At 56.6% G+C, this 133,479-nt stretch overlaps 10 protein-coding genes, 1 long non-coding RNA gene and 1 pseudogene across 20 annotated transcripts in view; 4 read left to right on the top strand and 8 right to left on the bottom strand.

The window, feature by feature from the left end:
* Positions 1-1,723, top strand: part of RELA (RELA proto-oncogene, NF-kB subunit) — an 8,853-nt gene extending 7,130 nt beyond the window's left edge. For both annotated transcript variants that reach the window (XM_087821991.1, XM_087821992.1), the window contains exon 11: positions 338-1,723. In XM_087821991.1, coding sequence (XP_087678117.1) covers positions 338-930 — 593 coding nt within the window. In that variant the 3' untranslated portion in view covers positions 931-1,723. The remainder of the gene's footprint in view (positions 1-337) is intronic.
* Positions 1,724-4,461: 2,738 nt separating this feature from the next.
* Positions 4,462-12,874, bottom strand: SIPA1 (signal-induced proliferation-associated 1). 2 transcript variants are annotated; one of them, XM_087821990.1, is made up of 16 exons: positions 12,768-12,874; positions 11,737-12,503; positions 10,946-11,073; positions 10,684-10,860; positions 9,607-9,781; positions 8,775-8,878; positions 8,382-8,539; positions 7,685-8,294; positions 7,099-7,373; positions 6,007-6,225; positions 5,778-5,889; positions 5,574-5,682; positions 5,379-5,480; positions 5,233-5,287; positions 4,938-5,016; positions 4,462-4,841 (listed from the first exon to the last, which is right to left on the bottom strand). In XM_087821990.1, exons 1-16 carry the CDS (start codon positions 12,857-12,859, stop codon positions 4,695-4,697), a joined length of 3,309 nt encoding a protein of 1,102 aa, XP_087678116.1. In that variant the 5' UTR covers positions 12,860-12,874; the 3' UTR covers positions 4,462-4,694. The 2 variants fall into 2 exon arrangements, with proteins under 2 accessions (XP_087678116.1, XP_087678115.1); XM_087821989.1 differs by lacking the exon at positions 12,768-12,874 and having other exon boundaries at positions 11,737-12,481.
* A 2,681-nt stretch (positions 12,875-15,555) lies between these two features.
* Positions 15,556-36,838, bottom strand: PCNX3 (pecanex 3). 4 transcript variants are annotated; one of them, XM_087821985.1, is made up of 34 exons: positions 36,680-36,838; positions 36,112-36,299; positions 35,616-35,875; positions 35,425-35,520; positions 34,075-35,199; positions 33,466-33,589; positions 33,209-33,387; positions 32,638-32,728; positions 32,087-32,222; positions 30,735-30,895; positions 29,813-29,966; positions 29,508-29,540; positions 29,090-29,261; positions 28,876-28,986; positions 28,434-28,525; positions 28,151-28,260; positions 27,855-27,960; positions 27,653-27,745; positions 27,312-27,462; positions 26,115-26,259; positions 25,618-25,795; positions 24,473-24,581; positions 24,185-24,314; positions 23,680-23,738; positions 23,361-23,576; positions 22,438-22,691; positions 18,552-18,782; positions 18,284-18,387; positions 17,851-17,998; positions 17,521-17,751; positions 17,169-17,443; positions 16,656-16,789; positions 16,274-16,572; positions 15,556-16,199 (listed from the first exon to the last, which is right to left on the bottom strand). In XM_087821985.1, the coding sequence occupies exons 1-34, from the start codon at positions 36,830-36,832 to the stop codon at positions 16,005-16,007; spliced, it is 6,243 nt and encodes a 2,080-aa protein (XP_087678111.1). In that variant the 5' UTR covers positions 36,833-36,838; the 3' UTR covers positions 15,556-16,004. The 4 variants fall into 4 exon arrangements, with proteins under 4 accessions (XP_087678111.1, XP_087678114.1, XP_087678113.1 ...); XM_087821988.1 differs by having other exon boundaries at positions 30,735-30,856; XM_087821987.1 differs by having other exon boundaries at positions 33,209-33,384.
* A 1,307-nt stretch (positions 36,839-38,145) lies between these two features.
* Positions 38,146-54,039, top strand: MAP3K11 (mitogen-activated protein kinase kinase kinase 11). Its single transcript, XM_087821984.1, has 10 exons — positions 38,146-39,774; positions 43,975-44,155; positions 44,347-44,495; positions 44,589-44,764; positions 44,897-45,140; positions 45,634-45,747; positions 46,605-46,740; positions 46,831-46,922; positions 51,492-51,908; positions 52,527-54,039. Exons 1-10 carry the CDS (start codon positions 39,039-39,041, stop codon positions 52,862-52,864), a joined length of 2,583 nt encoding a protein of 860 aa, XP_087678110.1. The 5' UTR covers positions 38,146-39,038; the 3' UTR covers positions 52,865-54,039.
* A 251-nt stretch (positions 54,040-54,290) lies between these two features.
* KCNK7 (potassium two pore domain channel subfamily K member 7) lies at positions 54,291-57,424 on the top strand. Its single transcript, XM_016208314.2, has 3 exons — positions 54,291-55,121; positions 56,458-56,856; positions 57,090-57,424. The coding sequence occupies exons 1-3, from the start codon at positions 54,803-54,805 to the stop codon at positions 57,290-57,292; spliced, it is 921 nt and encodes a 306-aa protein (XP_016063800.2). The 5' UTR covers positions 54,291-54,802; the 3' UTR covers positions 57,293-57,424.
* A 46-nt stretch (positions 57,425-57,470) lies between these two features.
* On the bottom strand, positions 57,471-72,734 carry EHBP1L1 (EH domain binding protein 1 like 1). Its single transcript, XM_087821983.1, has 19 exons — positions 72,631-72,734; positions 70,071-70,128; positions 69,770-69,865; positions 69,365-69,418; positions 69,097-69,275; positions 68,876-69,018; positions 68,204-68,272; positions 67,955-68,117; positions 65,745-67,788; positions 65,142-65,299; positions 65,006-65,054; positions 63,734-64,381; positions 59,991-60,084; positions 59,815-59,870; positions 59,595-59,718; positions 59,227-59,326; positions 58,419-58,492; positions 58,221-58,335; positions 57,471-58,113 (listed from the first exon to the last, which is right to left on the bottom strand). Exons 1-19 carry the CDS (start codon positions 72,732-72,734, stop codon positions 58,014-58,016), a joined length of 4,428 nt encoding a protein of 1,475 aa, XP_087678109.1. The 3' UTR covers positions 57,471-58,013.
* Positions 72,735-74,924: 2,190 nt separating this feature from the next.
* FAM89B (family with sequence similarity 89 member B) lies at positions 74,925-76,595 on the bottom strand. Of its 2 annotated transcripts, none has more exons than XM_087821982.1 (2): positions 76,216-76,595; positions 74,925-75,774 (listed from the first exon to the last, which is right to left on the bottom strand). In XM_087821982.1, the coding sequence occupies exons 1-2, from the start codon at positions 76,513-76,515 to the stop codon at positions 75,475-75,477; spliced, it is 600 nt and encodes a 199-aa protein (XP_087678108.1). In that variant the 5' UTR covers positions 76,516-76,595; the 3' UTR covers positions 74,925-75,474. The 2 variants fall into 2 exon arrangements, with proteins under 2 accessions (XP_087678108.1, XP_016063769.2); XM_016208283.2 differs by having other exon boundaries at positions 74,925-75,753; positions 76,216-76,593.
* Positions 76,596-77,294: 699 nt separating this feature from the next.
* Positions 77,295-78,950, bottom strand: ZNRD2 (zinc ribbon domain containing 2). Its single transcript, XM_016208407.2, has 4 exons — positions 78,604-78,950; positions 78,357-78,508; positions 78,140-78,224; positions 77,295-77,741 (listed from the first exon to the last, which is right to left on the bottom strand). Exons 1-4 carry the CDS (start codon positions 78,620-78,622, stop codon positions 77,398-77,400), a joined length of 600 nt encoding a protein of 199 aa, XP_016063893.1. The 5' UTR covers positions 78,623-78,950; the 3' UTR covers positions 77,295-77,397.
* A 4,896-nt stretch (positions 78,951-83,846) lies between these two features.
* LOC107533630 (uncharacterized) lies at positions 83,847-99,075 on the bottom strand. 2 transcript variants are annotated; one of them, XR_001602878.2, is made up of 3 exons: positions 98,804-99,075; positions 92,108-92,202; positions 83,847-84,623 (listed from the first exon to the last, which is right to left on the bottom strand). It is a non-coding gene; the product is annotated as an uncharacterized LOC107533630 (long non-coding RNA). The 2 variants fall into 2 exon arrangements; XR_001602879.2 differs by lacking the exon at positions 98,804-99,075 and adding an exon at positions 92,894-93,218.
* Positions 86,196-100,999, top strand: LTBP3 (latent transforming growth factor beta binding protein 3). Its single transcript, XM_016208408.2, has 28 exons — positions 86,196-86,852; positions 89,804-90,133; positions 90,276-90,478; positions 90,645-90,750; positions 90,918-91,010; positions 91,185-91,307; positions 91,794-91,952; positions 92,041-92,226; positions 92,807-92,823; positions 92,900-92,972; positions 93,151-93,237; positions 94,985-95,110; positions 95,208-95,339; positions 95,450-95,578; positions 95,812-95,934; positions 96,232-96,354; positions 96,460-96,582; positions 96,822-96,941; positions 97,825-97,953; positions 98,263-98,430; positions 98,587-98,670; positions 98,942-99,070; positions 99,165-99,302; positions 99,398-99,538; positions 99,657-99,818; positions 99,908-99,988; positions 100,083-100,214; positions 100,343-100,999. The coding sequence occupies exons 1-28, from the start codon at positions 86,519-86,521 to the stop codon at positions 100,492-100,494; spliced, it is 3,903 nt and encodes a 1,300-aa protein (XP_016063894.2). The 5' UTR covers positions 86,196-86,518; the 3' UTR covers positions 100,495-100,999.
* Positions 99,648-113,037, bottom strand: SCYL1 (SCY1 like pseudokinase 1). 3 transcript variants are annotated; one of them, XM_087821979.1, is made up of 18 exons: positions 112,887-113,037; positions 112,385-112,525; positions 112,106-112,228; positions 111,800-112,026; positions 111,282-111,372; positions 111,051-111,206; positions 108,051-108,209; positions 107,064-107,171; positions 106,189-106,302; positions 104,265-104,420; positions 103,499-103,687; positions 103,302-103,377; positions 102,867-103,031; positions 102,487-102,629; positions 101,718-101,789; positions 101,412-101,624; positions 101,266-101,320; positions 99,649-101,134 (listed from the first exon to the last, which is right to left on the bottom strand). In XM_087821979.1, the coding sequence occupies exons 1-18, from the start codon at positions 112,995-112,997 to the stop codon at positions 101,010-101,012; spliced, it is 2,424 nt and encodes an 807-aa protein (XP_087678105.1). In that variant the 5' UTR covers positions 112,998-113,037; the 3' UTR covers positions 99,649-101,009. The 3 variants fall into 3 exon arrangements, with proteins under 3 accessions (XP_087678107.1, XP_087678105.1, XP_087678106.1); XM_087821980.1 differs by having other exon boundaries at positions 101,424-101,624; XM_087821981.1 differs by lacking the exon at positions 112,887-113,037 and having other exon boundaries at positions 99,648-101,134; positions 112,101-112,228; positions 112,385-112,468.
* Positions 113,038-115,708: 2,671 nt separating this feature from the next.
* On the bottom strand, positions 115,709-116,885 carry LOC107533629 (archaemetzincin-2 pseudogene; annotated as a pseudogene).
* Between the last annotated feature and the right edge of the window lie 16,594 nt (positions 116,886-133,479).

The raw sequence follows: 133,479 nt of genomic DNA, 5'->3' as shown, positions 1-133,479 counted from the left end.
TTTTTTTTTAATCCTCACCCGAGGATACTTTTTCCATTGCTTTTCAGAGGGTGGACGGGAAGGGGAGAGAGAGAGAAAGAGAGACATCAATGTGAGAGAGACACATCGATTGGTTGCCTTCCGTACACACCCCGACCAGGGCCAGGGATCGAGCCTGTAATCGAGGTGCATACCTTTGGCCAGAATTGAATGTGGGACCCTCAGTCCACGAGCCAACGCTCTAACCACTGAGTCAAACCGGCTAGGGTGATCCTGTGCACTACTGATAAGGTAGGGTACAGAGAGGACGGGGTGGGTCTCATGCTTTCTCTGACTCCTGTCTCTGTCTCTCTTCCAGCACCCCAGCCCTATGCCTTTACGCCATCCCTCAGCACCATCAACTTTGAGGAGTTTTCCCCCATGGTCTTCTCTCCTGGGCAGATCCCAAACCAGACCTCAGCCTTGGCAGCAGCCCCTGCCCCAGCCATGGCATCAGCTCTGGTTCAGGCCCCAGCCCCTGTCCCAGTCCTAGCCTCCAGCCTTGCTCAGGCTGTGGCCCCGCCTGCCCCCAAGCCCACCCAGGCAGGGGAAGGGACACTGACGGAGGCCCTGCTACAGCTGCAGTTTGATGCTGATGAAGATCTGGGGGCCCTGTTGGGCAATAACACTGACCCAGCCGTGTTCACAGACCTGGCATCCGTCGACAACTCTGAGTTTCAGCAAATGCTGAACCAGGGTGTGTCTATGGCCCCACACACAACGGAGCCCATGCTGATGGAGTACCCTGAGGCTATAACACGCCTGGTTACAGGGTCCCAGAATCCCCCTGACCCAGCTCCCGCTCCCCTTGGGGCCTCTGGGCTCCCCAACGGCCTTCTCTCAGGGGATGAAGACTTCTCCTCCATTGCAGACATGGACTTCTCAGCCCTTCTGAGTCAGATCAGCTCCTAAGGGAGTGACACCTGCCTTGCCCCTAGCAGTGGGCTGCAGGAGATTGAAGCCCTCCCAAAGCAAGCACTTATGGATTCTGGGGGTGTATGTGCTCCAACTGCCCCCAACTTCTTTGGGCGATGTCTTTGTGGTGAGGAGGGTGTATTTACTCTTTTATTGGCAGTATCTTTCTATCTCTCATTTTGGAGGTGCTTAAGCAGAAGCATTAACTTCTCTGGAAATGGGGGAGCTGGGAGGACTCAAACTCTTCCTTCCTCTATCCTTATGTTAAGCTCCTTTCTCTCTGTAGGGAATTCTGGAGGCCCCCAGCCCCACCCTCCAGCTTCTAGTACTCTCCTAGAGAGAGGGACAGGCTGGAGCTACGGCCTTGGAGGCCACAAAGCCTTACTATCAAGTGTCTTCCTCAAATCATGGATTCATTTACATTTGAGCCAAAATGATGCTCCTGTTACCAGCTCTTCTGTGGTGCTGGCATTGCCCTCATGCATAACACCAGCATTTGAGAGGCTGGACTTCTGCCCTGCCAAAGTCTCTGCCAGCTCTTTTCTTTGCTCAGCTGTGGCTGAAGAGATTGATGGGACAGCTCTGGCCCTCTGCATAATCCAGGGAGGTTGGGTCTGAGACTTTTCTGTTAACACCTTTTTCAAGTGCCTTAATAGGAGGGTGAGTTGTCTGGAGAGTGGGGACGGCAGGCTGGCAGCTCTCCAGTGAAGAAGCTGTTTTTACTGAAGAATCAAAGCAGTTGGACTCCTGCTCTTTCTATTCTGAACTAATAAATTTGTTGCCAAGCCTATCAGAGGTTTGCCTGCTTTCTGGTCACATCAGGCTGGGCATTGGTGATACAGACTTGGATGAATATTTACACTGTCATCTGGGAGCTTGCAGTCTGAGGGTGCCCTTGAAAATCCCTAGTCACTGTCCAGTGGATGAAAATAGACAGCTAAGGTGGGTGGGGTTCCCAATAGGGCCCATTGACTGTGGGAAGCTTAAGTTCGTAGGGTCGACAGAGGAAGGTGGGTCTCAATGAGGGACTAGCCAGCATTTGTAGGTGAGCAGGGTAAGACAATGTTGGAAAGCTTCAATGGGGCCCGGCTGTAAAAGATCAAGAACGTGGGCTAAGGTTTGGAGAGGGCGTCTGTTGGGGAAGTGCCAGATAAAGGTCTATGGTTTGATAGCCTGTTCTGCTAGGGCCAAGGGTCTAAAAAATCTTAAATCTGCATTCCCACAACTCCTAAACAAAGCCAGGACACAACCCAAACAGCTAGAGCAGAGGTACTTCCGGTTTGGCCTGACGCATGCGCAGTGAAGCAGGGTCGGAGCGCGAGGCCCTGCCTTTACGAGTGCGCATGCGCACGTGTAGTATTCTGCATCTGGAAACCGAGTAGTGCGCTTTGGGAAAACCCCTGAAGCTGATGACGTCTGTGTCCCGGGCTTTGCACCGTTGCGGGAGGGTGAAGGCAGGGGCAAGCGATTTATCAGTGAGACTTGCTGCAACTGCTAGCGAGGCCCCTGAGGGCACAGCGGACCCTGGGCGCAGGCTCCGGTGGCCAGGCCTGCAGCGGGACACGCCAGCGGGCGGCGGAATGTCGTGGAACTGGAGACTAGCGTGGACCTCGCTGCAGCCTCTGGCTCAGGGGGCGGGGCCGGTGGTGGGGCCTGAAGCGGGGTGGGCTGGTCAGGGGTCAGCACCAGCTGCACTTCCGCGAGGGGCGCACCCGGTCGCCGTGGCAGGGCCTGGGCGAGCGGGTCGGCGGCCCCTGGGAGGCGGGGCTCAGCGGAGCCTCGGGGCTGTGGGCGTCCGGGCGAGCCCGAGAGCGGCCTGGCCTGGTGAGAAGGCTCCTAACCCGAGGAAGTGGGTGTCGGAGCTGCCCGCAGTGTGGCCAACCTGAGGCACAGAGTACTCCAGCCACGTCTCATTTCGCTCTTGGCATTCCCAGTGTCCTGCAGTGTCCTCCCATGACCCCCGGAAGCTCTCTAATGGCCCTTCCCACACTTCCTGAGTGACCTCATCCTTCTCATGGCTCACCAGTCCCAAATCCTTATCTCCAGCCTAGACCTCTCCCTTCTGCGCACCGAAGTCCCTCAGGCCTCTCCAACCAGCCCTGTTCCAAACGATCAGAGCCATGTCCCAGCCTGCCCTCCCCATCCCAGCCATGGCCCTGTGCTCCTCAAGGGATTCCCGCCAGAAACTCGGCTACCACTGTGGATGCTGCATTTTCTCCCCAAATCCACTCCCATCACCAGGTCCTGACAAGCCTGCCCAGGTCTCCCCATCTCTACCCCATGACCTAATTTAAACCACCACCACCTCCCGCTGGGGCTGCTGTTACAGCCTCCTCCCTGGCTTTGCTTTCTCTGCAAACAAAGGGCTCTGACACCCAAATTTCACCTCATTGGTCTCCCTTTGAACATCTATCTACGACATGACCAGATCCGTTTTCTGCACAGAGTGGCCAGAGCCTCCCACACTGCCCCGTGAGGGCTGCTCAGTATAGTCCACACCAGGTAAAGCTGGAGTGTTGGGAACTGCTAGTCCAGGACCCTAGTGCACCCTTCACAGCTCTTTCTGATTCAGCTGTGGCCTCTTGCCCTGACTCCAGTCCAGTAGCCCCCAGACCGTTCCAACTCGGGATACCTTTGACTCAACCTTCAAAACCCAGCCTTGCATTACCTTCTCCATGAAGCCTAATATCCTGATGCTGTTCCTCAAAGCCCAGTTCATCCTGCCAAAGCCTAAGTTAATGGGTGGACCCAGTGCCTGGGTCTCAGCAGGGTGAGCCTCAGCCAGCCTGCAGAAGGGGCTGGACTAGGCATGTGACCCTGGAGAAATCAGTGCCCTGTTGGGGCCTCAGATTCAGAAAACTAAAGGTTTAGATGAAATCCCAGTCTGGCCCTGCTGATGGCGCTCATGGGAGAGGGCCTAGCCTGGGCAAGAACAAAAGGTCATAGGCAGGTCAGGAGAGAAGTAGGTCAAGGGGATTTCCTCCAGGACATGGAACCTCCCAGCCAACTGAGGCACAGACACCACCGCCTCTGGAATTGGGCCCTGTAAGATCTGGCCCTGTGATAGAGGGAATACCAGGCTTGGGAGCTCAGTGACTAGAGAGGAGAGGTAGGGCCTACACTGGGGGATAGGGCCTTGCAAGGTGAGAAGCCTTCATAAGGGGGTGTGGTCTGGCTCTCCTTGACCCTAAGCTCCATCTCTTCCCTGCCCTGCAGATCCACCCTCTGCCCCAGATCTCAGGCCCTCAGGTTTGGTTCCAGGGCAGGGGCCTGGCTGGGCCTGGCTTGGCCGACTCAGCAGAACAGGTGTGGGTGTGGCTACATGCTTCCCAACAGACCAAATAAATATTTGTGGAAGAGAAGCCAAAGGGGAGGCCTAGCATCAGAGAGCCCCTCAGCGAGTGCCAGTCCAATCCTGAGCCAATGTCCCCAGGGCCTGCCTTTCTCACTGGTCCTGGGAGCTTGGCTGGGGCCTCTGGGGGCAAAACGCCTTCCTGTCATGTCATGAACATCAAACACAAACAGACATAAACAGCAGTGGCTTCTTTACTCCCTGAAGTCCCCTTTTCTTCACAGAATATTTACAAACAGGAATGGAGTAGAGGAAACTTTGGGCTGGGGAGAGGGGGCAGTGCTAAGACGCGCCTCTGCGCAGGGAGAGTTCCTGAGGGGGGCCCAGGGCCCAGTGGGACCCCGGTGCCCTAAAGGACTTGGGCAGTTCTGAGCAGGTCCACAGCCAGGCTAAGGCTGGACTAGACGGCTCAGGCCAAGTCGGTGTTGGGCGAGCCCAGCTGCTTGGAGGCCAGGAGCAGGCGTGTGGCCGCGCTCTCCGACTCGGCCTGCAGCCGCCGGTTGTTGTTCCGCAGGTTCCGAACCTCCTCCTCCAGGGCTGCTCTGTCTGCCTTCTCCTGGGGGAGCGGGGCCAGGAAGCAGGAATCAGAATGACTGGTCCCTTTCCTGGGGCAGCCCTGTGACTCCCCAGCAAACCCCAGCCAGCCCATCACCTTCTGCAGGTCCTCCTGCAGCTTCCTGAGCATGGACTCCAGGTGAGAGACCTTCTCGGACAGGCTCCCAGGTTCTGGCCTGAGGACAGGGGGTCAGCACTCAGCAGAACTGAGGCACAGGGCAATGCCACAGCTGCTCCCAGACCCTCCTGGATGAGAGCGGCCCAACCCCCATCTTCTCAGACACATGGATGTGTGAAAGCAGAACCCTGGGACAATGCTTAACTCCACTGAATGGGCAGACGGTGGTCACAGAGGCATGGTGAAGGGGCTAGATTAGGGTGCAGAGCCTTACTCAGCATCAGATTTTGGGGTTTCCTTGGTATCTCCACTCTCTGGGATGGGCTGTCCTATGGGGAAAGAGGGACCGTTTGAGCAGGTTGGTAAAGGAAATAAGAGCCCCATCCTGGCTCCTCCCCACAGCGCTCTCAGTGGCCTCACCCTCCCGGGACAGCGACTCCAGGATGGTGTTGCAAGTGGAGGCGATCTCTGAGATGGACTGCCACTCGTCTTCCAGAGTTTCACTGCCTGCCTCAGACATGACTGGGCAAAGGAAGTGGGCTCAGCCAGGGAAGCCCAGGCCAGCTTCCCCACCGCCTGCCTCCTAGCCTATAGCCCACTGCGTTCCACACTCACTTTTGCTGATGGAGTTTCGAAGAGACAAAGTTCGTGGCAGGAAGGAGTCCCTCAGCTCTGGGGCCAGGTCACCCCTGTCCTTACCACCACTGGGGCTGGTTGGCCCATCCTGAGGGGCAGAAATGGATATGGGTGCAGCGATGCCCACTATCACCACTGTGCCCACCGCTGCTTATAGGGTTGCAGAGCCTTGTATCTGCTCACCTGGGTGGGGGGTGTCTCCCTGCCAGCACTAGGTGCTGGTGGCTTGGCTGTGGCAGCCAGGAGGAGGTCCGGGGTAGTGTTGGGCAGGACTGGGGCCTCATCTGACAAAGAGCTGGGGAGAACAAGGACAGCTCAGCACTAGAAGCTGCATGCACCCCATGGTCTTGCTTTCAGAGGCCTGCCTGCCCAGCCTCACTGGGCCGGATGAGAAGCGTGGCCGAGGGCGCACCTGCAGGGCGATGGCGAGTTCTGGCTGTGCAGGAACTCAGTCCTCTCCTCCGCGAGGTCTCCGGGCCCTGGCGGACTGCTGCCATCACTCAGGCACATGTGAAGCAGCTGCTTTGTGATGGGCATCAGGGCCACTTCAGGGACCTCATCCTGCACTGGCTCTGGGGCCCCCCGCCGGCTGGGCTCCTGCAGAGACAGCCTGTACAGCTCCGAAAAGCTCCTGGGGGGAGGAAGGGGCAGCTTTAAGTAGGAACACCCCTGCCCCAGCATCTGGCATTACCGCTCATCTTCAGGTCCTCCAGCTGTCTCTGAGGCTCACTTCCAGGAGAGCTCTCTAAACTCCCTAACAGTGAAAAATGTTTGCCTGGCTATTGGCCATTTTTCCAGACCAAATCGCAGCGCTGCCCCTGTGTATCCTGGGCAAATCACTCTGAAGGTCCACTTCTCCATGTGTGAAATGGGGGTAATAGTACTGATCTCATACCTTGCTGTGAGGATTTAAATAATAATACAACTACTGTTTGGGGACCAAATTCCAGCCTGTGGCTTTTATGTTTTAGATGTGCCTGTTTTTGAACTAATGCACACCAACAGTCGTTTTTACATTTATAAATAGTTGAAAGAAATAAAAAGAACATTTGATGACATGTGAAAATCATAAAATTCAAATTTTAGTGTCTATAAATAAAGTTTTAGCCCGACCGGGCATGGCTCAGCGGTTGAGCATCGACCTGGGATCCAGGCGATCGGGGTTCGATTCCTGGTCAGGGCACATGTCCGGGTTGCGGGCTCGATCAATGACTCTCTCGTCATTGATGTTTCTATCTCTCTCTCTCCCTCTCCTTTCCTCTCTCTGAAATCAATAAAGACATATTTAAAAAATAAAAAAAAAAAATAAAGTTTTAGTAGAACTTGGGCACACTCCTTTACTAAATGGCTTCATTCTACCCCCGAGGAAAGTGCTGTTTAGAGATATAGAGGCTGGGGTTTCTCAAGAAGGAAAGGCCTTCAGCTTCTCCAGAATGCTAATGGCGACACACGCGCGGCCAGCTGCGCAGTCCCCCGCCTTCCCGCGCCCATCGGGCGCCCTGACCTGCGGGGCCGGCCGCTCTCGTCCGGGGGCAGGACGGTGATGCAGACCTTGGGCGCGGAGCGCAGCAGCCGGGCCGCAGCGTCCGCGCCGAGGCTGGGCAGCGTCTGGCCGCACACGCGCAGCAGGCGCGCCCCGGGCCGCAGCCCCGCCTTCTCCGCGAACGTGAAGCGCTCCACGTGCTTGACGAAGCCCTCGGCGTCCACTTCGAAGCCCAGGCGGCTCTGGCCGTCGCGGGGCAGCACCAGCTCGCGGGTCTCGCAGCCGCGGCTCACCAGCTGGGGCGGGGCGTGGCATAAGGGGGCCGACCCGAGGCGGGGCCACCCCAGCAACCTCGTCCGAGGCCACACAGCCCTTCCCCCCACCCCAGCCCCCCAGCAGAGCGTGAGGGTCCCGCGGCTCGGAGACCAGGTCTCCCGCCCGAGGACCCCACAGCTCCAGCTTCGCTAAACTCGGGCTGGGACTGCCCCCCTTGGCTCTCCCTTTCGCAAGAGAGGCAGCGGGAATGGGTTCCACAGCAGGCTGCGCCCCAGACGCGTGGAGGGACCCGGCAGCGCCCTTTCGCCCCGCCCTCGTTCCTGGGTCTTACCTGCAGGCGCGCCACCACCTCGCCCACAGCTTGCCCAGGGGGCCCGTCGAACCGCAGGGTGATCGCCTCCCCACGGCCATGGTACAGATCGAGCTGTTGCTCCGAGAAGGTCCAGGCCAGCACGTCGCGACAGGCACAGTTAAAGACTACGCGGGCGTCGCGTGGCGCCACCAGCACCAAAGCCTCGGCAGAGATGCCCAGCAGGCAGGGCACCTCCGCATCATCGGCGCTGCCCGCCTGGCCACCGGCCAAGCCCCGTGCCCCCGGTGCCGCGCGCACTCCCCACACCAGCGCGCCAGGCGCCTGCAGCTCGGCACCTGCACTGCGAGGGGACGCCCGTCGCCTCCCGCCCAGGGAGGGCAGGCCAAAGCGGGAAGCTGAGTCCAGCGACGTGGTGGTCACCTCATTGGTGGCCAGGTCCTGTAGGTACTGCTGGCGCGTGCGCGTGGCCATGGTGTGGAACTGGCGTGCGTGGCCTGCCGCCTGCTCGCCATTGAGCGCCTTGGCCAGCAGGAACGCCCGGAAGTCGGCGTTGGCGGGGAAAGGGCCTCCACCTGGGGGCAGAACTGGACCAAAGGCCGGGGTGTCCTGGGTGCGGCTCACAGCCACCCTATGGGAGGAAGACGGTAGTCAGGGGCAACAGGAAGGATCCGGGAAGCCTTGCAGGTGGCAGAACTGGGACCACCGGAGCACCCACCTGTAGGAGGTGTGCGGAGTGCAGGGCGCTTGTGCCCGCACCACCAGGAACACGTGCTGAAAGTGTGAGCGGATGGTGGTGGGGGAGAAGGGCTTGCTGCCTGGTTCCTGGAACACGATGGTCACAATGTTGTTGCCAATGTGGCGCTTCCGCAGGAGCTGGGGGTTAGATGCAGGGGGATGTGAGTGGGACCTGTCTGCCCTCCAAGTCCCTCCTATTCAGTCAGGCAGGGCAGAGCCTGCGCACCAGGGGTTCCACCATCTGCCCCTGGGTGTTTGTCTTTAAGGAGGGTTACCAGCTGGGAGGGTTGTTGGAGGTCAACAGAGCTCAGGCCAAGGCTCAAATATTGCCATCCCCACATCACCCCTCCATGGTTCCCCAGACCTCTCACACCTGCTGCTGGTTATTGGGGGTGTACGGCAGCATTGTGGACACGTGGAACATGATTTCATGGTCTTGGTACGTGGTGTAGAGCGAGTGTGTGCCCGTGGAATCCGCTGTGGCCAGGGAGTTGGGACACAGAGGGAGAGAAAGGGTCACCTGGCTGGCTTGAACCTACCATCCTTGCCTGCGGTTTGGAGCCTCTGTGCCCCCAACCAGCAGGTGGACAACCCTTCATGCCCCCAGCCAATGTCCAGGCTATGAGGTCTTCAGCCTGGGTTGCTCCACTTCCCCTCCACCCAAGGTTCCAGCCTCTAGCCTGGGGTCAGATTGGGGGTGCTGAGATAGAATGAAGACAGAAATAAGAAATGGCCTGCCAAGAGAGAGTCAGGACAGATGTCCTAGGAAAGAACAGATGTTGGCCCAGGCACCAGCATGTGTTGAGCAGCGAGAGTGGAAGGCAGGCAGGAGATACTCAATAAAAACGCCTCCCACGGGTCCTGGCACCCTTCCAACCAGGAGGCAGGACACTCTCAGGAGCCTGAGCTGTTGGAATATGTGTGTTTGATGGAGGGGGTGGTGCTCCCAAGCCTCCTTGGCCCCAGCTGAGGCAGTAGGCCCCAGGGCCTTGGGGACAGTCCCAGCCCCTCCTCCTAGCCCATGGCTTGGCCTTTGCAGCCCCTGACCCATGTCCCCAGCCTACCCTAAGAACTCGCCACTCCTGGCCCCAACCCTAGGACAATAGGAGACAGAGAAGTGACAGGACAGTTGGTTCTCACCAAGGCATCCTGCTCCTCAGGCGGGTCTACCCCCACCCCTCAACCCCCAGGGCCCTGGTCCTCACTTTTGGTGTCCAACTGGGCCCGGTAGCTCTCAAAGCCTTTGAGCCGCACCACGTCGCCCAGCAGGGTGAGGAACTGCATGAAGGCCGGTCCCGCCTCCTGGTTGTTGTACATCTCCTCTTCTGAGCCCTGGCCCGCCCGGCAATACAGGATGCCCACCTTGCGCTGGAAGCTCAGCTGGGGGAGGGGGGCCAGGGAGGGCACAGGCAGAAAGCACAGGCCTCAGTCCCTCCCAGTCCCACCCCCACCAGGCCTTGGGGATTGGATGGGACACTGGCCTGGAGGCTGGGCTGCCTTGCTGCCTGGCCCTGAGGGCCAACCTCTCTAAGCCATCTCTGTGTCCTTGCCTATCAAGTGGGTTTGGTCTGTCCTGCTCCCAGTGCTCAGGAGAGTAGAGGTCACAAGTGGACAGGACTGGGAGGGGCTGGTTCTCCTGCGGCCACAGAGGAGGTGATTCATGGAAAGGGCCCTGAACACGGTGTGCTCAGTCCCAATAAATGTTCAAAGTCATCCTCCTCATTTCCCCTGCTCCCTCAAATCCCAGGCACACACACCCCCCCAGCCTATGGAGGCCTTGAGTCCCACACTGCCCCTGCTCATTGTTTGCTCCTGGCTCCTTCCCATCTGTAGTTAACTGCACAGTTCAAGGCACTATGACCCCATGCAAACAAGACCCATTGCCCCCAGCTCTTGCCTCCCTTCTTCATCTAATCCTGTCTGTAACCACAGTCCCCACTTTAATTTCATCCCCCCATCCCCTGCAGCCCCACTTCCACCCCAGCTCCTAAACCCCAACTCCCCTGGATCTTCTTAAAGTACAGGCTTTCTTTCACTAGCTCTGAGGCCAGGCCCAAGTATCTGCATTTTAACAAGCTCCAAGACGGTGTGGATGCTGCTGCTCTAGATCTTATTTATAGAGGCAAGGCTCCAGATGACCTCTGATACCCTCTCACTGAAAGCCAGCTTCCCTGGGGTCACAGTCCTGTCCAGGATCAGGGTCAGGGCTAGGTGTATGAGAGCTGGCAGGCTGGGTTCAGACCAGGTCTAGCATTAGGGCTGGGGGCACCGCGGCCACTCACCACTTGCTCGTCCAGCGTGAGCAGCGTACGCGGCACCTTTGGTGAGGCTGAGCCCAGGCGCAGGCAGGTGGGGCTCAGCCGGGGCGCTACATGCTCCAGAAGCTTCCGCGGGGACAGGCCCTTCGGGGGCCCTGGTGGCAGCGCCTCCTCTGAGATGGTGCCACGGAGAGTCCGGAGCTGAGGAGGAAATGCAGGGGCACTCAGGATACACACGGGTTGTTGAGGATGAAATCCACGGTCTGGTCCCATGACCCCGGCCCACCTGTATGGTCCGCACGATGATACGGTAGCTGTGTAGAGTGCCCCCTCCGCTGCCCTCCTTCTCCTCCCGCCGCAGGCTCACTGCCACCGGACCAAGCACCTCGTCCAGTCCGAAGAAGTTCTGGTGTTCTGGGGGGCCGCAGACAGCATATGACCTGTCCTACAACCCTGCAGTCCCACCCTCGCTGGACCACGCCCATCACTAAGTTCCCACTCAGGCCCCTTCTCATCTCCTAAAGCAGACCCTAGACTAAGGCCCAGCCCTCCGAAGCTCCACCCACATCCTACCAAGCCAAGTGCCAGCGCCTGGACCCCGGGCCCTATGCCACGCCCCTCTGCATCTCTGCCCTGTCACACCTTGTCAGATCCAGGAGGCCAATGCCTGTCTGCTCCCACGCCTAGATCCTGCCATGACCCTGCCCAGCATGCCCATATTCTCCAGGATGTCTGGGACCCTCCCTTCTGGACACTGAACAGAACCAGGTCCTGGGTTGCAGGGGTTTTCAGGCCTCAGTTTTCACCTCACAGAAATGTAGGTACAAAATCTCTCTCCAGCCCAGAGGAGTATGAAGATGAACCAGATGGAAGCAGGGGCGTGCCTGGCTGGGGTGGAGGCTGGGTGGCCTTAGGGAGGTGGGTAAAGCTGGGCCCAGCAGAGAAGCCTTGGCCCAGAGGCAGAGCCAACCCTCCACACGGCCAGAGACTTGACAGAGAGTGGACAGCTCATGAGTACTACTGGTGTGTACTGCAGGTGACAGGGACCTCTGCCCCTCCCGGCCGCCTTCCTCTCACCTTTGTTATAAAAGTACTTGCGGTAGTAGCCAGCACCCAGGTCTGCGTGCTCCAGGCTGTAGGCTGAGGTTCGGTTCTGTGGCTCCTCCAGGACTGACACGGCTGCGTTGGGCAGTGCAGGAGGCACAGGTGGGGACACGGGCCCACCCAGGCCCAGTTCACCTTCACCCCCAAGCTCACTCACAAAACCAGGTGCCTCAAGCAGCAGGTCTGAGCTGACAGTCCGGTCCTCAGCCGAGGCCAGGGTCCCAGAGCTGGCCTCTGTGTGGCCCCCTGTCCCCCGAGGCCTTGGAGCCCAGTCAAAGAGCAGGCTCTGCACGTCATAGTGGGCGAACCAGCGGGGCTCAGGCACTGGCGGGAAGGAGGGCTCCGGCTCCTCAGCTGGCAGCCCCAGCAGTGCCAGTGGGTCAGTGAAGAGTCGAGGGGGGACCGCAGCAGGGCGGCTGGCCTCCTCGTGGCTGTGGGCACGGGCTCGAGGGCTGGCTGGCGTGGGGGGCCGGGCCTCACCTGCGTCACTGCCACTGCGCAGGAGGGGGCCCCGGGTTGGCCTTGGCTCGAAGGTATGTGGTGTCAGCGGGGGCCGTGCTGGCTGGCGCAGCTTTCGGGCAAAGAGGTCATCGGTGGGCGCAGGGGCCGTGCCCCGTCGAGGGCTCCCAGCGCCGCCGGCCCACATGGGCGTGCAGCGGGCCTGGCTTTCCGGGGACCCGGCCGCATTGGGCACGGGTGTGCTGGATGGTTGGTTCCCAGCCGGCAGGCTGGTTCCTGCCCTGAGGGAGGAGGGGGCTGCTCAGAGGGGACTGGGGAGAAAACAGGAACCCAGGTTTCCAGCCTGGTCCTCCTCCACACGGGTGGCTTCCGGCCCCCTCTGAGACCATCAAAGCCGCTTCCGCTTTCCTGGCCACTTCCTCGTCTGCCTCGGCTAAGGTTTCCAGCCCCCTCCTCCAGCTTAGTGCTGGGAAGGGCCAGGGCTAGGCTGTCCGGTCCTTGGCCCTGAGGATCTGGAGCCTGTCCTCCATTTGCCATTCACACACCTTGGCTTTGGCCTGGGCCCAGACTGAGGGTTCCCACCAAGGCCTGGCCCAACTGGACAGATGATTTGTCTCGGCTGGGACGGGAAACCCATGGGGCCACTGGTGTCTGGGTCCTGCCCACTTGACAAAGGGAGGACGTCCTGTCCCCAGAGACTTTCCTCCCTGCCCTTCCCACTTCCTCTGGGGTCCCTGAGGAGGTGAGCACCCAGAGGCCATGTCTCAATGCCCTGGCCCTCACGGCCTCAAAACCTCAAGGACACAGAGGTTCCCAGGGGGCACTGGCAGGGCAACAGGAACGACAAGAGGACTTCCTTTGGCACAGGAAGTGGCCCCAACTCTGGGCCCAGCCCCCTGCCCAGCCCCACATCCTGAGGAAGGTGGTGGGGTCACACCAGCTCAGTCATGGGACCCAAGTCACACTGGCCTGAAGGACAGGCCCTGGCTCACCCTCTTGCAGGCTACTGTGGCCATGCCTGGGGGAAGGGGAGTGAGTCACAATGACTGAGCCCCTTTGCTGGAACTGGGACCCTTGGGGATCTCCTCCTATCTGGCCTCACTGATGCTGACAGGGAGGTCCGAACCTTGTATGACAGTCAAGCTGAGGTCCAGATAAGGGGATGCTCTTGCCTGAAGCAATCTCATGTCAGAGCTAGGATGTGAACCTGGCTCTGTCAATCTCTAGGGAACTAAACAGTGCTGTACCCACCCACTCCTGTCCCTGAGTGTAGAGGTGTGGGGCAGATGGGGGTTGGGCTGAGGCTCAAGATCTCACAGGATGTAAGACTGAGACACCCAAGGCCCCAGGGACCTGCTAGGTGCGGAAATGTGTTGAGGCCAGGGGCAGGTGCAAAGTGGTGTGAGAACATAAGGGAGAGCCACCCACAAGTGAACCCAAGATGGAGTTGGTCACTAGGGGTGCAGGCTCCTGCTAGTGGGTCTGTGTACATCATCCAGTAACACTGCCTGGGGCTGGGCTAGGAGGGGGTGGGGGCAGGGGCTCCATGCACCCCTCAGCTAAGCTTCAGAACCAAGCAAGGGTAGGCCTCCAAAGCTCCAAGTGCCTCCTCCCTTGTTTCTTCTAAGACAAGCTCTGATGCTGACCCTGAGCTTCTGTTCTCATCTCTAAAATGGGCTTAACCATTCCCATTCCTTCGCAACACTGCGGGGAGACTGGAGGGTGAAGCGAGTGAAGCCGGCCATGTGTTAAGTGTGTAGAGGCAGATGCAGGGCCTGGCTCCATGTGCCAAGCTCTTGGGCCTGGACTGTGGTGTGTGGAGGGGGTGAAAGGGGACAGGAGGGAGGGGTCTGTGCAGTCCCCTGCTCTGTGTGAGCTGAGCTCCCTGTGTGTACGTGCACACCCCATGGGCTGCTCTTGCTTTGGCCCAGTGCCGGGCTCAGGCCCTGCCTTGGGGGATGTTCTTGGGCTCTGCCCCCCACCCAGCAGCTTCACACAGGGTCCATTGAGGCCGGGACATTCCTCCCAGCCTGTGTCACTGGGGAAGGGGGGGCTGGCCCCGCCCCCACAGATCCGGAAGGCCCGGCTGCCCCAGGAGGAGGCGCTGGATGCTTCCCAGCACATCTGGAGGTCATGACCCCATTTCTGCTGCCAGGGGGTGCGACAGATGTTTCCTCCTAGGCCTGGCCCTGGACTGGGAGTGGTGTGCAAAGACTAGGGAGGAGGCCACCCAGGGAGCAGGGGAGCCCCCAAACAGGGGGAGCTCTGCACACAGCCAGCAGCAGGGGCAGTCGCCAGTGCCACTGAGAGAAGTCAGGGGCCGCCGTATTCACTCGCTCGCACACTCGCACACCGGCCCGGTGGGGCCGTCAAGCAGAGGACAAAGTGGGAGCCTGGGGGCTGGAGGCAAGGGACTAGACATTCCGACTCAGGACTGGAGCCGGAGTCCGGAGGGAGGTTGGGAAGGTACGGGCGGCTAACGCGGCAAGGATCCCCCTCCCACACACACACCACCCGAGCCCACGTCAGTCCACGTTCTCCCTGTCCAGCCCGACAGTGGTGACTCCACTCCCCCACGCGCGCTGGTACCTCTAGGGCTCCCGCCCGGCGGCCGCCTCCCGCGCTGGGGTCCCACTGCCGGCTCTCCGGCTACCGCTCCGGTGCCCGCTCCGCCTGGGGGCGGGGCCATGCCGGGGGCGGGGCCACAGCAGCGGGGGCGGGGCTGGGCCCGGAGCTGGCTGCACGCTTCCCACCCGAGCAGAGCGCCTGCCAGAGCTCCGCCCGGGCCAGTGAGCTGTCCGGTTTCCCAGTCTTGGGCTAAACAAGCGTACCTGCCCTCCAGACCAACTGGGAGGGCTAGAGCAGGATACCTAGTGTCCAGCTCTCCCCGGCACAGAACAGGTGCTCAGGAAATAAGACTGTTTCTGTCTGAACACTTGCTAAGCACTGGGCTCTGCTCTACGCACACTTTCATTTATACTTAAAACACCTTAGACAGGGGTCATTTTTATAGCTAGAGAAATTGAATTCAGAGAAAGGTCTTGGCCAAGGTCAGGGCTTATAATTGTAGGAGCCAGCCACTGGAATTAGAAGTCTTCAAATATTATAGAGGTGAGAAATTAAACAAGATGAATTTCAGATCAAGGCTTGAAAAGGAAACAGGCTTGCGAGGAAGGCGATCCAGGCCTACTTGAGCCCCACCTTGGTCTGAACTTGATCTCCCTCAGAGCCCAGACCCACACCCTGCATCCTCTCCACCCTCATCCACTCCGTCCTGCCCAACTCCTTTACCCTCCAGCCAAACATTCCCAGATAGAAGTAGAAACCACCAACCAAAATCAAAAATAGTGTTATTAATTCTGGTGTCTCCGAAGCACGGAAAAAAAAAAAAAAAGAAAAGAAAAAGAAACCACCCTTCCCACATTTCAGCCCCAGGTCCAGGCCAAGGGGCTGCCCCTGCAGGCAGTGCAGGCCTAGAGGCCAAGTCAGTCCTGGCCTTGGGCTTGAAGTGGGACCAGCCCATGGGTTTGGCTCTTAGGACCTGACTGGGAGGCTGCCTGCCTCAGTTTGGGGAGTCCAGGCCCTGGACTAGGGATGAGAGATGAGGGGTCAAGGTAAGAGGTCTGGGCCACTCAGTTCTGGTGCTTTGGCTAAGGCAGCCAGAGGTCAGGGTTCAGATGTGGAAGCCAAAGCCATTTAGTTCTGTGGTCCAGCAGAGAGGGCCAGAGGCCAGGGTCCGAGTTACTGAGTCCTGGACTGGGATCCATAGAAGAGTGGGCCATTCAGTACTGATGGTCCAGCAGGGGCTGGGCAGCTGGGCTTTCACGCTCCTCAGCAGGGGCAGGCCAGTCACCCGGAGCCCCAGTGGGCGTGCCACTCTCAGGAGCACTGCTGTCCAAGCAAGGAATGTCCTGGGCTGCTCTGGGGGATGAGGCATCGGTGCTGATATCCGGACTGAAGCTGAGGTCTAGGGGCGCCTGAGGGAGGACAAATAGGTTGGTAGAAGAGCACCTAAGCTGCCCAGCACCCACCCTTCCCACAAGACCCTTACCTGAGATTTGGGGGTGCCTCCTTTGGGGCTCCCTGAGGCTGGCTCCCCCTCGGATCCCCCCAGCCCTTTCCGACCCCCCAGGCTCCACTTCCCACTGGGACCCTCAGAATAGAGGAGACCAGGGCCAGGGGGCCTTGAGGGCCGGGGACCCTCAGTGGGGGCAGGTGAAGCAGGAGGCAGTCCAGGGAGCCGAGGGGGTGGCCACTGCAGCAGAGGAGGAGGGCGCCCATCACCAGAACTGCTAAGGGAGGGCCTCGGGCCCCAGCCAGCACCTGGTGGGAGGGGTTGGTCGCCACTGCCTGTGGAAGACAGATAAGAGGGCAGAGACCTCAGCTAGGCTGTCTCCCTCACTTACTGGTTCAGCCTGGCCTTGCTGGCTCACCTGCTGTGTTCTCAGGTGTGAGATGTGCCAAGGGGGGGTTATTGCTGACGGAGGTCAAGCCACTACCTCCACCACAGTCTGAGTCATCTACGTTCCCACCACTATTGCAGCCGGCACCACAGCCCTTATGAAGCCTGGGAGGGGGGGAGGGGGGAGGAGAAGAGGTTGGTGGGAGGGCCAGAGACCACACAAACAGAAGTTCTCAGTCATAGGACAAGTCACCTAACATCCCTGAGCCCCAGGGTGCTGTCTCTAAGAGATTTTGCCATCTACTTTACAGGATCTTTTCAGGAAGGCATTATCAGTGGCTCTGAAAGCTAAAGGCCACCTTCAGCTGCAGGGTGGGATAGAGCTGGGTCAGCTCTGGGAAGGGGTCAGCTCTCTCTTGGGGCTCCATCCTGGTACCAGCACTTTCTCACTGAGACCTTGGAGGAAGTGGCTTCATCTCTCTGAGCCTCAGCTAGCTGTTCCATGAACCCAGCCTCCTGGGCAGGGGTGGCAATGAGGGCTTACCTTTCCCAGCTGCGCAGAAGCCAGCGGGCAATGGCGCCCAGGCTGATAGGGCCACCCCACAGCGCCCGCAGCTGAGGGTGGCTGCCAGCCAGCGAGGTGGTGAGGGGTGACACGTAGATGGGGTAGCCGAGTGGCTGGTCGCAGGAGGAATTGATCATGTTGCGAAGTGCCTGCTTGGCGTTCTGGATACTGCCACGCTCTGGGTTGCGGTTACGCAGAAACACCAGCTCCTGCTGCTGCCCAGCCCATAGGCCACGCACACACTCTCGGTTCACCTGCAGGCAACCACATGCAAAGGTCAGGGGGCTGGAACCAGGATAGCGGCCAGGTCAGGTGGGTGGGCTATCCCCACCTTGATGACTCGGAAGCTGAGGTGGCGCCGGTTGAGCATGATGATCTTGTATTCGTCAGAGGCATCATCCAGGACGTGACGCAGTGCCAGTAGCGAGGGTGTGTTGCTGAGGATGGCACTGCGCCAGGCTGGGTCGCCCTCATGCGAGATGACCAGCCGCTCCTCGTTGGTTGCAATGGCATCATATAGGGCAGCTGGCTCCTCATACTCATCTGGGGAGGTGAAGTGGTCCTATAGGGAGGACAGGAGGGCTGGAGTCAGGGGCCCCTGCCCTGGGGAGGGGCTTTGCCACCCCACCCGCACACCCTGCCTAGGCACACCTCACCCCACCTGGTGAAGCTTGAGGGCCATGCGAACCCCAGGCGCCACCACGCGGTGAAGCAGGTCCATGTCGGCAAAGACCCACTCATCTCGAGGGGAGGTGATGCGGAAGTCCCCCTTGAACAGGGCGTGCAGGCCATAGAGGAAGGGCTCCAGGCTGCAAGAGGAGCAGGGAGGTGAGCGCCAAGGTTTCTGAGTTCTCGTTCCACATGCAGTGATTTGAACCCAGACCATTCTTCACGCTGGGCCTCAGGTTCCCCATCTTGACAAGGTCAGTTTCTGCCCCAGGTGCTCACAGGGCAGTGACTAGGAGGTGCCTTGCCCACAAGAGAGCCACACTGAAGGAAGAATTGAGGTGATTCCTGGGGGCCTCTGGACTGAACTCTTCATGGGTGGGGTAGAGGGGAAAGTGGTAGGCCCAGTTGGACCTGTGGGCACTCACCTAGCAGACATGCTATGAGAGGCTGTCCCCAGGGCCCGGCGGCCCAGCACGCACAGGCCAAAACACAGGGTGACCAGCGGTGAGTTCCAATCCTGATCCACAGGCTGCGGCACAAAGACCCCCATCCCCAGAGCCCAGCTCAGACCTGAGACAGGGAACCTGGGGTTGGGGTTGGGGTTGGGGCCAGGTTCCAGGTCAAGGGAGATTGAGGGTGAGAGGAAGCCACCCAGGGAGAGAAGAAGGCAGTCCAGGGTAGTGGTGGCCAGACCTGGCTGCGCCGGGAGGCGCAGTACTGGATCCACTCAAGGTGCACCGCACAGAAGGAGGGCAGCGAGAGGCCGGAGAGGCGAAGGTCGTAGTCTTCATCCACACTCAGGGAGAAGGTGGGGTCCGAGTCAGCATAGCCGGGGGCCCGCACAGGCCGCAGGGCTGCCAAGATGCCCTCATGGCTCAGCCATGCCTCCAACTTCGGTGAGCGGCTCACATAGTAGATGATACTCTGAGAGAAGAGGACAGGCATCAGGGCTGGACCAGCGATGGGATAGTGCCTTAGCCCTGGCCACTGCAGGAGAAAGTGTTGGGGTAAAGAGGCTTCTCCCTGACACCAAGCTGATGTTTACTCTCTAGAACCACTCATCCCATGTCCCATCTCAGCTTCCTGAAGCCACACAAGCAAATCTCCTCTCCTCTAGGCCAGGGAGGAGAGTAAGAAAGCGGAAAGGAAGTAACCCTCCTTCCAGAGCATCCCCTGCAGAGTCCTGCGCTGTGGCAAATGCTGGCATGGTTGCCTCAGAAGATGCCCCATTTGTAAGGGAAACTAAGGCTCAGACAAACCACAGACCTGCCTAAATTTATACAGCAGGGCTGGCTGAACTGGGATTGGAATTGCAGGACCTTTAATACTATGATGCCATGGGATCCAGATCTCAGAAGCCTTGGAAGGTCCAGCTGACATAGTGGGGCTGCTTCCAGGGTTACAGGTCTCTTTAGGTAGCTGAACGTGACAGCCACAGGGCCTACCCTCAGAAAAAAAGCATTCTGTGCCCTAGCCAGTTTGGCTCAGTGGCTAGAATGTAGGCCTGCAGACTGAAGGGTCCCAGGTTTGATTCCAGCCAAGGGCACGTACCTCAGTTGCAGGCTTGATCCCCAGCTCTGGTCGAGGTATGTGTGGGAGGCAACCAATTGATGTGTGTGTGCGTCTCTCTCTCCTCCTCCTACTCTCTCTGAAAAGTAATAGAAAAAATGTCCTCAGATGAGGATTTAAAAAGATAATAAAATAATAAAAATAAATTAAAAAAAGAGACTGCTAGTTTCTAAGCAGGAGTCTGGGCAAATGGAGAGGAGCTTTTGGAAGGCAGGCAGCTGGCAGAGCCAGGATGGATGGGTAGTGAGGCTGGCAGTTGGCAGGCAGTGAGGTTACTGGGATTCCATGTGCCGCCCTGGGATGGAGCCACCAGGGTTGGCCCCCTGCCTTGGAAAAGGGTGGGAAGTCCAGAGTGTGGAGGATGGTGCAGGTGGCCATGAATGGAGGGCACACAGGCAGCAGGAGGGCTCTGGTGGGGCATGGAGAAGCCAAGAGCCTGGGCACAAATGACTATAATACAAACCAGGAAAAGCCAAGGGCCTCAAATAGTCCTTGGAGGACACCTAGAGGCCATGGCTTTGGGTAGGGCCTCATCAGTTCCCAGTACATGGCAAGTGGCTGGACAGTTTGAAGAGGGCTGGACTGCCCCCTTAACAAGAGGAAGAGGTACCAGGAGTCTAATGGGGTGAGTAGGGACAGGATGGCTGTGGGGTCACTTTGGGCTCCAGGCAGACCAGCTCCTGACTTTTTGCCCAGAAGGCATCTCCACAGTCTGGGCCCTACCACAGCCTCCAAGAACAAAAAAAGAAAACCCTCAGGAGTGCGGGGAGAAGCTAGCCTAGCACACAGTAAGTGTTCCATTAACTTTTGGCACTGCCAGTGTTTTGTGAGACTCCAGCTATCCTAGGACCCAGCCCTTGGAGTGGTTCTCAGCTGTCACAGCTCCCATCCGTGAGCATCTACAGGGAGTGGGGCCCTGTTCAGTGTTCCATGTGGGCCAGCTCATTGAATCCTGGCAGGTCTCATGACTGTGGCACCTTTTCTCCTCTCACACCCACCTAACTACAGGGGCAGGTCTGTGAGCCTCAGTTTCCTCAACTATAAAATGAGCCACTTACCAGCCCTGCTTCTTCCAAAGGTTGCTAAAAGGACAAAACAGTACAACAAAGGTGCCTGGGCTTGGAAATGTTGAGATGACCCTCAGGCTTGGCTGTGGATGGATGTGGAGCCTGCATTTCCATGGCTGCAGGGTTTGGACTGAGCCTCTCACAAAGCTGCACTCAGTGACTCCAAGGAAGGGCAAGGTGGAGGAGGGGGTGCAGAGGGGCACAAAGTGCACAGGAAGGGCTTTGCCTGGTCTGCCAACTCCATGGGCTGGATGGGACACATCTCTGAACTGCCCCCAGCCTGAGGGGCTGCCCTGCACACCTGCTGCCCCTAGGCCTGTCCTTGGCACAGCTGCAACTGGTCTTTCCAAGCTTCACGCCATACTTTATCTTTGGCAATGCCTCCTCCAGGTCCTCTGGGCATCTCTACCCGCTCATATTCTGCCTCACCTTTGAGGCAGCATGGCAAATTGGCTTCCCTATGGGAAGATACACTGGACAGGGCGGAGTTCCTCTCAGTCTGCCAGCCCCAGGCCTGGCTGGGTACCTGGTGCACAGCCCTGAGAAGGCTACACTGGCCTTGGGTTGGGCTCTTGGGAGGCAGCAGGGTGACCTGGGCAAGAGCAACTCTCTTGAAATGGGAAGGGAAGGTAGCTAGGACCATGACCCCTGGGTATCCTAGGGCTGGGAATGTCCCTGTCTGGACCACAGCTGCCCTCTTGGTGAAAATGAGGAGTGAGGGGCTTACTACCCCTTCCCCAGAAGTAAGTGGGTAGACAGGAAAACAACAAAAATTATAGCTTTTATATGTGACTGATGGGATGTCCACTGGAGGCAAAGGGATAGCTGGGCATGCAAGGACAGCCCTAGAGAGAAGCCCAGGCCCGGCCCAGGTGTCCCAGAGGTTGAATGTTGACCCATGAAGCTGGAAGTCACGGTCTGATTCCCAGTCAGGGCAAATGTCTGAGTTTTAGGCTCCATTCCCACTAGGGGGCATGCAGAAGGCAGCTAATCGATGACTCACTTTCATCATTGATGTTTCTCTATCTCTCTCCCTCTCCCTTCCTCTCTAAAAAAATAAAAAATAAAAAATTTTAAAAAAGAGAGAGAAACAGAAGCTCAGGTAGGCAGGCTCACCTGGGCCCCAACAGGTCACCCATCCAGGCCCCACAAGGGAGCCCCAGGGCAGGCACTAAGAGAGCACGAGGGGACCTGGACTGTGACTATCAACCCCACTTCCATAAGTGCCCTTATTCCAGGGGCCACAAAGCCTCACAGTTCCTGCCACTTCATAGAACTATAATAATCCCCACTTCTTAAGGGGATAAACTGAAGCATAGCAGGGAAGTGACATCCCAGGCTTCCCAAAACCCAGCTCTTTCTGGACCCCACACTGTGCCCTCACAACCTCTAATGCCCCCAACAGGTATGAAGCTCCTCAGGCCAGGCTTCAGGCACCCGGGCTGAGACAGGGAGGCCTAGGGTCTAAGCCTGCCCCGACACTTTCTCTTGATTCTAGGGCCTCATGTAGTCACTTTCCCCTCTGTAAGCCAGCCTCCACATCTGAGACAGGGTCTGTCCTAGACGTGGTGAGCTTTACTTGGCTTGGGAGAGGTGCCTGGGAAGGTAAGCATCTGTGCTTGGCAGCTGCCACCGTTAGCATCATTGTCACTCTGTGTTGGTGGCACATGGAGCAGGGGGACTGGTGGTCTGAAAGGCTGGCCTCAGCAACTATACCTCCTGGGACCAGCAGCCCAATGTGGGGCCCTGTGCTCATACTGCCAGCCTGCCCTCAGTCCTCACTGCCCCAGGTGAGCCTCTGAAGGAGGGTGCTTAGGCTCCCTGAGGCCTCCACTTCCCTTGGGTAAAACAGGCTCCCAACAATCCAGAAGACGGCACGCACACGCTCCTGGTCGGTGGGCGTCCCGAGCAGGGCCACCGTTTCCCAGCCGCCGCAGCCATACCTTGACATAGTAAGTGATGAGGATCTTGCGGAGGTCGAAGACCTGCAGCATGGAGGCTGCGTTGTTGTCGCTGATGCTATAGCCCTCCAGGACGTACTTGCTGGCTGTCACCTCCCAGGCCAGCCAGCGCTGCCCAAAGGCAGCATTGAAGGACAGGACCCGAGGCAGGTGGCCGGGCTCACAGCAGCAGCAGCCCTCGTCCTCCTCTACACCCTCGGTGATGGCCTCCACCTCGCGCTGCTGGCAGTACGTGCCTGCGGGAGAGGCGTGTCAGGGCCACTGGACACCCTGCCTACCTCCTCCCCACAGATGCCCAGGCAGGAGCCAGAGGTCTGCGCCGACCACCCTCCCCGCTGGGGTGCTATGTGAGAACACTAACAAACGAGCCCCTTTCTCCCCAACTCCCAGTGGCCACAGTGGGGAGAGTGGAGGGAACAGGGCTCGGTCCTCATTTATAGAAACAGACTGAAGCTCAAAGAGAAGTGACTTTGCTCAGGTTCATGGTATCATGGGCTGTGCTCAGAGCACTGTGCACCCTTAAGGGGCCTCTTCTGAAGCAGGCACCCAATGTGTACGTCTTCCTGTGGGGAAGAAGCTAGTTCCCTCACCAGGGGTTGTGTGTGGCACCCAACCTGGGCCAAGCCCAAGGCCACAGAGCAAGCCAGCAGGAGCCAGCGGGAGAACTGAGCTTCAGGCCCAAGCTTCCACTACAGCAGCTGTTCAGTCACCACAGACCCAGTCAGGGCAGGGACAGACCAAGGCCAAAGGAGACCCTGCCACCTCGCTGCTCAGACTGGCGAACCCAGGAGGGAAGAGTGCCTCACTCAAGGTCACCCGGCAGACCAGGGCAGAGCTGGACTAGAATCCAGCCTGCACACATTGTGAAACAGCACCCTGTGTCAGGCCCAGGACCAGCAGCTCACCCCGGAACTCAAGGCCACGCAGCTGGAAGGTGATGAGGCCATTGCCAACCTCGATGAGGTGCACCAGAGCGTTGAGGTAGTCGGAGGCCAGGACAAAGCAGTCGCCGGGGCCATAATTTCCCCAGCGGCCCAGCACCAGGTCCCCACAGAGCGTGTGCTGCAGCGAGCGTGTCAAGTGCTCATAGAAGATGGAGTTGAGGTTGTTGTCATCAGCGCCTGGGACCCAGAACAGACAGAAATGTGGACAAAGTGACAAGTAAGCAAGGCTCCCTCTTCAAGAGACCCTGCCCAAAAGCCCCCTGAATGGGTGAGTACACACCGGGGTTCCGGTCCAGCTGTGTGACCAGGCGGGTATTGGAATGATCCACACGTTTAGTGCTATTCAGAGAAAGAGGACAACACAGTGGGCTCAGAGAAGAGGCTGCTGGGGGTTCAGATGACGATTCCTGCCAGCACACCCTCAAGTCCTCCCTGAGCCCACACCCCCATGCTCTGGGCAGATGCCATTACAGCACTGTTACATAGAAGAAGGCTAAGATTCAGGGACAGAAGAGGATTCACCAAGACCACACGACCAAGAAGCCCAGGGCGTGAGCCCAAGGCCTTGGCCTGGCCTTTGCCCTCATTAGATCAGCTACCTGAAGCCCACTGTGCCCAGGCACTCAGCTCCACTGCAGACCCCTCTGCGCCCCACTGGCCTGGGCTTCCAATTCCTCCCTGGCCCCCTCCCCCCCTCCCTCCCGGCAAACTTCCCTGTCCCATTCGGCAGCCCCATTCCTCCCAGAGTTCCTCTGAGCAAGGTGCCTGTCTCCCTGGAGACTCACTTGTAGTCACGCTCCCAGAACTTCAGGGGCCGCGCATAGGACATGATGAAGACGGCGCTGCCCAACAGGGGGTTAAGCGGCGTGGAGAAGAGCGCTGAGAGCAGGGCCTGAACAAATAGCATGGCCGAGTCTGGGCACGAGTCAAGGAGGTGGCCAGGACATTGGACCCTCCCCCACCTCCCTCACCATCCCTCAACCCCTGCCAACCCATCCTGTACTCCCCCCATCAAAAGCCACGGTCCTCTCTGCACACCCCCACCCAGGCAGTGGGTGCGATAGGCCGGGTACGTGGCACGGCGAAGGGCTGGGCAAAAGCGTGGAAAGCCGAGCCCCAGGTGATCTGCCAGGGCGCGATGTAGGTCAGCACAAAGCGCAGCTTGTACAGCAGGTCCCATAGCTGGCAGGGTAGGAGGGGGAGAAGGTTAGAGATATGAGGTCACTTATAGAGGTGCAGTCTACCAAGTATCCACTCAGAGCCTTGGGGCTACCCCACTGGCTGCCCACATGGAAGTTAAGCTCAAGCTCACTACAGCCCTTTCTCTCTGGACCTGCTCAAAATACCTGTTAACATTAGTAACCCTTGACAAAGTATCCACTCTAAGGGGACATTAGCCATTTAATTCCTACAACCGCCCGAGGAGCTTCTATTGCAGTCTCACTTCACAGATGGGAAAGCTGAAGTTCAGAGAAAGTAGAGCAGGTCAATGACTCAGGCAATGCCTCTCAGTCAGTGATGAGGCTGGGCCTTGACTATGGTACCAAAACTCAAGATAGTCACAGGCCCTGCCCTCAGAGGAGACATAGTCTGGATCTCCACCATGGAGCAGGACTATGAAGGCCAGACAAGAAAACCAGGTTAGGATGCCCACATGAGTAAAAAAAAGGCCAGGGACTATACTGCGCTCCACTGCAGGACTCCAGTACAGTGCCAGGAGCGGTCCTTTGTCCAATGTGATCCCCCAACCCAACTGGGGAATCCTGCAGCCTGGCAGAAAAGTTTATGTATACCCAGGCCCTAGGGGCTTCTGAAACTCAGCTCTTAACTGGGCTCCAGGACCGTTGCTGGCAAAGGGGCAGAGTTCAGAAGTTGGTATCCAGAGAACAAAGCCAACACCTACCTACTGCTTACAAGGAAGGTAGTCAAGAATCGTGATTCAGAGAAAGGACTGTAAAGTCAGAAAGACCTGGATCCAAATCCTGACTGGCCACCAATTCTCTAGGGGAACCGAGGTAAGTCACTTAACCTCTTTAAACCACAGCTTCGTCTCTACCCCTCTAGGAGCTGCTACAAAGGCCCACAGTGGGGCTGATGTGGAACAGTAGCTATGAGTGTGCAGGCCCCTGGGAAGTCACCCCCCCAAACCCCACACTGAGGCAGAAGAGCTCTGCTCCTGATGCACAGCCTGGAGTCTGCAATGCAGCCAGTGGCTCACCTTGCTGCAGAGCAGAGACATGAGGAAGTAGTCGAGTAGAAAGCCCTGGGAGAGGCGCGGGTAGTCAAAGTGGAAGAGCAGGACTGTGAAGGCCAAGGTCAGGTACTGCTGGGGTGGACAGCAGAAGGCAGAGCGCAGCAACTTCAGTCCAGCCACGGTCATCAGCAGTGCCCGGCAGCTATGGGTGAGGGACAGGTATTAGGTGCCTGGCAGGGACTCAGGGAGGAGTGGCTGTGATGCCTGGGCTCTGCTGTGCTGGCCCTGCTCTTTTGGGCCAGTGACACTTAGTTTCTGCCCTCTAAAGGGTCACGCCCTTTGGACACATGGGGGACACATCTGCTTTCAAATAGGCAACTGCTCAACAGAAAGTGAGTTAGGAGCTAAGGTCCTACTTTAGCTTGCTGAGCAACTAAGGCAGGTCTCATTTCCTGTCTGGGCTTCAGTTTCCCCATGTGCCTCATGGGAACGTAGATGGTGGGATGGGGGGTGGTCCTCACTAGAGGCAGAACTTGTCCGGGTGGCTGACAACAGTGTGGGCGTCCACTGTGAGGGCGTTAAGCACCACGGCAGGGTAAATGAGGTACTTCTCCACACACTGCAGACCGGCGTACAGCTTCTCAAACCACATCACCTGGGCAGCGCCTGCAACACAAGGCGGGACTATTGGCCAGCACCTGGCTCTCCACACTTCCCTCCCACTGCAGGGCGTGCCCTCAGAGGAAACCTGGAGGGAGGGCGGACCAGAGGATATGGTGTTCCGGGTCCCCAGGGACTCTGAGTAGGGGAGAGGAGGTGATCTTTGGCGCTCAAATGAGGTGAGGAGGCCCCAGCAGGGCACATTTAGGGGCTTAGGGAAGGTGCTCTAGGGGCTGACAAGAACATCTCAGGTGCCCACTGCAGCCAGGGCAGGCTGGATGAGGACAAGTATACAGTGACTCTGAGCTCCAGGGCCCTTCTGAAGGAGCCACTGTGACTTGGCTTGAGCTAGTTACTGCCACATGGAGATGCTAGCCTAGAGGGCTAAATCTTTCATTGTTTTAAAAAAAACCAACAAGGCATGTGGACCTTTGTATAACAAATCCAGACATTTAAATACCGGCTCAAGTGTATGTGTATGTGTGCTGCATCGCCCAAGCAAAAATGTGCACCAGGCAGATTTAGTCCACTGGTAACCAGTTTGTAATTCTGGACAAGCAATCTTTTTTTTTTTTAAGGGATTTCTTTATTTCTTTTTTTTAAATATATCTTTATTGATTTCAGAGAGAGGAAAGTAGAGGGAGAGACAGAGAGAGAAACATCAATGGTGAGAGTCACTGATTGGCTAGCCCACAACCCAGGCATGTGCCCTGACCAGGAATCGAACCCTGGTCGCCTGGATCTTAGGTTGAAGCTCAACCGTTGAGCCAAGCCCGGCCGGGCTGGACAAGAAATCTCTTTAAGGCCCTAGAATTCATCCATCTCCTGGGAGAACACAAGGTGAGCAGAAAAGGGCAGAGCAGGCAGGATGAGAGCAAAGCAGGGGCCAAGCTGGGGGCCAGCAGGCAGGAGAAGGCACAGAAGGCAGTGAAGAAGACAGGGCAGCCCAGGCAGAGGATACCCCCTGCTGGTACTCTGAGCAGGGAGGACCACACTGTGGCCAGTCAGGAAATCCGGGCAGGTGGGGTGGAGGGCCCCAGCACAAGGCAGGCACTTACCTCGCACTTCGTACTGGCTATACTCCAGCGGCTTCAGCACAGGCTGCGACAGGCAGAACCAGGGCAGCTGTTTGCGGAGTTGTGGCAGCAGGTAATGTGTGAAGAAGCCCACGGCCCCAGCCAGTGCGTACAACACGAATCCTAGCACTGACTGCAAGAAGGAGAGGCCAGAGGCTCAGCCAACGGCTCAGCCAACGGGAGTGAGGCAGGGGACCATAGGGGACCTGGGCACAGGCTAGGAAGGGGCAGAGGGGACATGAGGCCACAGCTGCTCAGGGCCCTCAGGTCAAGCAGGCTCCTGCAAGAACGAGTGGGGAGGGGGTGGCCTGTGCCATACAAACCTTCAGGGCAATGAAGACGGTGCTGGCACTGATGGCAAAGGTGAGCACGGCAACCACCACACACATCACCAGGTCAGAGTGCAGGACCTCACGCTGCAGGGCCAGGAAAAACCAGCTTGGGTGGGATGCCATCACCCAGTGGCTGACCACATCCTCTCTCAGCCCCACCCCAATACTGGAGCCCCATACTCAGGCCCCTCACCACTGACTGGCGCATCTTCTCTGGCAGTGGGTCTGGGGGCTCGGCCCGGGCTGTCTCTAAGCTCCGCTCCTCCAGCTCAGGGAACAGCTTGCTTCGGATCAGAGACCTGAGTTGCGTGAGAAAAATCAGGTACCTGCGCCTGAAAAGACCCCCTCCTCCCACAGGTCCCAGGGTCAGTTGGTGACAGGCACATGCGCAGACCCAGATGCCCCCCAACCCTTGCCATGCAAAGGCACACACACAGACACACACGTGTGTGTTTTTGTGCACAAAGACAGGCACATGCAGGCACCCACCAGAGCACGGTGGGGTCACTGCTCTGCCGGCTCAGGTGGTAGGACAGTGCCACCAGGAGGCCACAGAAGACTGAGAAGAGGACCGGGACGTGCTGCTCTGGCCAAGGAGTCTGGGGAGAGAACCCATGCTGGTCAGGGGAGGGGAGGGGAGGGGAGAGTAGAGAGGGAGAGGGGATACCACCCTCCATGGGAGAAGCCATTGCTGAGCTAAGCCTAATTCACAGCCCTGTCCCAACAACAACCTGGGCCTCAGCATGCCCCCCACTCCACAGGTCATCTCTACCTTGATGGCCCCGAGGCAGAAACCGTAGAGCAGGGCAGCAGCGAGCAGGCTGCGGGAGAGGCTGAAGACTGCAGTGAGTGGGCTGGTGGCAGCTGCGAGGCAAGAGACAGCAGCTAAAGCCCTAGTCCTGCCTGTGGGCACCCTACCTCACCCTCACCCCACTGCCCCTTAACTCCCAGAGGCTAACCTCCCTGGGACCCTGTCCCTAGCCCATTGTTCTCTGTTCCCCCAGCCCTGGGAAGCCTCCAGAGGTTCTGGCATTTTGGGGTTTAAACCACTTGCCTCGAGAGGAGAAGGGAGGAGAAGAGGGGAACAGATAGGGTCTCAGAATCAGTGTCACTGCGGAAGAAGGCTCAGCAAAGGACTGGAGCAGCAGACCCACTGAGTGGGCCCTCTTAGGACTCCCCTGCCTCCAACCCCAAGCCATCTGTGGGCATCATACCTGTGCCCCCAAAGCCGTGCATATCGATTTGTTCCAGCAAGTACATGAGGCAGGTGTTGACTTGGGGCAGGAGGCCAAGGAGAAAGACGAATGGGAAGCACAAGGTAAACACTGGTAGGAGGGGAAGTAAGGGCCCAGTCAGCCTGTAGGCTGGCCCTGGGCCCACCCTTCAGGCCTTGCTCCCCCAGACCACTGCAGCCCTGCTAAGTCTCACCAGTGGCCACGTCACGGGCACAGAAGAAGAAGGAGGCGGAGAAGAGCGTGAGGCCGTAGAGGGAGACGGGAGGGAAGGGCTGAGCTGAGCCTAGGGCGTCCAGCAGCCAGATGAGCAGACAGCAGATGCAGAAGTAGACAGGCCGGCTGTACGCGATCACCCAGTTGTGGCCCTAGGGAGCGGGCCCATGAGGAGCTGGGCCTCCTCCAATGACCACCCTGCACGCATGTGCACACACTCATGCATGCACATGCACACTCATGTGCCCCAGGCCTGGCCCTGGACCCAAGATAGAAAGCCTGGCAGGGTAGGGGCAGAAGCACCGAGGATCCAGGGCTAGCCAAACCCCTCCCACCTGGCCTCAGCCCTCCCTAGGACCCAGCCTGCTGGGCACAGGTGCTGCTCCTCCAATACTCACGTGCATGGGAGATGCAGCATCAGGCTGGACACTCTGGAAGAGATTGGAGCTATATTGGCAACAAGAGCTAGCACCCTCAGGGGGTCAGAGGCCCCAGGAGCCGCTCAGTTCCACCACTGGACTATTATGAGTGATGAAGGAAGGACCCTAAACTGTGCTGAGCCTTAGTTCTCTCACTGGTAAGATAGAGAGCTGGCTACAAGGAATTTAGGCATCTTTCTTGCCTTCTAGCTAACTCACCCCCTCAAGACAGGTCATGGAAGGGGGGCCACTGGGAAGAGGTGGGGAAAGGAGCCAGGCCTGACCTTCAGTAGAGAATACTGGCAGGAGGCGATGACCAGGCAAAACTGGAAGACCCAGATGTCGGTGAAGAAGCCCTTGAGTAGCAACAGGTAGCCCAGGAAGGCAACCAGGCTGCTCAGACCGACGCCGAGGATGTTTTCCAGCAGCCCCCGAGTCCTGGAAAGACAGTAGGGTCAGGGCACACCCACCTCCTCACTGCTAATGAGGCAACGAGTAGGGGGGCAGAACCCATCGACAAAGGCCTCTGTTTGGGCCTGTGCCCATGCCAGCCCTCACGCTCTGACTTATATGAGTTCTCAGGGGCTTGGCCAGGTTGCAACTGCTCCAGGAAGCTACCCTGTGGCCACCTTGCAACCCAGTCTCTGCCCCCTCTACAGACTGAGGGCTCCAGGTGCCACCACTCCTGGGACCTGCCCATCTCCAGCTAAGGCATGTCATGCTATGTACACAGGCAGTGCCCAACACACACTGGTCACAGTGCCTTGGGACACTCAGAACACAGGAAGCCAGGACATGGGTTCTAGGCTGAAATTGTTCACACAGACAACAAAAATCATCTGACTTCTCTATCTTACTTTCTGGGCCTCAGTTTCCTCCGAGAAATGGGAAGACAAATGGTTTGTAAGCTTTTTTAGACTATAGGAATCAATTTACCCAAACATAGCGTACAAACAGATAAAATAATAGACTAAAAAAGGAATAGTTTGTCTTGAGAGGAGCTTTGGGGGAGAGGGCATCACCCACTTGGCCATCCCTTTGTACCCCAGAGGAACCTAAAGAAACCCCGCTGCAGACTCCAGCCTCAGTGGCCCCCAGCAGTCAGGTTCTCTGATGCTGTGACAGCTTCCACATGTTCATAAGGTCTGGAAGGTCAAGGGCTAGGAACACTCCAGGGGATGGAGGCTGACACAGGTGGGCACTCACCGGTCCAGCAGGGCCAGCAGGGCGAGACGCTCGTAGCGCACAGAAGTCCAGCGGCCAGGAAACAGCCAGTACTTGTAGCTGTGCTGGGGACGGGGTGGTGCCTCCTCCATCAGTGTCTGCTCCTGGGATTCGTGCAGGGAGTCCTGGTCCAGCAGGTCAAACTGCAGTCCCCACAGCCGCGGCCATCAGCCCCTCGCCCTCTACATGATCCACTGCCACCCCACTCCCCACAGTGCACACTGTACTGGTCAACCATCTCCTCCAGCACAGAAAGTCCCCACCTTCTAGCAGTCCCTTAGCCTGCCCTGACTCTCCACTGCAAGGGCCTCCTCATTGCTCCAGGTTCCCAGGACAGGGCTCAATGCCTACTCAGGACTTTGGGGCTGCCAGAAGCCAATTACTAGCTCCGTGTCTGTCTTCTCCACTCAGGCAGTATCTCCCGCCTCTTCCTGGGCTCACTGAAATCCACCGTCTTTCAGCACTCAGTGCTCATGCAACCCACCTCCCAGACAGAGCCACCAAGGTAAATCTGACCAGCCCACCCTGGCACACACAGAACACCGGCCGAGGACAAGCCTGTTGCGAATGTCATTGCTGTAAGGCCCTAGGTGAACGACTTAACCTCTTTGACTTACGTCCTTCATTCAATACGTACTTATAACGTACAACCTTGGGCCTAGCCCTGTGCTGGGGATGCAACGGAGAGCCAAAGACACACAGCCCCTGACTTTGGAGGTGACTGTTGGCTGTGCCAGGACAACACTGCTACCCCATATGAAAGTTAAGGAGAATATGCATCAGGAAGGGGCACCTAGGGCTTCTGAGTGATGCTCATGGTCCACTTGTGGCCCCAGGTGTTAGATCCCTGGTGCTTCTTTTATGACTACTCTTTAAACTCAGGATCTATGGGCCATACATTCTTAGTACTTCCGGTACTGGCCTGACCCTGCAAGTTATTGTCCAAATCAGGATACTTTTAGGAGAGCACTATGAATGACTGTTGAAATGATCAGCATGAACAGCATCTCTGAGCTATCCCATGTATCACGTGCCTAGGGCAGGGAGCAGCAGTCACCATCTGGCAAGTTAAACTGCTCCTCTGTAGGTATCATTGCTAATACCCATTGTCTCCACTAACTACGGGTCTCTCCAGGTTAAAGATACTCCAGCTGCATTTGCCGAATCATTCAGAACCAGGCAAACACTGTGCCAGCCATCAAAGGCCAGAACAGACACCTTAAAGCCCCTGGAGCCCTCACTCAGTCACCTGTCCCTCCTGGTACCTTAGGGAGGGCTTGCTGACCCCTACCCCACTGCCCCCTCCTGCAGGTCCTTTCCTGACTGCTCCTCACCTCCGGTATTTCCAGGGGCACTCGGCGCACCTGCATGCCCTGTAGAACCACGGGCCTCGGCTGCAGCAGGTTCAGGCCACCAGCCACCTCAGGGACATCAGCCGAGTGGAAGCTGGAGGAATGTGAGTGGCGGTCCCTGTGGGAACCACAGCCATGTGGGTCAGGGCCATTGGTGAGCCTTGGCACAGGGTGGGGTTGAGGCTGACACCAGGCCGTAACTGGGGCCCCAAAGAGGGACTTCTCAAGTCAGAAAAAACAAAACAGGGAGTTCCAGAGGAGGTAGGTGGCCTTGGGTTCCTAGAAGCCTCCTGCTTGGAAGTATCAAAGAGCCAGGGACCCAAGGAATCTCTGTAGGCCTGCCCTTCACTGTTCCTCACCTAGAGGTTCTGAACTGCCCCTTCCCCAACCCAGCAAACAGAGAGAAATGGGGAGACAGGCAGAGCCACCACCATCCCCACCTGGATGTCCAGCTCAGCCTTAGAGAGAAAACTTCCCAAAAAGAGCAGCCCACCAGCTGTGGGCCCAGGAGAGCCCACACTTGGGAGACTCACCAGGCACCGTTGGCCGTCTGCTCCCCCTGCTGCCCTACGGGGTTCTCATAGCCACCTCCAGCCAGCCCAAAGGTGTAGGAACGCCGCACACCTACAGCAGGGACATGTGGCAACATGTTAGGGATGGGAGTACCAAGGCCTGACCCATGTGGACACCAAGTCCATCGAGAGAAGAAGAGCCCTGTGCTATGTCTCTCTGGAAGGCAGTCCAAGCCGAGGACAAGAGCTGGAGAGGAGCGGACTTGGCTGTCAAGGGCCTGGGCCCTGCAGTCAGCCACTCTGGGTGTGGATCCTATTCTACCACTCACTTAGCCTGTGACTTCAGGCTGTGCCTCAGTTTCCTCATTGGCAGAATGGGTATGATGAGACTACCCATGCCTCAGAGGTTGCAGTCTGATGTCAGGCAATGCAGGTAAAGTGCTCACCAGAGGGCCAGAGGGTAGTATGTGCCTGACAGTGAGCATGGCTGCTGGGATGACGAAGACCCTCAGCAGGAGAAAGAGGGGGCACTAGGCTAGCTGGGGTCAGAGGCTGGGCCTATGGGGTTCTCAGGGCTCAGGGAGGGTCTCACCACTCTCGTCGTAAAAGTAGTGCACAGCCCCTTCGGAGGTGTCATCAAAGGTGCAGGCCTCGTGCACGTTGGCGCCGGCCCGGGTGAGCAGCAATGAAGAGGCGAAGTGTAGGGCAGAGGGCAGTGTCAATGCCCGGGAGTGGGAGGCAGCCCGGCCCCGCTGAGCCTCATGCAGGCTGCTGGAGAGGGTCAGCTACGGTCAGCACCACCTAGAGCCAGCTGGCCCCACTACCCTCTGACCCGTGGCAGGTACTCACCTAGGGGGTGAGCCCATGACAGATGCTGGAGGAGTGGGGTTACTGCCTGCATTGTGGCGCCTCCGGATCGCCTGGGTCCGCCTCACATTGCTCGAGTGGTCCCGCTTCCCAGTCTCCTCGGCTGCTGCCCAAAGACCCCCAAGCATAAGTGACAGTGACTTGGACAGAGCCAGGGGTAGGGGTGGGACAAGTTCTCCTGCCTGGAGATAGGTCAGGCCTAGTCCAATCATGCCCTGGGTCTTAGTGAGGTCACCTAACCACTCATGGCAGTTGCCACATTTGGAAACAAGGACAGTATGATCTGTGCTGCCCCACTAGTGGCCCAGGATGATGAATGTGGATGCTAAGTTCTCAAGGGGCAGGGGCTTCAGGTACCAACTGCAGGATCAAGAACAAGGTGCCTGAGGTCTCTCTGCCTGTCTCCCCATTGCTGCAGCACTGCTTACCTGAGGGGTTTGGCAAACAATGTCACTCAGGCGCTGAGTTCACATCCATCTGCTGCCTGACAGGCTGAGCCAATTGACTAGATCCATACCAGCCTGCCCCTTGCCCAAACCCAAGCCCCTACCTAGCTCACTACCACTCCCCAGCCCTGGAACTGGCACTTACCTCCCCCCACAGCACCTTCCTCCTGCAGCTCCCCCCGCCAACCAGGCTGGTTGGCAGCAGGTCCCCTGTGGGCCTCAGCAGACAGCACAGTGGGCTCACCAGCAGCCAGATCCACCCCTTCCTGGGCCTCCAGCTCAGCCTTGGAGCCAGCCAGGGGGGCCCTTAGGACATCACCCCCCGCCCCATCCATGCTCAGTACACGGGCATGTGTTTTGGCGCTGGCAGTACTAGGCGTCCGCTGGGTCCCGTAGGGACGCTTAGGGGGCACAGCAGTCCCCTCCTCAGCCCCATGGGGGGCCCGTCGCTTCCGAGGACCCCCTGCTGCACCCCGGGAGCTCTCGGGGGAGTAGCAGGAAGAAGAGGAGCTGTCGCTACTAAAGCGGCGCTGAGATCTGAGGCTGGAGGCCGGGCTTAGTTCACTGCCCTCACTGGTGTCTTCATCCTCAAAGAAGCCTCCACCTTCCAGCAGGGGCCGCCGAGGGGCATGGCCAGGTGGGGAGTGTCTTCGCATGGGTGGCCGCCGTTTGCCAGGCCGAAGCAGGGCCAAGTCTTTGGGCCGTACAACCAGGAGTGGCTCAGCTGGGCCTGGCGGCGTCCCTGCTCCTATGACTGTGTCAAAAGAACGCAGTGTGTCATCTGAGGGGACTCCAGCATCTGGTGAGGCAGGCAGCTCAGCCTCAGAGGGTGGGTCTGTGTCACTTCCATCAGGGGCTTGCCCACCAGGGGGGCTGTCCAAGTGGGTTGAGTTTGTCTTCTCACTCTTAAAGCTGCTCAATGTCTCCCTGTCGGTGCCACTAAAGCAAGAATCTGAGGAGCCAGCTTTCTGGGGCATGGGCTCCCCTGAGCCCCGGCGGTCCAGGGGCTGGTAGCCACCCACTCCCCGGCGTTGTTCCCGTCGACTGCTGGTCCTCACCAGGGCCCGGTCAGGCCGAGACAGGGTCAGGAAGCTCTTGCTCAGCTCCTGGCTGAGGCTCCCCTTCAGCAGAGGGCTCATAGGAGTGTCAGCAACACTGCTCCCACTCCAGGGGACTCCATCTCCAGCCAAGGGAGAACGTTCTGAAGAGTCCGTGCTGGGGAGAGAGGGGTCTGGGGCAGCCCCCAGAGGTGTCTGGGGAAGGTCTCCAACTGTCAGAGGAAAGGACGGCAGAAAGTGAGTGAAGAACACATTGCAAAAGGAACTGGTGGCTAAGGGGTCCTATGGTCTGTGCTTTCCTGGAGAGTCCAGCTGGGGTAGAACCCTGAGGTCGCCCCATCCAGAACAAAAAGAGGGCCAGGGGAGCAAAGTTGGGGTGACTCAAAGACAAGATAGCTAGTCTTTCCCCCAAGCCCCTGCCACATCATGCCACTTACTCAGTTTCTCCTGTGAGCTTAACTTTAGCATCTCTCGATCGGCTGAGGTCACAATCACGTTGTTACTGCCCTGCTCCCGCACCAGCTCCTTGATGTCTGCAACCATATAACCCCAAAGGCATCAATAGGACCCAAGGGCAGCTGGGAGCCATCCACACCACCACCTTCAGCCCTGAGCAGCAGCCACCTACCTCTGAGGGGCCCAGAATCCTCCATCCGGGGCAGTAACTCCTGAGCAGACAGAGAAAGATGTGAAGGAGTAAACAGGGTAGGAAGTAGACCCAGGACATACCCATGGTGGGAGGGCTCCCAAGAGAGGAATGGGAGAGGCTGAGGGCTGGAATAACTCACTGAGACCTGGTTGAAGCCAAACACGGAATGCTGAGAGCTACAACGTACTGGGGGCGTAGAACTCACTTTCCGAAACACTGTCATCTCCACTCCAGGGTCCCTGGAAGTAGAAAAGAGCATCAGTACTCTATAAACCTATCCTTTTTATAGAGTACTTCCTTTGCCATCCCCATCACTTCTCTCTTCTCAAAGATTACTTCACAATTCCAGGGCCGGACACAAAATAAGTACTCGCCACTAACGGAAACAATGTTCCCTAGGCCCCTCCTTCATTCCCAATGCTCAGGCCCAGGCACCAAAAACCCTCAATCCCCAAGAAGACCCTGCTCTACCCACCTGAGCAGATTGCTGTCCCCTTGGGTAGGCTCTTCCTCCTGCTCCCCAATGGTAGAGTTGCGCTTCTCCACAATCTCACCCTGGTCGAACATGGCATGCAGCCGATAGTTGACTGTCTTGATGGTAGTAAAGATGACAGCCACCACAAGGCAGTACACACCAGCCACCATCAAGCTGGGAGGCAGGACCTGGAGATGTCATCAAGAGCAAGTCAGGTCCCTCCTCAACAGCTCTACCCCCATGGGGTGAACCTACCACCACAGTCCAGGCTAGGATTCACAAATTCACAAGAAGACTTCATCACCTCTCAGTGAAACTTGTAAAAATACCCTGCCAGGAGTTCTGTCTTGTAACTGAAGAAATTAAGTGAGGTGCTCAAGGTCACCCAGCCCAAGAAAGGAAAAATTTGGCTCCTTCTTTATACGTCCCAAACTCTGTGGAAATTTCTCTCTCCGCATCCCAGCACCCAAGGCACAGTCCTAAATCCCTGCCAGGCTGCCAACCCTCTGTGACATCTGCCTTCACTTTCGCTGGCAGGAGTTACAGGTAGGTGGTGGCAGCATCTCACCATGTACAGCAAGAAGGGAAAGGTGAGCAGGAAGATCCAGACGTAGAGGTGGAAGCAGTTGGAGAAGGTGCTCTGGTGCGGGTCGAAGAACCAACCGCCGGTGAGCGAGGCCCACACCCCCTGGCGCAGGATCTGTAACACCTGCGACCCCATGGCCCCGCGGCTGCTGCGCGCGCCCCCCTCCCGGGACCCTCATGGGGGCGGCCCCCGGCCCATGCCCCGCCTGGCGCCCGAAGGCCCCGGGGCTCGGCCGCGCACTCACGCCATGGCCTCCCCCAGAGGGGAAGAGGGGTCGACGGGGCGAGGGTGAGGGCAGGGGGCGGGGCCGGCCGGAGCAGTCAGCGGTGCGAGGCTCCGGCGCGGCGGTGGAGCCGCATCAGGGGCGGGGTCTGGGCCCCCAACCCCGGCCCAGTACTGTTCGGAAGGGCCGGGCCGGCAAACAGGAGCTGGGCACGAGCCGGGCACCCGTCGGCTGCATCCAGAGGTGGGCGTGGGGAGGGTGCTCCGGGGATGCAGACGACGACTCCCCGGTTCCGGCCCCGGGAGAGCCCCGGGACCCTGAGGTCCACTTCCGGGGTCACAGGTCACTCGCTTCGGGATTCGCACTCGCCCCGCTTCAGCTAAAGCCGGCCCAAGGGGGAGGCCGGAAGAAGGAGCCGCGAGCCGCCAGCCTGCAATGGCGCATGCGCTAGACAGGCCCAGTTGGGACCCGGAAAAGGAAAACCTGAAGGCAGGAATGCGCAAGCGCAGGAAGGCGGTGGAGCGATAATAAGCGGGGGTGCCTTTTGGGCTTGCGCGCAGTCCAAGTTTAAGGGAAGAGAATCCAAAAGGAAGAAGCGTTTGGGCGCATGCGCACATCTACACATTTCCAACCAAGCGAAAACCACCTCTGGGTGGAACCAAAGGTGTTCTGGTGCGGGTCGAAGGACCAGTCCCCGGTGAGCGAGGCCCACACCCCCTGGCGCATGATCTGTTAATTGGCGAAGTTAATTAGCGCAAAGCTCTCCCAAAGAGTTACTGGAGGTGAGGAAAAGGAAGGGTGATCTCCCCACGGCTGCACCGTCAATTCTGCGCCACTGGAGCACGCCCTTCTTAGTCGGCCCCTTTTAGTGCAGGACCTCAAACGTCACGAGCGTCTGTCGACCGGAGCTGCCTCTACTTCCGGGTCAGAGCTCAGGTTTTGAGTGTAGAGAGCAACCCTCCAGAACAGGCGGGAATAGTCGAAATAGGATAGCGTCGTTTTTCTTAAAGTGACAGGCTCAAGGCAACTGGGGTCAATGCTGTGGTTGTGAGGGCGACTTAGCTATTCTGACTCCAATCACTGGGCCAAGTTCGGGACAAGTCTCAGGTTTCTGCCTACTTGGGATGGGGCATGAAGTGAATTGCTTCCCAGGTGAGGGGAAGAGAGCCTTAGACAACCTGATCCAAGAGCTTGAGGTGCAGTCGGTTCGGTCCTCCTCCAGTCTCCCTCACCCCCGCCCCACTTGCTCTGCAAAGCAGAGCTTCTGGTCCCCATTTCAGATATGCCAATGAGGCGCAGAGAGGATGGGTCACAACATCGGAGCCAAGATCAGACTGGGGTTTGCCCCACTTCCAAGTCAGGTTCTTAACTGACGCTGATGCAGAGGGCGGGGGTGGCCCGTCCTTAGCAGATACAACCTCGACCGGGGTCGGGGCTACCCTTCCCTTCCTTCTGCCTCTCCTCCACCTCGACCCGGGAACTTCCCAGCTCAGGCTCCCACAGCCTCTGGGAGGGGAGCGGTGCTACCCGCTCGCGTCATCTGATGCTGTTTCCTGCAGGAGGGAGAAGAGCGGAAAAAAGTGAAACTCCACCCTCCACCTCTGCCTCCCGCCCCCGGGGCCAAAGTACAAAGGGAGGAGGAAGAAGGGAACGGGGTTGGAGCCATCGGGCTGAGGGAGCTGGGCCAGGAAGGGGCAGCTCGGCCTAACTAGGGACACTCCAGCCACCCCTGAGCGAAAATACCCAACCGGAGTTCAGGCGCTGCCTCTCACTGGCCCCACCTTACACTTGGCGGGTGCTGGAACCAGGCTCCCAGGACTGCTCTGGGACCGAGGGACGCCCGGGCCCCACGGAGCTGGCAATGGTGAGACGCCAGAGACCCCGGGGTCCCACCCCCCGAGCCTGACCACACTGCCCTGGCTGGCCCTCCTCAGAAAGCCCGAGATGCGGCGGGCCAGGAGGCGACACTCCTGGCTCCCCAGAGAGGCGTGGGTCTGGGGCTGAGGGCCAGGGCCCGGATGCCCAGGTTCCGGGACTAGGGCCTCCGCAGCCAGCAGGGGTGGAGACCAGGGGCACCCAGGGAAGGTCCCCCACAGGCCCCATCGCCAGCTCCCAGCCATGGAGCCCTTGAAGAACCTCTTCCTCAAGAGCCCACTGGGGTCATGGAACGGCAGTGGCAGTGGGGGCGGTGGGGGCAGCAGTGGAAGCTGGCCAGAGGGGTCCCCGAAAGCAGCGGCTTATGCCAACCCTGTGTGGACAGCCTTGTTTGACTACGAGCCCAATGGGCAGGACGAGCTGGCCCTGCGGAAGGGTGACCGTGTGGAGGTGCTGTCCCGGGATGCAGCTATCTCAGGCGATGAGGGCTGGTGGGCGGGCCAGGTAGGCGGCCAGGTAGGCATCTTTCCGTCCAACTATGTGTCTCGGGGCGGCCCGCCCCCCTGTGAGGTGGCCAGCTTCCAGGAGCTGAGGCTGGAGGAGGTGATCGGCATTGGTGGCTTCGGCAAGGTCTACCGTGGAAGCTGGCGAGGCGAGCTGGTGGCTGTGAAGGCAGCTCGACAGGACCCTGATGAGGACATCAGCGTGACAGCTGAGAGTGTGCGCCAGGAGGCGCGGCTTTTCGCCATGCTGGCACACCCCAACATCATTGCTCTCAAGGCCGTGTGCCTTGAGGAGCCCAACCTGTGCCTGGTGATGGAGTACGCAGCTGGTGGTCCCCTCAGCAGAGCCCTGGCTGGGCGACGTGTACCCCCCCACGTGCTGGTCAACTGGGCTGTGCAAATTGCCCGTGGGATGCATTACCTGCATTGTGAGGCCCTGGTGCCCGTCATCCACCGAGACCTCAAGTCCAACAATAGTGAGTTTTGGGGAGCATGGTTGGGGGGGTGTGTGTGGCCCAAGCATACATGTACTGCCAACTCAGCTGAACCTACCTGGGGTTCCCTAGCCTCTGAAAGGTACCTGGCCCCCAGCCCTCTGAGTATAGCCTTTGTGGTACTAGAGGTAGGAGCTCTTGCCCAAGGGGAGTCCCAGACACCAAAGCAGGAGTACCAGACACCAAACAGAAGTCCTTGACCCCAGCTCACAGCTACCAAGTTAAAAAATTGGGATTTCTCAGGTGGGCCATAATTATCCTGCCTAATCATGGCCACCACCTCAAGGCAGCAGAACACTGGATGCTGGCACTCCTCACCTTCCCATCCCCTAAAATTCATACTTGTGCTTTTAGCACTGCTCTCCCCTCCACTTATGATGGGCAGGTACTCCAGAACAGAGATCTCCCAGGGGAACGCTTGGTGGTCCTGGTCTCAAGGCTGGGCCAGGGCTGAATATCTGGCCCTCCCTCTCCCCCTGGCTGCATGACCTCTAGATGGTTATTTTAACTCAGAGCCTCAATTTCAGACTGTAAAAAGGGAGTAACGGGGAGGGGAAAATGGCTTAACAGTCTTGGCAAGCCCTGGTGTCTGATGCCAACACACAGTGGGTCCTCAGTCATGTGGACATTTGAGGGTTCGATCACGAAGAGGGCCTTGCCTGGAATCAGCCCTTGGGGTGGGTGTGGTGGGACTAGGCACTCCATTGCCAGCCATTTAAGGCCCCACACTCTGCTCAGCAGGAGCCCAAGACAAGGAGTGACAAGTTCAGAAAGCCTCCTCTCACCAGGCCAAAAGCAGGCAGCATTCAGAGAGGCACCTAATTGGATGTCCAGGCAGGGCCTGACAAGAGCAAAGGCCAGGAGGCAGGACACAGCACAATAGTGGGAGACACAGGATTGGGCCTTCTGGGGCCCAGGGTACAGGCTATTGAGCAAAAGGGGGGGCAGTGGGGTTATTGGAGAGGCCTGTGCAGCCCTTGGAGGGGTGACCATGGATATTTTGAGCCTTCTGGCCTAAGCTGACCGTGGACAAGGGACCTGGAGGGAGCAGAACACCAGGACTCGGTGCTATCCAAGTTCTTGCCAGGGCAAGAAGGGGCCAGGGGATGTCTATCAGCCACCCCACCCATTCCGCTCATCTGTAATAGAGGACAGTTTCCACCTCTCAGTCTTACTTCTGGTCCTAGCCATCCAGGGACCCCCACTCCCTGCCACAGCCTGAAGGGGATTCCCCCGAAGGCCCCAGGGGGAGGGGACTCCGTCTTCTGTTTTTCCTCCAGTTTTCTTTCCAGAGAAAATGGAACAATAGCCCAGGCCCCTGCTCCCCACCCTCCCCACCGCTTCCTGCGTTTCCTGCTGCCCCTGAGCCAGCTTCCTGCCTCTGCTCCAGACTCTGCTCCCTCCCCAGTCCAGCTGCCTGCAGGGGAGGAAAGAGCTGGGGGTGGGGGGTTTGTAGGAGAGGAAGGAGCCAGGGATTGCACCCCCACTCCCCTCCAGTTCCCCTGTTTCCCTCCCAGAGTTGGGTGGTGGTGAAGGACAGGCAGGATGCCCTCAGCGTCCCTGAGCCTGGCCTCCCACCTTGCAGACCCCAGTTCTAGGCCTGGGGTGCTGTCTGCAGGATTGGGGCGGGGGAGTCCCTGGACTGGGGGGCGCAGGCAGGAAACAATGGCGTGATTTTCCTGGACAATGGGGGCCTTGTGAGGAAGCCTGGCGGGGAGTGGAGGGGGAATTCTCCAGGCCCACGAGTCACAGGACTAACCAGCCAGCCCGGCCTGGGCCTGACCTCCCCCAATTCTCCCCCAAAGGACCCCCCCAGTTGGAGACCTGGGCCAGGCCCCCAGAAAGGAGAAGTAGGGACCATGGGAGGGAAGCGGAAGAGGTGTGAGCTGCCTAGGCCACTCCCAAGCCCCACAGAGGCCAGCTGGGAGGGGGCTGGGGGCCAGGGAACCCTAAGGGAGCACTGAGAGGGGGATCTCTAGCCCCCTCTCTTCTGGGTGGCCCCTGACCACGCCATTCCCAAGATCTACATCAGACACCAGAAGAGCAACTTGGGTTGGGAGAAATTCAAGGCACTTGGAGAAAAGCAGGAGATGCAGAGGAGAGGAGGAGGCTTTGAAGTGTTAGGTCAAGCTGGGGGTGGGAGGTGGCAGAAAGACCACCAGTACAAAGAAGTCCTGAGACTTGGGTGAGTTACCTGGGTCTCAGATTACTTGGCTAAAAAGGAGAGGCTGGTCTGGCCTAAGATACTGGTGCAGAAAGTGCTTCACTTTCTGAGGTATCACATGTGGCTAGAGACCCAGCCAGGAAGCAGCAGGGGTTGGTCTTCAAGAGGATGGGTGGGTCCTGGCACCAGAGGAGGCAGGAGTCCCTCCCCAACCCCAGCACACAGACCCCCTTGGCCTGATCTCACTCCAGCCACCTGCCCCCAGTCTGTTTTTGTTCTTGGGAATGAGCTTGTGTAGAGTTTACCAAATACTCCCGTTCCCAGCCTCCAGCAGCCAGGCTGGAGGCTGTTGCAAAGCTGGGAATGAGTTGTGATAAAGGATAGAGAAGAGAGAGTCTACAGAGAGATGTTAGTAAGCGACAGACTCTTTAGGACAACTGGCATTTAGCATGCTCATGTTGGATGTCAGACCCTGTGCTAAGGCTTTAAAAAGCGGGGTCTCATGACAACTCTCTGAGGTGGCTTTTGATATCATCCTCAGCTTTATTAACTGTTCAGGACTCAGCCCCAGTCTGGCTCAGGAGAGGAGGGGAGGTTGCAGGACCAGTCTCTGAATTAGGAGAAATAGCAGGAAGACTTGTTGGGATGGTGGGATGATGGTGGTTGTTGAGGGCCTATGGACATCAGGTAGGGCAGCTGATGGGCAGCTGAATTGACTTCTGGCCTAGAGCTCCAAATATGGGAGATGCCAATGGGTGGCTGGCATCTGGGAGAGGCCAAAACAGTCTGGGAGCAGTGGCAGAGGTTGTGGAGAGGCCAGGCTCTGAGGAACACTGGCATTGAAAGGGCTGAGGGTGGGGGAGGCCCTGAAGGAAACACCACAAGCAGCCAGAGGCCCCCGGAGCCAAGAACATGAGAGAAGGGTTGGGTAGCAGTGCCAGATGCCCCCACAAGGCCCAGAGAGCTTGGCCAGAAGCAGGATCGGGAGTTGTGGCTTTAGGCCTGGAAAAGTGAATGCCCTGGTTCTGCCACCTCTTCTGAGAAGTCTTCTCTGACTCACTGGGCTGTGTTAGGTGCTGGCCCACCCCTTACCGAGGAGCATGCTGGTACTCCACCCCAAGCACTCTGTGCTGCCCCCATTATTATGCTGTCACCTGGGCAGGAGAGCTGAGAGATATGCCCTGAAATGACATGCTCAGAAACAGTTGGCTTGATGTGGCTTCTCTACGTGTGGTTTTCTATAGGTTTTCTATAACCAGAAAAGTAAAGAGGCTCTTCCAGGCCCGCAGTGACTCTATGGCTTTGTCCTCTTTTTACCTCTAAAACTCCTCATCTGAGCCATGTTTTTCCTGATGAGAGGTTTACAAGTTGCTGCTTCTCTCTGTACAGAGTATGGTGGCCCCATTTGGGTAAAAGCCATGAGCCCCTGCCAAGTCTAACCATCCACTCCTACATTTATCCCAAGCTCCTCCTTTCTGGCCAAGAACCATCATTTTCTCAGGCTCCTCCCTTTCTCTCCTCATCCAACTGCATTAGTAGTTATCTTTTGGAGTCTCTCTCCCTTGGGAGTGGCTGCACTAGCCACACTGTGATATGGGCACCGGGCGCCTGTGGTGCCTGTTGGGCTTCCTTTCTCACCAAAGGGCTCCCTCCTGCTCCCCACCCCAGGGGAGGTTCTGATTAACACTCTTGCCTTAGCAAAATGACAAGACACAGGTTTCTCTTGAAATTAAAGCCATAAAGACTAAGAGGCTGCTATAGTGCCGGTTTCTGTTCAATGCAGTGTTAGGAGTAAGTTACAACAGGACTTGCTTTGAACCACACAGACTAGGTTGGAATCTCTGTTTAATTTACTTGATTCTGTCCCAACCCCAGCAGTGAGCTGTCCAAGGCAAGATCACCTCCGTGCCCCCAGTACCCAGCTAGATGTCTATCAGATGACAGTTAGCTCCCAGCTCCTCCCTTGTCCCTACCACCTGAGCCTGGAGCAACCATAATCCTATCCCTCTCTTCCCCAGTTCTGCTGCTGCAGCCCATTGAGGGTGACGACATGGAGCACAAGACCCTGAAGATTACTGACTTTGGCCTGGCCCGAGAGTGGCACAAAACCACACAAATGAGTGCCGCTGGCACCTATGCCTGGATGGCTCCCGAGGTTATCAAGGCCTCCACCTTCTCTAAGGGCAGCGATGTCTGGAGGTGCGGCCTAGGTGAAGGCTGGACAGGGCTAGCTGTGGGGCTGCAGAGGGCAGAGGTGGCTGCCAGAGTCTAGGGCTGGGCAGACAGCTGGAGCTCAGGGCAAGGGACCCAAACCATTTAGTTCCTGGTTGCTTTGGGGTGAAATGGCATTGAGTAGAGGAGAGGACATAGACCCTTTGTCTCCCCCACAGCTTTGGGGTGCTGCTGTGGGAACTGCTGACTGGAGAGGTCCCCTACCGTGGCATCGACTGTCTTGCTGTGGCCTACGGAGTGGCTGTTAACAAGCTCACACTGCCCATTCCATCCACCTGCCCCGAGCCCTTCGCACAGCTTATGGCCGGTAAGGGGATGGCGCGGGACGGTGAGGGGCAGAGCTCACATCCACCCACAAAACCTCTTCTTATTCTGTACCCCGTCCATGCTGTGTCCCCAGATTGCTGGGCGCAGGACCCCCACCGCAGGCCCGACTTCGCCTCCATCCTGCAGCAGTTGGAGGCGCTGGAGGCGCAGGTCCTGCGGGAAATGCCGCGGGACTCCTTCCATTCCATGCAGGAAGGCTGGAAGCGTGAGATCCAAGGCCTTTTCGATGAGCTGCGGGCCAAGGAAAAGGTGGGAGTCAGGGTCCAGGGGTTGGAAGGAGACGCTGGGAAGGAGTGACTCCCGGGTCTCCACTGGGCAGAGTTGGGGCGGGCGCCAGGGTCGGTATGGACTGACCCCACCGCCTTCACTGTCCGGGGACAGGAACTACTGAGCCGCGAGGAGGAGCTGACCCGTGCGGCGCGTGAGCAGCGGTCACAGGCGGAGCAGCTGCGGCGACGCGAGCACCTGCTGGCACAGTGGGAGCTGGAGGTGTTCGAGCGCGAGCTGACGCTGCTGCTGCAGCAGGTGGACCGCGAGCGGCCGCACGTGCGCCGCCGCCGCGGCACCTTCAAGCGCAGCAAGCTACGGGCGCGCGACGGCGGCGAGCGCATCAGCATGCCGCTGGGTAAGGGCGCGCCCCGCCCCGGCCTCCTCCCGCCATTGGCTGCGTGGGCGGGGAGGCGGGGCTAGGTCTTCGAGCAGGATTGATTCAGGGTGTTGGTGGGCGGGCCCGTGAGCTAAAGGCTAGTAGCGGTTGGGACTCGGGTTGTTTGTGGGCGGGTTCTGGCGGGAATATTTGCATGTCTGCCTGAGAGTGGCTGCGGCGGGGAAGGGCGGGGATCCCGGAAGTTCTGGGAAAGCCGAGGGGCGGGGCGGGCGGCCTCGCGGGAATCTCCGGCTCCGCAGCGCTTCTCCGGGCGGTGGAGCCTAGGCGGTCCGGTCCTCTTCCCTTACCGGGAGTCTGGGCCCCAGGAGGGCAGTAAGGCTGGCCCCAGTCACACGACCACCGTGCCAGGCCCGGGCCTGCACTGCCTAAGAACCAGCCCAGGGCCCCTGCAGGTTGGGAACTTGGCTGTCCTTCTCCACGAACCGGCACCCTGCTTCCTTCCCAAACCCAGACTTCAAACACCGAATCACTGTGCAGGCCTCGCCCGGCCTGGACCGGAGGAGAAACGTCTTCGAGGTCGGAGCTGGGGATTCACCCACCTTTCCCCGGTTTCGGGCCATCCAGTGTAAGAAACCTCACCTCTCCATGCCCTTGCCTCTGCCTCTTTCTGTCAAACCTTATCCTTGGCGGTGGATCCCGGCCCCAGCCTCCCTTCCCTATCAGTCTAGACTGGTACCTCTGAGTTCCCCAAACAGCATTTATTTTACTAATTTAAAAATAATGTATCTTTATTAATTTCAGAGAGAGGAAGGGAGAGGGAGAGAGAGAGAGAGAGAAACATCAATGAAGAGCGAGTCTGATGGGCTGCCTCCTGCAAGCCCCCAACTGGGGATTGAGCTCGAAACCCCGGCATGTGCCCTGACCGGGAATCAAACCGTGATCTCCTGGATCCTAGGCCCACGCTCAACCGCTGAGCCACGCCCCGGGCTATTTTACTAATTTTTAAAAGTCAAACAATTATATGATATTAGGATTTTCTAATTGTATGATTCCTCATTTTTCTAAAAGTTTGGCTAATATTAACTTAATTCCTCACAATAACCTTGTGAGGTAGCTGTCCTTATTATTAAGTTTTATAAATAAGTGAAAAAAAGTAACTTCCTAACATTACCCAGCTAATAACAGAGTCTGAATTCAAACCCAGGGCATTTTCTGCAGTGTCTGTACTAACTACTAAGCAGCAAATGCCAGCTGAAGGAATAGATGAGATGCCCCACCCTACTACCTGCCCCAGGACCCAAGCCCACCTACCTACCCCAAATTCTGTTCAGTTCCCTGCGGCCGAAAGCCCACCCAGGGGATGATTGGGCCCAGCCTGCTCCCAGCCTCTAACATGTTACCCTGGAGCCTGACTCATGATGGGAGAGAACAAGGCTCAGAGCTCTTGACCTCAGCTCAGACTCCACCTGTTTCCTTTCACAGTGGAGCCTGCAGAACCAGGCCAGGCGTGGGGCCGCCAGTCCCCCCGACGTCAGGAGGACTCAAGCAATGGAGAACGTCGAGCATGCTGGGCCTGGGGTCCCAGTTCCCCCAAGCCTGGGGAAGCCCTGAATGGGAGGTGAGTGCCCCCAACTCTGGTATCATCTGCCTCCCAACAGTCCTGAGATTCACGAAGCACAACCCCCCTTCTCTCCCTTCCTGTAACCAGGAGAAGGTCCCGCATGGACGAAGCCACCTGGTACCTGGATTCAGATGATTCATCCCCCTTAGGATCTCCTTCCACACCCCCAACACTCAATGGTGAGTGACCCATTGCCCCCCAGAAGACTTTTGCTGCACTCTTTCTGTGGGTACTATGGGGAGACTGCCAGAAGCCAGCAGGCATAGCAAAGCCAGCCCTAGAACCCAGCTCTGAATTAGAGTCCCACAACTGAGCTGGATACAGCCCAAGCCTTAGGGAGCTCAGTGTCTGAAAGAAGGCTCTTTCCTGGCCCCATGGCAGTTACTGTGCCCTCAGCAGGCTCTAGGGAGGGAAGGAAGATGGAATGGTACCCTCCAGTTTGGGACCCAAGGAAAGCTAGGCTCAGAGAGGGGAAGGAAACTTCCCGTGTGGGGTGAGACAGACAAGTAGCTGCCACACTTGTAGGTAGAGAGGTGGGTAATAAAGCTGAGCAGGCGGGGATCCAGGGCCCATTCTCACTGCATCTGGGGCAATTCTGGGCTTTTCTCTGTGACGATAACAGCACTTACTATGTGCCAGGCATTCCATCCAAGCCACAATCCTCTAAGGGAGGTGCTATTACTATCCCCATTTTAAAGATGAGGAAACTGAGGCTCTAACAGGTGAGGTAACCTACCTCCAGCCCCCAGCTAAGGATTTGAACCCAGGGAGACTTCGGCTCCCATGCTCATGGCGAGCTTCCTTGGAAGCTTTCATGCGAAGAAAGGGTTTCTCACATACAAGCTGCTTGGGAGCTAGGGGATCAGGCAGAGAGCACGGCTCCTGTGTGAGATGGATGGTGCTCAGCTCAGCACTGTGCAGCATTGGCAGGGGCTAGGAAGTTGCAGCCTCCCTTGCTTGTGGGTCTCTTCAGAGCCCTCAGCTGCTGCTGCTTCTCACAGCCAGAACATAGAGCCTGGCTTAGCCATGTCTGACGAGTGTCCTCTTCAGAAAACTATTTATTAGAGAGAGGAAGGGAGAGAGAGAGAGATAGAAACATCAATGATGAGAGAGAATCACTGATTGGCTGCTTCCTGCAGGCCCTCTACTGGGGATCAAGCCCGAAACCCTGGCCGTGTGCCCTGACCCGGAATCGAACCATGATCTCCTGGTTCATGGGTCAATGCTCAAACACTGAGCCACACCAGCCGGGCTTCAGCAACAATTTAGACTCTCTTCTCTTACCCCACCCAGCACATCACCTCTACCATCACCTGAGCTACTGTCCATAGTAATCACAACAGCTAACATTTACTGGGTCCCTCCTGTGTGCCAGGCAATGCTGTTAGGTGGGTAGTATTATTAGCTCCCATTTTCTAGAGTAGGAAACTGAGGCACAGAAAGGTTAATTGGTTTGATGTAGGGCACACCGCAGAACAGTGATTTGAACCAGGTCTGACTCCAGAGGAAGGGCCCTGGACCCCTGTCCACCACACCATTTTCTGCTCCAGCAATTGCATTGCCCCAAGCTGGCTGTGCTACAGGGACTGAACTGAGACTTGAAGGCCAAGAGGCCTGTTTGGATTCACCTGCTTTAGAATGTACCCTATAGAAGGGTCAATGAGAACTTAAGTGGGTAGGTTAAAGTAGCCCTCAACCATGTTCTGCAGATCCCTTTGGCCTTGCTCTTCCTGAGCAACCAGGGATAGAGACACAGGGACCTGGACCCCATCCTCAAGCTCACCACCTTACCTGAAAGGACATCACCTACTCCAGCCCAGCTACTGGCTGAGCACTGTGTTCCCCTAGCATAAGCCCACACTCCAGTCACCCACAAGAGTACATGATCTTAACCTCCCAGCCCCTCAGATTCAGAAGCCTGGCTGGCAACCAAAAAAGACCTATGGGATTGTCCAAAGCATAAGCCACAACTTTGGGGAGTCCCATCTCCCACCTCCCCCCCTCTGGATATTCTGGCCCCTGGAGGACTGGTTGCAATGAGTTGCATGTTGGCCAATGCAGTCAGGCCTCACTGACAGAACCTGCCCTGTGATGCTTGTTGCCATGAAGCTGATACCACGTGGCCCTGTCCTTTCCATGAGGCCCCCCTGAAGCTATTTCACCTTCATTTCTGGGTCAAGAATAGATGTGCTGCTTTTTCCTAAACAGCAGAGCTGCCAACTTTGTTGTTGTTGTTAATCTGTACCCAAGGATATTTTTCCATTGCTTTTTGGAGAGAGTGGAAGGAAGGAAAGGAGGGAGAGAGAGAAACATCAATGTGAGAGAGACACATCGATTGGTTGCCTCCCGAACACACCCAGACCAGGGCAGGGATGAACTTGCAGCCCAGGTACATACCCTTGACTGGGAATTGAAACCAAGACCCTTCAGTGCATAGGCCAATGCTCTAACCACTGAGAAACTCCAACTAGGACAGTTGCCAACTATTACTACCGGGAAGTTTAGAGGCAAATTAAACCCTTGCTGATTTACCATGGGCAAGTCACTTACCTCTCAGAACCCCAGTGTCTCAGGCCATTGACTGCAAGAATTTCTTTCCACTCCAGTTCAACTCCAACACTATCTACCTGGAGTTAGTTACCTGGACCCCACAGGTTAAGAATTCAGTCCCCCCAAACTGCTCCCACTTCAGATGCCAGTGGCAAGTTGTCACCTGTGCTTCTGACTGACTGGCTATAAATTGGAGGTTCCCACGAGCCCCTCCTCAAGTTTGATAATTTGCTAGAGCATGTCACAGAGCTCAGAAATAAGTTTACTTACTATATTCCCAGTTTATTGTAAAGGGTACAGATCAAGAACAACCAGATCAAAGATATGCATAGGGCAAGGGTTGTGGGAAGGGGCACGGGCACCAACACCCTCTCTGAGGGCACCACTTCCCCAGCACCCAGATGTGTTCACTAACCGGGAAGTTCTCCAAACCCTTCAGCTGCAGTTTTTATAGAGGCTGCATTAAGTGGACATGATTGATTGATGAAAGCATTGTAACTGAACTCAGTCTCCAGCCCCTCCCCTTCCTGGAGGTGGTGGGGCTGAAAGTTCCAACTCTAATGGTATGGTTGGTTCCTCTGACAACCAGACCCCCATCCCTAGGGACTTTCCAAAAGTCACCCCATTAACATGAACTCAGGTGTGGTTAAAGGGGCTTGTTATCAATTTTAAAAGGTGCTCCTTTTACCTTTATTACTCTATCACTTAGAAAATTCCCAGGGTTTTAGGAGCTTTATGACTGAATAAGAGGGAGACCAAATGTATGTTTCCTATAAATCACAATATCAGCTTCACAGAGGAGGTGACATCTGAGCTGGGTCTTGATGGGTGGGAAAGGTGTGATGGGCAGAGGGAGCAGTGTGCACAGGCATGTGGCTCACCAGACCCGAGCAAGAGGAAGCCTGGCTGGAACTCAGAGGGAAGTTGAGAGCCAGGGGGTGACAGGAGGGGCTAGGCCTGCACCTCCTGGGTCTGTGAAGCCCAGTGCAGCCCGGCATATCTGTCAGCAGGAGTTTGTTGAATGAGTGAGGGAAGCTGTAAAAATAAGCAGGAGCCAGTTCGGGAAGGGCCTGGAAATGATGGGGAGTTTTTATGCAGAGACCTGTCTTAAAAGGCAGACTGGGTAAAGGTTGTGGCTGAGAACAGGGACAACCCCACCCCCAAACCAAGTCCTGGTTCATAGAAGCTCATTTTTCCCCAGCCTTGCATTTCTTTCTCTTGACACGCAGCCGTGTGCTCCTCTCCAGGCAGGCCCACTCTGTGCTTGGCCCAAAGAGAAAGGGGAAGGTCGAAGGGACAAGGCTGTGAAGGGCTTTCAAAGCCCAGCCAAGGAGCTTCAACTTTCGTCTAGTGGCAGTGGAGAGCCATGGCAGGTTCTAGAGCCAAGGAGGACCTGATGAATTTGGGGTTTGTGGGAGGCGATCGTAGATGCCCCCCTACCTCAATGACAGGTCACCTAGTCCCATAGGTAGGACACAGATGTCCTGAAATCCAGAGCAGTCTGGTTGGAAAGTGGTGGAGAACAAAGGCTCTGTTGCCCCTGCCTGGAGTGAGGCTCGCTCCACCCCATACTGGCTGTGCAGCCTTAGGCAAACCCTTAACCTCTCTGAGCCTGGGACTCCTGGGGCATGAGATCAGACAACATAACACCCATAAATCGTACAACTGGGGCCTGGCACAAACAGCTGACCTCTCAAAACTTGCTTCCTCATTTCTGGAATAGAGACAGTGATTATGTCTCTTGGGGCTGTTGTGTGCATTGGAGTTGACCTGCATGCCCCAGATAAGCTACTGCTGGAGTGGGGACAGGCAGAAGGACCAGGTTCTGCCCATCCAGGAAGGATGTGGGCACAGGACGGGTCCTATTCCTGTCCCTGGGGCCCAGTAGATGCTCCTGGCTGACCATTGAGGCCTACTGTGATCTGGCATCAGCTTGCCTCCTGGTAGACCCCTTTTCCTCTCCGCACATCCCCCATCTCTGGGCTCCAAGACACCTAGCTGCTTCCCAGGCTTTGCCCCTGCTGGTTCCTTGGCCTGTACTGCCCTCCCCCCACCCCCCACTTCTGAAAGGCCAGAATGTATGTGTGATGGGGGAGGCATGTGGGCGGGGGCGGGGGAAATGGGAGCAAAACTCAGACCTTGTACCAGGGCGCCCCCTCCTGAGGACAGCCTAACCTATGCCCCGTCCTGGCCACCAGGTAACCCCCCGCGACCATGCCCAGAGCCGGAGGAGCCGCGGCGGCCGGCCCCTGCCGAGCGCAGCAGCAGCTCGGGGACGCCCAAGCTGATCCAGCGCGCGCTGCTCCGCGGCACCGCCCTGCTGGCCTCGCTGGGCCTGGGCCGCGACCTGCAGCCGACGGGAAGCCCGGCCCGCGAGCGCGGGGAGCCCCCGCCAACACCCCCCATACCACTGCCCACACAGTCTCCCACCCAGCCCCCTTCTCCACTCCCCTCCCGGCTCACCCGCTTCTCCCCCAAGACGCCTGAAGCTCCCACCTCTCGGTTGAGTCCCGACACCCCCGGCCCACCCACCCCCAAACCCCTGCTCCTGGAACTGAGTGTCCCTGCGGGCCAGCCATCAGCCAAGAGCCCCCGGCGCGAGGAAGAGAGGCGCGGTGAGTCTTTCCTGCTTGTGCTGGGAGGAGAGGAAGGGCTGATGGGGACATGCAGGGCAGTAAAGCCCTGCCCACAGGCCCACCGTCCCCTGCTGGACCTACCACCTGGGTGCTGGGCAGGCATGAAAGGAACCGAATTCTAAGTTGAGCCACCCAGTGATCTGGTAGAGTGGGGCCCACCAGGGTGGTTGTGAAAATAACAGAATTAATTATACTGATGACCATGGGGATGATTGCAGACTCCTTCCCATTGGTTGCTCGCTTATGCCAGGTACTGTTTCTGGTGCTTTACAGAGATTGTCTTTATTTTTGTAACTAGCTGTTCTTGTTAGACCCATTTTTAAATAAGGCAATTTAAGGCCAGAGAGCAAGGGATTTGCAGCTCCCAGTAGTAAATGACAGAGCTGGGCTCCCAGCCCAGGCCTGTCTGCTCCAGAGGCCTGGCTCTTAACCACTACATCATAAAGCACCATGGAGCATAAGGGGCCATGGAGGTGATGAGTCAAGTAGCTCACTGTGCAGATGGGGAAACTGAGGCCCAGAGCAGGCTAGTGCCTCCTGGGGATGTCCAAGAGTAGGTGGCTGCCTGATCCTGTGCCCCTCTCCCACTCTTCATAGGAAGCACTGTTTCACCCCCACCAGGGATATCCCGCTCGGCTCCTGGCACCCCAGGCACCCCACGCTCACCGCCCCTGGGCCTCATCAGCCGACCTCGACCCTCACCCCTTCGCAGCCGCATCGACCCGTGGAGCTTCGTGTCAGCTGGGCCACGGCCTTCACCCCTGCCCTCGCCACAGCCTGTGCCTCGCCGGGCGCCCTGGACCTTGTTCCCAGACTCAGACCCTTTCTGGGACTCTCCACCTTCCAACCCCTTCCGGGGGGGGCCTCAGGACTGCAGGGCACAGACCAAAGACATGAGTGCCCAGGCCCCGTGGATGCCAGAGGCCGGGCCATGAGTGAACTGGGCTGCTCCCCATGCTCCAGCTGCCCCAGCGGAGCTACAGCACACACTGGAACGGGAGCCAGGCGAGCCTCTGTAGCTGCCTTGGTTTCCCCCAGGGACCCGCCCCCTTTGGGGGTCAGGAACACTACACTGCACAGGAAGCCTTCACACTGGATGGGGGGCCTATACCCCCCCACATACCTGCAACCTGTGGGTCCCCCGACTTACCTGCCCCACTAGGGCCTGACACTGTACCCAGCTGGTTGGGAGGACCATAGCCTGTCTCAGGGAATTGCCCCCAGGGGTAGTGCAGGGAGGAGGGGAGGTGCAAGGGAGAGGGCCTGGCCTCAGCTGTCACCAACACTTTTGACCAAGTCCTGCTACTGTGGCCCCTGCCCCAGGGCTTAGTGCCTGGACCCCTCCCCCCGCCTTGGGGCCATCTGGGGCCAGGGTTCTCTAGGCGTCTTCCTGCTGCCCTGGCCAGGGTTGGGGCCTCGGCCTCGGGATCCAATGAAGCCAAATAAACTCCTCAAGCTGTCTCCCCAAGCACAGCCTGTCACCTTTCTTGGAAGTAACCAGGGTGACTTCATGCCCCCAGCACAACGGGCAGTCGGCCTGGGCCTAGGCTGGTGGCTTGCACCACACCCCTCTCCTGGGATCAAGTCCACCAGCTTCAGTCAGGCATTCAAGGCCCTTGTCAGCCTCCCTGGCACCCACACAAACTGGCCTCACCCTTGCCAGGCCTTCCCACCCTTCCCGCCTCCCCACCCTTGCCAGGCCTTCCCCACTATTGCAAGTGACTTCACCCTGTTTAGTCCTGCTGCCGGAAGGTCCCTGCTTATCCTCTGGGGCCAGTTGGATGCTTGCTGAACCCAGGAACCCACAGCCCTCTGGGCAGCATTTTGGGGGTTTGTCCTGGCTGTGTCTGTCCCAGGGTCTCGACACAGGAGAAGTGACCCACCCTGGCATCTGGTTCCATTCACACTTCCCTTACTACCATGGGTTCAGCAGTTTATGGGAGTCCCAGTCTGGGCTCCCCTCCGCTTCATACTCCATGGCAGCCAGACTCACTGTGTCTCCAGTGTTCAGGAGGGTGGGGCACAAAAGGTTACCGGGAAGGACTTGGAATGGAGACCCAAGAGCATTGTCTATCCAGGGCACTCTGCGTGTCCTCAACTCCTTATACCACCCCGTCCCCACGAGCCCCATCCCAAATCCCATATTCCTCTCCACTCAGCTGCCCAGGCCACCACCTTCCATCCAGGATACCAACAGCAGCACCCACAATAGGTCCCCTGGGTCACACTTGTCCTCAAGGCCCTGTGTCCTTACCCCACAGCCAGCTCCCGGTTCCTCTCATGCCCCATCTCTTTCCCACCTTGACTGGCCTCTCCTGTCCCCCAGCTGAAATGTCACTCCTACAGGGGCCTTCCCAGTGAGATTCCCCTCCCCCAGAGCTCCCTCCCATTACCCAGGGGTTTCCTTCAGGGAGTAAGTGACAATGTGAACATGCCATGTTTCCTTGCCAACATGTTTCTTGTATGAACACCAGGGAGGAAGGGACCTGTCTTTCCCCTTCCCGTGTCCTCAGGATCTAAGCCACTGCTGCGTGGATGAATGGAGCGTGTGACTGAGTGAGTGTGCTCCTGAGTGGACCACCACAGTGTGATTTTGAGCCAGTCATTTACCTCTCTGGGCCTTGCCTTCTTCCAGCTTTGGGGAATTGAGCAAATAATGGCTGCAGAAACTGGGAGGAGTGATCCAGCTCACCCCCAAGCCTGAGCTGCCCTCTTCTCCCTCCCATTCACACTCACCCCAGCTATGTTCCAGGCTTCCCTCACTCTCAGCCACCCACACAGCACCTCCTCCCAGCCCCACCTGCCAACCCTCCCAGTTGCCTGAGGTGGAGCAGCCAATTCTCAGGACACCTCAGATTCCCAGGCAGCACATCATGGGGGGTCTGAGGCCCTGGGCCCGATATGGACTACTGCTTGTGGCCCACCTGCTGGCTCTGGGGCTTGGGGCTGTGGTGCTCCAGGCCCTGGAGAGGCCTCCAGCACTCCAGCTCCAGGCCCAGCTTAGGGCTGAGCTGGCCACTTTCCAGGCGGAGTATGGGGCATGCCTGCCAACTGGGGCACTGGAGGAACTGCTGGGCACTGCTCTGGCAGCCCAGGCCCATGGGGTCTCCAGCCTGGTCAATGGCTCAGAGGCTGGGAACTGGGATCTGCCCTCAGCCCTGCTCTTCACTGCCAGCATCCTCACCACCACCGGTAAGGCCGCCCAGTGGCTGGGCAGAAGGGGCTCCTGATTCCAGCACTCCCTGGTGTCCCTGGGGGTACAGCGCTTCCCCCAGCTCCAAAGTGCTAGACAGAGCCCAGGCCCTATTAGGCCTGACATCACAGCTGGGGCTCGCCACACCAACACACCCCAACTGGTGCCTCAACTTCAGCTGCCAGGAGGGGTGTGGCCTCCCCAGCCCCACCCCAAGGCACCCTTTGAGACCTAGGAGAGGTGCCCAGACCCCATGGGCCTGAAGCTAGGCAGGGAACACGTTATGAGATGGATTCTTGGGTGGGAGGAAATGGAGTGAACCTGGGGAGTACAGATTAGGAGCACTGACCCAGGAGAGACTGTGAGGGATGGCTCCTAGGTGAGGAAGTCTTGATGAGACGTTAGCCAAGGCACAGATATAAGGGATAAAGGGATTCCTGGCACAGGGAACAGCATATGTGAAGGCCCAAAGAAGTAAAGAAATGGGACCCACAGCCCTGGGTTTTTGGTGCGGTTTTTTGATCAGCAAAGTCTCTAAATATTTTTTTAAATTAGTCTGTTTTCCAACTTATTTGGGAAAAATCAAAAAACCTATTTGCATTGAGCCAGAATTCCTGCAAGGCAACATGTTGGCTGGGGTGGAACAGGGCCTGCCTTTTTGGGCAGAGCACATGTTCTATGGTGCACCCCAGTCCCCACCACTCCCTTTTGCCTCACATCTGGCTCCTCCAGGCATTTGTTTACAACCTCTGAACTAGCTGATCCTGTTCTCTCCCTCTCTCACCTCTCCCTGGCTTTGTACATGCTGTCTGGCAGTGAATGCCCTTTCTCATGCAGGCTGCCTCTTTTGCAGCTCTTCATATCAAGTGCCTTGACAGATTTTCCTGCCTGTCTCCCCCACCAAATGGCAGGGCCTGAGCAGACTCAGATTCAGCACAAAGCCCAGCACACAGGATAATTTGGGGAATGAAATGTGGGTGATGTCCTGCCCAGTGGATGCGGAAGTATTGGTCAAGGGCAGAGCTGAGGAATCTCAGAAAGGCCACTCTCAGGCAGGACAGCAATTCTCAGAATTGTCCCAGCTACAAGAGGCCTGAGGACATACTGTCTATTTTAATTCTTTCATTTTTCCAGAAAATAAAAGAGTAGCCCAGAGACGTTAAGTTACTTGCCCAAGATTCCCCAGTGAGTGAGAGAGCCAGACAGAGCTCTGAACAGTTCCAGCAGTTTCAGCCACTAGAGGGCAGCCTTCCGCTGAGGCTTGCTGAGGGAAGTGGGGACCCCAGCAGGCATTGCACTCAAGCGCTCATCGCCTACTGTCTTTCTCCTGTTCAGGTTATGGCCACATGGCCCCACTCTCAGCAGGCGGGAAGGCCTTCTGTGTGGTGTACGCGGCCCTGGGGCTGCCAGCTTCCCTAGCACTTGTGGCTACACTGCGCCACTGCCTGCTGCCTCTGCTCAGCTCCCCGGTTGCCTGTGCAGCTGGCCGCTGGCAGCTGGCCCCAGCCAGGGCTGCGCTGCTGCAGGCAGCTGGACTGGGCCTGCTAGTGGCTAGTACCTTTGTGCTGCTGCCAGCAGTGCTGCTGTGGGGTCTGCAGGGCAGCCGCAGCCTGCTGGAGGCCATCTACTTCTGCTTCGGTTCACTCAGCACCATAGGCCTGGGGGACCTGCTGCCTGGTCGTGGCCGTGACCTGAATCCAGTACTTTACCACCTTGGCCAGATCGCGCTTCTTGGTGAGTTCAGCCACCAAGGAGCTCCAGTGGGAGGGGAGGAGGGAAGAGTAGCCTGGACTACAACTCCCATAAACCACTGGGGGAGGCTGGGCCTGAGGCAATTGTAGTTGGGAGAACTTAGATAGCAGAGAATTATGAGTGCCATCAGGTGCCAGGGTGGGTCAGCAGACTAGGAGGTATGCAGGGAGCATCATCGGCACCCCAAAAGCTGCCCTAGCAACTTTCCTCCCCAGGTTACTTGCTTCTGGGGCTCCTGGCCATGCTGCTGGCAGTGGAGACCTTCTCGGAGCTGCCACAGGTCCGTGCCTTGGTGAAGTTCTTTGGGTCCAGTGGCCCTTTGACTGCTGAGGACCAAGGAGGCATCCTAGGCCAGGATGAACTGGCTCTGAGCACCCTGCCCTCCTCAACCTCAGCCCCAGAACAAGCCCCAGCTTGATGACAGGTGTCAGGTGATGGAGTTAACTCCTTTCAGGTGAAGAAGCCTGAGGAGGAAGCCTCTAGAGATGGGAGGGAAGGGATGGATGTGAGAACCTGATAATAAAATGTTAAAAAATAAAATGGGCAACAACCCCAACTGTGTTTTTGTCTCTTCTTTGAAAATGGTTCTTCCTTACAGTGATCAACAACCCAAACCCCCATCGACCTTCCAAGGCTGAGGTTCTGCCTCCACTGGCATCTGGGAACCTCAAAGCCCGCACAGCCCGTTTAGGATCGCAGACAACCTTATGGGCCTGAGCACCAACCCCTTCCTCCACTGAAAGCCCAGCTGTCCTGAGAAAGAGCCGACGGTAGTGTAGCCTTGTCCAACTTTATTGCTCACAGGGAACAGGAAGCAGAGGAGGGCGGGCGCGGCAGTTCACAACCATCCCGCTCCCCTGGGGCTGGCCACCCGGACCCTGCCGCCGAGGAGGGGTCCTGCGCGGCGCTCCGGGGACCCCGGCCCCCGCGCGCACACACTCGCACACAGACAAATAAATACGGCCCGACGGCGCGGCAGCCCGGCCGCCGCTGTCCTTCGGGACCGAAGAGCCGCCATACCCTTCCTGGTAAAGGGGCGCCAGCGGCCCCTAGAGGCCGCCGCGGCAGCCGAGGGGGCCCGGTCGTCCGGAGCGCACGCCGGGCGCGGCGACGGAAAAGCCGGCTCCCCGGGCGCGGCCTCAGCTCAGCGCGCAGCGTTCGCGCCGGCTCAGCTGCCGGCTCAGCTTGCGGCGCCGCTGCTCCAGGCCGCGCTCCAGGCGCTCGTCCTCCTCCAGGGCGCTGCACGGAACGGGTGCGAGTCAGCCAGCGGCCGGCCAGACCAGCGCTCCCGGGACTGCGCCCCGGGACCCTCCCCCACCCGCGCGGCCCGGCCCCGCCCCACTCACATCCGCTCCTTGTGGTCCAGGTCCCGGACCAGCTCGTCGCGCTGGTTCACCAGTGACACCAGCTCCTCCAGCAGGAGCTGCTCTCGGTGCTGCTGGGCCGCCGTTTTCAGCCAGTCTGAGGGCGGAAGAGGCGGAGGGTCAGGAGGCGCCGGCCGCTGCTCTGTCCCCGGCCCCAGCTCCTCCGGCCCCAGCTCCCACCTTCGATGGCCAGCATGGCCCGGAGCTCCCGGCTCAGCAGCTCGAACCTCCGCTCCAGGTCCTGCTCCTCGATGCTGGGGGGCGGAGGTGCCAGGTCAGGAAAGGGGACCGGGAGGGAAGGCCCGGCTCTGACCACTCCCTGGCCCCCACCACCTCACCACCAGTTCCCGCGGAGGGCTGGGCGAGGGCAGAGCTGTGTCCCGGAGTCAGTCCTCTCCTTTGTTCCAGCTGGTCCCCAATTGCTGAATGTTTATGTTGTCTCCTCCCATTTCCCACCCCCTTTTTTAATTTTTAATTATTGATTTTAGAGAGAGAAACATTGATATTGTTCCCACTTATTTACTAGTTGCTTCTTGTATGTGCCCTGACCTGAGATCAAACCCACAACCTTGGAGTAGCAGAGGATGCTCTAACCAACTGAGCTACCCGGCCAGGGTGCCCCACCCCTTTTTGAAAATAAAAAAAAGCCTAGACTGGTGTGGCTCAGTTGGTCGAGCATCATCCCGTGCACCAGGAGGTTGCCGGTTCAATTCCCAGTCAAGGACACATGCCTGGGTTTCAGGCTCAACTCCTGTAGGGACTGTGCAGAAGGCAGTCAAATGATGTTACTTTCTCACATCAATGTTTCTCTCTCTCCCTTCTCCCTTCCTCTCTCTCTAAAAATCAATAAAAACATTAGGAGAAAAAAAAAGATCTCCATAGAAAGAAGAAAGCAGTGAGTCACTCTAACCAAAGTAGCTAGGCTTCTCAGCTCTGTAGGCCCTGGGTGGGCCGGGTGGGGCCTGGACAGTGAGGGGCCAGCACTCACAGCAGCTGCAGCTGGTCCTGCCTCCGGATGAGAGCGTTCTTCTTATTGACCAGTGTGAACCACTCCTGGATCAGCACCTCCTCCTGCAGCCTGTTGGCACCTGAACCAGGCCTGGACAGTCACCAGGCCTGCCATCATCCCCAGTGGGGTCAGGGAGGGGGCTTGCTCCCTATGGAATCCCAGAAGCCAGAGCTGTGTGCCTCTAGCAAGCTGCTTCCCTGCTCAGGGCCTAAGCATGCCCAGTTGTAAATGAGGGTGAAGAACCCAGTCTTGCCTCCTCCCAGCTCCTCCCAAGGTCAGGAAGGGCTGAGGGACTGGGCAGATCTGGTGGCATGTGCTGGGGAGTGGACTCTAGATGCCTCGCCTACCTGACTCCATAAGGCTCCTCAGCTGTGTCTCCACCTGGGCTGCCCGCCCATCTATCTGCCTCTGCTCCTGTTCCAGGGCCTGTAGCTCTGCACACACGTACTGACTTGTGTCCTGGAATCGTTGCTGGGGTAAAAAGGGGGGGCAAGGAACAGGGTGGGTTCAGCCTAGGCCCTGCCTAGGAAGTACCCATTCAGCTCCTCCCACCTCAGCCCACCTTACCAGCCCAGCCTCTTCTCCTGGGATTGGGGGTGGTTCCTCCGATGGGGGACTCCCACCTGCAGGCAGAGACCAGGCTAAGACACCTCCAACTGACACCTGCCCCCAAGAGGTCCCCAATGCAGGATCTATGAGCAGTTTGAGCTGAGCTGGGTCACCACCCCTTCAAAACTACTCACCAGAGGGCTGCTGTGGGGCTGGGGCTGGGGCTGGGGCTGGGGCTGGGGCTGGGGCTGGGGCTGTGGGTGGACTGAGCACAGAGCTCAGGCCTTCCTGTGGAGAAAGGAAACAGTGAGGGATTAGAGGGGTTCCCCAACAACCCAGCCCTGGGGCCAGCCAGAGCCTCAATTACATAGGGAAGGGCCCTCAATTCCACACCCTGCCCACCCCATCTGTGTCTCCAGTCCTGCATGCACAGCACCCCAACCCCTACCCCCTCTAGGAAGAGTACCTCCTCAAAGGAAGGCCATGGCCTTCACCATCCCTGGCCCTGTGGTCCTGGGCCAGTCCACTCCCACTCTGAGCCTCACCATCATTTCCTGGGGCCTCACAGGGCTTTGGTGAGATTTAGGGGTGAAAGGCTGTGAAGGGGCTGGGGCCTCTCCTTCCCTCTCTTCCATGGAACTCCCTCCGGCCACCTCTGACTCCTCTCACCTACTGTTGGCATCTCCATCATGGCCAGGGCCTCACACAGTGACACAGAGCAGGCCTATGGCCACCCTCAGCCAGCACCTCCACCTACTGACCAAAAGGGGGCGCTCTCCTGCTATTAATTCCTATGCCTAGAGTCAGCCCCACTTCACATATAGCTCAGAAAAGAACAGGTTGGCTGGAACTACCAATTTTAGCCTGGAAGGGCAGGGCTGGCCCCTGATGTGCCCTGCCCCTGGTGACTTCCTGGGGCAGTCAGACCTAGGGACCCCCAACTTTCAGCTCAGCTGATAGCCAGGCCCCATTGATGGTTCCTGCTCTGGCTACCTTTCTAGGTCACAGAGCAGGGAAAAGGGGTTGAACCATCCGGCTGTGCACCTCCTCTGAGAGGGAGCCCTGGACACCCCTTGCTTAAGTGTCATCTCTCTGGCCTGAGTCAGTGGTGCCCTCCTTACCAGCCACTGCCCATGCTCTGCCTCCTGACTCTACCCTCAAGCCACATTGAAGGGTCTTCCTAAAACCTCCACCACACCTACCTCAGCCCCCAGCCTTATTGCCAGGCCTACTGGCAGCTCCAGCCTCAACTCCCACTACCCTGAACCCCACCCAGATGCTACCCTCGAGACTAGTCATGGACTTTCACTTCCCCAAATAGCTTACTCAGCCTGGAGTCTGCGTACACCGTGACCTTCATGACCCAGCTCACTTCTACCTCCTCCAGAGGCTCCTTTGGGCTCCCATATTGCTTCCTGCCTCCCTGCTTAACCTTCATGCCTCTTGAAGCACCCCCAGATCCCCAGGCTGGGCAGATGCTCCCTCCATGGCCTCCTGGGTTTCCCCAGTCACAGCTCCAACTCCACCCCGTATCCCATCATGGCTGTTGGTTACCCATGTCTCCCTGGCCAGAGGAAGCCCCTGCAGACAGGGCGGGGCCCAGAGAATGCACTCAGAGTACACTGATTAACATAAAACTAACATGAAATAATAGCTGACATTGACTGAGCATTCATATGTTGGGCACTATGCATGTATTGGCTCATTTAGTTTTCCCAAGAAGCCTGGGAGGCAGGGACGACTACCACTCCCACTTTACAGATGATGAAACTGAGGGTCAGAGATGAAGCTCGTACAGGGCCTGGCACAGAGCCCCCCCAGTTGGCTTTTTGCCTGGGGGCTGAACACGTCCACTGGGCCTCTGTGTTCTTGAATGTCAAATGGGAAGAAATCCCAGCCCTGTGTATCCTGGGGTTCCAGGGCTCCAGAAAGGCATCTGGGTAAAAACAGAGCACCCTTTTTAGAAAGCACCCCAAAGTGGTGTCTCAAGGCTACTTTGCAAAGAACTTTCATGCCTTTGTCTCTCATCTTCAGGAAAAGAACACAGAGATTAAGTGGCTTTACCAGGGTCACACAGCCAGTCAATAGTGCTGGGCCCAGCAGAACCTGGGTTCACACCTGTATCAACACCCTTCGCCTCTTTCATCATCTCCCTGAGCCTCAATGTTCTCACCTGCAGAATAGGCATTCCTCCCTGGAAGAGGCGTGAGGAGTCAGTGAGGGGTTGTGGGGGCAGGACAGGCACACAGCAAGAACTCAACCACCAAGGCAGGCAGAGGCAGGACAGTGGAGAAACCCCAACCTCAGCAGCAACTGGGCTTACTCACACCAGCCCTGATGAGAATTCAGTACTTCCTCATGTCTGACCCAAATTCCCCTTCCCACACCCTTACGGGTGGCCCCTCCTCCACAAAGCCTTGCTGAACTGCACCACAGGCCTACTGCCCTCATCATGGAATTGCTTCAGCCCCACCCCAGCTTCAAGGTGCTTGACTTCATCCTGCTCCAGGACACTGGGAGTGTCCACGGGCGAGGCCAGCCCAACATCCTCCCACTGCGCACATGAAGCATGGGGGATGGGAATGGCCAAGGAGAAGTCTCCTCCAGTCCCACTGGTCAAATATCTCCTGTGGGACTGGAGGAGGGCCTGGCTTGGAAGGACCAGTACTGGGACTTGGGCCCAGAAGACTGTAGGATGGAGTCTCCTCTCTAATATTTAAAGAGCCACTGACACATTAACAAGGCTGTGTCCAGAAGCCAACAGACAGGCCAGGCCGCGGGTGGCTATGTCCCTCTGACTGCTGTCTAGCACATCTCCTACGTGTGCCTTTGGGGCCTCCCTGTCTCATCACAGGCTCAATGCTGTGCCTGACCCTGCACTCAAGGCTCCTGCTCCCCAGGCTGGCCTCACCGCCACCTGTGGACCTGAAGGGAGATGCCTGGCAGGTCTCTACATGAGACCTGAGATTTCCTGCTGCCACGTTTTTGCTTGTGCGGGTCACTCCACTTTGGAACCACCCCTCTCATTTTCCCCTGGAAACAGGTCTGTCTTATTGGCCTGGCTCAAACAGCGGCTTCTCCCAGAAAGTCTTTCCCAATTTATTCCCTCCTTTCCTTAGAACTCAGGAGCCATCCCCCGGCAGCTGAAGGCTTGGAGTGGCCTGGCTGCTGCTCCTGCTGTCCCAGGCAAGATGACGTAGTGGATGGACCCCTGCTAGAAAGCCCGTGGCCTAGACTTCAGTGGCTGTGAGTCCCTGAGCAAAGCCCTGCCCTCTCTTGGACCAACTCCCCTTCAGATCTGCAGTGACCACGTGACACCCTGGCAGACTCTGACTTGAGACCCACAGGGGATGAGAGGACAAGGACATGGGTGCCCAGCAGGGTCTCCAGTCACCAACCTCCCGTTATCACAGAAAAGAGGAAACTGGTCTTCAGCATGTGGAGTTAGAGACCCACGTGAGAGATTCTTGGTGTTGGGAGGCCCTCACAGGCCCCCTTGAGTACAGAAACCTTGCCCCCAACTTCCAGGGAGCAGCTGCTACTGGTTAACCCTGGCCCCCTGCAGGGGAAGAAAGGCCCTAGCCCACTTTAAAGTCCATATAGAGCACTGCTGAGTGCTGACAACCAGGAGCCTTCTGGGAGCTTCCTTCTATAGCCCATGATCCCACCAACCCAGTGCCAAGACTTAAAAACCACCAGCATATGCCCAAGGCTGGCAGCAATGGTCAGGACCCTTCCCAGGCAGTCGCTCAGGGCCTTGCTGACTCTTCCGCAGGCATCATGGTCCCTCTGATCAGAAAGTGCCTCCCTGAGCACCCAGCTGTCTCCCCTCTCCCCACCAAGCGCCCACATCGTGCCAGCTCTGCCCTCGGGACCCTTCAGGATCTGCTCCGCTCCTGTGCTCCCCGCGACCCCCATACCGCCGGGAGGCACTCACCGCAGCCGCGGCTCCGGCGGTTCCCGGCGCTCCCGAGTCGGGGTCGTCCACCGAGAAGGAGTTGCTGTTCCGCAGCCGCGAGCGCCTCTTCTTGAGCAGGTCAGCGTCCCGCACGTGGGAAAAGGAGCCGTGCGCCCGGGGCGGGGGCACCGGCCCGGCCTCGCCGGTCACTGACGACCGCCGCAGCCGCACGCCGCCCCCCGCAGCCGGCGCCGCGGCCCCATTCACCAGCCCCTCGGCCGGGGGCACCGACGCTCGGGCTCCATCGGCCGGGGCCTCCGCGGAGTGCGCCTCCTGGGCGGCCTCGGCGCCGTGGTCCTTGGAAGCCACCTCGGGGGCTGCCCCTTCCACGCAGCTCTGGGCCTCCTTGGGCTTCTTGGGCTCCTCGGTCCGGTGCTCCCGCAGCCTCAGTGCCAGGCCGCTGGCGTCCAGGTCGTCGGGCTGGCTGGGCTGGGTGCTGGCTACGCGGTATGTGCCGGCGCCGCCGCCGCCCTCCAGCTGCACCAGCTGCAGCTCCTGCCCCGTGCAGAAGGCACGGATCTGGCACAGGTACGTCATGACTATGAGCTTGTCGGGCACCGACAGCAGCACCATGTCCGCCGGCTCCAGCAGCCGCGACACGCCCAGGGCCGCAAAGCCATCGAAGGCCTAGGAACAGAGCGCTGAGGTCAGCGGTGGCAGGTGTTACCCAGACACGCTGTGGCCCCACCCTGGACGGCCGAGGGACCCGACGACCTGCACACCTTCACCCTCCTACTAGGGGAAATATAGGGCCCAGCCTCACATTACCCAGCAACTGCACAAGAAAGAGTGGCTTGGGAAAAACCATCTAGTGGAAATATGCTTTAAAAACCCTACACTGCCCTGCCGGGCGTGGCTCAGTGGCTGAGGGCTGACCTAGGATCCAGGCGATCCGGGTTCGATTCCCGGTCAGGGCACATGCCCGGGTTGCGGGCTCCTTCCCCAGTCAGGGGTGTGCAGGAGGCAGCTGATCAATGACTCTCTCATCATTGATGTTTCTCTCTCTCTCTCCCTCTCCTTTCCTCTCTCTGTAACCAATAAAGATATATTTAAAAAACAACAACAACAAAACACACAACAAAACTATGGAAAATGAACAACTTCAAAGACCAAAAGGCTAAAAGGTGGCAGAACTTCCGAAAGCCACAGCTGAGGCCTGCAGGCCCAGACTCCCCTCCTTCAGACCTTCGGGCCCAGTCCTGCCCTGGGCCTGGCCCTTGGCCCCTCCCAGCCCTGCTCCCCGCATCGCACCTGCTTATTGTTCTGCTTGATGTTGAGAGGGTCGAGGGCGGCATAGTCGCTGTGGAGAGAGCTCTGGTCAGAGGCTTGGCTCCATTGCCGCCCCAGCAGGCTCCCCAATTCATTCCCACCCCCTCCAGCAGCTCACATCTTGTCTGGGTAGAATCGGTGCAGGATGGCACAGAAGGCCAAACCGTTGCGCCAGGATGTAGTGAAGTTGGTGACCCGGACACCACGGTAGCCAGCAGTGACCTCCTGACACCACTCTAGTAGGGACTGGCTGGAGCTGACCAGGGCAGGCAGTGCCTGGGAACACAGGGATGGGCTTAGGGAATGTGAACATGTGCCCTCTGCCCCTGGCATAAAACAGCCCCAGCTCTGGGTGTGTAGGAGTCGCCAGAGACCACTGGCCAGAGCCTTGGAGCCAGGCAAAAGGGTTTCCAGCTCTGGGGTTATCTACCAAAGTCATCTAGATCAGTGGCCCCAGGCAAGACCAGAGATCACCAGCAGCCACACCTCAAGGTCAGCCCAGAAAATCAGCTTAGGGATGTCCAGCTCCATGCAGCCCAGGGAAGACCGGGTAGGGGAGCCAGGGCATCCTGAGAAAGGAAGGGGGGAGGGGGCTCCTTGAAGCTGAGCCCCTGTCCCACCCTACCCAGTTGACCAGGTGGGTCCATGCAGAGCCGCCGTTAGCTCAGCCCCAGGTTAGTGGGAAGCAGAAGACTGGGCCCTCGGCAGCCCCCATCCCTACCTGGCTGCCCGGCAGCCTCCTGTCCTCTTCAGGCCCCTCTGGGGAAGGGGCCCCTGAGGGCCTGGGCATCCCAGCCCCTGCCCCACTGGCCACCTGCACCTCAGCCAGGCTGGCCTCAGCTTCTTTTCCCTTCTGGATTCCCAAGACCCCAGCCTCTGCTTCCAGGGCCTCAAAAATACCAGATTGGTTCTCTGGAGGACCTAAAACCTCCATCTCTGCTTCAGGGGCCTCCTGAACACCAGACTCAGCCTCTGAAATCCCCAAAACCCCAGCCTCCACCTCCTGGACCCTCAAAACTGAAGTCTCTGCCTCTGCTCCCTGGGATCCTAAAACTCTGTGCTTAGTAACTGGGGCCTTTAAAGCCTCACATATGAGGCTCCCCCAGAGCCCAGTCTCTGCCTCCGGGACTCCAGAGATCTTAGCCCTCTCAGCCTCCAAAACTGTAGTTTCTGTCTGTTGAGTCCCCACTGCCTCAGCCTCTGCCATTCCAACCTCTGGCCCTGAGACCCCTGAATCCCCCACCGCTGTCTCCTGGGCCTCTTCTGTCTCAGTCTCCATGCCTGGGACCCCTGAACCCCCAGCTTCTATCTCTTGGGTCCCCAATATCTCAGCTTCTACTGTCTCAGTCTCAAACCCTGCAACCTCAGAACCTCCTAACTCTGTTTCCTGGGTCCCTGCCATCTCAGATTCTACCTCTAGGGCCCTTGAACCCTCAGCTATTTTCCCCTGGGTCCCCAATATCTCAACTTCTGCTGTTTTAGTCTCAAACCCTGTAACCTTAGAGCCCCCTAACTCTGTTTCCTGGGTCCCTAATATCTTAGATTTTATTGCTGAGGCCACTGGCCCCCCCATCTCTGTCTCCTGGACCCCCAACATTGCAGGTTCTGCTATCTCAACTTCTATCCTCAATACCCCTGAGCCCCCTCTTATCTCCTGGGTCCCCAATATCTCAGTATCTGCCATCCTAGCCTTTGTTCCCAGAACTCCTGAAGCCCCAGCCTCTGTTTTCTGGGTCTCCAGTTCTTCAGACTCTGCCATCCCAGCAGTTTCTGACTCTAGGTCCCCTGATCTCACTATCTCTGTCTCTTGGGCCCCCAATATTTCAGCTTCTGCTGTTCCAGTCTCTATCTTTGGGAACCCTGATCCCTCTGCTTCTGTCTCCTGGGTCCCCAAAACCTCTGACTCTGCCATCTCTGTCTCTGTTCCCAGGACCCTCAAGTCCCCAGCTGCTGCCTCCCGGGCCCCCAGATCCCTAGACATGGCCCCCTGGTCAGCTGCGGGTGGGGCTTCCTGGGACCTGCTCACCTGGGGCCTGGTGCTTGCTGCTCCTACAGAGGGGCCCTGCTCCAGGCCTGTCCCTCCAACACCTGAGGCCCCGCCCCTCACCTCTGCACCCTCTCTCTCCTGGTCTGCAGCACCCCGGGACCCCCTGGAGTCACTGAGATGCCTGGTATGCCCCGCAGGCTCTGCTGGGGGTGAGCTCCGGACAGTAGGAGCCTCATCCCAGGTCCTGACTCCTGTCCTCCCCTGAGAGGCCCTCAGAGGAACCTCAGGGGTCCCCTTGAATCTTGCCTCAGACATCACCCCTGTAGCCTCTGGTCCCTTAGTGTCCACATGTCTCATCTTTGACCTCTGTTCAGCAACCACTTGACTAACTTCTGAACTCTCTTCAGCCTCCCCAGCTCTGACCTCTGACTTCGTGTTCACTCTTGCTCCTAACCCCTGCTCAGCGTCCACCCCACTGGCCTCTTGCCTGTCCCAAATGGTGTTTTCCTCAACACTGGCTTTCTGCCTTCCCAGGGAGTCTCTGCAGCCTCCATCCTCAATGCCTGGGCTTGGCCTGGCTCCCTGGGCCTCTGTCCCTTCCTGAGGGCTTGCCTGGGCCTGGGTCTCCCCAGCAGAACCCACTCCTGCTGGGAGAGCCCCTGAGGCTTTGGGGACCTCATCCTTCCCTTGGGGGACTGAGGGCCAGGGGGCATCAGAGCCTTTCCGGAGCCGAGGGGCCGGGACGGGGGCCAAATCCTGGCCTGCCTGTCTTGAGGACCTGAGGAGAGAGCAGGAGGGGACGTTGGGGAAGTCATATGCCCCCCCCCAAGCCCCCACCCCGACCCTTCAGATTGCTGGAGCAATGGAAAGGTAGGTTGTTAGGGGGAGTGCAGCTTTCTAACAGTGGTCAGGGCATAGGGGGTGGGGCTGACTCCAAAGCTCACCTTGTCTCCAGTGGGGTTCTGGGGGGCCTTGGGGCTTCAGGCCCCACCTGGCCCCCAACTACAGTAGCTGGTTCTGACCCCTGGCCCCGGGAGGCCCTGGCTGGGGGCGCAGGGGCACTCACAGGGGCTGGGCTGATATCCTCAGTACCAGAAGGGCTGGCAGCTGGGGAAGAAGACAGAGGGCGGTGCTGAGGCCTGGGCCCTGCGACTGTAGGGCCAGTCCCCATTCAACCCTGGCGAGGGCCTCACCTGCCTGCCCGGGCCGAGCTCGACCCTCCTCTGCCTCCTCACAAAGTGTCTTCAGCTCTCGAGAGGGATCTGAGGAAGGGTTTGGTGGGGCAGGTTCAGCCCAGGGCAGAGCCCTGAAGGTCTGACCCCCTCCCTCCAGTTAGAGTGCTGGGCCTACCTGGGAAACGCCCCAGCCTCAGGGCACCACCCCGGCCTGCGAGAAGAGACAGGCCCAGAATGAAGAGAAAAGGAGAGAGAAAACCACAAGGACAGATGGAGAAAAAGCCTGAATAAGTTAAAGGGCGGGATAAGGGAGCTAGTGACGGAGCAGGAGCGAGGGTGGTGAGCGAGGGCGGTGAGACGGGACTGCAGCCCTCTCCGCGCCTTTGGTGCAGCTGTTAGAGGGCAGGTACAAGGTGAGGGAGGCACCCACTCAGTGGTGAGGAGAGGGCCAGGGGCGCGGGGAAGCGCTAGGAACCACCCTGCAGGACTTGGCTAAGGACCCAGGCCACCACAGGACCGGGGGCCAAGTTTGGACCACCAGGGTGCAGGGCAGGTTGGAGTGATGTACAGTGAGCTCCCATCACGGGGCGCGCAAGCTGGCCCTGCCCCAACATGGCAAGTGGCTTATATATCCACCCTCCCTAGGTCTTGGCGGTCTCAGTCCACACCCATGGCAGGCTGTGAGCCCACCTGGCTGGGGGGCATGAGCCCGTGCCTCCGGGGCCCCTGGACCACTAGCCTCCTCCTCGTCACTCTCAGCAAAGTCGTCCAAGTTGCCCACGTCACTAGGCTTCACGCTCATAAGGCTCGCAAGACTCTGCATGTCATCGTCCCTAGGGATCAGATGTCAGAGATGAGGGCTGGGGTGAGAGGTTGAAGACTAGGGCCAAGGAGGGCAGGCAGGCACTCACGTGGCACGACCTTCTCGCAGCAGCACCCCCGAGAGGGTGAGGCTCAGCTCCGCATGTACCACCTTCACGGACTTGGCCTTTAGCCGCAGCCGCAGCGGAACTTGGGCAGGCACGGGCCCTGCATGGCGGGCCAGGTCCACCTCAGCTGAGGCCAGCACCTTCCGCTGCCCCTTGGACTCCTGTGGGCCAGGGGAAGGGGCCCGAGAATAAGCATCCATGCTGCTCCAGAGTCCCCAAGCCCCAGGCCCCACCCACCCCAGTCACTCACATTCTCAATAATAAACGTCCACTCTTTGGCCTCATACTGGTCCACGTGAGGGTCCTGGGAAAAGGGGGCACTGGTGAGTAAGGGGCTGCTGGGGTAGGGGCAGTGTAGGGAGAAGACCCTGCGCTGGCCCAGGGGGTGTTTGGTTGGGGCCTGCACACATGCTGACCCATCCTGCCTGGGAGGCTCCTAGCTTCTCCTGATCCCAGCCATCTCTCTTAATGCATGTGGCAGGTAAATGTGACCTCCTCCAAGGAGACCTCCTGGCCACTGACGCTAAGTAGGCCCCTGCTGAGGTAGTTGGCCTCACAGCTCTGTTCTTTCCTATTTGGATTGACAACCCACCAGGGAGCCCCTGGAACTGTAATCACCAGCCCAGGCCTTCTATGTGGAGGGTTAGAGACTCACCCTGTATAGCGTCACAGAGATGTCCACATTCTCAGGTACCATCCACACCACGGTGCCCCGGTATGGGTTCTGGATGCCCGGCTGCCAGCTGTGGGCCTACAATGAGCAGTCTGAGTCCTCTCTGAACCTTAACTCTCCCCCTCTCTCTCTGCCTTTGTCGCCAGCCCCCAGTATTTTTCTCTCCATTCTGTGGATTCTGTTCTGAACCTGACTCCACGACCCCATCAGCCCCCACCCGCTTTACCTACACCCCCTCACTGGCCCCACCCCTAACCTGGATCCCCAGTTAACATCTCCCCACCTTGGAGCAGATGCGTCGGTTCCGCCGAGTCCACACCACCACCAACTTATCCGGTTGCCTGGGTGGGGAGGGGGCTACTCAGTCAGGCTACCCAGCTTCTCCACCTCCTGCAGGGTCTTCCCTCTGCCCACATCCCCCTCCCCCAGGAGAGGGCATGGACAGCCTCTTATCTGGGGCCACAGGGAGCAGGGTTGGGCTGCTGAGGCAGGGTGGGGCCCAGGGCAGAAGGGCAAAGGCCCAGCGTGGGTCAGCAGGGATTAGAAGAGAGATGGAGAGACGTACAGAGGTAGGCACACACAGAGACAGAGAGATACACAGAAACACAGCAAGGACCCTGCGAGAGACACAGACCAGGGTAAAAGAAGTCCATTCACTCACAAATATTTGTGGAGTGCATACTATATACTCAGTCCAGTTTAGGGGCAGAGCAGCGCAAAACAGAGGCAAGACCCTTCTGGGGCTCAGGACAACAAAGGTGGGGGAAGAGTGCCAATCAGGAAGAAAAAGAAATTAAGCTGGCTTCAGGGAGAAGGGAGAGAGCCCCTAGGGTTTCCTTAGGATTGGGTGTGGGAGCGCAGGCACAATTGGAGGGATGGGCTGTGCTAGGGCTCCAGGTAGAAAGAATGGTCAGTATAAAGTCCAAGTTTGGGGGGAAGCCCGGGCGTCATAGTGGGGAACAGGGGAGGAGGGGGTCAGAGAGGCAGAGGGTCTGCTTGTTATTAGATGCCCTCCCAGGGCCTTCTATGCCCAGTCTTTGCTGGGCCGAGGGGTCCGGAGAGTCAGCCATGCTTCCCACCTCTCAAACCCAGAGCCTTGGACCCTAGCTTTGCAGGGCCCCTGACTCTGTGAGGGGCAGCAAGGAAGACTTCCAGGTTCTACCTAAGCTAAACAGCATATGCCAGGCAGACTCAGAGGAAAGGCAGAGATGTGAGGAGACAGAGACAAATGAACAGGAGAGAGTCACCTGTGCAGGGCCCAGTCCCAGACACAGAGCAGACAAATGGCTGGGCATTGGAGGAAGAGGGCCCCTTTGGGTTAGTGTCCAACTACTGCCCAGGAGGGTGGGGATGGTTAAGGGCAGCACGAGAGCCCTCCTTCCCTGTAGCCAGTCCCATGCCAGGACACGTGAGTTCACCCAGTTCACTGCCCCTCTGGAGTCTGAGCCAAGACAAATAGCTCATCTGTCAACCCCTGAGGATGCTGAAACCCAGAGAGACTGGGGGGTAGGCAAGGTCACACAGCTGACCCTAGAGGCCTCTGGCCTAGAGCCATGTTCCTTTCCCCAACCCCAAACTACAGCGATGGTTGAGCAAGGGTATCCATGGGGCCTTCTCAGAAAGGGGAAGCGGACAAGGGGTGCCTAGGGAGGGCGGGGCCTGGCCAAGCAGCCTGACTCAGGCTAGGCACACCCTCCTGAGGAGCTTGGACCTGGACAGGGGCAGCTTCCTAACCTGGGCTCCAGGATCAGAAGCCCATGTGCCCCGTGATTCACATGTGTTGACATTGCCCACACCTTTGGCTTGCTGTCCAGGACCATGCACAGTCTCCTGCTGACCTTACTCAGGGTGGTGGGGTAGACGGTAGAAGCCAGAGTTCATGTACCATCCCTGTGCTGTGTTACCCCAGCAGCCCCTGTCCTCTCTGGGCCTTGCTGAAAGGGCTGAACAGCCCTCTGGCTGGCCCAGTCAAGACCAGGAACATGGCAGCTACCTAAGGGACCCCAAGTTCCCTTCCTGCCCCAGCAGCCCTTCCTCTTGGGAGCCTAAATTTAGCCCCCGCCTGGCGGGTAAGATCCCCTCAGCTGTGCCCTAATCCAGCCAAGGGAAGCTGACACCAGTGAACACATATATTTAGGGTGTGACGCAGGGGCCTAGGCAGCTGCGGTGGGGACATGTGAATGAGATGCCCCTGGATCCTTTGGCAGGCCAGGCCAGGTCCTGCAGCCCCACCGGGCCACCTCGTCTTCTCTAGGCCCTCTTCCCAGACCCACGACCTCCTAGGCTCTCAGGCTCCTTTAAGCCACTCCCGCCCACCTCCTCATCCCTCCCAGTGCTCAGTTTCCCCTTTTAAGGACATTGTGGAGATGAATCCAGCCTCCCAGGCCCAGTCTGGCTGAAGGGGGGGAGTCCTCTGGCTCAACAAGTGGGCAGGGGAAGGAGGGGGCAGCATCCTTGCTCTGAGCTGGATTAAGGTCCGTGAAGGCTTCTGCCTCAGCCTGGCTGCCCCACACCTCAAAACTCACCACCTTGAGCTGTCCCTCTGGCCCAAAACATGAGGCCTCTCTTCCCCCCTCCCTGAGCGCAGCTGAGGGAAGTGTGGGCACAGAGATTCTCAGGCCGGGAAGTCCCGACCTCCACTCCCCCAAAGCTCCTGTACCCCCCAGCTCTAGGGGTCCCACAAGCTGCAAGGGCCCTTCTGAGTGTCTGTGCTTGGACAGCAGAGCCCAAGCTGGGGTAGGGGCCGCTTTAGCCATTGGGCTGGGGACAGGGTTCTCTCAGGCTCCCAAGGCCCGATGGGGTCCCCGCCAGTCTGGGGGTCCCCGAGGCCTCCGTCCACTCACCATTTCTTGGTGCACTCCACCACCAGCTCGTGGTAACAGGCCACAAACTGGAACTTGGCGGCCCGCTTGCCCACGCGCTGCAGGCGTTTCCACACCGAGGTCATGGCCCCTGCAGCCGCTCCTCAGACTCGGGGCTCCCGCTGGCTCGCGACCGCTGGCCCCGCCCAGGTCCCCATGGCCTCCCGGGCTCCCAGCCACGCTGCCCGCCCCGTCTATGCCGAGGTGTCTGAGGCTCAGACACGGGGCCACTGTCCGGACTGCCGCCTGTGGGTCCGGCCGAGTTGGCGGGGTCGCCCAGGGCGCGTCGGGTCGCTGGAGCGCAGAGCAGCGAGCGCGCCGTTTCCTGGAGCCGCACCCCCGTCGGAAGGCGGGCGGGGCTCCAGCGGGAGGGGGCGGGGCAGCCGGGCTTCCGGGGCCTTTCACCGCGACCGCGAGTGGGGCGGGGGGGGGGCGGAACCGGACGGCACCGGTCGCTGGGACAGCAGCGCCCGCTCCTTGCGCTCAGGCGGTGTGAACGCGCTTGCCCGGGAGAGGGCAACCAGCGACTTGGTGCCGCCCTCGCAAACGCTGCCAGGGCCGCCTCCCTTCCTGCCCGCAGCCCTGCGGGGTAGGTACTGGTAGACCCATTTCACAGGCTAGGAAGCAGAGACCCAGAGAAGGGAAGAGACTTGCTCATGGTCACAGTGTGAGTCTGGGCCAGAGCCAACTGTACTCAACACTGGGGTGGCAGGCTCCTGTTGCCACCTACTTCTTAACCAGAGCAGGAGCAGAGTCAGGTACCTACCTGGGTGGCTCTACCTGTGGACAGCACCCATTTACCCGTCAGAACCTGACTCTTCAGCTGTCAAGTGGGAAGACAGTCCCAACATCCAACAGGCGGAGCTGGGAGTTCAAATCCTGCCTTCCAAAAAGTGTGTGACCTTGGGCAAAGCACTACCACTGGGGGTCTCAGTTCCCACCTCTGTTAAGTAGGAATAATTATGGTTCCTCCTTCTAGAGCGATTGAGGATGAAACCTTGGAAATTTGTACTTGGAAACCTTATATTTTGCGAAGTTTCATTCAATAGAACCCGTTATCACCAACGGGACTGTTTACTCTCCTGCCCCTGGGAAGTCTGCCTTGGGCGTTAGCCACTCTGTTCACACCTAGATTAGAGCCCTAGCACTTACCAGATCCACCCTGCATGGTAATGAGCCACACACAGGTGTCAAGCCCAGAGTTAGAGAACTGTCCTGGGGCAACACATCAGCCTGTTCCCTCCCCGCCAATGCCAGCCCACTGCAAGGTTTGCGAATGGATGGAAGCCTGGTGCTTGATCAATACTCATTCCAAGCAGGCCGTCTCATCTTCCTGGAGTACCAGCTGAGTTGTCTCCAGGCGGCAAGTAACTGCGTGTGCAGCCAGGCATGCGTATGAGCAACCTGAAAGCCTGTGTGCAACTTCCAGGTCCTCTCCTTTTGGTCTCATAAGTTGTGGGGGTGTTTGTGTGTGCATGCAGGTGGGGGAATGAGTATCCACTATCCCCAAATGTGCAGGCTTCCTCTGGCGGGCCTGCCATGGGTTTGGCTCCCAGTCCCAGCAGTGTAGTCCTCCATTTCCTCTTTAGGAGAGCCTTTTACTTACAAACCTCAAGGTCCCAAGTGTTGTGGGCAGGGCCAGGTGGTCTGTATTAGACTAAGTGAGAAATGGGGGTGTCTGGGACCCCAATCACCACTCACCACCACTGTCTATGCATTAAAGCTTGGGGCACTGCCCCCATCTCTCTTTCAGGGCTTGTCTGGCCTCTGGGGAGGACGGCGACTCCTTCTGCCTCAGCAGCTCTTTCCTCCCACTCATAGGGCACTCACTAGTTTCCAGGCCCTTCCCGAAGGCGCCTTCCCCTCTGGCTTGGATGGGCCCCTAGGCCAGAGAGCTTCGGCCCACCCATTTCCTGTGCTGCCCAACTCCGCCCTGACTCCCTGACTCGGGGTGGAAAATTTCTCTCCTTAAGATGGGCGGTTCCTTCTCCTTCCTTCCCGGCCAGCCAGGAAGGTCCAATTCGAGTGGGGAAGGAGGTTGGGCCCCCAGGCCTCCTCCGGCCAGAGAGGGAAGTGACTCGCCCGCAGACATACAACTGCGGGACCAAGCTGGGCCAACTTGGAAAGCTCTGCAATCCATCTGGGGGAGGATTCACGCCCTGCCAATGCCAAACCGTTTTTTCACTCAGGGTCTCGGCGCCACCTGCCGGCGGAGCACGGCGCTGCACTTGCCAGAAAAGGCTCTCTTCCCGCCGGAGACCAAACAATCAGAACACTGGAACGCTGAGAATATTTATTTATCTATGCGCCCAGGAGGCTGGCCCCTAAACTTAAATATCCAGCACGGAGCCTTGGCCCTCCCGACTGTGGGTGGGTGCAAGAATGGGTCCTGGAGCCCTCGTCTAGGGCAGTGGAACCCAGGGACCAGAAGTGGGATGCCCCTGAGCCAGCAGCTGCCAAGAGCTGCCACAGATGAAAAGGAGATGGGAGCCAGCCACTCATCCCAATCCTAGAGACACCAAGGGAAGTGCAAGATGCTTTGGGCCACACTGCCAGACTAAAGGTTGGCCAACCTGGGGTGCATACATCAAGTGGAGGTCCAGTGCCACGGGCAGAGCCTGTAGCCCAGGTACCTGCCTCAGTGCCAACTAACCTGACAGGAGAGGGGCTTGGCAGCTATGCTTCTTGAGGGACCCAGGCCTTGCCCTCCTGTGGAATGAGATGGTATGGGGGGAAGCAGGCACTATAGCCTGAGTACTTACTGATGGGGCAGTTTCTGAGCCTTTTGCATGGGTATATGCCCACCCCCACCACACTCCCAGCTCTTCAGAGGTTGATGTGGAAGGCGTCTTGCAGCCACTGGTCACGGGCATTGTGCGTCTGGGGCACAGTTAGGGGAGGTGGGTCCGGGGGCAGGCTGGCATCAGGAGGTTCATCATCATCAGATAGGCCAGCATCAGGTGGGTAGGAGCTGTCTGAATGCAGGGAGGATGACAGGTCCTGGCACAGGCTCAAGTCTTGGCACAGGTGCTTGTAGTCCTGGATTGACTCGTATAGGCCCCACAGCTGGCACAGCAGGGACATGTCCAGCTGCCGCAACCCCACCTGAAAAAGACTGAGGGTGGGCTGGGGTTGGGGTGCAGGTCACCCTCAGCCCAAGCCACAGCCATAGCCAATCTTCCCACACTTTCTAAGCACAAATTTTTGTGGACTTAGACACCACCTGCAAGCTATGAATCTTTAGGCAAGTCACTGATCCTTATCTGTAAAGAGGTGATAACATTCATCTAGAAAGATGGAATGCAATAAGACGAGAAAAACATTGAAAAACACGTGGTAACTACTGCCATAAACGGTAACTCTAATTAGTATTGTTATAATTAGTATTGTTAAAGGTATTAGTATATATCCCTTCTGACCCAACCGGCTTCTGCATGTCCTGAGACCCAGGCCTGGTTCCGCTGCCTCTGGGCTCCGCCCCACCTAGGGACTCTCGTGATCGGGAGCATCCCCCCCCCCCCGCCCCCTCGCGCGTCAAACCCCCTGGCCTGGGGCCCAGCTACTCACCATCTCCTTGCGCAGCGCCGCTAATGCTGAGTCGAGGTTGACAGGACGCCGCAGGCCAGGGGGACCGGCGGCAGGTCCAGCGTTGGCGGTGCCTGTGGCGCCGCGGGGCCCTTCAGGGACGCGGGCCGCACGGCTCAGCTCATCGTGGATACGGCTGCGCTGGCTGTAGACGCGCTCCAGCTCCCGCCACGAGCCCCCGCTCGCGTTAAGGAGACCGCTGAGGCCGCGCGGTAGCGGCGGGAGTCCGGCCAGGTCGCAGCCCGCGCCGCCCGGCACCTCAGCCGAGGGCAACCCATTCATGGCCCGGCCGGCGCGGGCGACGATGCCGCCTCCTTCCCTCTAACGCACCGCGCGGGCTCCCGCCCGCAGGGCCCGCACCCTGGGGCCCCACCGGCCCAGCCCAGCCGCAGCCCGCAGGCCGCGCTTTGTTCCTTTCCGGACGCCTCCGACTCCTCCCCTGCCCCACCCCCGCATGGGCGGAGCCTCCCTTAAAAGGGCAACGGCTGTGGGACCAGGCCGCCCCTGTAGAGGAGAGCCGAGTAAAGAGAATGGGTCACGGACAGAAAGGAGACAGAAAAAGTGGAGCGGGAAAAGTGGTGGGCATGGTTCCTTTACAGTTCTTTGTGCTCCACCGCAACACTGTGTTTCATTATTCTGTCCAATTATAACTCCCAAGGAAAAGGATCTAAAAGTGGGGGTCAGGAGGCTGGGGTAAAGCCATACCTGGTCCCTAACTTTCAACCTGACTCCTTGTCAGTGTCTGAGTACCTGGGCTGAGCGTGAGGTGGGAAAGGATGAGGCGGTCTCAGGATGCTTCAGGAAAGAAGCTACCAAGGGGATTAGAATCCCCATTTCACTCAAGGGTGGGGAAAGAGCACTAATGGCTCAGGAGGCTACAGAGGTGCTGCAGAGGCCCATCCCTCTTGTTCCTGACTTTGAGGAGGCAACTATCTCATAGTCCTCTCCCTCCCCGTCATCCTCTGAGTGGGGAAACTGAGTGGAAACAAGCCCAACTCATGTCTCAGGGAATCAAGGGGATCAGATAGTGGTAGGGTGAGAGATCAAAAGCAGGAAAAAGGCAAGTGGAGCTGGGGCTGGCATGCACACTCAGAACCACAAAAAGAACAAATCACACAAGAGGAACAGCTATTTTTCTAGAGGGTTTTTCTCAAGCGGGGTCTCTCAGTGTTGCAGCTGCTGCAGGCTGTGCAGGGCTTCAGCACAAGCCCGGATAAGGCTACACAGCTGGATGCTAGTCTCCAGGGAGGTGCTAGAGCCCAGTTCAGCTGAGGCCCAGGTCAGCTTCTGCAGGAGGGCCTCCTGTGTGCTTGCCACAACATCTGCATTTGGAGGCACAGCAGGAGGGGGTGTCCCCTGGGCTGCCTTGAGCCCTGCTGCAGCTCCCTCACAGTGCTCTGGACGGGGTACTGGGGGCTGAGGGGTGGGACGAGAGCCTGCGGGGAGCTCCAAGGCAGAGGCGAGTTGGTGTTCTCGAGCTTGGGAAAGGGCAGCCTGGGCATTCAGAGCTAAAAGAGGAGAAATCGGGTGGAATGGTCAGAATGCCTGGCCCACCTCGGCCCTGAGCTTCCTCCTTACTCTCTACTGCTCTGCTCTTTCTGTGCTTCAGATGTTTTCCCTGCCACTCTATAGGGCAACTATTCATTTTCTCCTTTGTATCAGATTTACTTATGTCCTTGATTCATCTCTCCCATCAGGACTATGCCTTATTGAGCTGGGTCCCTCCATTGTGTCTAGCACACAGGAGGTGCTCAGTGCTCTTACTGAATGAATGCTCCCCTATAGAGCTAAAAGGAGAAAGCACCTTATATCTGCCCCACTCATGGACGGTACTGTCACTTCCCAGGACTACTGTTCCCAGGGCTCTTTCACCACATTTCTCCACCAAGCACACTTAGCCCCTCACCCGGATTATCTTTATCCACGTCTGAATCGAGCTCCTGACAAGCCACGCAGTAGATCTGCCGCTGTTTGTTTTGGAGGAGGATCGTCTAGGGACCAGAAAGCACAGGGGGCAGCGGTGAGACGCCAGGCAAGGGTCCGGAAGAGGAGAAGTTGGGGAAGGACCGTGCGGCCTACTCTGTGGCGCCATCCCCGCTCCCACGTCCCAAGCCTCTCCTCACCCCGCAGTCGGCGCACGTCTCGCCCAGCATGCGGTAACCACGCAGCAGGTAGTCGCCCATGAGCGAGGAGATGCGATTCTGCCGCTCCCGTCGAGCTTGCAGCACCTTCGTCTCCGCTTCGGTCGGGGGCTCCCAGCAGAAATCGTCGACCTCTGGGGAAAGAAAGGCACAAAGGGCCTGGGGCTCTAGTCGAAGCAGGCTGCCCCCCGTACCTCACAGCCGCAGACCCCGCAGCTCCAGCGCTCACCTGCACCATTCAGAGCCATGTTGCCGTTGTCGCCGAGGCTCAACGGAAGTGACGCACAGGCAAAGCGCCTTTCCCCGGCTCCTCCCCCTCCGTGGGGGGCCAACGCCGAGGGTGGAAATGACGTAGGAGCGCTTCTCCGCCGTCGCGACGCCCGGAGTGGGGCGCCTGTGCTGCAGCCGGGACCCTGTGCAGTTCGCGCCCCCCAGCGGGAGCCCAGTGGACAAAAAGTTTCGACTGGCGGCGCGGAAGGAGAGGCTTCGCGGTAACGGCTCAGATCGCAGCGCCCGGAAGTGACTGCGCAGGCGCCCCTCCTGCCCCCCGCCTCCCGCTCTGCAGGGGTTTCCCTTTCCGCGCGGGCCGGACCTTTGACAGGCGGGACGGTGGCGTCATCACAACACCCTCGCTAATAACCAACGGCCCCTTTTCAGGCCTCAGTACTTGTCGCTTCAACCTGCAAGGCAGGCCAGGCGGAGAGCATTCTCGCTTTCTGTACCTTTCAGCCTATCTGCGTGTTTGGTGTCCCAGTCGCTCCATTCCCTACCAACCCTAAGGCCTGGGACTGACACAAAGACATCTCCTACCTTCTTGAAGTTAAGCCCGCAAAAAGCTTGCTGCCTGAAAAAGCGCCGTACTGGGCATGCGCAGTTCCGGTAGCAGCCCCAGCCGAGAAACGCTTGCTGGAGAGTGAGCGTGACGGGCTTATTTCACACGTCGGGGACCGTTATGCTTTTCCTGGGTGAGCTGCTGTTAAAAATACTCGTGCTCCCTAACATTGGTCTTGGTGACTTTTTTTCTCTTCTGTGTTCTTTTCCATTCACATCCTCTCTCCTTTTAGGTTGGAGAAGCCAGAAGTGCGGCCGGCAGTCCAAGGCTGTACACTGGGCAGTGGAGGAGCTAGGCCTTAGCGCCCCCCCCCCGCCCCCCGCAGTGTCATCATCAGCCTCCTCCTTTGTTTAGACAGCACATGATTCTTCCATATCACTTGAAGACTGGGTGCCCTCCTCCTGGCGCCACCTCCCTTCTGCATAGACTCTTTGGAACTGCCATTTCCTGACCCTTGCTGCCTCTTGCTTACTTGGAGAGCCCTGTGCCCTCTTCACTCTCCGTCTACCAGCAGTGTACCTGACTTAGGCCCTGACCCCGGGTCAGTTCTGCTAAGCTGGCTTGAGGGACTCTTGGACTCTAGCCTGTATGCACAGGCCTTCCAAGTCCTCACTGTCTTCAGCCCTGAATTCTTCAGTGCACCCCTCTGTGTCACCGTCATGGCCAACATCCGTTCAACAGCCTATTCCGATTTTCACTCATCCATTTATTCCCTTTCATTTCCTCAGGACAACCTTATGGGGTAGACACTACAGTTACCCCCACTTTACAGAGCAGGAAACTGAGTAATTCTTTTAAAATATAAATTAGATTATGTCACTCTTTTCCTTAAAACTCTTTGGCATCTCCCCATAACATGGGGAGATGAAAACCCAAAGTCCTTACTATGGTTTCCAATGTCCTACAAATCTGACCCTTGGCCCTCTCATCTCCTCCCACCCTCCCTGCATTCTTCCTCTCCCACTACTCAAGGGGATTCCCATCACCTTTCTCCACTCAAGGCCCCTCCCTGCCTCAAGTTCCACGGGAGGGTGGACAAGGCACAGGCCTGGAATCAGGCAGGCCTGGGTTTGATCCTGCACCTGCTGCTTACTGGCTATGCTGCCTGGAGTAACTTACCTCACCTCTCTGGATGTCAGTTCCTCATCTGCAAAACAGGACAAGTTATACCTACTTAGCAGGCCAGCTCCAGCTGGAAGGCAATGTGGCTGTGATTGCTGAGTCGAGGAGTTCCAATTGTGAAATAGATAATGTCACTAACAACCTTGCTGCCCAATAGAGGGTTTTGGGATGGCAATGTTTTCAGCTAACCGGAAACAAGTCACAGCTGATCAAACTATCTAAAGCACTATATGGATATCCATGCAAGGGCCCTTTCTCTGATGAGACTGACAGGAATCAAGCTGTTGATCGACCTCGCACTTCCCAGATTGCCTCCATCTCTGCCTGGATCCATCATTGTACCAGACATGGCAACATGCCAACCATAACTGAATGGGCACAAAGTAAAGGACTCTATACTTCTGAGTCCTTCCCAGTCCTTGATGGAGTGGGCACATAGAAGGTCCCAGAAGTGCTGGCGATAAAGCCAATTTACAGCAGTCATGGTTGGCAGACCGGTTGTCTGGGAAGCAGTGAGCTTGGGCTCTTTCATACCCATCCCTCACTAAAGAATTCAGACACTCTCTTGTGAGTAGCCCAACACCTGTGGCACTGTTGACATAGCAGTAGTTAGGCCCATTCCTGAGTGGAGGCACACACAATGGTGGCATTTTCACACACAGCTCAATTACAGCACCCCCCTCTTGACTGCCTCATTTGAGGGAGTTGTCGGGTTCTCATGGCAAGGACTGGCTTATGCCGCATAGCTGTGACTCTGGAAATCATAACATATTACTGTATTTTCACACTAACAGGCTCTGCAAAGGGGTCGGCTTTCCTTTTTGTTTTTCACTGCAATGTGAATTGACCTGACATTTCTGTGAAACAGGCAAGGGCCAGATGATATACAGTGATAAAAATAATAATACTTAGCTTTAGTGTATATTTTCTTTGGGCTAGGCACTGTGCTAAGAGCTTTTCATGAATTCTCTCGTTTAATCCTCAGGACAATGCTGAGGCAGGTCTTATCATTAACCCCAATTTGCAGATGAGGAAGCTGAGGATTGGACGGGTCTGCAGCCTAATTCTCACCAGTGGACTTCTCCTGCATTTGAAAGGTGGAAAGGAGTGGTGGGGCTGAAGACCCTCTCTGAATTATCAAGAGTAAAGATAGGTTCATTTCACTTTCCAGTCCCATCTCTCAGGGCCCTTCACAGTATATGGCACATCAGAGGGACTCAGTGACAGCCACTTTCAGTAAAGTGTCATTGGAGACACATGCTTCAGGGCAGAAATATCCCCTACAGGTCTCTGAAACTTCCAACCCTCATCTTTATTTTTATTTATTTATTTAATCCTCACCTAGGATATTTTTTCCATGGAATTTTTTTTTTTTTTTTTTTTTAGAGAGAATGGAAGTGAGGGAGAGGGGGAGAGAGAAACATCAATGTGACAGAGACATATCGATTGGTTGCCTCCTACCCGCACCCCAACCTGGGCTTAGGATGAACCGGCAACCCAGGTATGTGCCCTTGACCAGGGATCAAACCTGCTTCCCTTCAGTGTACGGGCTCGCGATGCTTTAACCACTGAGCACACCAGCCAGGGCAAAACCAACCCTCATCTTTAGAACTGATGTGTAGCACCCCCTCACTCACACCCCCCCAAAACCTAGAAGCTTCCCAAAGACATTCAGAACTCAGAGAGAAGGCACAGAGCCTGGCAACAGTCTGCCCATTTTTTTTTTTTTTTTTTTTTTTAAATATATCTTTATTGATTTCAGAGAGAGGAAGGGAGAGACAGAGAAACATCAATGATGAGAGAGTCATTGATCGGCTGCAGTCCGCAACCCGGGCATGTACCCTGACCCGGAATCGAACCCCGATCTCCTGGATCCTAGGTCGATGCTCAGCCACTGAGCCATGCCTGGTCGGGCCAGTCTGCCCTTTCAATGGTACCTCTCCTCCCACCAGCCATCCCATCGTGGCTCCTAGACCCAGATACTAATGAAAAGAATTAATGTATACCGAGTACTTACTATGTGACCAGCATCTACTAAGGACTTCCTAAGTATATGCTCCTTTGATTCTGTTTACAAATGAGGAAACAGGCATAGAGAAGTTCAAGAATTTTTCCAATTCACATGGCTGGTACAGAATGCAGCCAGGAAAAATTAATGCCAGAAAACAACCATTGTGCTATGCTGCCTCCTGAAACATAACTTCCATTATGCAGGAGGCTGCTGCCCTGTCCAGCCGATTCCCCTAACAAGGCATTAGGAGCCTGGGTTTGAGCCCTGGCCAGTGTGGCTCGGTGATTAGAGCATTGGTTCGTGCAAAGGGCCATGGGTTCAATTCCCGGTCAAGGTCATGTACCTGGGTTGCAGGTTTGATCCCTGGGTGAGTCAGGGCACATGTGACAGGCAACCAATCAATGTGGCTCTCCCACATCGATGTTTCTCGCTCTCTCACCCTCCCTCCCTTCTACTCTCTGAAAAAGCAATGGAAAAAATATCCTCAGATGAGAATTAACAAAAAACAAAATTTAAATTTAAAAAATCAATGGAAAAAATATTCTCCGGTGAGGATTTAAAAAAAAAGGCAACTCTGTCACCAAGTGGAGGAGGGACTGGAGCAGGTAGAAATGGTGGGGAGACCTATTAGGCAGCAGGAACTATCTGAAATGACTGCAGAGGTCATGGTCTCCTTGGACTTACAGGAGAACTTATGTCTTGGAGGCATGAAAATGAGCGAGTAGATGCTAGGAAGATGGGGTGCTGGTGTGGTGGCACAGGAGCTGAGGATAGAAAAGGCGGTTAGGCCAAAGACATCACGCACATGGGCTGCTGCAGTCTGCCCTGCAGATCACCGGGCATCCTTGTTCCAGGCTGACGTGTGCTATGTCCACCCGGGCTCCCCTGCCTGAAGGCTTCCTTTTGGGTTGCACCCTCGGGAGGCCCGACTGGCCGGGAGGAGACTAGGGTAATATTTATTTCCCCAGCTCCCTCCCTGAGGGCCGCAGGTGGACAGATGCTGCAGGTCTCTGCTGAAGGCCACAGCTCCAGCTCTCGTGGCCCCACTCCAGGTGCAGGTTACAGGGGAGTGTCTCCCTCTCGCAGTCGCTTGAGTGGGGCTCTGCTTCTCTCTGCTGCCCCTGGTGATCTCCTTAGCCCTTGGTAAACAGTTTCTCCATTCTTGTTCCCTCAGTCACCCATTTGGGGGTGCTCTCTGTCTCCTGCTGGGTCCCCATGAGCTTAAGGAGTTTGGCAATGACAATAGACAATAGTTATTGAGCACTCATGTCCCAAACTGAGCTGGGGGCTTGTTTTCTCTGCTCCGAGTCACTGCTCTGTGAGCGGCCCCTGAGAAGGGCTGCCGTTACCCCCATCCTACTCTCAGCAGCACTGGACACTGTTGGCCACACCCTCCCCCCCCACACTCACTCCTCTTGGCTCTTCCTGCATCACACTCCTGGATTTCCTCTCTGCTCCCTCCAGCTCTTCTTCTGAGTCACCTCTGACACCTCTCCCAGACCTGGGAGTGGTGACCTCCCTAGTTCACCTTGGCCCTCTTCTCTCCTGAGCTGAGCCCATCTTTTCCCGTGGCCAGAAATGCCCCTTTTGCTGAGGACCCTGAGTCTACCTCTCCGGGCATCTCCAATCGGACAACACAAGCATCCGAATCTCAGCAAGTCCCAGCCAGAGCTATTCATGCCACCTGTCTCTCCGGCACCCCTCACTTCTCCCAGTTTCTAGATTCCATCTCCCAAATACGTCTCCACGGCATCCAAGCTGGATCAGCAACAGCACCCCCTCTGGCCCTGATACAGTCCCATCGCGATGAAAATAAAACCGAGATTCCTCCCAGGGCCTTCCACCTCCCAAAGCGCTCTCTCCCCCTTCCCACCCTGCTACTCCACCGGCCTCTCAATTCCTAGAACTGAATCTCTTTCCCATCCCTCAGCCCTGAGTGCCCCTTTGGGAACTGTCTCTTCACCGCAGTCCCCTCAGTCCCTCGGGCCTCCTGCAGGCTTCCTCCGGTCGGCTGGCTGCTCACCAAGTTAACTCCGGTTCCTCCTCCAGCTTCCAGCTTAGAAGTCCCTTTGGCAGAGGGGCTTCCTGGACCTCCAGATCCCACCGCCACTCTTGTTCCCTTGCTCTTCTGTCACAGCACTGACCTCTATTGTAGCCACAGCCAAGTGTGAGTTGATTTGTCACATGTCCATCTCCCCCAACATGGAAGCTCCAGGAAGACAAGGATTACTTCTATTTCTTAGCAAGAGCTTAGCATGTGGTAGGTTCTCAGTTTGTTGAATGACTAGAGAATAATAGAGAACGCTGATGTTTAGGAACATTAAGACTCTAACCCAGGTCTGTTGATTACGCTGTGTTCCAAGGTGAGCCACTGCCTGCTCTAGGCAGAGGTTCAGACGAGTGTGAGGCAAAAATGACTATCAAATGCTCAGCCACACACACGGCAGGTGGTAAACTCTCAGTATTATTCCTGCCTCAGTGTGTGACCTGAGCCCTGAGAGCAGGTGGAGCTGCCCCTCCCACCCTCCCCTGGATCCCAACAGCAAGGAAACCCTGGGGACAAGGGACTGCCCCTGTCCCATCCCTGCAACACCAGCCTGGGCAGTTCAGGCAGGGGCTCCACTAACGGGTTTCCCCCAGTCCTCCCCAAACTACCCGAATAAATCTACCCTCAAAGTAAAAACCATGAGTTCCCTGGACAGGTGGACCTGAAAGACAGATCCTGAACCTCCTCTCCTTCAGCCAGACTGCCATCTCTGGTGCCCAACAGGAGGGTTTGCTGCCACCCTGACTTGGCAGTGTCCTGCTCTGAATATACCCGGGTCACACCCACCCCCTGCTGAGTTCTGTGAGTCAGAGACTGAATCCTGGGGTGTCCTGGCCAGGCCTTCCCCCTTATGACCTGGGTCCCAGGATACTGTAACCCTCCAGGGCCACCCTTCCCGACCAGTGGACAGGCCTGGCTCCTCTCCAGCCTTGCCCAAACTCAAGGCCTCTCCCCAGCCTCTGCCAACCCCTGCCCTGGGGCCCTGCTGTGCCCCTCCCCAGGCCCCTGGGCCCTCAAGCAGCACCCCCCTCCTCCCGGCTGTTAGCCTGGGAAGGGGGCCAGACCCTGAGCTCAGACCTTGGCGATTCCAGAGTGTCTGAGGCCCAGCGCCAGCCCGGCCAGACAAGCACAAGGGGGAGGGGGTACAGGGTGGGCACCAGGAAGCCATTTGGAGGGGGCTGGCAGGGAAGCTGGTTTCCAGCTTTGTTCGTTCTGCTCCTCTTCGGGACCCCTCACTGAGCCCCTGGCCAAAGGGCAGCGCCCCCTCAGCCTCTGGCCGAAGAAGAGTGGACCAGAACAATCGGGAAACGACTTTGGGGTGATAGGACCCCCTCACGTGCAAGGGAGGCTGGGAAAAGGCTGAGGCCTGGGCTCCAGCCCCACCTGGCCTCCCCTCCTCGCGTGCCCTGGGCAAGGCCGCTCCTCGGCCCCCAGCCTCGGTTTCCCGCCCCACGGGCGGGCGCGGTCCAGGCCGGCCCCCGCCCCGCCCGGAGGAATCCGGGGGCCGCGCGGCGCGCCAGGTGAGGGCCCTCTGGCCCCGGCCCAGCGCGGCGGTTCCGGCGGGCGGGCGTCTGGGCGGGGACCGCCCCCAGCCTCCGCTCGCCCGCACCTCCTGGCTCCTCCAGGCGGGAGCGGCGACGCTTTAAACAGAAAAAAAACTGTCTCCCTGGCCGGGGGCCAGCGTCCCAGCCCCCTCGCCGCCGCGCCGCGCCGCAGCCAGGGAAAACAACTCACTTCTCCCCGGGTCCTGCCCGCGCGCCTGCTTCCCGGCCGCCGGAGCCCAGCCCGGCCGCGGGCGGCGCGCAGCGGGCCGGCCGCCCGCCTCCCTCCCGCGCTCCTCCTCGCCGCCTCGCCCGGCTGCGGCCTCCTCGCGCCTGCCTCCGTCTAGGGCCTTCGCGGGCCCCCGGCCGGCTGGCGGCTGGGCTGCTTTCCGGGCGGTGGAAAGTTCTGGGCTCCCGCGGTCCAGCCCCCATCTCCCGGCCTCGCGTGGGCCCCGGCCCGCGCCCGCTGTCCGCTCCCAGCGCGCTCCCTCCGTCCCTGCCCCGCGCGGCCTGTCTCCCTCTCCCGGGGCTCCCCCGGCTCGCTGCCCGCCTTGGGCGCCCGGACCGCAGCCCCGTCCGGGCGCGCCCCGGATGCCCGGGCCCCGAGGGGCTGCCGGCGGCCTGGCCCCTGAGATGCGCGGGGCGGGGGCGGAGGGGCTGCTGGCGCTGCTCCTGCTGCTGCTGCTGCTGCCGCTGCTGGGCCCCGGCGGCGGGGCCGAGGGGGGGCCGACGGGCGAGCGGGGCGCCGGCGGGGGCGGGGCGCTGGCCCGCGAGCGCTTCAAGGTGGTCTTCGCGCCGGTGATCTGCAAGCGGACCTGCCTCAAGGGCCAGTGTCGGGACAGTTGTCAGCAGGGCTCCAACATGACGCTCATCGGAGAGAACGGCCACAGCACCGACACGCTCACGGGCTCCGGCTTCCGCGTGGGTGAGGGCCCCGGGGCACGGGCTGGGGAGCGGGGAAGGCCGGACAAATGCGGGGTACACGGCAGAGTAGGCAGAGCAGCTCTCTGGGGACCTGGGCCCCAGGGCCATCAGGGGACTTGGGAGGCTGGAGTCCTGGGGGCAGAGTTCCGAGGGCTGCATGGTTGCCAGGACTTCACAGCTCTGCCTTAGGGCCGAGGCCCAAGTAAGGTGTGGGGTGATGCTGGGGTCCTGGGTGACACGGGCCTCGAGGAAGGTGCTGGGCTCTGAGACAGAGTCGGGGTCAGCACACCCGGGCTTTGAGGGATGAGAGCTGGGGGCAGCAGATCTCAGAGGAGGGGTAAACATTCCCCCAAGAAACAGACTTGCTGGAAGAAACAGGAAAAGTTGTTAAAAATGTCTAAAGTCAGGCCTGCCAGGGTAGACACCTGCATGCTCCAGGAGGAGGAGCTAAGGTCAGGGTTGGGGGTGAGGGACTTACTTACTGGTAAGGTCTGGGAGGGGAGGGGTGTTGAGGCCCAACAAGTGGGGTACAAGCCTGGAAGTAGGGGCTGGTCTGTGCCTTCACCCCTCCTTTTCCTGGTGTCCCATCTGTGCCATTATGGAGGACATAAGCCCTCAACACCTCTGCCTCAGAGGCACTCAGTCCCCCTGCCAACAAGCTCTTATGACTGCCCAGTTCTGCCTGCAGCCCACCCCTTCCCCAGCATCTCTCTTCAAAGGGCCAGGCCTGGGGCTCAGCTCTCCTCCCCCAGGGCCCTGTGGGCCAAGCGGAGGGAGGTGTCCCAGCAGTAATTACCCTCCTGGACAGGGTGATTAGGCTGGGCCCAGGATGGCACCAGCAAAACAGCCCCTCTTACACATTCCTATACTCACAGACCCGGGGAACTGAGATGGTTCATAGTTCTCATGAGGGGGGGGGGGTGTTTGTATGTGCACATGGCACAGACACAGGAGCATGCATGGGCTTTGGTGTGGCACAGTGATTAAGTACTTGTTTCTTTGTGCTGTTGTCTTAGGTGCATGTCTCCATTCACTATGGGAGTGGTAATGTGAACCTGTGTTGGTGTCAGAATGAGTCTATGAGTGTGTGTGAGACAAGATGACTGTGCATGTGCGTGTATGTGGGCTGGACCTCCCAGACCCCCTGGCCATCCTGCCCAGGCTGCTGTCTCCATCCCTGCTGCCCACATCCCCCAGGCTTGGCGCCCAGGCCAGTGGGCGGGTGTCACTGGGAGGTCACTCTCACCGCTATGGGTGACTCACTGGGAGGCAGGAAGGAGAGGATCCTGCCTCCCCCGGCCCAGGACACACCCCTTTTGCCCTGAAAGTCCTGGCCCCAAGAGGCCAGGCAGGATGGGCTGGGCTGGGCTGCTCTTAGCCAGGCTCTCATGGCCATGGAGTTGGGCTGACCCTCTGAGCTCCTTCAGGTGTCCAGGAGAGCAGCACCCCCACCTTTCCATCCTGGAAAGTGAGGGCAGCTGGGTCTGGTGTGTGAGCTCAGGGCCCCAAGGCTGGATGTCAGGTTGGAATGTGAGTGTGTGTGACAGAGACTAAGGTCCCAGCCTCTCAGTCACTTCATTCATTCCCCCTGCACCTCTTCTGGAGCCCATAGCTGAGGCATACCTGGCCCTGCCCCTCAAAGCACCTTTTATTGTGTGGGAGACAGACATGACTATAATAACCAAGTCAAGTGCCAGGCAGAGCTGGAGCAGAGGGTGATAACGCAGGAGAGGGAACAGGGGTGGTTGGGATATGAGGAGAAACTGGCACCCAAAGGATAAGATCTGAATGTACAGAGATGGGCACAGGGCTCTGAAGTGGAGGGAATGGCATGAATAAAGCCCCGAGGCAGAGGATGTGGCTCCTTTGTAGTGGGAGATGAGTCCTGGGGCGTGGAAAATGCAGAGGGATGGGCTGAAGGAAGGCTCATTCTGGACCACAAGAGCCTTAAATGTCCCAGCAAGGAAGCCAGCCATGAGCAGGGGTGTGACTATGCAAGGGCTCTGCTTGCGGTGGGTTCTGGGGAAGGGGATGCTGGGATGTGAACAAACAGAAGAAAAGCAGGGGGCCAAGGAGGAATCTGGGTGGCAGGGCTTGAAGCAAGAGAGGGGCAGAGGGCATGGGGAGGAGGGGAGACGGATTCATGAGACAGTACAAAGGCCAGAACTGGGCAGGGTGGGAACAGGAGGGATGGGCCTCCAGGCTCAGTTATGCGTGACCAGGGCAGGCAGGGATCCCTAGTAGTCCAAGGTCAGAGGAGATGGGCAGAAGGATGCTGATTTCTGACAGTGTCACCTGGGTAGAGGTGCCCAAGAGAGGTCCCGGGGAGCTGTAGCTACAAGTGTGGGCATTGTTGGCAGTGGTGAGATGTGGACACTAGGATGGCAAAGCAGAGAGAGGGAAGGATGGGGAGAGCCCAGAGAGGGCTGAGGCCGGAATCAAAGGGGGGATTTAGAAGAAGAGGAAGTGTCAGGTAGAGACCGCATTCCAGGAAAGGCCCCGAAAGCCAGAGAAGAAAAGCCTATTCCATCCATACCAGTTGCCACTACTTATGAACTACCCTCTGTGTACCAGGCACTGTGCTAAGCATTTGTACAGACATTTCCTCATTTACTAGACACAGCATTCCTACAGACGGGGACACTGAGGCACAGGGAGGGGAAGTAACTTCTCAGGGCCACACAATTGGCACATGGCCTCCTAGCTAGGATTTAAGCCCAAGGCTTAGAGCTCCAGAAGCCAGCGCGGGCAGAAGGATTTGGGGGATCCTACAGGGCAGTTTCTGTGTGTTTACGATGTGTTTACAAAAACCAGGTTCTCAAGGACAAAGCCAGTGGGTGGCAAGGAAGTAGGAAGGAGGGGGGAAGACAGGATGTGGGTGAGGGTCTGGGCCTGGGTGCTGGATGCTGGGGGTGGGGTTGGCCTGAGCCCTGGCCCACCTCCTCTCCCCAGTGGTGTGCCCTCTGCCCTGCATGAATGGCGGCCAGTGCTCCTCCCGAAACCAGTGCCTGTGTCCTCCGGACTTCACGGGTCGCTTCTGCCAGGTGCCTGCAGGAGGAGCTGGCGGGGGCACGGGCGGCTCGGGCCCTGGGCTGGGCCGGGCTGGAGCCCTGTCCACCGGCGCGCTGCCGCCCCTGGCTCCGGAGAGCGAGCCGGTGGCCAGCAAGCACGCCATCTACGCCGTCCAGGTGATCGCCGACCCTCCCGGGCCCGGGGAGGGGGCCCCTGCCCAGCATGCGGCCTTCCTGGTGCCCCTAGGGCCAGGACAGATCTCAGCAGAAGGTACCGGGCGACAGGACAGACCTGGGGAGGCCGAAGTGGGCGGGCGCTAGGGTGGCGGGACGGGCAGAGGCGAGCCCCGAGGAGCTCCTGGCTGCCAGCCCCCCCACGGGGCAGCCCTGAGGCCACCGTGCCCCGCCCCCAGTGCAGGCCCCGCCCCCCGTGGTGAACGTGCGCGTCCACCACCCACCCGAGGCCTCTGTCCAAGTGCACCGCATTGAGGGGTTGAATGCCGAGGGCCCAGCCCCTTCCCAGCACCTGCTGCAGCACCCCAAGCCCCAGCACCCCCGACCACCCACCCAGAAGCCTCTGGGCCGCTGCTTCCAGGACACGCTGCCCAAGCAGGCCGTGAGTGAATCCACAGACCCCGCTGGACCTGGACCCGCCCTGCGGTCTCTCAGGGTTGCCTTGTGCCAGTTCACGGGGTTGCTCAAAACTGGGGGCCTGCGGCCTGAGGAGGGAGGTTGGGTGGGGGCTGAGCGCCCTGTGACCTGGTTCATACTCCTCCCCTTAGTGTGGCAGCAATCCCCTCCCAGGCCTCACAAAGCAGGAGGACTGCTGCGGGAGCATCGGTACTGCCTGGGGCCAGAGCAAGTGCCACAAGTGCCCCCAGCTGCAGTGTGAGTGCCTAGGCTCAGGGATACCCCCTACTTCAGGGTGGACCCACCCACACCCCTCCTAGCCCACCAAATTCCCCTACATCCCACTCTGCCCCTCTCCTGTGCCCTCCCTGCCCTCCCTGCAGGCCCTCAGTGCCCTCCCCTGCCACACTCTCCTCTTTCTGCAGACACAGGGGTGCAGAAGCCAGGGCCTGTACGTGGGGAAGTGGGTGCTGACTGCCCCCAGGGCTACAAGAGACTCAACAGCACCCACTGCCAGGGTATGGCCAGCCAGGAGATTCTGTAGGCTGGAGGGGCAGGCCAGTTGTCCCTGGGGGAGGTACCAAGGCATGCAAGGGAGGAGAGGGGGCTGGGCAGGACCTTGAGGGTCTTGGAGCAGCTTGCTGTCACCCTATGGCCCCAGACTAGAGGGACCAAACTCCCACTTACCACAGACATCAATGAGTGCGCAATGCCCGGCATGTGTCGCCATGGTGACTGCCTCAACAACCCTGGCTCCTATCGCTGCGTCTGCCCACCTGGCCATAGCTTGGGCCCTTCCCGCACACAGTGCATTGGTGAGATTGGGGGCTTGGGTTCCTGGGAGGTCACGAGGCATGGGCTGGAGGGGTAAGGCTACAAGCAGCAGGGTCAGAGGTCAGAGTGGGATCAAGAGTTGAATGCAGGAGGAACAAGGCCCAGAGCAGTGGGGTCAAAAATCAGGGAAGGTAAAGAGTCACCTAAGATCTGGGGTTAGAGGTCACATGGGGTCAGGGACTATATGGAGTCAGGGTCATAGAAGACTATGGACTTGATGGGTAGGAGGGATAAAGTCTAGAACAGCTAGAATTGGGTCAATGGGGTCAGTGGTCACAGAGGTTTCAGAGGTCACATGAGGTCAGAGTAACAGGTTCAGGAGTCACATAAATTCAGGGACATATGGGGTTAGGGGTTACATGAGGATCAAGGGTTATCTGCCAGAGAAGCCAGGTCTGGAGCAGCTGGGAAGAGAGACATGGCAGTGTTTAGGCCCAGATGCCAATGCCCATCACTGGCCCCTGCAGCAGACAAGCCAGAGGAGAAGAGCCTGTGTTTCCGCCTGGTGAGCCCTGAGCACCAGTGCCAGCACCCGCTGACCACGCGCCTCACCCGCCAGCTCTGCTGCTGCAGTGTCGGCAAGGCCTGGGGAGCGAGGTGTCAGCGCTGCCCCGCTGATGGCACCGGTGAGCCTGGAGCCTGTGGGGCTAGGGCTGGCTAGCTGTGTGCCTGCCCAGGAAATAGCCACTTCTTTACCCCTTGCTCTGGCCACAGCTGCCTTCAAGGAGATCTGTCCTGCTGGAAAGGGGTACCACATCCTCACTTCCCACCAGACACTCACCATTCAGGGTGAAAGTGACTTTTCCCTTTTCCTGCACCCGGACGGGCCACCCAAGCCCCAGCAGCTGCCTGAGAGCCCCAGCCGGGGGCCACCACCTGAGAACACAGAGGAAGAGAGAGGTCTGACCTGACCCTTTCCATTCTCTGACAGATGCTGAACCCCTAGCTAGACCTAACCCCTTGATTCCTAATCCACAGACATGACCTCAGAGTCTAACCTCTAACTTCTAATCCCTGTCCTAACCACTGACCCCTAGAGCTGACCCTCTCACCCTCAGCAAGATTGTAACCCAAGGATTTAACCCCTGATGGGCAGGATTTGACCATCCATTTCCCTCCAGATCTGTTCCTCTGACCCCAGAACCCCTTTGATTTCTAGACCAGGGCATTGATTCAGCCCAAATGCTGGCCCTAGATGTGACCTTCTGACCCTTGACCCAGGGATTTGACCCTAGCTATAACCTCCTAAGCTCTGTTCTGTAACCCAAGGACCTTGACCAACCAATCACTCCCCATACCTGTTCCCCTGACCTGTGATATAAACCCTCCCTGACCCCAGGATCTAACCCTTGACACTCGACCCAGAGACATGATTGTTGAACCCTTAGAGACCCTGACCACAAATACCTGACCGCAGATCACAGACTTGACTCCCTTCCCCCAGCTCAACACTTAATGGCACCATCTTCTTCCCTCTTAGGGGTGAGCACAGACTCAGTGAGTATGAGAACCCAGGCGGGAGGGACAGGGAGGCAAAGAAGACACAGAGGGCTCATGCTGCTGTCACCTGCAGCCAGTGATCGAGGAACAGTCAGCACAGCAGAGTCACCCGACCGCCACCACATCTCCTGCCAGGCCCTACCCTGGTGAGATGGGCACCGCAGGGACCAGTCCTCAAGGGCTGTCACTGCTGGGGGAAGTTGACAGCCTAGTCACCAGGGGGCGGTGAAGCTGGGTGTAAAGTTCCCAGCTGATGGCCTGTGGAGAGAGGGGCCACTCTTCCGCCCTCCTCACCCTCTGATGGGCGTGTGCTGCTGCCCCCAGAGCTGATCTCCCGGCCCTCTCCCTCCACTGTACGCTGGTTCCTGCCGGACTTGCCCCCATTAGAGATCGCCCCTACTCAGGTCACAGGTAAGACCTGCCCACCTAGGCCACACCCTGGGTAAACCATGTCCCCTAGCTCAGTTTTCCTCCTTTCCTACCTTCCTCCAATCATTCTGGAGATATAACACTTACCTGGGGCTTACTGTGTGCCAGGCCCTGGGGACCCCTCCGTGTGCAGCAGAGACCCCACTCTACCCTCAAATGATCTGGGTATTATGGTGGTCAACCCAGCCTGAAAGCATTTATTCAAAAAAAACATTTATTGAGCACCTACTATGTGCCAGACACTGTTTAAGTGCTAGGATATAGTAGTAAACAAAAGAGACAAAAATTCCCTGTCCTTGCAGAGTAGGCAGACAACAAACAGATTAATGAGAAAAATCTAGTGTGTCTCATAAATGCTATGAAAAAAATAAACCAGAGAAGAAAGGAAGTCTGGGGGTTGTGATAATATGTAGGGTGGAAATGAGAGAAGGCTTTCTGAGCAGGGCTTTAAAGATTGTTAGAAATTAAAGAGGAGAAGGTTGGTGAAAAAACATTCCAAGTGAAGTTAAGTTTGGGCAAAGCCAATGGAAACATGAAACTGGTGGAAGAGGGAGAAACCACACACAGATCAGAGTTTCTGAACCAGAGCAGGGCCGGCACAGGGAGCCTTGTTAAGAGGCTTGGGTTTGATCCCAAAGGCTGTGGGAAGTGTCTGCAGGGTTTGGGGCATCATAATTGCTAGCTATGGCTGAGCAGTCGCCCTGTGCTGGGCACTGACTGAAGAGTTCTACATACTAAATATCATTTAGCCTCTCATAGTCTGTGAAATGGACACCGTTGGCCTCATTTTCCAATGAGAAAACTGAGGCTCAGAGAGGTTCAGTAACTTGCCCCAGGTCACACAGCCAAACTAGATTCAAGCCCATGTCTTTGTGAATTCCAAAGCCACAAGGGAGCTGCCAGCCTGACTGAAACCCAGAGGCTAGATTTACTCCTGGGGTGAGGGCTTGGGTGGAAGATGGCTGCCCTGGAGGCCTGCACTGGCTAGGACAACCCAGTGACAGCCATGGGGATGTGGGAATATGAGGAAGAGGCACCTGGGGAGGGTTCTCAGAGCAGGAGGTGTTGAGAATGCCTAAGGGGAGGCACTGGAGGCGAAGAGAACAGCCTGCCAAAGCCCACTGGCCAGGAGTGTTTGGAGCCCGGTAGAGTTCAGCATCAAGGCCTAGGCTGCATGAAGATGGGGGGGGGGGGGGGAGATGGGGGCAGGGGAGGGACGAAAAGGAGGGAGAGGTAGGAGACAAGAAGTCCTGGAACTGGTGACAAAGAGGGTAGGAGGGGTTCCTGGATCTGACCACTTACGCACAACTGTGGGGCAAGCCACAAGTCCCAGGAAACCAGCCTGCCTTGGGAGGGGAGAATATCAACCAGTGGGGGGCTAGGTCCCCGAGGCAAGGGGGTGTTGAGAGTCACGGGGCTAGAGGATAGTGGTGTGACTGAGGCTGCAGGGTTTAAAATATTGAAGTGACAGGGGTCAGGATCTAGTGAGTGGGGACAGAATATCAAAGGTTCTGGAGTTGAGGAGATAGGCATGTCAGGGACCTGGGGTCACAGTGTGGGGTCATCTGGGATGGAGGTGTAGGAAATCCTAGGATTGGAGTGTGGGTGTACAGGGTCCTGAGGTCACAGCGTGACCAGGCTCAGGTATCGGAATCCTTAGGAATGGGGTATCGAGGTCCGTAGGGGGACGTGGTGGAAAGTGAGGGCCCCCTCCCAACCCTGCCCTCAGAGACAGATGAGTGCCGACTGAACCAGAACATCTGCGGCCACGGAGAGTGCATCCAGGGCCCCTCCGGCTACTCCTGCGTTTGCAACCCGGGCTACAGGTCGCACCCGCAGCACCACTACTGCGTGGGTGAGCGGAGCGGGCCGAGTGGGTGGCCCGGGGACCCCGACCCCCGGCGCTGGCCCCCGACCCCGCTTTGACGCCTCTCTGCCCGCGTCCTTCTCAGACGTGAACGAGTGTGAGGCGGAGCCGTGCGGCACCGGCAGGGGCATCTGCATGAACACCGGCGGCTCCTACAACTGCCACTGCAACCGCGGCTACCGCCTGCACGTGGGCGCCGGCGGGCGCTCGTGCGTGGGTGAGCAGGGCGGGGCGGGGCGGGGCTGAGTGCATGGGGGCGCCTCCCGACGGCTGCGGAATCCCCCGCGCCGCCCCTTGCCCTCCGCTCGCGCCCCTTCTTCCGCTCAGACCTGAATGAGTGCGCCAAGCCCCACCTGTGCGGCGACGGCGGCTTCTGCATCAACTTTCCCGGCCACTACAAGTGCAACTGCTACCCTGGCTACCGACTCAAGGCCTCCCGACCGCCTGTGTGCGAAGGTGGGGGAGACGCCATCCAGGCCCACCGGGGCCCTCAGCTGTCCCCGGACCTGGGGAGGGGGCAGGGGACCTGAACCGTCTCTGCCCGGCTCAGAGCCTCTCAGAGGTTGGGGTCCGGAAGCCCAGAGGGGCCGGTTCGCCTTGTTTACCGTGATGGGGGAGGCCCTGCGGAGGACCCTGAGCGCCAGGCCGGCCGCGCAGTTCCCAAACGGGTCCTCCTCCCTCCCGCGCAGACATCGACGAGTGCCGGGATCCTAGCTCCTGCCCCGATGGCAGATGCGAGAACCAACCTGGGAGCTTCAAGTGCATCGCCTGCCAGCCTGGCTACCGCAGCCAGGGGGGCGGGGCCTGTCGCGGTGAGGGCGGGGTCTGGGCTACCTTTTAGGGCAGAGGGCGGGGCTTCCAAGGCAAATAAGAGGGCGCCATCTCGGAGTTGTTCCCACGGGGGGGGGGTGAGTGGTCTCCAGGTGAGGCGGGGGCGGGGCTAGTGGCGGTGAGAGTCTCCTCTAGGGCGGGGCCTCCCGGGAATACATGGACACCCCCGGCCCACATACCCACCCGCCCCACCCCCGGCCACCCCAACCCCGGCCGGGAGGGGACGCGGGAGGGGACCCGTGCAGTGGGGCAGAGTCCGAGACAAGCTTCCCCCACAGACGTGAACGAATGCGCGGAGGGCAGCCCCTGCTCGCCAGGCTGGTGCGAGAACCTCCCGGGCTCCTTCCGCTGCACGTGCGCCCAGGGCTACGCGCCCGCGCCAGACGGCCGCAGCTGCCAGGGTGAGCTCTTGTCTCCTGGCCGTGGACAGGAGTGGGAAAAGGGTAGCAGAAGCTTGAGACAGCTCCCCCATCCTGGCACTCTGACACACATCCTATGCCCTGCAGATGTGGACGAGTGTGGGTCTGGGGATATGTGTGACAATGGCATCTGCACCAACACGCCAGGCTCCTTCCAGTGTCAGTGCCTCTCTGGCTATCATCTGTCAAGGGACAGGAGCCGCTGTGAGGGTGAGGAGGGCCTAGAGCTCGGGTGCTGACCTGTTCCTACCCTACAACCTTCACTGCCCAGGCCCCAAGTCCAGGAGATGGTAAACAAGCCAGGCGTTCCCATATCCCACCCCCATCCAGATCCAAGATGGGGCATGGAGTGTGGCCCCACCCTGGGGCTTTGCAGGGAAGCCTTGGCAGCCTCAGGCTGTGTGAGGGGGTCAGCCACTGAGATTCTCCACCTCTTTGATCCCCTACAGATATTGATGAGTGTGACTTCCCTGCAGCTTGCATTGGGGGTGATTGCATCAACACCAATGGCTCCTACCGATGTCTCTGTCCCCAGGGGCACCGGCTGGTAGGCGGCAGGAAGTGTCAAGGTATGAGGGGGATTGGGTGTGAGCTCCTGAGGAGGAATGGCAGGGAGCAGTAATCTTCTAGACACATTGTTGACCTGTCTGTCTTTACGTTTATCCGTCCACTCAGTCCTCCTTCCATTCTTTCACTTAGAACAACAGCAACAATGACAGTAATTATGAGGTGCCTACTATGTGCCAAATCACCCTTACATGTATTCATACAAGAGTTTACTGAGAACATACTATTTGCCAGGTGCTGTACTATGTACTAGGTATTGAGCAATGACCCAGGGCTCCCAGCTAGGAGAGGCTGATGTGTAAACTGATTCTTACAGTTCAGGGTGCTGGGTGTCAAAAGTGGTCCGGACTAGTGATTAATTGCAATGGAGTGGTGACAGTTGAATCAAAACCTGAAGCATGAATAGGATTCCCTAAAGCATATGTGTTCCCTAAGCAGAGAGAGAAGCATGGGATGGTATTCCAGGGCCAAAGACAGTATTTGCAAACCACAGAGATCCGGAAGGAGCTAGTTGTGTTTTTAGGAGAGAGTAGACACCTGTACCCTAAACATATACTAGAGGGTGTTGGTGGTTTAGAGTAAAAGGTGATGAGACTTAAAGATATTGGAAGACCAAAATGAAAAGTTCTCAAATGCTGAGCTGAAAGTTAGGATTTCATTCTGTTGTCAGTGGGAGCAATTGAAGGTTTTATGAAGAATAAAGTCTGCCTCTGTTCACATATCTACCCACATGCAGACAAACAGGAGAGGACTTCCTGTTGTGTGTACTTTGAAATCAAAGTGAAAATTCGGCTTCTGAACTTGTGTGAGTCCCTAGAGGCTCACCCCCAGGGTAAGGAGCTGGTTTCCCTCTGAGAAGCTCTTCCTCTCCCTCTCTCCCCAAAGACATAGATGAGTGCAGCCAGGACCCGGGCCTGTGCCTTCCCCATGGGGCCTGTGAGAACCTGCAGGGCTCCTATGTCTGCGTCTGTGATGAGGGCTTCATGCCCACCCAGGACCAGCACGGCTGTGAGGGTGAGTGCCTCCCAGTCCCTCCTCTGACCGGGGTGACTGCCCTGAGCTGCAGCTGGGGGTCAGAGATGTATCCTGGTCCCACCCTCAGGAATTTGGGGAACAGGGAGAAATCTCTTTTGCCTGGAAGTGTCCAGTGGGGCCACACCTGGCAGGATAGCCCCAAATGCGAGTTTGAGGATGGAGCTTGGCTATAACTGGGTGGCTCTGAGGAGCCAGGGAATGTGGGGAAGCAGAGGGAGGCGGTTGGTGGGCAGTGTGGACAGGAAAATACAGTCTGCAGGACCCTAAGCAGCCCTTTCCTCCCCTCAGAGGTGGAGCAGCCCCACCACAAGAAGGAGTGCTACCTTAACTTCGATGACACGGTGTTCTGCGACAGTGTGCTGGCCACCAATGTCACCCAGCAAGAGTGCTGCTGCTCTCTGGGGGCTGGCTGGGGAGACCACTGTGAGATCTATCCCTGCCCAGTCTACAGCTCAGGTCAGGAGACGCAGGCCCTTTCCCTTCCTAGAGCCTGTTTTTTCATTAGGAAATGGGTTGGGGGAAATGAAGTGGAGAGCTCCCACCTGAGCCACAGCCAGCACACAGGCACATGCTGCTCAATCCTGCCTCCTTCCTTCCGCTCTCATTCCACAGCTGAGTTCCACAGCCTCTGCCCAGATGGGAAGGGCTACACCCAGGACAACAACATTGTCAACTACGGCATCCCAGCCCACCGGGGTAAGCTAGGACAGGGCTCCGCCCACCAAGATTTGGACCTTCCCCAACCCCCAACGGAGCAGGTGATTGCGTGGCCCCACCCACACCACCATAGTCCGTCCAGCCCCCCCACCAAGCCCCACCCATCACTCACTGTCAGTGCAGGAAAGGCCTCACCCACTGAGTGCGCTCTGCTCTGGTGGTAAGCCTGGTTTACACGTCTGGGGATTGCCAGAGCTCAGTGGCCCCGCAGGTAGAGGCCGCTGGGCACCCATGGTTTGTCACTTTGCAGACATCGACGAGTGCATATTGTTTGGGGCGGAGATCTGCAAGGAGGGCAAGTGCGTGAATACACAGCCCGGCTACGAGTGCTATTGCAAGCAAGGCTTCTACTACGACGGGAACCTGCTGGAGTGCGTGGGTGAGTGCAGCCGGCCGGGTGGCCAGGACAAAGCGGCCAGGAGACACGCATGACTCTGGGCCGGCTGCTATCCCTTGCGCTTTCCTCCCCGCAGATGTGGACGAGTGCTTGGATGAATCCAACTGCCGGAATGGAGTGTGTGAGAACACGCGGGGCGGCTACCGGTGCGCCTGTACGCCCCCGGCTGAGTACAGCCCGGCGCAGCGTCAGTGCCTGAGCCCCGAGGAGATGGGTGAGGCCGAGGCCTGCTGGGGAACAGGAGGAAGGGGGGGGGGGGGGCTGGGACAAGCTTTGACCATCACACCCAACCATCCCTCGCTGTCCTAGATGTGGACGAGTGCCAGGACACCGCAGCATGCCGCCCTGGCCGCTGTGTCAACCTACCAGGCTCCTACCGCTGCGAGTGTCGTCCACCCTGGGTGCCTGGGCCCTTGGGCCGAGACTGCCAGCTTCCCGAGAGCCCGGCTGGTGAGGGCGAGGGTCCTCCTGGGCTGATTCCAGGGCTGCCTGCCATGTGCAAGCCCCAGGGCGTAGGCGTGTGGTCCTCGCTTTGAGCTTCTCCCTGATGCCTGGTCCGCTTCCGCAGAGCGCGCCCCGGAGCGGCGAGAGGCGTGCTGGGCCCAGCGTGGAGACGACGGCATGTGTGCAGGGCCCCTGGCTGGGCCCCCGCTCACCTTCGAGGACTGTTGCTGTCGCCAGGGCCGCGGTTGGGGCGCCCAGTGCCGCCCGTGTCCACCCCGTGGCGCTGGTAAGCTGATCAGAGAAGGGTTGCCCAGAGAGTAGGGGGGCAGGAGCGGCGATGCATCGGCCGTGCTGACCACTGACTGCCCCTCCCAGGATCCCAGTGCCCGACATCACAGAGTGAGAGCAATTCCTTCTGGGACGCGAGCCCCCTACTGCTGGGGAAGCCACGGCGAGGTGAGTGTAGCGGGGGGGGGCAGAGCGGACAGAAGCAAGGGTCACAGCCATTGCCGGGGGCGGTGCTGACATCTGTGTTCCGCCGCGGGCGCAGAAGAGGACAGCTCAGAGGAGGATTCGGACGAGTGCCGCTGTGTGAGCGGCCGCTGCGTGCCGCGGCCCGGCGGAGCCGTGTGCGAGTGTCCGGGTGGCTTCCAGCTCGACGCCTCCCGAGCGCGCTGCGTGGGTGAGCTGGGTGGAGGAGGGCGGGGGGGCGGGACGGGGCCCTGCTGAATCCCGCTGGGACTAGAAGCAAAGGGAGCTGTGTAGCTCTGGCCCTCTCGACACGCCCACACCTGTCACCCCCACCTCCAGACATCGATGAGTGCCGAGAGCTGAACCAGCGCGGACTGCTGTGCAAGACCGAGCGCTGCGTGAACACAAGCGGTTCCTTCCGCTGCGTCTGCAAAGCTGGCTTCGTGCGCAGTCGCCCGCACGGGGCCTGCGTGCCCCAGCGCCGCCGCTGACACTACCTTCCGCCGGGACCTCAGCGATCACTGAGCGGTTCCGCCGGACACTGGGGCGAGCTCAGCCTCTAGCTTCTGCCCGGACATGGGGCTCGGACCCAGGGACCCTTCAGGCCTGTAGACCCCTTCCAGAGCCCCGTGTCCCAAGGGTGCCCATCCAGCTCCACAGGTTTACAGGTGGATGTTGGGTCTCCCGGGCGCTGCCGGCATTCCTCCCAGAGGGTGTTCCCTAGAAACTGATAAATCAGATCGTGCCTCTTTACTCTTGGCTTTGGAAGCAAATTGTTATGTTCACGTCTGTGGTAGGCACGGACTTTGCAGGGCAGCGCCAGACCCTAGCCTCCTCCGAGGGCCTAAACTGAGCCCAGCACAGGGAGTGTGAAATAGAATTTATTGTGGCTCTGATTATGTACATGTGAGAGGTGCCTGGCCGGGCTGGCCAGGCTCGCATGGTTTGTACAATAAATACATCCATGGGGCCTGCTCCATGGCTGGGAAGCACCCACACCAGCAGTTCAGTCCAGCTTCCGGGTCCCCAGCTTCATGGGGCCCTTGGCAGCCTTCTTCTCAGCACGTTTGGCTTCCATCTCCCGCCGACGCTCCTCCCGCTTCTTCCGGGCCAGCTCAGCCTTCACCTGCCCTGGAACAGGAAGGGGAGGCGAGCTGAGGTTCCTCAGGACAACCTGGGTCTCAGATTCCCAGCCCATGCCCGCTAGAGGGGTGAGGTTAGGATTGCCCTAATGTGTCAGCTCTCCTAGGGGAAACACTTACGGCTCTCAGTCTCCAGGCCATCCCAGTTGTCATCACCCCAGGAATCAGGTCTTGGCTGAAAAGGAAGCATGGACTGAAATAGAGATCAGCTCCCTGTGGAGGTCCATCCCAGGTCCACACCCTCCCACTGGACTAGTGTTGAGTACCTGGGTACCAACCTCCCGACGCACCACCAGGTCAGCAAAGGGGTCGCCTTTGTCACTGGGCTCTGTTCCACCCCAGTTATACTCGCTGGTCAGCTGTGTGCCCTCAGGGGGTGGCTCCTGGGGACTTGGCTCCTGCCAACCCTGCTCCCATGAGCCCTCAGCTTCCCAGCTGCTCCAGTCCGACTCAGGGGATTTGTGGTCAGGGTTGTTGGTCTGCAGAAGAGAAGGGGGAGGTAGCACCAGACAGGGAGGGAGGGGCCATGCCCGCTTCCCATGCATACACACATCCTGTCCCACCTGGCTCACCTGCCCAGCACGGCTGGCTTGGCCCCCAGTACTCCAGTTGTCCTGCTGGGCTAACACAGACTCGGCCTCCTGCTACAGTGTGGAAAGGAGAGCAAGACTATAGGACCCCCACACACCCCTAACCCAAAAGGGCAAAGAAGCCCTCGGCCCCTTCCTAGCCATGGGTTCCACCCCGTTTTGCCCTCCACCTCTTTGCTGCTCCAGCCCGGCGTCACATCTATAAGGTACACACATTGAATCTGGTCTGCCATCACTCCTCTATGAGGCTAGAGATGAGATCTAGAGTTCCACACTCCTCCCCATGGCTTAGGGGACCAAAGACTGCTGTCAGCCAGATGGGGAAACTGGGCCCAGAACTTTGCCTCCACTGCCTTCAGCAAAGCCCCACTCCATCCTCAGCCTGTCCTGAACCCACCTCCCCCAGGGAGCACCAGTCTGGTTCTAGGCCTGGGAGTGGCCTCTCCTTGCTGACCACTGGGGCTAGCTGGGCACTGAAGCAGGGGGAGGGACAGAACAGACGGGAGGAAGGAAGATCAGTGGGCTGCTCCAACTAGTGCCCTCCCGGCCTCTCATTTCCCACTCTGCTGTCTGGAGTTGAACAGAGCTCAGCTGCCAGCTCTGGCCCACAATGGCCACTCCATGATGCCTACTCACCAGGGATACTGTGCAGATGAGGACAGGCCTGATGCAAGCCACATGATCCCCTTGAATGGCAGCCTGTGACCTTTAAGCTGGGGTCCCCTGGGGAGGCCTCCTCAGCCCCACTCACCTCCAAGCTACCCCAGTCTTCGTCATCCCATCTGTCGGCAGCACTGCTGTCCTCTGTTGTGTCCTTGCCCTGTTCTTGTTCCTCCCAGTGTCCTGAGGTAATGGGAGCGGGAGGGACAGGGGTGGGAGCCGGGGCAGGAAGTCCTGGGAAGCAAAGATTCACTGAGTTCCCACACACTGGGGCCCAGAAAAGTCTCGGAACAGGGCAGAGGTTGCTGGGGATGGGAGCAAGGCATAGGGAGGGGAGGGAAAGCTCACAAGGGGATTAGACCCTACCCTGTCCCCTATGTCACCACCTCAAGGGGAGCCAGACAATAATAGCTCCTGGGCGCCTGCCCTCTAAGCTCTCTGTCACTGATGTAGCCAGCCTGGGACACTCACCCTCAGGTGTGGGTCTTTGGGAGACGTTGGGTTCACCTGGGGCAGCCGTGGGGTGTGCGCGGATCAGCTTGGAGGTAAGCGAGGAGACCCCTGTCACGGCCCATCCTGCCCAGCTGGCTGCGGCTCCTCCCATCCCAGGGCTGGAGGCTGCATGGACATCCTTCTCTGGGCAATGATAGGAGAGACAGGTATAGGCACCTCAGGTGTCCATGGGGAGTGTGATAGGGCAATAAGGGAAAAAAAGGAACCTGTAGTGGGCACCCCTTCTCCAGGCCTGCCTTCTCTCATCTCCAAGATGGGGGGGTGGGGAAAGTAGTATCAAGTCTGCTCTCTAGGGTTCTTCCAGCTTTCAGATAGTCCAATGACGTGGAAGGGGGCCACAACAGGAGACAGTCAAGGATGCAGCAGGAGGGAACATGAATGTGAGCTACTCACCCACTTCAGCCAGCTGGGTGGGGTCCTCTGACACAGACTCCAGTTTGGAAAGGAAACTTCGAATGGCCTTGAAGGTCTGTGGGGTAGCAAGGGGCAAAGCTGGGGCCTCCAGGGCTCCTGTGAGCCCACGAGGCCAACTAGGGTCCAGATATCCCCCCGAGCCCCAGCTCCAAGGCCAGGCTCCGGTTGTGCCTCACCTGGTCCCGCACAGATTTCTCGGGATCCACAGTGAGGCCACAGAGTACAGGCAGGATCTTCTGGGCGCAGTCGTTCATTGAGTAGAGGTTGTGGGTGGCAGCGAAGCCCAGAACACCGGCAACCCGAGATGGTGCAAACGGGTCCTTAGTGGCACGGCTGAAGGCTGAGGTGAGGACCCTGTGTCTGGTCTGGAGTGGGGCAGGAGAGAGGGCTCAAGTGTAGGGTCAGTCCAGGGGCCCAGAACTGCCAGGCCTCACTTCCCAGAGCAGAAACCACCCACAAGGCCCCCAGAGTCTAAAAAATGTAAATTAGTTACTAACAAATGGGGAACAATATACTTAAAACTCTGTATCTTGGCTTCTTGTCCCAAATTACTGAACTAAGTGCCTCTTGGTGACAGGGGCCAGAGCAGCAGCTGCCCTGGGGTGGGGGGTTGTGCCTCCCTTCCCACCTGCCCTACTGGCCTAATTCATTCATTCCTGTTAACTATCTGGGTACTGCAGGCATCTGTATTTGAAAACCCTGGCTGAGAGGATGCACACAGATTGTGGGGCCAAGCAGACCTGGGTTCAGTTCCCAGATCCACAACCTACTGGCTGTGTGACCTGGCACAACTCACTCCACCCCTCAGACATCAGGGCTAGGAGTACCAAGGACCTAGGTCTCTGGGAGAAAGATGGTCCACAAACAAGGAAGCCTGGCCCTGGAAGAGGCTATGATCCTGTGATAGTGACAGAACTCCTGGCAGCTATGCAGGGCACTCACACTGGCACTGAGGTAGGAGCCGATTTTTCCCAGGCAGACGGTAGTGTTGCAACGAATGGGGCCCTGCTCGTCCTTGGCCTGCAGCCGGGCGAAGTGCTTCATCAACTCCACATTGAGGTTGGCCTCATTCAGCTTCGGGGCCAGGAGCAGCATGGACTGCAGGGCAGGGACAGTGGGAATTGTGGGCCTCGGCAGGCCAATGGCCACATGAAGGGTGGCCTCCTGGGAGGGTACAGAGGCCACCGGTGGCCCTGGGCACTGAGAAGACCTGCCAAGCCCTACCAAGCCTACCTCCCAACCTGGTCCTGTCCCCTACCCAGAATGCTGAGGGAAGGAACCCCATTTCTCTTTCCCTTTTACAGCAAAACCTCCAAAGTTCGTCTGCACTCCTGTCTCCCACCACTCATCTGCTCTCTCGTGCATGCATGCACTCTACTCAGACTTTTACCCCACACACTTTCTACCAGTTGGCTTGGGTTGAGGTTACCGCTGACCTCCGTCGCTAAATCCAATGGCCAATTCTCTGTCCTCGCCAAACTTGACCCCTCAGCAGCTTTGACACCCGTGAGCTCTCCTTCCTTGTTAAGACTTTGGTCTCTTGTCTTCCAAAACACCACGCTTTCCTGGTTCTCCTCTGACCTCGCCAGCTGCTCCATCTTGGTCTCCTTTAGGTGAGCTCTTACTGTTCAGACCCCCAGAGCTACTCCTCAGGCCCCTTCTCTTTTACACCTCACCCTAGGTGATCTCACCCCTTCCAAGGCTTTTAATGCCTGTTAGCTGACAATGCCCAGCTGTACACATCTAACCCATTTGTTTCCTAAAATGCACATGCACATAACCAGACTTGACATCTCCACTGGCCAAGACTAAGCCCAACTCCTGCACACCTGTCCCTCCCAGTCTTGACATAGCCAAGACTAAGCCCAGCTCCTGCACACCTGTCCCTCCCAGTCTTCTCAGTAAATGGCAATTCAACCTTCTAGTTGCTCATACCAAAAACCCTGGAGCCTCCCTTGACTCCATAGCCATCCACCAGTGAATACCATTGGTTTTACCTTCAGAATGTGGCCCCTTCTCTCCACCTGCTGCTACCACTCACATCTCAGCCTCTATCAGCTCTAACCTGGGCCACTGCAACAGGCCCTAACAGTATCTCACTTCTACCCTTGCTCTGAGAGTCAACTGTCCACATAGCAACATAAAAAATCTTTTAAAACAAATCAGACAAGGTCAGTGCTCAGCTCATGTGTCATTCCCATTGAATGCAGTTGGTCCCTCCCACACCCTATAGGGCCCTGGCCCCCAATCCCACCAATACCTCTCAGGCTCCACCTCCCACACCCATGCCTCTTCAGCCACACTAAATCTCTTGCTGTTACTTCTATACTCCAGGCACATGCCAGCCTCAGGACCTTTGCACATGCTATTCCTTCTGCAGGGAGCACATTTCCTTCAGATCTCCATGTAGCTCAATCCCTCACCTTCTTAACTTAAATGATACCTCCTTAACAAGGTCTTCCCTGACCACTATTCATAAAGCTGGAAACCCTTCTCTTCGCACTCTATCACTTTCTAACATAATACATATCTTCTAATTCTGTTTATTGTCTGCCAAGCCCATACCCCGTCCTCTCAAAAGAAGCTCCACAACAGCAGGGAGTTTGGTCTGCCTGTGCATACTGTATCCCAGTGAGGTGCTCAGCCAATATCTACTGAACAGAGTAGACTATAGGCCATGCCCACCCTGCTCCCCCCAACAGCTGCAGAGCTGCACCCATAGCCTGGACTCACATGCAGGATGGTGCCTGCCCTTCCCATAACCTTCTCAGACCCACAGACCAAAACCAAGACCTCTGTGTCCTGGGGTAAGCCCCTCCAATCCTTGGAAAACCAGGGTGGCCACTCTGGACCTGGCAGCACCTACCTTGACTGTCTGCTCCCGGATGGCAGGGTTGGTATCCAGGAAGCCATGGACTACGTGGGGAAAGATCTGGGTGTTGACTGTTGGTTCATCAAGGTATTGGATGAACTGTTCCATCTGTGGCCCAAGTGGGAAGTGTGAAAACTCAGTCAGTCCCTCCACCCCCCACCACAGCCATGGGACCACTGTTGGCTTGGTTTTTCCACCTGACAGGTACTGGCTGGCCATGTGAGTCTCCTGAGCCCTCACCTCAAATCTGGCCTCTCTCTGGCCTCAAGCTAAGTGGAGGGGCAGGAAGAGGCCAGGAGGGTGCTGGGAAGAGCCAGGGACTGGGAATTGGAGGGCTGGACTCTGGTCCTCCTTAGCAGGCTGACTGTGTCATGCCCCCTCTCAGACTCTCCACTACCTCTTCTGTAAAAGGGGGTATAACCCCCAACCAGACAAGTGTTGTGAGGAGGGCTGGTACATTTGGCAGCTGGAAAGGGAATGATAGCTGAGAGCCACCAGGTATTTCCTGGTTCACTGGGGTCCCCATCCTCGGTCCCATCAATCCTGTCTGATGTTCCCAGCTGCCCTGGGGTTGGCAGAAGAGACATTATCCCTACTGGAGTGACTGAGCCCAGAAATGGGGGTGTTTCAGCTTGGCAGCCTTGGCGGACTGGGCATTCCCAAAGCTGCCAATGAGCCCTGTGATTATCTCAACTTCCAGAGAGCACAGCCTCACTGGTCCCTTACTTGTATGTTTGGGAAGGGGTTCCTCAGGTGCCAGGGCAGGGGCTACAGTCACCTGCCTAGGGCTGATGGTGAGGCAGTCTCCCCAGCAGCCAAGGTAGGGTCTGGGGAGGGGGCAGGGGGCAGGGCCTGGCCAGGGCCCCTACCTGCTGCAGGAGGCGGATGCGCATGGCCCGATCGGTGGATGAGAACATCTTGACCACGACGGGAATGATCTTCTGTTGATACTCCTCAGCACTGAGGAACTTCCCCACCTGAGGAAGGAGCAGGAAGAGGGGCTCGGCTACAGCCAGCATAACGGGAGACGTCACCGGGCTCATTTAACTTCTGCTGATCTCCCAGGGCGGGAACGGGGTGATGGGGGGGACAGGCACTTCCTCAGCAGCCCCTCTGCCCATATTCCATCTCAGCCCTACCCTTAACCTTTCTGGGTCCTCTCTTAGGAGGCTGATGAAAGTGCTGTGCCCTCCCTATAATCACGTACTTACAAGCCACTTGCACACACAATTCTGCCTACACTTTCTGGGGATTCCCAGTGATACAGGGAACTTCCCCACATGCCAAGTTCCTTCAGGAGAAAGCATTCTCCCAGGGTGGGCAGAACGGGAAATGGTAGGTGCCAGTTAAGGGTGGACTAGGGTCTGAGGAAGGGCATAAGGACTAGCCCACAGAAGCCAGGAGAGCTGAGTGCTGAGTGGTCACAAGGGAGGACAGAAAGTGAGGTGGTAAGCAGGTGGTCCCCTGGGCCTTGGAAAGCTGGATGGGACCACAGGTCAGACCAGGAGGGCTGTCTTGGAAAAATGGAAGAAGGACTGAGGGCTCTGAAGCAAGGGGTCTTCGGAAAAAGAATTCTGGAAGCATAGGGTTTCCCCTCCCCACAGACCAGAAGTCCCCTCAGCCTCTCTGACAGCTGGCTAGCTGAACCACTGGGGTGTCGGCAGGAAGCAAGTCCTCCTACAGGCTTGGGTCTGCCCTAACCAGACTCCCCTCCCCAGGATGGCCCCGTGAGGCTGGCTCCCACTCCAGAGCCATCTCTTTTGTGGTTCTGATCCACCAGCCTGTCTCTGGGCCTCAAGTTCCTGAGGCTCCGAGCCTTGCTGCTGCCCCTCACTGAGACCCCTGGCCCTGCTCACCTTGAAGAGGGGGGTGAGGACCACAGCCCCCGCACTGCCAAACTCGAAGGCAGTGAGCAGCTGGGGCAGCACCTTGTGCCGGCAGAAATCCTCGGGGAACGAGTCTAGGTTCTTGCTCAGCTCTTGGAAGAACTTCTGCTTCTCAGCCGGCTCTTTGATCTGGGGGAGTGAGGACAGGATGCAGGGAGGAGTAAACCAGCCTAGTCATGGCCCTCCCCAGCCAAAGGCAAGGACAGGGGTCACCCCAGCCGGAAGGAGAACTTAAGCTTGTGAGCCCAACTGCCTGAGTTCAAATCCCAGCTCTCCCATTCATTAGCCAGGAGACCTTGGGCAAGGTTCCTGCATCTGTAAAATGGGAATATATCTATACTACCTCCCAGAGTTGTTCTGAGGATTCAACCAGGAAATGACAGACAACTGTCAGCACAGTGCCTGGTAGACCATAGGTGCTGAGTCAGTGTCATTCTCATCACTGCCACCTGACCTACTGCTAGGAAAGCAGCCACTGGAGGGATCAGGCCCTTTATCAGCATTGCCTCTACTCACAACCACCCAAAATGCACCACTAACTCCATCACACAGATGAGGAAACAGGCTAGAGAGGTGAAAGGGCTACTCCATTCCCCTGACCCTCACTGGGTCGGGCACACCTGCATGCTGGGTGGAGTTATGGCAGGCTGTGGGAAGGCAACGATTATTTTACCCCAGACATGGTTCTCCCACTCACTAAGTCCACAGGGCCAGGCTGTCAACAAAGTTCCCTTTAGTCCTCCTGACCCCTCAGAGGCCATAATATCCACAACTTGCATTTCTTGAGCACACACTACATGCCAGGCAGGGTTACATGCTAAAACCTTTACACAAATTAAATAATCTTCCTCACAACTTTATAAAGGTACCAACATAATCCACATTTAATCCAACAAGGAAGCACCATGGCCAGTGTGGCTCAGTTGGTTGAGCGTGGTCCCATGCACCGAAAGGTTGACAGTTTGATTCCTGACCAGGGCACATGCCCAAGTTGCAGGTTCAATCCCTGGTGCAGGGTAAGTACAGAAGATAACTGACTGATGTTTTTCTCTCACATTGATGTTTCTCTCTCTCTCCCTTCCTCTCTCTCTAAAATCAATAATATATATATATATTTTTAAGTCAAATTTATTTTTTTAAAAATCCAACAAGGAAGCTGAGGCACAGAGAGGGCAAGGAGCTCATCCAAAGTCACATGCTGAGAAGCAGTCAGGCCCTAGTTGGTTTGGCTCACTGGATAGTATCGGCCATCGGACTAAAAGGTCCTGGGTTCGATTCCACCAAGGGCATGTACCGCTGTTGCAGGCTCGATCCCTGGACCCGGTCGGGGCGTGTGCAGGAGGCAACCCATCAATGTGTCTCTTTCACATCGATGTTCTCTCTCTTTCCCTCTCTCCCTTCTACTCTCTCTGAAAAGGCAATGGACATAATATCCTCCGGTGAGGATTAAAAAAAAATTTTCACTCAGCAGTCTGGGACCTCAGCTGTGCTGCACCCTGTGAAGAGGTGCTGTCATTCCATTCACCAATGAGGACGCTAAGACTCAGGGTCACCTGCCAAGAGAGACCACACAGGGATTCTAACCTAGTCCTGTACGAATCCAAGGTTCCTGTACTCTCTGCTGTACCCTCACCCCCACAACCACCACTTAGCCCAGGAGAGGTGGCCTCTGGCTGGGGATGAAGAAGACCTGGTTGGCTCTCAAGCAGCTCAGCCCAGCGTGGGAGGCAGGCTTGGAGCTCTGACAGCAGGGTTCTGGGGGAGCCAAGGCCCAAAGAAAGGCCAAACCACATCCAAGGTTGCACATCGAGTCACAGCTGGGCTCTCTCCACCACTCCACCACCTGGGCACCACCCGCCCACATTCTCCTGGCCAGAAACTGCCTATTTCCTACAGAGTACATTTTAAGAAGGGCAGCCCAGCAGAGCCAGCCATGTGAGGAGAACTCCATGTAACAAAGTTCCTGCCGCCCCCACGCTCCCCAGGAGGCAACAGGGCTCAGTGTTTCCAGCGCTCTTCAAAATGCAGCTCAGGGTCTCCACCCTCCCAAGGCCCTCACAGACCCATTGGAGTCAAGATTCCACAGACCATCAAGGTCTATGGAAGTGCTTGTCGCTCCTCCCGACTCCAGATTCCCAGTCACCTCTCTGTGTGCCCCCCCACAGGAGGGTCAGGGCAGGTATCCAGAGCAGAACCTCCCCTTCATTCCCTACAACAACCCTATGGGCCAGCAGATACTACTGTCATCCCCATTAGACAGATAAGGAAGCTGAGGTTCAAAGAGGTTAAGCCGAGGGCTCCCTCCTCACCATCTTTCCGTTTGCTGTTCCCTCTCTCTGGAACGCTTTTCCCCAGTTACCATCCCTGTCCTACCCTCACCCACTTCAGGTGTCAGCTGAAATGTCACCTGAGAGAGCCCTTCCCTGAGCACCTGCTCTGCTATTTTCCTTCCTGGCACTTACCCCATCCCAGGGAGCACACGTTCCCTCATTTATGTGTTTTCTGTCCCTGTTCTCCAACAAGAGTCCCTAAGGGGGGAACTGGTCCATTTACTCCCTGCTAGATCCTTGTGGGCAGGGATCTCGGTCTGACTCCTACCTCCACCCTCCTGCCCATGCTGCAGCCCAGCACTGGGCATGGCACACATCAGGGCCAGGGCCAGAATGTTTGAGTGGAGTTAATGGTGTGCCAGGAGCAATCGCTAAGCACCTACTATGTGCCAGGCACTATACTATGCACTTTAAACTCACTAAATCCTCACCACACCCTTCTAAAGTAGGTACTGTTATTAGGACTGAGCTTTAGCCAAGGGAAATCACACAAGAGCAGGAGCCAGTGTTTGAACTCAGAGGGCCTAGCTCCACAGTCTACTGTGGTCTCCAAAGATCTAATTATGAGGGAGCCCGCAAAGAAGGGAGATGGGATGGGGGTGAGGAATGCAAGCCCAAAGCCTAGGTGGGGGTGGCTCACCTGAATCTCTTCCAGAAAGAGGTTGGTCTCAACAAAACGGTTGTTCATAAACCCACCAGGTGCCCGGCAGTTCTGCAAGAAGCGGGCTGGGTTGGGACGCACCTTGGGGTTGGCTCCAACCAGCTCGCAATAATGGGGCACCAGCGATTTGGGGATCTGTGGGAGAAAGATCGGTGTTAGGGCAGGCCTGGTTGGCTGGCAGGGAGGGGCTGGGGAAGGCCAGACACTCACCTTCCCAGGGTTGCGCAGAGCGGAAGCCCGAGGTAGAGGCCCATTGAAGACTTCCCAGATGAGGCAGCCCAACCGCCACATATCGGCCGACCTGAGGCAGTGACCAGAGCTGCTCAAGGCCCTGCCACCTGCCAGCACAGGCTTCCAACCTGCCTTGGGCACTGGGCACACACTGCATGGCAGACTCTGGGCTGTGTCCTTCAGCTGATCCTCCCATCAGCTCCAAGAAGGTTTCATTAGCCCATTTGACAGATTAAAAAACTGAGGCTCAGAGAAGCAAGGACATCTGCCTCAGGTCACGCAACTTTCAGATTCAGAACCACCTAACCCCAAAGCCTGTTTATCCTGCCCCACCTCCCGGCGGAGCTGGGAGCAAAGGAGTGGGTTCCACCTTGAGGACTCTCTCCCCAGCTGGCAGCAGGGGACAGGGAATGCGCACCAGCTAGTCTAGGGGCCCTGAGGCTGCAGGGGCTTCCAGATCAGAGCAGCTTGGGTCATGCCGCCCCCCAGTCACCCACCACTTCTCTCTGACGGCTCTGCCACTGCCATCAGCCAACTCCGGAGGGTCATACTGCTCAAGCTCGGGGATCCCCTTGTGGGGGGGTGCCCCGCCATTGCCCTGGGAGGAGTACATGTAGTCCAGGCCCCCAAGCTTCCACTCGCCGGCGCGGTCCACAAACACAGCAGCCATGCAGACATTGTTGTGGATGAGGCTGCAGTCATTGACCAGGAAGCTGAGGGCTTTCTGGGGGCAGAAGGAGCCATTACACCCCAGTCCCTAAAGCCCCCACCCCTGCTCTCATGACCACGGCCCCCCACCTCACCACGATCTGGTGGAGCCCCCAGGAGAGCTCCAGCTCCTTCGGGCCGCCAGCCTCTGCTCGCGCCTTGAGGTACACTCCCAGCGGAGTCACAGCCTCTGTCACTACGTGGAGGCATTTGTCTGTCTGAAGAGGGGACACCGGGACATTAGGGCAGGAGAGGGGAAGCGGACGGGAGGTGAGAGGCATGAGGGGGAGATGGAGAAGGGGAATCAAAGCTGGGGCGTGGGGCGGAAGGGGCGGAAACTCGAGAAAGTGAGGGGCGGAGGGGGCCGCGGGTACCTCCAGCCCATCGATGTAGGACAGAATGTTGGGGTGCCGGAGCGTTTTGAGGCGCTTGAAGGCAGCCTTGGCCACCTGGGTCTGCTCTTCGGCGCCAGGCTTCACATCATACACGAAGATGGACACCGGGCTGCCTGTGGCCTGGGGAGGGCACAGGGGCCTCAGGGTGGGGGCCGGGCGGGCCGCTCCGGCTCCGGCTCCGGCTCCGGCTGCGGCTCCGGCTCCGCGAGGGTCCCAGCGGCCGCGCCTGGAGCGAAGGGCCGCCGGCCGCTCTCTCCCAGGTCAGTCCTTAGGGGCAGAGCCGGGCTCAGGCCACCCCGGCTTCGTCCGCCTGTCGGTCCCTCGGTCCTTCCTCCCGCCACGTCGGCGTGGCCCGTCCCCCTCCCGCGGCCCGTTGTCCCGGCTCCGAGGCCACGTCAGGCGCGGCGCGACGCGGCGGGGCCGGCGGCGCTGACTAGGCGAGGCCGAGGTCCGCCGCGGCCTGCGGAGGGGCCGCGCTCACCTTCTTGCGGCCGCAGTGCAGGGCCCAGGGCCCCGGCGGGCCGCCTTCGGCGGGTTCCGGGCTGAGCTCGAACGGGAAGTCCCGGACCGGATCCCGCACAAAGAACCACATCGTCCCCGCCGCCGCCGCGGGCTCGGGGCCTCAACTCCGGGTCCTCGGCAGCCCGAGCCGGGGCGGGGCGGGGGCGGGGCCTGGGGTGGGCGGGGCAAGTGGGCGGCGGGGGGCGGGGCGGGGGCGGGGGGCGGGGCGGGGCGGGGGGCGGGGCAAGTGGGCGGCGGGGGGCGGGGGCGGGGGCGGGGGGCGGGGCGGAGGGCGCGCGCTCACTGGACGCCGCCAGTCACTAGCTGCGTGGCGCTGGCAGGTCACCCAACCTCTCCAGTCCCCTGTGTCCTTATGTCTAAAATGTGGGTGCTAATACAGTCTCAGGCTCTCACTCAGCCTTATGACAAGAATGAGAGCTTGAGAAGGGACAGAGGGTGGGGAAACTGAGGCACAGAGGAGGGACGGGGAGACATTGGAAGTGGAAGTCGACAGACAAGAAGGGGTGCAGGGATCAGTGCGGTAGAAACAGGGAGAGCGATTGTCCCCGAGCCAGACACTCTTCCCCACCAGCCAGTGGGTGCCTCCAGGACCCAGCAGGTGGCAGTGTTGTTGGAATGACTAGTGACCAGGCGACAGGCACAAGGAGACAGCGGCTGAGGAGCATGGGTGGGGGCCAGAGAGTGGAACAAAGGTCCAGGCGATGTCCAGGAACCCGGGGGCAAGGGGAGGGGACGTGGGGAGGGAAGCGGCAGTGACCCCGGGGAAGTAGAAGTGGGTGGAGGAACAGCCCAGCAAGTCCAGAAAAAAGGGCCAGGCAGGGCCCCTGCTCTCCTGAGCCCAGCAGTCCTGCCTCTCTCCAGGGCCAGCATCTCCTCCAGGCTCTGCAGTGCCCCGACAATTGGGGGCTATCAGCAGCAAAGTGGTGTCAGCAGCTCAAATGTCAGTCACAGGGCTGGGGACCCAGCCCCTCAGCTGGACAGAGTCCCATGTCTAGGAGGGGCTGGACAGGCAATGGCCCTTATGCAGGTAGGGTCTCGGGGGACCCAGTTAGGGACAGTCCCACAGCCACACCCTATGGAGTATGGGCAAGATCCTGGAACTGCTTATGAAACATCTGGTTAGGATGCCTTTGGGAGCAGATTCAAGGGCAAGGATGCCAAAGTCAGCAGAGCTTGGTTTGAATCCTACCTCAGCCCCTCTCACTGGTTGTGGGAACTCATTTGCCCTCTGGGAACCTCAGTTTCCCATTATAAATTGGGGTGAACGATGCCCTGCACCTCACTTGACACAGAACAGCCATTCAGCAGAGATTCATACTCTTCCTTTCCCTGCCCAAGTGCCTGTGTGACACAGTCACGCAGAGGGAAGATCAGGCGCGGTGTTGGCTGCTTGTGACAGAATAGACATAATGACTACAGATCTTCCTGTGTGGCTTTGATAGGAAGACAGTGACAACATTGCGAACATGGAGTTGGCAATACAGGGGGTGGGGAGCATCCTGTCACTGGAGGGGAGCAGAGGTCTTAAACGCCAGAATATGGAGTCTAGACCTTTGTCCTACTGAAGAGCTGTGATTGTGAGTGTGGCATGATGGGGAGGGAGAGACTGGGGTGGGGTGATGCTTTGGGGTAGAGGTCATGGTTGGTGGGGAAAGTCTAAAAACAGGATTCACGTGTGGCACTTAGTTAGTGGCACGTTCTCTTAGCACCTCCAAATGTTAGGCAGGAGCAGTGTATGGGGCCTTGCCTGGAGAGGAAACAGGTGCAGCGGGCAGGGCAACTGGGTTGGGGGCAGATCTGGGAGTCCCCAGTGCACAGAACAGTGGGAGGCAGGCACCAAGCCTAGGACATGCAGGGCAGAGCACATCAGGAAGCATAGTTACAAACGAAGAGTCAGAGCTGGGAGCTGCCCAACGGATTCTCTGCTAACTGACCATACTTCCACAGCGGAACCTGGCACAGAGGGGCTGCCATGTTTTTCGTGGTTTTTTTTAATGTTTTTGTTGACTTTAGAGAGAGAGGAAGGGAGAGGGAGAAAGAGAGAGAAACATTGATGTGAGAAACATCAGTTGCCTCCAACTGGGAACTGAACCTGCGACCTGGATATGTGCCCTGACCAGAAATTGAACCAGAGACCTTTCCGTGCACGGGATAAAGCTCAACCAACTGAGCCACACTGGCCAGGACCAAGGCTGCCATCTTAGGAAGGGGGACAGCATCCCTTTCCCAAGCTCTCACCTTGTGCCCTCACATTGTGAGCCTCCATTCCATCCACTGTAAATGGGGATAATTCCAGTTCCTCATTACTGCCCCATGGGGGGGGGGGCAGTGTTGTCCCCATCTCACAGATGAGGAAACTGAGGATCTGAAAGCTCATGCAGTAGGAAGTGGCAAGGCCTGAGCCCCCTGCTGCCTCCCTCACCACCCAGAATGAGTTCACACAGTCCTGCAAGCCCTGCCATGACCCATGAACGACCTGGGGCAGGCAGGCCTGGGGTCATTCCGGAGGACACACAGTAGATGTCAAGCAGGCAGAACCTGGAGGCAGATGCCTCGGTCTGAATTCCATTTCTCTGGGATCCTGGGCAAGTCACTTCGGCCCCTTTTCGTCCTCTGTGAAAGGAAGACTATAAAAATAACCATGTAAGTGTTCCTCGCTGCTCTTAGTAGAAGAATTTGGCCCCCTGTAAACAACACACGGGAAGGGAAATAGAAGGCATCTGGGAAGCAAAACCTCTTCCTCAAGAAATGCCATCCGCGCCCTCTCCTGGCAAAACTTAACATTGTGCCACCTGGCCAAGGAAAAATATTTAAAGGACCCAGATCCGTTTGTTTTTTTGTTTTTGTTTTTTCCACAATGCGCAAGTATTTCTTTTAATTACTCCTAGTGGAAGGTTCTTGTCTTTGGACAACAGCAAGGCATCTTATTATCCATTCTTTCCACTCCTTAAAGGCTTCCACAGGTTTGGGCAAATTCACTTTCTCCTCACGACCATGTTCCGGGGTGACTTGGGGTGTGTCAGCAGATTCATCATCAACCCGCCTCACCAGCGCTTTGTATCTTCCTACAGTGTTGAAGCGAATAGCGCACTGCAACTTGCGTAAACAGATAGGGCACAGATCTAGGGGGCGCCGGTCAGCTTCTTCCAAGTGGTTGGAGCCTTGCATTAGGCATGCCAGCCACTGGCAGTGTCCAAGTCCAAATATGTGTCCAATCTCATGGGTTAAAGTCTTACAGGACCGGAGCAGCAAATCACTAGTCACTGCAGGAGTATGACAGTTAAACACCGAATAGCCACTGGAAGATGTCCTCTGTGACGCCTTCACTCTGCCCTGATAGCCTGAGCTGTAAAAATCACTGGCATACCTGGCAAAGCTGAATATCCCCACACCGTCTGTCAAAGAGGCCTGTCCAAAGGCAAAATTCCAGGAGTCCCTGGGGTAAAGACCAATCATTGTTATCCCCACAATACAGAAGGCATCTTCAGGTTTCTTCAGTTTTAAGAACTTCAGGATGTGCCCTGCATGTATCTGTAGGTTCTTTGTTATCACTGATTCTAAAGGAGCACCCCGTTGCAGACAGGAACCGGTTCTGGCAGTTTTACTATCAAGCCATAGAAAAATGCTTCACAGTAGCCCTTGAGCCACTTAACATACTCTTCACTGATAACTGTGGTGTTTCCTAGAGATCCAATGCACTGGATATAAATAATGCGTTTCTCTGGAGAGGGTGTCTTTCTGGTAGGATCACTGAAAAACTGTTCAAAGTCTTGGGGAGGCTCAGGATGGGAGGCGATCCAATCCAATTGAGAATGCAAGGAAATGGGTACAAAGAGATCACTGGCTGGTTGGAAAGCTTCATGCATCAGACGCCGGTCTGCAGCATCTGGGACACAAGCACTGGGTTCGAGATGAGAGCTGTTCTAAGTGTCCGTTCCAGGTGCCCTACTCTTTTCATCTTCAGGAAGGGCGTGCCCGAGGCAGTGCTTGTTTCCCAGGGACGGACACGGCAGGGTCGGTGGGGAAGGTGTTGTGCGGGGTGTCTTCACCCTGCACCCTGCCCGGCTGGGAAGACGCCCGACCGCCCGCCTACCACCGTGGCCCCCCCAGATCCATTTTTGCAGAGCAGGCACATATGATGAATTCGGAGCTGGGAGGCAATAAATTAAAAACTGGCACAGAGCCATTAGTTTCCTCTCTACAGATGAGGAGACAGGCTCGAGAGGGAGGCAGCACAACCGGTGCTAGGGTTTGCTGGGCTCTCCGAAGCATTTAGAAAGCAGGCTGCAGGAGAACCCGTGTCCACCACTGTGGTAATCACTCCGCTAACCGTAACCGTGCACAGGCTACTCTCCCTCCTGGAGGGATGCGCGCCAAATGCCAGTGCTTCCCGCAGAACCTGGGCCCACAGGGAGCTCTGCTGCTATGTTACTAGGTTGAACAGTATGAAAGTGCTGTGTTTGTAGTTAAAAATAGTGAAATAGCCTGGCCAGGCGTGGTTCAGCAGTTGAGCATCGACCTAGGATCCAGGAGATTGCGGCACATGCCCGGGTTGTAGGCTCGGACCCCAGTGGGGGGCATGCAGGAGGCAGCCGATCAATGACAACTCACTCATCACTGATGTTTCTGTCTCTCTCTCTCTCCCTCTCCCTTCCTCTCTCTGAAATCAATAAAAATAGTTTTTAAAAAATAGTGAAATAACTGGCAATTTCATATAGTTCAACATATTTATTTCTGTGATGTAATGTTTGAAGTTTTTACAATGAGTGTAAATTACATTTATAAACATGAAATGATACATATGTATATGTATACTAACATACATATATGTCAACACATTATTTATATATTTACATACATGCACAACAAATGTGTATATTATGTATGCATGTTTTGGAAAGTCCTCCCTCCATCTGTCTTTTGCCTGTAGTGGTATCTTGTGCTCCAATAAAATAGAAACTTTAAGCTAACAGGGATCCAAAGACTTCAGGGGAAAATATCTGTGCTCAACACTGCAAGTTCCCAAGAGCTACTTGCTAATGGTCCAGGCTTTGTTTCTGGACAACTTACCATACTGTCATTTGTTAAGTTTTGCCAGGAGAGGGCGAGGATGGCATTTCTTGAGGAAGAGGTTTTGCTTCCCAGAGGCCTTCCATTTCCCTTCCCAGTGTGTTGTTTACAGGGGGCCAAATTCTTCTACTAAGAGCAGCAAGGAACACTTACGTGGTTACTTTTATAGTCTTCCTTTCACAACTCACCAAAACTGTCATTTGTGTCCTTTTACTTATTTTATGAGATTTAAGTCATGAAACAGAGAAGCTGCTATTAAACAACAGTGGAGCTAATGTGGCAGTTAACCAGATTTAACTTTAGAAAGTATTTTAATCGTGCTTCATCTGACATCTAAATATTCAGAGTTAAAGAAAACATTTCAATGTCTGCAAAAACATGAGAATAACATCAAGGTAAAAGCTACGTTGCCTTCATACGGGGGGAAAAAGGTTGATTCTGGCCTATTGTGGGAGGCGGACTAATGACCCCACACACAACGACCACAACCTAATTCTCAAAACCTGTGGACGTGTTGCAGGACAAAGGGGGAATTGAGGCTGAAGATGGAATTAAATCTAATCAGCTGACCTCACCATAGAGTATCCTCGATTATCCAGGTGGGCCCAATGTGATCGAGTCCTTGAAAGTGAAGGAGACCCAACATAGCAGAATATATAGGGGTGGGCAAAAGTCGGTTAATGATAATAATACAATAATAAATAAACAAATAATACAAGAATAAACTGTGTTGCGCGTACTTACAACTTCCTCTCTAAAATCAATAAATAAAATTTTAAAAAATGAAAATTCACATGGAGTTACAAGGGATTCGGCAGAGCCAAAACGGTCTTGAGAAAGAACACAGCTAGAGGACTTATTCTTCGCAATTTCAGAACTTACCCCAAAGCTCCAGTAACCAAGACAGTGTGCTGCTGGCCTCAGGGAAAGCAGAGAGGGAAACAGACTAGACTCGGGGCCGCTGCACTGTCTTGACTGCTGTGGAGGTTACACGGGGCGCACATTTGTCAGAACTCATCAACCTGCGCACATAAAAGGCATCAGTTGTATTCTATGTAAACAAGTGAGATGATTTTTTAAACAGAGCTTGCCTCCTGCCTCAAAGAGTAAAGCCAAATACAGCAGAGTCTTCCCCGAGCACAGTGTTCAGCATTTCGGGCCCGGGGAGCTCCGCGCGCGCCCGCAGCCCGCGGGGCCTGCGGTGAGGACACGCGCCGGTTTCTCTGCTTCAGGTTTATCTGATGACGCTTGTTTGCAAATAAAAATCTTGCCAGCAGATGATTCCTGTGGGGCGGCCTGGAAGGAGCCCTTGGTTTAAGGGGGGAAAGACGAAGCCAGGAGGGCGCGGGCCGCCCGCGGGAGGCCCTGGCCGGGTCGGGGAGGTCGGCCATCCGGAAGGAAACAGGCTGCTGAGGGTGGCGCGGCCAGAACCGCGGGTCACAGGCATCCGCGGGGCAGCCCGGGGAAGGGCGGGGAGGCGTGAAGCACTATCTGGAGGACCGCAGGGAGGGGCTGTGGGTGCCCGCTGGGGAGCCCCGCGGGGCCGGCGCAGGCGTGGTGGGCAGCGAGAGGCGAGGGCAGGGCGGGCGCCGCCAGGGGGCGGGGGCAGGACGAGGGCGGGGCCAGAGGCGGGGCCAGAGGGGCCCAGAGGCGGGGCCAGAGGGGCAGAGGCGGGGCCCGAGGGGCAGAGGCGGGGCCCCACGCGGGGCGGTGTGGAGGAGGGCGGCTGCGGGACCGCACGGGCGGGCAGGGTGCACTGCTCCGGGAAACCTACCCTAACCCCAGCCCCGGTGGCCCTTGTTCTAACTGCCGGGCGCCCAGCCTCTATGAGCAGAAGCCAGGGCTGACGACGTGCCCCCTGGGGACGGGACAAGGCCCCTGTCCGCTCTGACATCGGGCGGGCCCACACCCACACTCACCCGCCCACCCAAGGGGAGTGTGCGTTAAGAGTGTGAGTGGGTGTGTGACAGGCTGCCTGCGTTCAAATCTCAGCTATTTTTTTTTTAATTCTCACTTGAAGATATTTTTTCCATTGTTTTTCAGAGAGAGTGGAGAGAGAGACAGAGAGAGAGAGACAGAGAGAGAGAGAGAGAGAGAGACCAGTGTGGGAAAGATGCATTGATTGGTTGCCTCCTACACGCACCCTGACCGGAGCTGGGGATGGAGTCTGCAACCAAGGTACATGCCCTTGGCTGGAATCAAACCCGGGACCCTTCTGTCCCCGGGCCAACGTTCTAACCACTGAGCCAAACCAGCTAGGGCACAGCTATTTTTTTTAATTGAATTTATTGGGGTGACACTGGTTAATAAAATTATACAGGTTTCAGGTGTACAAGTGCACAATCCATCATGTGTATATTGCACTGTGTTCACCACCCCGAGTCAAGCCTCCTTCCATCACCATTGACCCTCCCAATACCCTCTACGGCCCCTACCCCCCTTCCCTCTGGCAATCACCACACTGCTGTCTGTGTCCGGGAGTCTTTTTGTTTTTTCTTTGCTTAATCCCTTCACCCTTCTTCAAATCTCAGCTACTATTGGTGGCGTTCATGTTATTGCTACAAGTGACTGAACAAGTCAGAAGGGACAGTCTAGTGGGGTGGACGGATGAGGGACAGCATTGACTCCCCCTGGCCTGGCTCCACTGGCAGAAATGGGTCCAGCTCCAACCACCTGTTTGCCTGCCTGTTGCCTGGACCAGGAATGCCTGGTTCCCCAGGATACCAGGTCCTCAGGGGACCCATTTCAGCTTCGAAGTGGGCTAGCCTGGAAACCTGCTGACTCCTTCCACCACCACCACCTCTCCCCCACATCATTTCTCTGGGGAAAGTGCCTTCAGGGTAGCAGTAGAACCCCCTCACCCTCTCTGCTCTGAGCCCTGTCACCTCCCTTCTCAGGCTTGCTAGCCCCCACCGTGGCAATTGTCCCAGGTTCCAGGCAGGCCCGGGGCAGGAGCCGGGGCTCAGGAGAGGCCAGAGCCACCTTGCGACCCTCCCTTGTGACTCCACCTTCTGGGGATGCCTGGGCTGCCCCGACGGCTGCGTGTGGGTTTCCCTCCCTGGTGGGAAAATGAAGGGATGGGGTTGGGGAGGGGAAAGAAGAGCAGAGAGCAAAGGGAGGGGGGTAGAGGGCTGGGGTGGGCAGGGGCACTCGGGTGTGAACTGAGGGGCTGCCAGGCTGCTGTCCTGGCCATACTCTTTGCTGGGCATTCGTTGGCAGTGCCACCAGTCAGGGGCTTTGAGATGAGCCGACACAGGGCAGGTGGCCTAGCCAAGGCAAGCACCCCAGGTCACCTTATAAAGTCCAGGGCTTTAAAGGCCATCTGCATCCCCCAGCCCACCCCCCGCCTCGGGGTCCTTCCCTGAGACCGGCCCCTGCAGTTCCGCCTGGGTGGACAGCGGGCTCCCCACACTGAGCTCCTGAGCTCCATAAACCTGCTCAGGCTCGCCCAGCAGCAAAGGCAAGTCCACCCCTCCAGGCCTGAAGCCAGGGTACCCCAAGGCTTCCTCCCACATCCCACACAGGGGCTCCAAACACCTGGCACCTCCACCTCTTTTCCCACCCCCCCTATCACCGCCCCACTGCCAGGCCACCAGCCTCTCTTGGCTGGGCCCTTGCAGCAGCCGCCTCACTGGTCTCCCCACTTCCACCTTTGCCCCCTGCAGTCTACTGTCCTTGCAGCCACCAGAGGGATCCTTAGGGAATGCAAGTTGGGTCACCTGACTATGCCGCTCAAGACCCTCCAAAGCCCCCATTTCACTCAGTGAGAAGTCGGACCCTGTCCTTAGCCTGCAAGGCCAGTGCCACCTGCTTCTGGTCTGCTCTCTGCCCACCCTCTCACTTGGCAGGACTGCCATCCAAAGCAGAGCACTTCTGGTCCAACCAAATGTGGTCCCTGATTCCATTTGCTCCCCATTGCTTCAAACTGTTGTGCTGAGTTCTCTACCCATTTCTTTGTCTACAACCATAATGTTGAAATGTCACATGCAGTAGTAAATTCATTTGGTGTGATTCTCAGTAAAAGAAAAAATCATTGTAACTCATTGGACCACTTTTGTAACTTTTCTGTATGTCTAAAAACATTATAAAGTTTATTAAAATAAAAGAGAAAGCCCTGGCCGGGTAACTCAGTTAGTTAGAGCAGGTCCGGAATGGCCAGGGTTTCGGGTCTGAACCCCAGTCAGGGCACATACAGGAGTCAACCAATGATGCATAACTAAGTGGAACAACAAATCGATGTTTCTCTCTCTCTCTTCTTCTCCCTTCCTCTCTCTCAAATCAATAAATTTTTTAAAATTTTATAATAATAAATTAATAGCCCTGACCCATGTGGCTATGTATTGGTTGCGGGTTCAATTGCCGGTGGGGGCACATGCCAGGGTTACTGACTTGAATCCCTGTAGGGTGTGCAGGAGGCAGCCAATTGATGCTTCTCTCTTGCATTGCTGTTTCTCTCCCTCTTCTTTCCTCTCTCTCTAAAAAGCAATTTAAAAAAATATTTTAAAAATAATAAAAGATAAATAAATAGGAAGGAAAGAAGCAGGCAAGGGAAAAGGGAGTAACTGGACTGAAAAAGGTGTCACTATCCAAATGCGGCCTCACTTCGCAAGAGCCACTCTTCCTGTGAGGCAAGTGTGTAGCAACACCGGGGGCGTGACTAGGACTGTGACAGGCACACGCACGTGTACACACACGTCTGTAGGGGAGGGTATGGTCCTCCTATTTTAGCTGAGTGAACCACAGCATGGCCTCAGGTCGCACAGTCAGACTAAGCCGGGTTGGACCGGAAACCGGAGCACAGGCCTCGGGGAGCCCAGGGGACCTTCCAGAGGGTGGGCGGGCCCGAGTGGCTGCCGCGCCAGCAGAGGGCAGTCGGGTTTCGCCATCGGGTGTGGAAGCTCCTGATGAAGGGACAGAAGGGGGCGAACTGAACTTAATGGCCTTACCGCCCAGAAGCCTTCTCTGCCTGCCACCTCCCAGCTCCCCACCCAGATGCTGCTTCCTTACCTTCCCTGCTCCATGACTCTCTTTTTTGTCACTTGTTCATCCCTCGAGGTGTTTACTCCACAAGGGTGCAGACTTTTACGGCTGGTTCATCTCAGTATCCCCAGGTCCTGTGATTGTGCCCAGCTCCTGCTGTTAGAATTTGTTGAAAGAGTGAATGAATGAATGAATGAATGAATGAATGAATGAATGAATGAATGAATGAATGAATGAAATCTACATTCAGGAGGCAGGAGGAAGAGGAAACAGCCCAAAGCTGACTGAACTACACAGGGAAGCCAGAAAGGCCCCCCCAGGTCCCTTCCTGCACACGGTCCCCAGGCAGCTAGCCCACTCTGATGTCACCATCTGGGTGGTGCCTGGTAGCTCGCAGATCCAGCTCAGGCCCATCCCTGGGCTCCAGCCTGTTCATTTGGGTCACCTGCTACACATCTCCACTCGGACATCCCTTGGGATCCTCAAACTTGATGGTCCAGGACTCACCTCATTGTCTTCACCTGCCGCCTGGCCCCCCCCCCCCAACCCACTCCTTCCTGCCCTGCTCTGCCTTGGGGGTGGCACCTCCATCCCTGTGGCCCTGAAACCAGATTCCAGGGACCTTTCTCAAAGCCCTTCTCTCCCTTAGTCCTGGCCTAGGGATTTTACTCCCTCCATGCCCTGGTCTCCTGACCTCTAGCCCTGCCTGCTTTCCAAAAATCATTTTTTTAAAAAACTTTAAAAAATAATAATAATAAAATAAAAACTTTACTCTTCAAAGACACAACTACAAAAAATCAAAATGAAAGGCACACATATTTAAAACAAACATTGACAAAGGGCTTGTATCTAGTATATGTAGAAACTCTTACAGCTCAACAGTTAGAAAGATAAAAACCCCATAAAAACACTGGCAAAAAATTGAATAGTTCCAGAGACATAGAAGCATGGACCAGACTGAGGGGTCTCAGAGGGAAGGCGGGGGTGGGGGACGGGGTGGGGAGAGATTAACTAGAGAACTTATACGCATAAATGCATAACCCATGGGCACAGACAAGAGTGTGGGGAAGGACTGGAGGTGGGGGGGATGCGAGGTGGAGGGGATCAAAGGGGAGGAAAAAAAGGACATCTGTAATACTTTCAACAATAAAGATAAATTGTTTTAAAAAGTTGAATAGAGCCCTGGCCAGTGTGGCTCAGTTGGTTGGAGCGTTGTTCCGTACACCTAAAAGTTTCAGGTTTGATTCCCAGTCAGGACACATATGAAAGGCAACCAATCGATGTTCTCTCACATCGATGTTTCTTTCTTTCTTTCTCTCTCCCCCACCCCCTCCCAAAAATCAACAAGCATATCCTTGGGTGAGGATTTAAAAAAACTGAATAGACACTTTACCAAAAAATACATATATAAATGGCAAGTGAGCACATGGAAAGATGCTCAACGTCACTAGTTATTAGAGAAATGCAAATTAAAACCACTACATATTCACTAGAATGGCTAATATTTAAAGGCATGACCACACCAAATGATGGCGATGATCATGAGCAACTTGGGACTCTCACACATTGTTGGTGGGGGTGCAAATGATACAACCGCTCTGAAAAATAGCTTGGAAATTTCTTTAAAACTGTGCATACACCTACCATACCACATCTTCAGAAAAAAGAAAGCATACGTCCGCACAGGCTCGTACACAAATGCTTATAGGAGATTTATTTGAAATTGCCAAAAGCTGGAATTAACTCAAATGATGATGTTCATACAATGGACACTACTCAGCTGTCAGTTTGTTGAACGTGTCCCAAGTAGTCCACGGACAGAGCTGCAATACTGCATTTTACCCTAGATGGCGACGAAGGCCCACGCATACCCGGTCCCATCAGCCGGGCCTGGCTCCCCTCCCTTGCGGGCGTGGGCAGGGCGGCCCTTGTTCCCATTCCACCCGGAGGAAACTCAGGCCTGGAGAGGGCAGGTGACGCTGCCAGTGTGCCAGCCTGTCAGAGCCCGGAGCTAGGATCTGACCCATACTTCCTAGATATTCTGGGCTTCCGAACCAGCCCCTCCCAGGTAGACACTCCCACATCTCAATTTCCCCCACACCCTGTTGGACCCCTACCCCCTTGCCCTCTCTCTCCTACTCTCAGCCCTTTACTGAACTCAGAAATCTGCTGTCCAAGTCCATACCAACTAGCCCTGGGCTTGAGGACTCCAGGGGAAGCTCTGGAGGCTGTGATATGGTGGACCTACCACTTGAATTCAGGTTTTTAGCCCCTGCACCCCTGGGATTGCCAGGATGATGAAATCCAAGGAAATGGGTGTATAAAAGACGGATCTGGTTGGGGGGTACGTTGTCAAGACCTGTATACCCTTGACTTAGGTATAACCTTTGGGGAAATGTTATGTAGGCCTCCTCCACTCTTCTTGTGCTCAGAGGGCAGAAAGTGGCTTCTGGCCTACTTTTCTGCCCCTTCCTGTCCCTAACTATGTCTGGCCTTTACATTTCCAATCCCAGCCAACTTGGAGCCTGTGCAACACAAGAAACCAAGTAGCCCCTGGCAAACCCCTAGCCCCTCTTCTCTTAGTTCTTTGCTCCTAATAAGTCTTAGTGCTTCAGGCAGTCTTCCAGCTCTGGAAAAACACTGGGGGCCTGAGATCTTCCTCCGTAAGAGGCTCCAGTAAGTCGCTGAGAGTCAGCATCAAGGGGGACCATGGCATCTAGTTCAGTTCAGCTTCTCCCTAGCCCCAGCCCCCACTAGACCACTTCAAGGGAAGAGAAAGCCCCTCTGCCCAGGGTCGGCACAGGCTAGGTAGGTTGGTCGTTAGTCCGCTGACCTGTCTAGACGATTGCTTCACCTGTACTGGAGAAAATAGCAAGAGCTGAAGTGTTAGAGACTGACTAGGGTTCAAATCCCAGCTCTGCTGCTTTGGCAGAAGGACCCGATCAGAGCCTGCACCCATTTGCAACACAAGTAACCCTTCTTGAGTTCAGGGGTGTAGGAAAAGCAGCCGCTTACTGAGGCCCCTCCCCTGGGCGGAGCCATAGGATCCCTGTGCTGCATTTTGGACCTGGGTCCCCCAGTCTCCTAGGCCTGGCTGGGTTTATTGGATTGAGACTCTCCCACCTGCTGAGAACAGGGTCTGAGTAGCAGCAGACACTTGAGGTACTTAAGAGGCCAGTGGAACCTGGCCTCTTGCCTCCCTTGCAACAGGGGAAATACTACCTGCTACCCAGGCCATTCCACAGAACAAGGGACACATGACCAGTTCTTTTGGGAGCTGACAACTGATACAAGGACCTGACCACACGAGTCACCCATGACTTAAAGAGGGAACATCAGATGGCTCCTTATTGGCTCAAGTGCCTCTAAAGTCACAAGGGTCTTTCATGGAAGCAATGGAAACCCTCTCTTCCTCTCCTCCAGCCATTTCTCTCCACCCCACCCAGCTCACAGCCAACTGAACAGAAGGAAATAGGCTGCTTCAAGTTCCCATCAGTTTCTGGAATTTTATCGGGCCACTCACCCACCCCACATCCCTCCTACACTTTAAGATTGTGCTTTATCACCGTGAGGTGTTGGGTGCTGCTTATTAGACCACGAGGTAGACAGGAACAAGGCGGAACCCCCACAGAACACCCAGTTCTCCCATGTACTCAGGGACAGAAACTTGGGTTCATACACAAAAGGATCACACCAATGAAGAGCTTTTAAATTTTTATTAGTATGAAATCTTAAGTTTTTAGCCCTTGCTGGCATGGCTCAGTTGGTTAGGCTTCGTCCTGTGCACCAAAAGGTTGTTGGTTCGATTCCCAGGTTGTGGGCTCCATCTCTCTCTCCTTCTCTAAAAAGTCAATTAAAAAAAATCATTTAAAGAAGCTAATTGTGAGGCTTCTCAAACATGAGATGCATCGGAAATACCTGAAAATCAAAGACAAGGCAGTTACACTGTGTCTCCCTATAAATGCAAAGATTCAGGCTTCTGACAAATTCAAAAGCTACTTTATTTTACTCCCGACTCCAGAGCCCAGCAGTCCCTTAAGAGAAAAATGGAGAGTCTTGAAGGCAGAGGTTATTCAAGCAAAGACGCCACAGGGACTTGAACCCTGTCCTGGAAACCAGGAGTGCCAACCACCAGCATCTTTTGCTTTTTTTTAAAAAAGCTATGAAAAGGCCAAAAAGCAAAACCTGAGAAAACAAAAGATTGTTTTCTCAGGAAAAGAAAAACCTTTACAATCCCTACTGAAGAGCACTGGAGAATCTGCTTCAGCTAAGATGCTAGCTTGGCCAAGTCTGCTATGTTCACCTGAAAAAGTCTTAGCAGAGAATTGTGCAATCCCACCCCACAGCCCTTTCAACCACTAACATGCCTACCTTCAGCTTAAGTTACACCTTCCCACCCAACATTGCAGTCTTAAATGTTATTCTGCATTACTGGTATAAGTCTGTTTTAATCACTGGTAATAGTGCTGAATATTTCAAACATCTTAGAGCTCAGTGTGGTTTTAGTAACAACCATTTGCAGGCAAATTAATGGCCTTTCTAGTAGTGCAACCCACCAGAAGACCTCAGCACCACTGTTACCTTGAAACCGATATGGACCATGCCCACAAGGATCCAAGCTACTGGCAGCATCGAGGTGAGGGGTGAAGGGTCTGCGCTAGGCCAAAGGCAGGGAGTAGCGATGTGGCAGAGAAGTCACTTGAGGGGAGACCATGCTTTTTAACAGGCTTCTGGAAAAGCTAGGGAAAAGTGGTTGCCCGCTTTCCCCCCTTTCCCTCCCCTTCAAGCATCACTTGAAGTTTAGGCTTTAAGAGCTGCTATAAAAACAGCTTAATTCAATGTTAGGACAAGCCTGGGGTTTACAAGATACTCAAGCATTCCTTTGGACACTTTTCACTCCCAAGGAAAAAGGGTCAATGCTTGTCTGCCAAGTGTGTTAAGGCAAGTCCTCATTTCTGACAGATGGGGTTATGAGGCCCACACCATTTGTGACCTTAGCATAATAGCGCTTTGTTGTCTCTCTTGCCACAGGAAGGCTCCAGGGTTGTCCTACTTTAAGCCTTCGGTGCCTTTAGTGAGGTATACCTGAAAAATCTTAAAGAAAAGGCTTAGCGCCCACCTCACCCCTCCACCCCAGGCCAATGTGCTCACATGCTGTTTACTCCAGCATAAAGCTGGTCTCTTTACCACTAAGTTACCCGTAAGGCTCTGAGACTTGGTATGTAAACAGAAAAAGCTTGTTCACCTGTTGTCCTCATTTTGTCCACTGGTGAATTCAACTGGAAGCTCCTTCTATAGTCTGAAGAATACCATCTGAAAGAACTAGTGGTTCCCAATCCCCACACAGAATATGGAATATTTGTTTGTTTAAAGTAAATAAGCTATTTTTCCTTACTGGGTCTGGCTTCTCTGGCCCTTCGCATACGTCTGCTGTTTTGAATGTTCCTGCGTATAAGAATTAAGACCAAGGGAGGGGAGAGAGAAACCCACACAAAGACAATGCACTAAGACCACTGAACTGTGTTAAACATTTCCACTTGCCAGTTAAATTTCTTCAAGACTGTTGCTTGTTTGGGATTTATTTCTTGCCACTGATTTTAAGTTGCATCTGGAAAAGACTAAAGGCTTCAGTGCCCTCCCCACCCCCCTACCAGAAAAGAACAAAAAGCATTTTACCGAAAGCACAGCAAAAGGTACTTGGCTTCAATCACAAACACGAATGCTTAAAGCTGCAGAAATTTCCTCTCAACACTCAGCTTTTATCATTCAGCTGGATTTTCCTTCAACAATCACTACTCCAAGCATTGGGGAAAACACAACTTTTAATCATACTCCAGTCGTCTCACAATGCATTCTAATAGCAGCGGATAGGAACAGTACTGCGTTATTACTTGCCAACATAACAGACAGACCTGAGGTCAAGACAACTGCATTCTGTGTAGTCTGTAAAAAAAAAGCTAAGACAAGTAAGCCCCACCCCCTCCTCCCTTCCCTTGAAAATCAGGGGGGAAATTTTACTTGAGTATGCTGATAACTCACTGCAAGGTCTCACACACTCACTAGGAGAACAGAAGGCAGAGCCAAGCGCTTAAATGCAAGTCAAAGTCCTGAACAGCTTCATGAGATGAAATGAAGCCTCTGCAAAGGAAAATTCTTTAAAAACCCACATTCCCCCCCCGTCTATATAAAAGGCCAGTAGTGTAAACATTGGCTAACACTCAATGCGATGGTCATAAGCATTTAAAGTTAACATGCAAACTTTGGGAGTGTGGATAGTATTTTATTGCTCTAGTTTACAGACCCCTGAACTTCCTGGAAACAGTGTAGGTGCAGTTACCTGTTATTCTGATCATTATCTCCCACCTGTCCTAAGAGGTATTTTATTCCTTATTTAGAGGGCCTCTATTGTCATGTGCCTGGAATTATTAAGTGCTCATCAAATGATCATCAATTTATGAAGAATAAAATGTGTCTTTCCTGCCTTAAGAGTTAAATTCCTTCTTCCGCTCAATTCCTGATCTTGTCCGTTAAAGTGTTCGCAGACCAAGTTTCTGAAAGATTAGAGAAGAATCCCCCCCAAGATTGCCCAAACACTAACTACAAACAAACAGTACTTTATTTAAATAAGGAGACAGCTGCTTCCTAAAATCATACATTCTCTATTAAAAATGTTTTATTTTGAACGATTTAAGTTTTCTGCACAATATACAATCAACATAACATTTAAATTTTAGCAAGATTAACATGTGATTCTTGTTAACAGCACCCCTTATCCTATCCTTTCATGGAGTTTTTCAGAGATTCAATGCTAAACAAAACTTTTAGTTTGATCAAAGTTGTTTTATCATTAAGCACTAACCTGGAGAGGCTTCTGAGGAATTAACTTGCCTCTGAGTGAGGTGCTAGCCCATCACGGAAGCCCACAGGCAAAGCCCTAATCTTAAAAAGGCTGGATGGGAAAATTCCTCACAATCCTGGAATCCCCAAGGAAGGGATCAGGAAGGTGGCCATGTAATACTTAAGACCTCCACAGCTCTTAATAAAAGTAAGCACTTATCCCTAACATGCAATATTGCAGATGCAAGTTAAACTTATCTGTTAACAGCTGCCTGCTGTTTTCTGCTCCCAGATGAAATGAAGCAACTCTTCTGATAACGAAGAGAAACCTGTCTGAGGCAAACGAAAGATTGGCAAACAGCACAGCCTCCTCTCCTCTGAATCCACTTGATCCCAACTCCTCTGAATTATTTCAGCTTCGTTTATTCCGGGGTTAATGTAGTATTATCATTTTCATTTCATTTCACTTATAGCCTGCTTTTGTAAAAGCAGTATTTTGAGATGGACATTTGATCTTCATTGTATTGCTCATCGATTCATTATTTTAATTTCTCATCAATTCGTTACTTTTGTGGGTATAGCTTGATAAGCCGTAACTTTAAAATGGTAGATTCCATTAACTTTAAATTGGTAGCTTTCATTTGCTTTTTTTGGCATATGCAGACAATATTTTCATCAGTAGTTAGGATCTCAGGGTTATGCCTTTCCCCAATGGAGGTATGAAATATAATCTTTTCTGCCTTTTACTTATCATTCACCAAGGAGTTGTTCCCTCTCCATCTAGGCCATCATTATTGCCAGGCTGGTTATGACTCAGAAGATGTTATCTGAAAAAAGTCTACAGAAAAAAAAGGTTTCCCCTCCCTCATCAACAAAAGCCCACCCTTTCTTTTATTAGTTATGATTTACAAATACTTAAGATGCAAACATGAAATATACAATTAATAATTTTAAAGCATACCTTAACATCTTGTTTTGCAGTCAAAGGAAAAACATTTTTCCTACACTAAAAAAAAACTTGCTTATGTACAATTGAAAATAGAATCTTACTTGATAATATAAAAAGCTACCATCAGAAGAAATCCCTTCAGGATTAAGCCACTTCCTCTGCTCTGAAGCTCCTATAGTAGTATTAAGTTTTATTAAACCACCTGAAAAAAATTCCAAATGAGAACCACACACTGCCAATATCCAAACTTTACTGTTTAAAAAATCCCCAAGATATTATGTATGTCAGCCAGTGGGCTAGACCAACCCCGTCCAACACTTTCCTTCCCCAGGCCCTACACTTTGAATCCAGTGGATCTTCAAGAAACTTCCCAGCTGCTCAATTCAAAAATTGAGGGAAAACAAAAACTTGAGGATTGGGAGTTACTTGCCAACTTGGAAGTTGAGATTTCTTAGTTTTTCCATCCTAAGTATTTAAGTTCTCTGGCATGAGTTATCTGAAATCATAAACTAAACAATTACCTAAACCCAACCCCCCTCCCAACCCCAACCAGAACAAGCCGTTGCCAAAGACTAATTGCCAAAATTTGCCCCTCCCCTTTAATAAAGACAGTTTCAAAGTCACATGATTTGAAAACTTAACTTCAACATTTGGCCTAGTCAAGATCTTCTTAAGTCCACCTGAGACGACTGAATGTGAACCAAAGCTGCACTGCGCTGTACCTTTCAGCTTCAACTGGCAACACTCTTCCAAGGGAAAAGCAGCTCCAGTCCCTAAAGGCGTTGTTGCCAACAGCAATGGGCACAATCCTTCTCTAACCCAGCTTGTCAATAGTACTATAGCATCTGTGGAAAATCTTAGAAAAAACATTTTGCTCCCCCACCCTCTTCCGTTAAGACCACCCCAAAATACTTCAAATAAAGTTAAGGAGTTACACACTTTTAAAATCTGATTAAGGGGTGGAAAAAAGAATAACTACCAGCCATTTCTTCAACGCACAGCTCCGCCACAGACCTCAAAGTGAGAACTGCTCGTGCTCTAGTTTCTAGAAACTGTAAACCTGTGGTGTTCTGATTATCCTGATACTGGATTTTCTTTTTTTCTGTTACCTTGAGTCATTTGCCTTTGAGATTCTAGACAGACCTAAGGGGAAAAGAACTCAAAACATATTTTGCCCCCCACCCCCACAAAAACTTTCCCCCCATTACACGCCCAAACTTGACATTCACATCTATTCACAAAACTAAAATGCTTCATTACCCCAAGCTAAAAATAAAAGCTTACAAGACTTGCCTTAATTTTGTCTCAAATTCATTTATTTCCCTCAAATTGGTTGTTAAAGACAAAAACCATAAAACTTGCCATCTACCATTCCTCGGGCCTTGGAAGTCTGCCCTCAAAAGCTTCAGACAAGATGAGAAAATAAGCCTGAAAAAGAGAAACCTACAACACCCGGAAATCGGCCTACATTCCGTAACCAAGCCCTTGCTGCTTACGTCCACGACTCCCCCATTACCGTTAGTAGAGGTTACCATACTCAAGTTACCAAACACCAGGACCCGGCCGACCGCCCGGACTTGCGCCACCGCCGGCTGCCCGCGCGGCCTCGCCTCGCCTCGCCTCGCCCCGGGCGCTCGCTGCTCTAGGCGCCTAGCTAGCCTCCACACCGCCTGCTCGCCGCCTCCGCGTGGTCGCCAAGTCGCACGCCGGCGTCAGCACACCGCACTGGCTCCTCCTTCCCGGAATCCTCTCCTAGCTGCACCTCCAAAGCGTTAGGGCTCCTTGCTTCTTGCTAGCTTCCTTCACCACATCGCACTGGCTCCCGGACTCTTCCCTATCTTCGCGAACCGCTGCTGGCTGCTCAGTCCTAGCTTCACCACACTGGCTCCCGGAATCCTGTCTGTCGCTCCTGTCTTCCTAGCTTCACTGAATCCACTTCTGCGTGGCGCCTGGTCAGCTGACAATTAACGCTAGTCCTCAGGATTGAAATCATCTGAGCTCAGTCCAAAGCCAACACGTTAAGCTGGCGATTATTCTTGATCTCGAGTTACTTCAATTATTAAAGTCCTTTAAATTTTCCAGAGAACTAAGCTAGTGTATTTAGGCCTTTCAAATTGTTAACTCTTCCAAAAATATCCTACCGTAAGTTTTTAAATTACTTCAGTCCTTTCAGTAGCTTTTGCTGTAATTTTTTAACCGACTTCCCTCCTAGCTTCTTCCGGATATTCTTCTAAATTAGTCCTGGTCTACAGCAGTTTAAACATCCTCGTCTTCTCAAATCTAACTTCTACACCACCAGAAATTAAACCCATGGGCTCATTATAAATTCTTATTAAATTATAAATTATTAAAAATTTAATTTCCTCCTTAGTTTTGTTTCTGTACTAATCTTCTAGCTGAAACTTTTCCTTGGCAGTATTTTCAAACCTTTTATCTTCTCGGTTTCTATCTTCTATTTTTCTATCTTCTCCTTTTCTAATAAACTTGTATCTTCTCGTTTCCTATCTTCTATTTTTCTATCTTCTACTTTTCTAATTAACTTGTATCTTCTCGTTTCCTATCTTCTCCTTTTCTAATAAACTTGTTATCTTCTCGTTTCCTATCTTCTATTTTTCTATCTTCTACTTTTCTAATTAACTTGTATCTTCTCGTTTCCTATCTTCTCCTTTTCTAATAAACTTATCTTCTCGTTTTCTATCTTCTATTTTTCTATCTT

This window comes from Miniopterus natalensis, chromosome 11 (genome assembly GCF_054644295.1).
Source record: "Miniopterus natalensis isolate mMinNat1 chromosome 11, mMinNat1.hap1, whole genome shotgun sequence".
Lineage (NCBI taxonomy): Eukaryota > Metazoa > Chordata > Mammalia > Chiroptera > Miniopteridae > Miniopterus > Miniopterus natalensis.
The sequence above is the reverse complement of the archived record's forward strand: the minus strand, read 5'-3'. Positions and strand labels throughout refer to the sequence as shown.

Bases quoted from the DNA above. Each gene is read 5' to 3' on its own strand.
- LTBP3 (XM_016208408.2), top strand. From the start codon at position 86,519: ATGCCCGGGCCCCGAGGGGCTGCCGGCGGCCTGGCCCCTGAGATGCGC. The intron at 90,751-90,917 runs GTGAGTGCCTAG...CTCTTTCTGCAG, and splicing joins CAAGTGCCCCCAGCTGCAGT to ACACAGGGGTGCAGAAGCCA. The intron at 99,539-99,656 runs GTGAGGGCGAGG...CCGCTTCCGCAG, and splicing joins GCTTCCCGAGAGCCCGGCTG to AGCGCGCCCCGGAGCGGCGA.
- ZNRD2 (XM_016208407.2), bottom strand. The intron at 78,225-78,356 runs GTGAGGAGAGGC...TCTGGTCCCTAG, and splicing joins AGACGTGCGCCGACTGCGGG to ACGATCCTCCTCCAAAACAA. The intron at 77,742-78,139 runs GTGAGGGGCTAA...CTCCTCTTTTAG, and splicing joins CGTGGATAAAGATAATCCGG to CTCTGAATGCCCAGGCTGCC.
- KCNK7 (XM_016208314.2), top strand. From the start codon at position 54,803: ATGGGGGGTCTGAGGCCCTGGGCCCGATATGGACTACTGCTTGTGGCC. The intron at 55,122-56,457 runs GTAAGGCCGCCC...TCTCCTGTTCAG, and splicing joins CAGCATCCTCACCACCACCG to GTTATGGCCACATGGCCCCA. The intron at 56,857-57,089 runs GTGAGTTCAGCC...TTTCCTCCCCAG, and splicing joins TGGCCAGATCGCGCTTCTTG to GTTACTTGCTTCTGGGGCTC.
- EHBP1L1 (XM_087821983.1), bottom strand. From the start codon at position 72,734: ATGACCTCGGTGTGGAAACGCCTGCAGCGCGTGGGCAAGCGGGCCGCC. The intron at 69,866-70,070 runs GTGGGGAGATGT...TGCTCATTGTAG, and splicing joins ACCGACGCATCTGCTCCAAG to GCCCACAGCTGGCAGCCGGG. The intron at 59,871-59,990 runs GTGAGTAGTTTT...CTCTGCCTGCAG, and splicing joins AGCCCCACAGCAGCCCTCTG to GTGGGAGTCCCCCATCGGAG.
- SCYL1 (XM_087821979.1), bottom strand. From the start codon at position 112,997: ATGTGGTTCTTTGTGCGGGATCCGGTCCGGGACTTCCCGTTCGAGCTC. The intron at 112,027-112,105 runs GTGAGGTGGGGG...TTCTGCCCCCAG, and splicing joins GGGGGCTCCACCAGATCGTG to AAAGCCCTCAGCTTCCTGGT. The intron at 101,625-101,717 runs GTGAGCCAGGTG...TCTCTTCTGCAG, and splicing joins AAGCCAGCCGTGCTGGGCAG to ACCAACAACCCTGACCACAA.
- SIPA1 (XM_087821990.1), bottom strand. From the start codon at position 12,859: ATGGGTTTCCCGTCCCAGCCGAGACAAATCATCTGTCCAGTTGGGCCA. The intron at 8,295-8,381 runs GTGGGTGCTCCG...TTCCTCCCATAG, and splicing joins ACTCCGCACACCTCCTACAG to GGTGGCTGTGAGCCGCACCC. The intron at 4,842-4,937 runs GTGATGGGCTGG...CCGCTCCCCCAG, and splicing joins TGCAGGAGGACCTGCAGAAG to GAGAAGGCAGACAGAGCAGC.
- PCNX3 (XM_087821985.1), bottom strand. From the start codon at position 36,832: ATGGGGTCGCAGGTGTTACAGATCCTGCGCCAGGGGGTGTGGGCCTCG. The intron at 23,577-23,679 runs GTGTGTACTCAC...TCTGGGTCCCAG, and splicing joins ACAGCTGGACCGGAACCCCG to GCGCTGATGACAACAACCTC. The intron at 17,444-17,520 runs GTGGGGATAGCC...GGTTGCCTGCAG, and splicing joins TCAGCTTCCGAGTCATCAAG to GTGAACCGAGAGTGTGTGCG.
- FAM89B (XM_087821982.1), bottom strand. From the start codon at position 76,515: ATGAATGGGTTGCCCTCGGCTGAGGTGCCGGGCGGCGCGGGCTGCGAC. The intron at 75,775-76,215 runs GTGAGTAGCTGG...CCCCAACCCCAG, and splicing joins CGGCGCTGCGCAAGGAGATG to CCCACCCTCAGTCTTTTTCA.
- MAP3K11 (XM_087821984.1), top strand. From the start codon at position 39,039: ATGGAGCCCTTGAAGAACCTCTTCCTCAAGAGCCCACTGGGGTCATGG. The intron at 44,156-44,346 runs GTGCGGCCTAGG...TCTCCCCCACAG, and splicing joins AAGGGCAGCGATGTCTGGAG to CTTTGGGGTGCTGCTGTGGG. The intron at 45,748-46,604 runs GTAAGAAACCTC...TTCCTTTCACAG, and splicing joins CCGGTTTCGGGCCATCCAGT to TGGAGCCTGCAGAACCAGGC.